The 126446-nt window shown below is 36.1% G+C and overlaps 2 protein-coding genes across 2 annotated transcripts; one reads left to right on the forward strand and one right to left on the reverse strand.

The window, feature by feature from the left end:
- Positions 1 to 46343: 46343 nt before the first annotated feature.
- Positions 46344 to 49749, reverse strand: LOC128233676 (nucleolar protein 58-like). The gene is made up of 4 exons (XM_052947472.1): positions 49572 to 49749; positions 48607 to 48688; positions 48065 to 48166; positions 46344 to 47229 (listed from the first exon to the last, which is right to left on the reverse strand). Exons 1-4 carry the CDS (start codon positions 49615 to 49617, stop codon positions 46803 to 46805), a joined length of 657 nt encoding a protein of 218 aa, XP_052803432.1. The 5' UTR covers positions 49618 to 49749; the 3' UTR covers positions 46344 to 46802.
- Positions 49750 to 65891: 16142 nt separating this feature from the next.
- On the forward strand, positions 65892 to 119806 carry LOC128235467 (uncharacterized). Its single transcript, XM_052950285.1, has 16 exons — positions 65892 to 65970; positions 68444 to 68578; positions 69948 to 70069; positions 72975 to 73140; positions 76221 to 76300; positions 76573 to 76729; positions 78550 to 78725; positions 78930 to 79041; positions 79629 to 79827; positions 80185 to 80278; positions 80919 to 81157; positions 81445 to 81583; positions 82700 to 82941; positions 83589 to 83832; positions 89954 to 90811; positions 119735 to 119806. Exons 1-16 carry the CDS (start codon positions 65892 to 65894, stop codon positions 119804 to 119806), a joined length of 3114 nt encoding a protein of 1037 aa, XP_052806245.1.
- Positions 119807 to 126446: the final 6640 nt, after the last annotated feature.

The following is a 126446-nucleotide window of genomic DNA, read 5'->3' on the forward strand; positions in this document are numbered from 1 at the left end:
TCCTTGTATCGAAATGAAATCTAAAATTTTCCTGCAAAATATATCGGTTATTATTGTGATACATTTAATTTTATTCGATCACCTTTTTAATGAAATATTAGGCAGGTTGTTGTGACAGACTTGATGATTTCACCATCGGGAAAAAGCATTAATAAAAAAAAAACATTTAAGGTATTTTAAATGAAACTTGGTACACATGTTGGCAGAGACAATGCACTTATGTGTTATATGGTGCATAACTAATGCTTTAATTATTATTGAGCTTTGCCCCTCTTTCGAAACATGCAAACACTTGAACTTGAACCTTGGCTATTATCAAAAATACAATCAAGATGTTCATATGTAAATTGGAACACATGTTGCGAAATAAAATATACATGTATCTAGCAAGGCCCGTAACTATCACTTTAAATATAGTTGAGTTATGCCCCTCTTTAACCAAGTAACATGCAAACATTTCGTCTGGAGGTAAATTTAAAAAAAAAAATCTAAATAATATTCAAATGAAGTTTTGTTCAGATGTTGCCAGATAGAATACGCACATGTGTTACAAGGAGCATGACTCTTGGCTTTATTTATATTCAAGCGTTGCCCCTGTTCCAAAACAAAACACACCTATGTGACAATGTATACATATGGCCAGAAAAAAAATACACATGTGTCGAGCAAGGCCCTTAACTCTGTCTTTAATTAAAGATTAGTTATGCCCCTTTTTGACCAAACAGCGCGCAAAAACCTTAACCTTGGACATAGGCATAACTGTAAAAAAAACTTGATATTAAAATGACACATGTTAAACATGTTGCCTATGCAATACAAAAATTCACTTCGATTCATTCTCTTTCTTAAATAATCATTGAATTACTCTCCTTTTTGACAGAAATCATTCTCAATATTTAACATAATTTAAACACCTTTCGAGATATTTAAATGAAACTTGGTATGTATGTGCCGGTAGTCTATACACATTTCTATGCAAAGCAAGGGCCAGACATCTGACTAATAATAATTGCAGTGGTAAGTCCCTTGTTTGACAAAAAGATAGGAGAAGATTGAGTTCGTACCTTATTTGTGTTGTATGAATATATCCATATAAAACAATTATATAAAATGTATTGACTACATAAAGAGACTCAATACATGGAAATTTCATTCCTTCGTTGTTGGAGAAGTGATGCATTTCATCAAAAATCCTAGGAGATGTTTTATACCTCGGCTAAGAGAGATTTCCAGCAGTGCAGTAATACGGTCAAACATCTCTTCCGGGTACAAACTCGCCCCCAGGATCCTTGGTGGAAAGGGCTATAATTAGGAACAGGCAAGTCGGAATTTAGACTCGAGTTGCGATTCTTCATATCATATTCACGTACCTTTTCCATCATTATTCCAAAGGTTTATACATGTAAGAGTTATATACCATAGAAATCATTAAAATTAAGGGGATGAATATATAAATAAAAAAGACAGCCTTTAAAAATATCTAATCATTACAAACGTCTGTAAATTCCGTTACTATATGACGTACAATTCGTACTCGTATCGACTTAAAATGGTTCGGGAACATTTATGACGTTTTCGTTCATGTTTTTTTTTCCATGAAATAAAGAGTTTTATCATCGAACAAAATTACTTTAAATATTATTTGTAGTTACTTCCCTTTAATCAAAGCTACGTACCTCTATTTTGACACAGCAAAGTTTTGTAAAATGATTATTTGATATTTGAAACAGATCGAAAATATTTTAAGGAAAAAGATCACTAGAAAAGGGTATTTTGTGTGATGTATTGAAGATGAATTTAATTTTATTCTTGAATGCTCTCTGTATAACGAATTACGAAAGTCATATAGCACTAAGTAGTATCGAAATAGACCGAACGTACCAAAATTTGTTGAATAAATGCAATCCAAAAATGTTTAAGTGAATAGAAATTAAGCCATGTATGTTAATTATGCATTTAGTTTAAGAAACAAGTATCATTATTATGATGACCAATGATAGCCTATATAAACGTTATTTCACACTGATCTCTCCCTGTCATATATTGTCATGTTTTTATTATACTCTACATGTATACAATAGTTATTAGTTTTGTATTCTATGCGATGTAATAATATGTTATGTATACTATAAATATTGCATTGATCACTTGACAACGTATATATATATATATATATATATATATATATATATATATATATATATATATATATATATATATATATATATATATATATATATATCACAAGAGAAACAAAATATTTGTTGATTTCAGTGTAAGATCGTATTTTATTTCACTCGTGGGTCATTGAAAAATTGTATTCACACTCATGAAAGAATGGTGTGTGTTTTTTGACAATCGTGAAATAAAATACAAACTAACATTAAAATAAAAAAAAATGTCCGTTACGTATTTGAATTTAAGCAAACAAATGTGTATTCGTAAATAGCAGGATGGTCGAGGACTTAGCTTGACTTGTCTTTCAGTCAAGCCGTGTAATTGTCATAATCTCGATACCACAGTCGTTGTTGCATGTGTTGCAAAAATCAAACTATTATTATCAAATATTTAATAGTACTTTGACGAAGTTATGCAACCTCGTCAGACTTGGTTATACCGCATTAACAGTTCGAGATACTCATATGAAACCAGTGACAATATGCATATGCATTGCAAGACCCAGAGATTGGCTGGAAAAATATTCTGAAAAATCTTTAAACTTGGCAATACTACCCAATGCTTTAAAACATCTTTTTACCTGAAACTTTATACACATGTTAACAATGACGCTACGCACATGCAGCAAGTCCCATAACTCTTGCTTTAAAATCGTCAAGTTATGCCCCATGAATGGCAATAATCGGCAATCATCTGACTAGCATTGGCTTCAGCTTGCAGCGTTTACATTTACACATTTTGTGCTGTTTTCTCACATTATAAAATATAGTCTTTCATAGTATTTCATTTATCTAGTATGTTTCGACTTATTGAGAACCAACAGCTTGATGAATGCAAATTATGGCCGTCTGTTTTATGGACAGCTCTTGCTTTGTTACAAGGAATAATCGTTCACTTTGTTGAAACGATGCTGGTTTAATTGCTTCTGCTATATGAGAGAAATATTAAGTTCGTATTGACAATGAAATGTGTAAGAAAAGATAACGAACTTGAACGGTGACAAGTATAGGTACAGAATTTATTTTTGAAACCAATCAACATGCAGAACATTAATGTACATAAGATAGTATTAAGTATTAAAACCCAGACGTATAGCTTATAAATATTGATAAAATTGACCATTATAAAGTCCAGCATTTAGAGCATAAGACTGTTTGACCACGTTTTATTTGTTGACCACTTGAGAACCGAAAACTTTGACCCTTTATTTTTGAAACGGCTAAAATCAGAAGATATCCACAAATCAATCCCTGGATTTTGTTACAAACATCGTCGGGGATTATATGGTTCGTTAAGGAAAGCTCTCAATTCCTTGCAACTTATGAAACTAAGGCAGTTTAATGTTAAAACAAATGCATATGTACAAATAACAAATAGTACTATGATGACGTCCTGGATTGATTCTGACGTAATTCCAGCATAAAGCCGTTCCGTTTTTTCTTGATTTAAACGCTTTATAAGTGTGTACACAGTCTACGGACTCGATTCTTATAAGCAGAAATCTAATGAAAATTGTCTGAGAGGAGATGGATTTTAACATTTTCAGACACTATGAAAATAGAAACAAAAATAATTAAATATTTTGACAAAGCAGGACGACAAGAGGAAGATGCAGTTTCCCAAAGCGCTAGGTATTCATCCGCGCACAGGCTAAACTCGACGTCAGCGTCTTGATCATAATCCGTCGAGTTCCGGACTGTTTCAAGGAGAATCACCTGTTCCTCAGACATAATGGTTCTAAGAAGATTGTCCGTTATACCAGTTGCATTTAATTGGTTAAAACTCATCGAGATGTACGGGCAATTTGGTTTATCATCAACGTCTATCGTGCTGCCCAAATGTACAAAGGCTTTATTACATGAGTAATAGGCTTTCCCTGTATCATCCGAATTGACTACAACACTAATTTCGTGGTTGTCAGGGCTCAATTGGAGTTGTCTTGACTGATTGACCATGGTCGCGACGACCTTGATTATATTATGAAGTGGGCAAGCTGCGTTCGGAGTAATACCTAATATAAAATTGACACCCGTCACAGAAGAGAGATCGCAGTAATCGCATTTCGAGGACATTAAACCATCAAAAAGTTCGGTAAGGGCTTCGTGTATCGTAGGTTCGGGATCGCTGTCTCGCGCGGGAATGAAGACATCGCTTTCGGCAGATTCGCGGGTTACAAAGTTAATTACAAAGCCGACATTGTAGCCATCTGTTATTGTCCTCTCACAAAGGCCTATGTAAGGAAAGAAGCCTGTTGGACAAATCAGCTTTTTGCAGTTACCCTGCGAAAAAATATGAACAATGTTTTTTTTTATGTTTATAACTTTATATATAACTAGCCACCCGTTTATGTCATGTGAATTTATAAACTTGAAGCGAACGGTAAGCTAGCTCCGCCTGTCAGTGGTGATCAAAATAATACGTTGGGTTTTACAGCGGTATGCTAACATATATTGACGAAATATTAACAACACTTTATTGGTCAATTGAAAATATGAATAACAACCACTGTCATGTAACTTGTAAGTCATGTAGATTGACGGACAGACAGAGGGACGGACATACCTACATACTTATAGCCGGATGGACTGACAGACAGACCGCCGGACTTGTACCCGGACGGACGGACGGACAGGCTTTCGGTTAAATAGACGTACTAAAAGACGGATGGACGGACGGACAGATTGTCGGACTAATAGAAGGACGGACGGACAAACTGCCGTACTAATAGTCGGAAGATGGTCATGCATACAGCCGGACTTATAGACGGACGCAAAGACGTCCGACTAATTGCCGGATTGGCGGACAGATAGATTGCCGGAATAATAGACTGACGGAAAGACTGTCGGATGGACGGACGGACAGACGGGCTGCCGGACTAATAAACGTATAGACATCCATGTATTTATGGTCCATGAGTTGTTCTTTTGTTTAATTGCGTGTTTTTTAAAAACTTTTTTATATAAATCTGTACAAAAAGCCGCTTACTCTATGTCAATCAAGGTTATAAAACATGGATGTTGGTACGGCAGGACTGCCGGACTAACAGACGGACGGACGGACATATTGCCTGACTAATAGACGGGCGTGCGGACATTCGATGATTCTAAAAATACAAAACATGTCTAACTTAACCGAAGGCATTCATTCGGAAAAAACTTCTATATAACCAGAACATGGAGATAGCGAGTTACGACTGAAGTTGAAAAGGTAACTACTTACCATAAAGGGGTCACCAATCTGGTAACTTTGGCACCCATCTTTCCTCAGACCAACAAGTGGCACCATTGCGGACAAGGCAAGGGGTGGGGGCGCTCCATCGGATATCTCACCAAACATTTGAGGCTTCTTTTTGAACACCAGTGTCCGCATGCTTTCTACTGTACATAATGTGGCATGCTCGGGCATATCACAGTACACACAGAACGGGTCGGAATAAGTTACACTGGTTCCCATGATGTCAAAATAGATATTGCTGTTAATTGTGGAAGGGGGCGATTCGTCGCACAATCTGGAAGCAAACTCTTGCTTAAACGACGGTCTATTCTTGCCGAAATTTCTAGTGCACTTCCGTTCAGGCATATAGTTGCAGGTGGCAATATCAACCACGGTGTTTATCGGTGGATATGCCTTTAAAGGACAATTTGTGAAAACATAAGTATTTCTGTCATCAACGGACTCAAATCGCTTCCAAAGAACTTCAGTACAATTCGTTTCAAACAGTTCCCAAACTGTGACATCACCATCAGGTACCCCATTACAGGCAGCGCAGTGTTTGTTTTTGTACACGCGTCCATTTTGCGCATTCGACACGGGCCAGAGTTCGTCAAGTGTCTCCGAGTTCCTTGTACATTTTGTCGCATGAGTTTCTTCATTACTTGCAACATTCTGTTTACATGTATCAACCACTTTGTACAATAAGGCGTTTGCGTCCGCAAAGAAACCCCTGTTTTCATTAATGAGGCCTTCTACAGATATACAGGGGACTACTTCCGGTCGTCGGTCCCTTTTAAGAGCCTCAGCGTCAGCGCAGCATGTCCGCTCGAGATCACAGTCGTCAGCGCAAGAGCAAGGCTCACAACAGGAAATTCTTGATTCTGGAAGTTTCTGAAATCAATATATCTAGTTTATTTACGTTACAGAGTTAAAAAAAGGCCACAAAAATTAATATATTTTTTTCTTCAATTTTGGGAGCGGGTAGTAGGTAGTTTTTTTAATATAAACAAAAACACTGTAGAATGCACCTTTAGGCTATAAACGTCATTATGTAGAAAGTAAATGGGAAACAAATTGACAACGCAGACGGCTGATTTTACTGGGAATGATAAACGCAAACAAACATTTGTTTATTGATGGCCTTAAGATACAATATTTAACAACTTGTTTGGTTTCAAAAAATGAGTAATAAAGTTTGGCCAGTATGAATTTCCTTAATCACCTAATTCACCCTAGCTATTGGTTAAGAAAGCAAAATTAGCTAACTCAAATAATTAAGCATTAATAAAACATCCTACATGTTGATTTCTGACGACCAATTTCATAATTCTTTACTGCTATTAATACATGAAGCTGTTTAAACGGCAAATGCTGTGTATGTTTAATAAGAGAAGAACTACCATTAAGGGTCCACGTTTACAGAGTGGCAAGTAAGGACAGACACTCTGGCTGATGCTGTACATAATGTCAACAAAATTCGATTCTTCTACATAATAATTCGGATATAATTCAGGTGACACTCCACCATTTTCTCCGCCAAACCCAGGCTCAGTGGAACCGACGGCTCCATATAGCTCCTCAAACACAGGCTCAAGGGTACCAATGCCGCCTCCTAGCTTCCCAATCTCAGGCTCAAGGGTAACAGTGCCGCCTCCTAGCTTCCCTATCTCAGACTCAAGGATAACAGTGCCGCGTCCTAGCTTCCCTATCTCAGACTCAAGGGTAACAGTGCCGCTTGCTAGCTTCCCAATCTCAGACTCAAGGGTAACAGTGCCGCGTCCTAGCTTCCCTATCTCAGACTCAAGGGTAACAGTGCCGCCTCCTAACTTCCCTATCTCAGACTCAAGAGTAACAGTGCCGCCTCCTAGCTTCCCAATCTCAGACTCAAGGGTAACAGTTCCGCGTCCTAGCTTCCCTATCTCAGACTCAAGGGTAACAGTGCCGCCTCCTAGCTTCCCAATCTCAGACTCAAGGGTAACAGTGCCGCCTCCTAGCTTCCCTATCTCAGACTCAAGGGTAAATGTGCCGCCTCCTAGCTTCCCAATCTCAGACTCAAGGGTAACAGTGCCGCCTCCTAGCTTCCCTATCTCAGACTCAAGGGTAACAGTGCCGCCTCCTAGCTTCCCAATCTCAGACTCAAGGGTAACAGTGCCGCCTCCTAGCTTCCCAATCTCAGACTCAAGGGTAACAGTGCCGCCTCCTAGCTTCCCAAATTGAGGCTCAAGGGTAACAGTGCCAACCCCAGGATCGAGGGCACCGGTGCCACCCCTTGGAAACAGCGGCAATCCGATGTCATCCGGCTTAACAGGCAAAATATCAAGTATATTACCCGAGGCTTGACTTTCATTACCCGGTCCCATGCCTTCAACCCATTCCCAATCACGGTCAACGGTCGTGGCGTTAAAACCTGTTCCAAATATCTCAGTTTCCATTTCATTTTCCGCATAGTTTTCATGAAGATTTGCATTGGTTCCGTTGACCGAAGTAGACAACGACTTGTCGGTACACTGCACGCTTTTATTTCCCGGTGGTAAAACGCTGTCACTGTTCGGAACACCACTGTCGCTCGATGATAGTCCATCATTTCCGATGTCGGGCGATGTGGTGTCGTCTGATGTAACTTCCGGTCCCTCCTGGCCATCTTCTTCCATTCTACTAGGTACAGTTTTACAATCCCCTCCATTGAGCAAGAGCAAAGCCAAAATCAAAGTAAGGTTGCTTTTAAGCATGCTTGTACTCGCTTAAAGAAAAAAGAAAAAAAGAAAAAAAACGCTCGGTTGGTTCCGATTAAGATTAAAAAGACATTAATGCCACTGAATGCCAGTGGTCTTCTATATCTTTATTTTCTGAGGACAGTATTTATACTGATCGTTCTGGTGATGTATTTATCTAAAACATGAGCTATGTATACTGCTCAAAATTGGCTAAGAAGCACCTATATATATTGGATTTACAAGTCAATAAAATAAATCAGTTATACTATAAGTTAAGGAATTGTTCGGTTGCATGATCTGTTCGTATCGATAAGACTTGCCTGTCTTAACGACTACATAAAAGTGTAAGGTATATCAAATAGAAACGATCCATATGTTATGCACGTTGTTTAGATAAAAAGAAGAAAACTATATTTTCATAACATTTGCCGTATTTAAGTTATAGTCGTTGATATTATATAGTGCATGGTAATCACTTTCCGACTTGAGCTCTCGTTTATTTCTGTAAGCATAGTTTTGGATATGCATTAGATTGTATAACGTATCGATGGACACATAGGACTCGACGGTTTTTAAATTAACTGAGATTTACGTGGTAGACAAGCCCAGTAAATTTCGCAATAAAAAATGCACAAAAACTGCGAAAGATACATGTGCTGAAAGCGACGTGATACATCAGTAGGAACGATGCAATGTGTTGTACACAAAGCCATAATGTATGTTATATAAGTTTTTGACAATTTCTTTTTTTCTTGCATGCCAGTCGTGATGTGTAAATTGTATAACATAAGGTGATCCTAGCAAATTTTGAATAGTATATTAATAACCGGTACTGAACTATTTTGAAAGGGTTTGATACACCAAGAAAGATGCTATTGTAGTGTTGGACATTATGTCACGATACTATTAATAAATTAAAAATATTAAAATATTTAATATACATGAACCTAAATACTGGTTATTTTCATAAATGTCCTCTTATTACTTACTAGTATCTTTTTTATGATATATATATAAAAGGGACTCGGTTCCTTGAATAGCGTCGATTTTGACTTTCAGGCCAGTGAAACTGCTGGTTAAATCCCCGCAAAATGCCTCTGATTACTTATATTTTTATGTTAATAAGGGATTTGCCACGGCAATAATCAACGAGTCAATTGTACCCCCCCCTCCCAAGGTCCATGGAAAAGCGGGGACTTTGACTTACGGTCCAGCCAAACTGCTGCTAAAATGCCCGCAAAATTCCCAGAAACCGGCGCGAAAATCAAACCACCATATTCACTCGGCACTTCGGTGCCACCTCGGAGATACAAACATGTCCCATTTCACGGCATCATCTGAATTGAGAACCACTATGTTCACACAACTTATCCCAAATAATACAGTCATTACACATATTATTTTCTATAATGCCAGATGTGCAGTATTAAACGAAGCTTAAAGTGAATATATAATGACTAAAGATTAATCCCATTGAGAGCTTTCCTTCATTAGCATTGTTGAACATTTTATGTCCCAATGTGGTCTTATGACAAATGGTGACGTTTTGAAGATTCTGCTCAATCAATTTATTTTGTCCACCTTCCTTCCAATATATTTAAATACGATGTAATTATTTTTTTTGTAATTCATTTGTGAGATTTCTCTTCCTAACATCTGTGTACAGTAAATATTTTTGCAATGTATATTTATGCTTCCATGAAGTCTATTACCAATGGTGAAGTTTTAGAGTCTTCAAGATTCTGCTAATTGAAATGATTTCTTCACCTTTCAATAATTTATATTTTTTACAAAGAAAGGGAGTTTTCATTTGTTAACATCTGTGTTCCTTTAATTGCAAGATCCAATTATTTTTTTACCTTTTCACCTTCAAATTTATCCTTTATTTTGACAACTATTAATTACTCTGCAGAGTTTTCCATTGTAAACATGTTTGTGCTGTACCTTTCCCTTGAGATGTATATTTTTGTTTCAATGGAGTCTTGACAAATGGTAAGCTAATGACTTTCTGTGAGATTAAATTCTTCTTCTCCTGTTCTCCTTTTAATAGATTTGATTTATTCACACATTAATTAGCTGGTTGTATGTGATATATTTCTTAGTTATTTGTTGATTAATTAAATTTGCTTGTTATATTTTACGTTGTTTACTGTCAATTAAAAGTATTATTCAACTTGATTTATGTTACGGATTGAAATAAATACGATGGACAAATGCTGGACAATGACTAAACAACTGTCGCCTTATATAATAAAACAGTTAAAGGGGCTTGTCCACTGATATTTGTGGTTTGTTTAATTGTTGGTTAAATAAAGTAATTATACTTACTTTTATGAACACAGATCAAATAGTAGCTGCCAGATATTTGAATACAATTTAGTAAAATCCAATCCTAAAATGCTTCATTTTTTAATAGCGTTACTAACCCTTTCAGCAAAAAAAAAATGATTTTTTTTCAATAATTGTTATCAAAAGAGCTAATGAGTACATGTTTTTGTCATTATTACAGGCATTATGTTCATATTTCTTAGGGGATAGAAACATTGTCTGACCCTAAAGAAAATTAAAAAGCTGTCCTCAAATTATGATCGTCTTTACCTACCTTTCTGTACCTACGATTATATTGGGACCAAAATTGCATTATTTTGTGGGAAACGATTATTTAAATTTATCGATGTGATTGTACATGTGTATTTGAAATGAACAACAGTTTTGAGGGCCACTCCTGTCTTGAAGTAAGAGTATTAGTCTACAAAATATATTGTGGATTATTGTGATACATTTATTTGTTATGCTCACCTGCTTTATGAAGTAAAACTCAGGCTATTGTGATAGGCTTGATATATTCAGCCTCGCGCAAAACCTTGGCCATAATTAAAAACGTTTAAGATATTATAAATATAACTTGGTACACATGTTATCAAATACAATACATGATAACATGGTTTATTACTCTGGCTTTTATTATTATTGAGCGTTGCCCCTTTCTGGAAAAAAAAAACATGCTAAACTTGAACCTTGGCTATACGCAAAAAATCATCCGAGATATAAGTGTAAATTGGTAAACTTGTTCCTAACGAAAATATACATGTGTCTAGCAAGGCCCGTAACTCTGACTTTAATAACTGTTTAGTCATGCACCTTTTGACAAAGCAAAATGCAAACACTTGAACCCATGTCATTAGCATTTAAAAAAAATTCTTCAACATGAAGCTTTGTACACATGTTGTCGGAGAGAATACGCACATGTGTAACAAAGCGCATAATTTTGCCTTTCATTATTATCCAGCTGTGACCCTTTTCCGCAAAAAAATACTCGCAAAAATATGTCATCTTGGCGATATTCAAATGTGACTCTGTATACAATTGACCAGAAAAAATATATTGATGTGTCTAGCTAATCCTTTAACTTTGACTTTAATCAAAGATTAGTTATGCCCCTTTTGAAAAATAATGTGAAAGAACTTTAACGTTGGACATAAAATAACACTATAGATCAAAATGACTCTTGTTAAACATGTTGCCGGAAACAATACAAAAAATAACTTGTTAACTTAATTTAATTATTCCCCTTTTTTGATAAAAGTCAGTCTCATTTTATTTTACTTGGCCATAGTTCGAATACCTTTCGAGATGTTTAAATGAAACTTGGTATGCAAGTGTCGGGAGACTTTACATACATGTATGTGTAGCAAGGGCCAGTCATCTGACTTATAATAATTACAGTGGTAGTTCCTTGTTTGACAAAAAGATAGAAGGAGATTGAGTTCGCACCTTACTTGTTTTGTATGAATATATCAATATAAAAGAATTGTATAAATTATATTGACTACATAAACAGACGCCATACATGGAAATTTCATTCCTGCATTGTTGGAGAAATGATGCATTTCGTCAAGAATCCTAGGAGATGTTGTATACCTCGGCTAAGAGAGATTTCCAGCAGTGCAGTAATACTGTCAAACATCTCTCCTGGGTACAAACTCGCTCCTAGGATCCTTGGTGGAAACGGCCATAATTACGAACAGGCAAGTCGGATTTCAAACTCGAGTTGCGATTCTTCATGTCGTTGTAACTTTCCGTTCAGCTGCGTATGGATGATTCAAATCTAATTTATGACTATTTATAATCGTCCAATTATTCACATTCATTTTTTCAACGAATGGAATGAAGATTGTTTTTCAATTTAATAAAGTTATTATACCGTTTCTCAATCTAGAATCGAACTTGAGACTTTCCGTAATCATTGGCCTGAACTGAAAAAAATCATATTCAAGTACCTTTTCCATTATTATTCCAAAGGTTTCTACACGTAAACGTCATATATCATAGAAATAATTAAAATGTAGGGGATAAATATATAAATTAAAAAGACAGCCTTTAAAAATATCTAATTATTACAAACGTCTGTTAATTCCGTTACTATATGACGTGCAATTCGTACTCGGGTCGACTTCAAATGGATCGGATACATTTATGACGTTTTCGTTCATGTTTCTTCTATGAAACAAGGAGTTTTATTAGCGAACAAAAACATTAAGAACTACGTTAATATAATTTGAAGTTACTTCCCTTTGATCAAAGCTACGTACCTCTATTTTGAAACAGCAAAGTTTTGTAAAAAGAATACTTGGAAACAGATCGAAAATGTTTAAAAGAAAACATCACAAGAGAAACAAAATATTTGTTGATTTCTGTGTTAGGTCGTATTTTATTTCACTCGTGGGTCATTGAAGACTTATATTCTCACTCATGGAAGAATGGTGTGTTTTTTGACAATCGTGAAATAAAATACAAAGTAACATTAAAATCAACAAATGTCCGTTACGTATTTGAATTTAAGCAATAAATGTGTATTCGTTTATAGCAGGATGGTCGAGGACTAAGCTTGTCTTGTCTTTCAGTCAAGCCATGTAATTGTCATAATCTCGATACCACAGTCGTTGTTGCATGTGTTGGCGTGCAAAAAAATGAAAATATTATGATCAAATATTTAAAAGTCCTTTGACGAAGTTATGCATACTCGTCAAGATAGTCATATGAAACATATAGTGGCAATATGCATATGCATTGCAAGACCCATAGATCGGCTGGAAAACACTATGAAAACTCTTTAGACTTGGTAATAATACCCAATCCTTTAAAATATCTTTTTACCTGACACTTTGTACACATGTTTACAATTACGCAACGCACATGGAGCAAGTTCCATAACTCTTGCTTCAAAATCGTCAAGTTATGCCCCTTGAATGGCAATAATCGGCATTCATCGGACAAGCGTTGGCTTGAGTTTGCAGCGTTTACATTTACACATTGTGTGTTGTTTTCTCACATTATAAAATATTTTTCTTTATAGTATTATATTTATCTAGTATGTTTTCAACACATTGAGTACCGAATTATAGCTATTACGGACTTAAGGGAGTAATGGAGCAGTCTGTTATATGGACAGCTCTTGTTTTATTACAAGGAATAATAGTTCACTTTGTTAAATATATGCTGGTTTATTTACGTCTGCCATATGACAGTAACATTATATTTCGTATAGACAATAAAATGTGTAAGAAAATAGAACAAACTTTAACGGTGACCAGTATAAGTACAGAATTTATTTTTGTAAACAATCAACACACAGAACATTAATGTACACAATATTAAAGTTTTAAATCCCAGACGTATAGCTTATAAAGATTGACAAAATTGACCATTATAAAAACTTTAGCATTTAGAGATAAGACTGTTTGACCACGTTTATTTTTTGACCTCTTGAGAACCGATAACTTTGACCCTTTATGTTTGAAACGGCTAAAATCAAAAGATATCCACAAGTCAATCCCTGGTTTCTGTTACAAACATCGTCGGGGATTATATGGTTCGTTAAGGAAAGCTCTCTATTTCTTGCAACTTATGAAACTAAGGCAGTTTAATGTTAAGACAAATGCATATGTACAAATAGACGACGATTCAAATTAAAATCAGTTGAAAGTTAACATCTTATCTAAACTAAAGAAAGGTTTAAGTTACAACGAAGACTTCATGTCACTATCCAAACAAATAAAAAATAATAAAAATAAAAAAAAAACACACTATGATGATGTCCTGGATTGATTCTGATGTAATTCCAGCATAAAGCCATTCCGTATTTCCTTGGTTTAAACCATTGAAGCGCTTTTCAAGTATGTACACAGCCTACGGACTCGATTTTTATCAGCAGAAATCTAATGAATATTGTCTGGGACGAGGTGGAGTTTCACCTTTTCAGACACTATGAAAACAGATACAAAAATAATTAAATATTTTGACAAAGCAGGACGACAAGAGTAAGATGCAGTTACCCAAAGCGCTAGGTATTTATCCGCGCAAAGCCTTAACTCGACGTCAACGTCTTGATCATAAGCCGTTGAGTTCCGGACTGTTTCAAGGAGAAACGTTTGATCCTCTGACAGAATGGTTTTAAGAAGACTGTCCGCAATACCAGCAGTATTTACTTGGTTTAAACTCTTTGAGATGTACGGGCAATCCGGTCCATCATCAACGTCTATCGTGCGGTCCAGATGTACAAAGGCGTTATTACATGAGTAATAGGCTTTCCCTGTATCATCCGAATTGACTACAACCCTAATTTCGTGGATGTCAGGGCTTAATTGGAGTTGTTTTGTCTGATTGACCATGGTCGCGACGACCTGGATGATATTATGAAGTGGGCAAGCGGCGTTTGGAGTAATACCTAATATAAAATTGACACCCGTCACAGAAGAGAGATCACAGTAATCGCATTTCGAGGACATTAAACCATCAAAAAGTTCGGTAAGGGCTTCGTGTATTGTAGGTTCGGGCTCGCTGTCTCGCGCGGGAATGAAGACATCGCTTTCGGCAGATTCGCGGATTACAAAGTTGATCACAAGGCCGACATTGTAGCCATCTGTTACTGTCCTCTCACAAAGGCCTTTGTAAGGAAAGAAGCCTGTTGGACAAATCAGCCTGTTGCAGTTACCCTGCGAAAATTATGAACAATGTTTTTTGTTTATGCTTATAACTTTATATATAGCTAGCCGCCCGTTTGTGTTATGTGAATTTTATAACTTGAAGCGAACGTGAGGCTAGCTCCGCCTGTAAGGGGTGATCAAAGTAATACATTGGGTAATACAGCCTTATGCTAACATTTATTGATGAAATATAAACACTTTATTGGTTAGTTGAAAAGATGAATGACAACCACCGTCATGTTAATTGTAAGTCAAACAGACTGACGGACATACAGGCTGATGGACAGACAGAGGAATTGCCGGACCATTAGGCGGACTTACCTACATACTTATAGACGGACAGACAGACAGACCGCCGGACTTATAGCAGGATGGACGGACAGACAGGCTGTCGGTTTAATAGACGGACGGACGGACTGCCGGACTCCCAGACAGATGGACGGACGGGCAGATTGTCGCACTTATAGACGGACGGACGGACAAACTGCCGTACTAATAGCCGGAAGATGGTCATACATATTGCTGGACTTATAGACGGACGGACAGACTTCCGACTAATAACCGGATTGGCGGACAGATAGATTGCCGGAATAATACACTGACGGACAGACTGTCGGTGGACGGACGGAAAGACGGGCTGCTGGACTAATAAACCTATAGACATTCCGGCATTTATGGTTTTTTACTTTTTCTTTCCTTTAAATTCGCGTGATTTTAGACCTTTCATATAGAAATCACTACAGAAAGCCTCTTACAATGTGTCAATAAAGCTTATAAATCCTGGATGTTGGTACGGAAGGACGGAATGATGGGATGATAGTCGGGCGGGTGGACAGACTGCTGGACTAACAGACGGACGGACAGACGGACAGACATATTGCCAGGCTAATAGACGGGCGGGCGGACAGATTTCCGGACAAAGTATAAAGTCGAATCTGGCTATGTCGAAGTCGTTCGGACATTGAATAATACTTTCAGATAACGAACATTCGATGTATCCGCATTACAATACATGTCTAACTAATCCGAAGGCAGTCTTTTGAAACAACTTCGACATAACCAGAACATGGAGATTCGAGTTTCGACTGAAGTTGAAAATGCCAATTACTTACCATAAAGGGGTCACCTATCTGGTAACTTTGGCACCCATTTTTCCTCAGACCAACAAGTGGCACCATTGCGGACAAGGCAAGAGGCGGGGGCGCTCCATCGGATATCTTACCAAACATTAGAGGCTTCTTTTTGAACACCAGTGTCCGCATGCTTTCTTCTGTACATAATGTCGCATGCTCGGGCATATCACAGTACACACAGAACGGGTTGGAATAAGTTACATTGATACCCATGATATCAAAATGGATCCTACTGTTAATTGTTGAAGGGGCCAAGGCGTCGCACAAAGCGTAAGCCAACCTTCTCTTAAACGGCGGTTCATTCTTGCATAAATTTAAAGAGCACTGCCGTTCAGGCATATAGTTGCAGGTGGCAATATCAACCACGGTGTTTACCGGTGGATATGCCTTTAAAGGACAGTTTGTGAAAACATAAGTATTTCTGTCATCAACGGACTCAAATCGCTTCCAAAGAACTTCAGTACAATTCGTTTCAAACAGTTCCCATACTGTGACATCACCATCAGCCACCCCATTACAGGCAGCGCAGTGTTTGTTTTTGTACACGCGCCCATTTCTTGCATTCGACACGGGCCAGAGCTCGTCAAGCGTCTCCGCGTTCCTTGTACATTTTGACGCATGATTTTCTTCATCACTATCAATATTCTGTTTACATGTATCCACCACTTTGTACAACAACGCGTCCGCGTCCGCCAAAAATCCCCTGTTTTCATTAATGAGGCCCTCTACAGAGATACAGGGTAACATTTCCGGTCGTCGGCGCCTTCTAAGAGCCTCAGCGTCAGCGCAGCATGTCCGCGCGAGATCACAGTCATCATCGCATGAGCAAGGTTCACAACAGGAAATTCTTGATTCTGGAAGTTCCTGAAATCAATATATTTAGTATAATTACGCTACAGGGTTTAAAGAAGGCCGCAATTAAACAATATGCCGTTAACCCACCTACAATTTTGAAAGCATGTATTAGGTAGTTATTTTATTTATTCTTTAACATACAACAATCATTGTAGTATGCACCTTTAGGCTATAAAGGCCAACATGTAGAAAGTAAAAGCGGGAAAGAAAATTTGACACCTCAGACGGCAGTTTTTACTGGGAAAAATATTAACCACTTGTTTGGTTTCTAAAGTTGAGTTATAAAAATCGGCCAGTATGACTTTACTTCATCACCTATATCACCCCAGCTATTGTTTAAGAAAGCAAAATTAGGTGACTCAAACCATTAAACAATGATAAAAACACCCACCATGTTGATTTCTGACGACCAAATTCATAGTACTAGTACTTTGCCGCTATTAATACATGTAGCATATAGACGGCAAATGATATTTATGTTTAATGAAAGAATAACTACCATTAAGGCTCCACGTTTACAGAATGGCAAGTAGGGACAGACACTCTGACTGATGCTATACATAACGTCATCCATATCCGGATATAATTTACCAGCCACTGCGGTAATTGTTCCGCAGTACCCAGGCTCAGTGGAACTGACGGCGCCATCTTGCTCCCCAAACCCAGGCTCAAGGGTAACAGTGCCGCCAGCAAGCTCCCCTAACGTAGGCTCAAGGGTAACAGTGTCGCCTACTAGCTCGCTACGTACAGGCTCAAGGGTACCAGTACCAACCACAGGATCGAGAACACCAGTGTCGCCCCCTGGAAACTGTGGCAAACTGATGTCATCTGGCTTAACAGGAAAACTTTCAAGTACGGTTTCTGAGGTTTGACTTTCATTACCCGGCCCCATGCCTTCAATCCATTCCCAATCTCGGTCAACGATCGTGGCGTTCAAACCTGTTCCAAATATCCCAGTCTCCATTTCATATTCCACGCCATTTTCATGAAGGTGTGCCTTGGTTCCGTTGATCGAAGTAGACAACCACTGGTCGATAAACTGCACGCTTTCATTTCCAGGTGATAAAACGCCATCAATGTTCGGAACATCACTGCCGCTCGATGGTAGTCCATCAATTCCTAATGCGGGCCATATGGTGTTGTCTGATGTTACTTCCGGTCCCTCCTTGCCATCTTCTTCCAGTCTACTAAGTACAGTTGCACACTCTTCACCTTTGGGCAAGAGCAAAACTAGAATCAAAGTAAGGTTGCTTTTTAGCATTCTTGTTATCGGTTAAAGAAAACAACAACAGAAAACAAGACGCTCGATCAAAATAAACAAGACATTTATGCCACTGAATGCCAGTGGTCTTCTATATCATTATTTTCTTATGTCAGTATTTATACTCATCGTTCTGGTGATGTATTGATCTGAAAGAAGAGATGTATACTGCTCATACTAGGCTAAGAAGCACCTGTATATATTGGATTTGTCAATTAAGTACACGTCAGTTGAACAATAAATTAAGGAATTGTTCGGTTGCATGATCTGTCGGTATTGATAGAACTTTGGTCTAAAACGCCTAAACGTCTAAAACGACGACATGAAATTGTAAGGTTTGTCACATAGAAACGATCCATATGTTATGCTAGTTGTTAAGATAAAAAAGCCGAAATATATATTTTCTGAACATTTGTCGTTCCTGAGTTATGGTCCTTGGCATTATTTAGTGCATGGTAATCACTTTCCGTCTTGAGCTCTCGTTTGTTTCTGTAAATATAGTTTTGGATAGGTATCAGACTGTATAACGTATCGATGGACACATATGTCTAATGACAATCATGATAGTGTATCATTTTTATAAATATCAACGTATTAAATGCAATAACATGTTAAGCCTGAGGTTATCCTGGCAAATGTTGAATAGTATATTAATTACCGGTACTACAGTTATACAACTTGCTATTTTGCGTCGTTTTCTCAAATATTTGAAAAGTGTTTGGCACACCAAGAAAGATGCTACTGTAGTGTTGGACATTATGTCACGATACTATTAATAAATTAAAAATATTAAAATATTTGAAATTCATATACCTATATACTGGTTATTTTCATAAACGCCCTCTTTTTACTTATATCTTTATTATATATAAGTGATTCGCCATGGTAATACTAGACCAATCAATTGTAACCACGCCCCCAAGATCCGGGTTATTGCGGGGACTTAGACTTTCGGTCATGCGAAACTGCTGCTAAAATCCCTGCCAAATGCCCCCGCAACCCGGGGACATCCTAATTAAGACCCACTCCTCGCTTTTTTCCGCGCGAAAACAAAACCACCGCATTCACTCGTCATTGCGGGGCCACATCGAAGGTAAAAACACGGTCCATTTCGCGGCAACATCTAAATTGAGCATCACTAGGTTCACCCAAATGATCCCAAATAATGCAATCATTATGTTCTATTATACCAGCTGTGCAGTATCAAACGAAGTTTAAAGTGAATATATTACGACAAAAGATTGTTTGCTTTCCTTCATTAAAAATGTTTAACATCTTTTGGTCTCAATGGAGTCTTATGACAAATGGTGAACTTTTGACGTATTAAAGACTTTCCCTAATCAAATAAAACTTTTCACCTTTCCTTCCAATATACTTAAATAAGATGCAATTAAAGTAGTTCAATTCCTTTGTGAGTTTTCTCTTCTTAACATATGGGTACTGTTCCCATTTTTGCAATGTTGTTTTGTTTCCATGGAGTCTTTGACCAATTGTGAACTTTTGGCGTTTTCAAGATTCTACTAGATCAGATTATTTTTTCACCTTTCAATTCCATATGTTTTATAAGAATGGGAGTTTTCCCTTGTTAACCTATTTGTTCCTGCAATGTATAATATGTTTGTTTCATTGGAGTGTATGACCAGTGATGAACTGTTGATGCTATTGAGATCCTGCAAGCTCCATTACTTTTTCACCTTTTAACCTTCAAATATATCCTTTATTTTGACAGCTATTAATTACTCTGACGAGTTTTTCCTGGTTAGCAAGTTGATGCTGTACCTTTTCCTTGAGATGTATATTTTGTTTCACTGGAGTCTATGACAAATGGTAAGCTAATGAGCTACTTGGATATTATTTTTCACCTTTTCACACCTTAAAATGACAAATATTTTTTTTTGCAAGTTTTCCTTTTCAGCAAGGTTTTGCTGTTCCTTTCTCTTGAAATAAATAATACTTATGGTTCAATTGAGTCCATTGGCATCAATGACTATTGTCGAACTTTTAATACCAATGAGCTACTTTGTTGGTTAATTAAATTTGCTTGTCAATATCTTCAATTTTTACTATCAAAGAAAAGTGTGATTCGTACTTGATTAAGGTTACGGATTGAAATACATAAGATGAACAAATCCTGGACAAAGACTAAACAACTGTCGCCTTACTTGATAAAACAGTTAAGGGACTTGCCCATTTTTGGGGTGTTTGTTTAATTGTTGGTTAAATACAGTAATATTTCTTACTTTTATGAACAAAGACCAAACATCTCTTCTTGGTACAAACACGCACCTAGAATCCATGATTGAACCGGCCATGATTACAAACAGTCAGGTCTAAATTCAAGTTCTCAAGGTGCAAATCTTCATTTCACTGTTACTGCGTATTGATGATTTAAATCACAGGGTATTTAATACTATTCAAAATCGTGCAATTATTTACATTCTTTTTTTTTCAACGAATGGAATGAAGTTGTGTTTTTTTAGATTAAATAAAGTTGCTATTCTGTCTTAATGCAGCTTTTTATAATCATGTGCCTGAACTGTAAAACTCTCATTCAAGTACCTTTTCCACCAATAGTCCATAGATTAATATACGTAAATGATATATACTAGTATAATTAATTAAATATATTTCCTTTTCAAAGTTTTTTAAGAGATGGATATATAAATAAAAAAAGACAGTCTTAAAACATATCTGATTATAACAATATTTCTGTAAATTCTGTGTTACTTAAGACTTTCACTTCGTACACGGATCGACTTCAAATGGATCGGAAACATTAATGAAGTTTTCGTTCATGTTTTTATTCTTTGAAATAAGGAGTTTGATCAGCGAAAAAAAACATTAAGGACTGCTCTTAAAATCATTTCTAGTTACTTCCCTTTGATTAAAACTGAGTACCTCACTTTTTACACCGCAAAGTAGGGCAACAAAATGATTTAATACCAGATGTTTAAAATCAATCAAAATGTCATATAAAAAAAGAAATAATACAATTGTTTTTATCAGTGTGAGATCGTATTTTATTTCACTCGTAGACATAGAAGAATTATATACTCACTGCTTTTATAAGACGCTCGTGAAATAAAATACAATCTTACACTGAAATCAGCAGAAGTCTTTTAAGTATTTAATATTTTAATTTTTGAATTTTAGTAAAAAATGAATATTCGTTAAAAGCACGAATGGTCGCTCGTCTTTTCACTTGTCTTTAAAGTCAAGCCGTGTAATTGATATAAACTTGATACCACAATCGTTGTTGCATGTGTGAGCGTACAAAAAATCATATGAACGAATATGTAATAGTACTTTGTGAAGTCATACATACTCGTCAGACTTGATTATTGCGCAATAACAGTTTAAGATAGACACATGAAACCAGTGGCAATATGCATCCGCAATGCAAGACCCAGAGCTCTTACCTTAAAGCTGCACAAATAGACAGTTTTGAACATCTTTTAAACTTTTTGTCTCAGAATCAGTTTATTTGGCATCAGAACCTTCAATTCAGTCATATAAGATAACTCACAATAGAACCAATCGGTAAACAGTGTGTGGCAAACTGTCGAGGTTTTCAGTTTTCTTAAAGCGTAAGTAACGCTTTTAGTAATAAAAAAATAATTTTCAAACGTAAATATGACAAATTGCGATCTGCTGAAATGATAGCAGTCTTATATCATTTTTTTACATTCACGCTAAATTTGCTCTCTCCAAGTCAATAAAGCTTGTCAAAACAATAAATCAGCGAGAGTGAAACTTAAATAGATATGCCCTTTGATTGGCTAAAAGACTCTTCAGGCTTTGCAATAACACAAAATGCGTTTTAATAACTTTTTACATGAAACTTTGGTAACATGTTAACAGTGACGATACAAACATGTACCAAGTCCCATGACTCTTGCTTTAAGAATCGTTATTCCCCTTGAATGGCGATCCTTGGACAGGCGTTGGCTTTAGCATGCATCACTGAGATTAAAACGCTTTTTCTGATGTTTTCTCACATTTTTAAACATTTTCTTGGAAGTTATTTATTTCTCTGGTATGTTTGCAACATATTGAGTACCATATTATGACTATTACGGACATAAGGGAGTAATGGAGCATTCTGTTTTATGGAAAGCTCTTGTTTTATTACATGGAATAAACGTTCATTTTGTTGAAAAGATGCTGGGTTTTTTGCTTCTGCTATATGGCAGAAATATTACATTTCGTATTGACTATAAAATGTGTAAGAAAAGAAAACAAACTTTAACTGTGACCAGTATAAGTACAGATTTTATTTTTGAAAACCGTCAACACACAGAACATTAATGTATACAAGATAGTATTAAAACCCAGGGGCCCGTTTTACTAACGGACTTACGTCAGCGTAACTCCAATATTTTCGTAAGTTTTCGCGTACGCACAATATTTTAGCGTAACTGCGTTTTACTAAAAAGTTCGTTTGTACGTATGCACGTAAGTTTTTACGTAAAACTACATTAAAAAAGCATCCGTAAGTTTGTTATAAAAAGCGTAACTATGGCCGACGGAAGAAATTCCCGACTTCGTCAACCCCGTAATTTTCGCGATAGAGTAGATTTGTTAAATAACTTGAGTGATAGTGAGGTGAATGTAAAGTACAGGTTATCCAGGCAGCAAATAATTCATTTGCACGACCTCAATAGAGACGACATTAAACCAAAAACCATGCGAATTCATGCCATTCCAGCGTTGACAAAGATAAGAAAAATATATATTTGATAAGATAAAATCTGATGGTACAGTAATCGTTTCAATAGCTCGTTTCTAGAGCATGAATTAAGTTTTTTTACGATAGCATCTCTTTCTCAGATTTGACCTTCACCTTGGATGTGTCAGCGCTTGAAACATTGTTGTTTTTCAAACTTTCACACAACTTGTTTTTTTAACTGATTTGAAAATAAAGGCATCGGAGTAGCCCATTGTATATGTTGAATCATGGGTTTAACTTGTTTAGAAAGCCTGTGGATTGATTTAATCAACGTAATTTGAAGTTTAATTTTTTATCCGAATGTTTTCTTTATCCGGATATATTGAAACGATTGAGACGAAAAAAAGTTGTTTGTAATAGTGTTTGTGCTTTGTTCCTTTGGGTGGCATTTTAATCCCCATATGTGATATTGCATGACATACATTTATTTGCAACTTATAATCTACAAACTGAAATGTGCTGTGTACTGGAAATACGTACGTATTGCAGCCTCTGCTCTAGTTCTGGCTTCCATAACTTTAATGTTGATATTTTTTATGTTTACTGCACATTAAAAGGTAAAATATAACGTGTTCGATGAAGTTCTTTAGCTATCTTGGCTCTTGCCGCAACGGCTCACAGATAAACGTCATTTCACCGGCAATTGCTCCAAATGGATTCACTCAGGTAGGGTTTCTACTTATGATTGCGCTTTTCTTCCAAAAACTTAGTCGCTACTTAACCGATGTTACCTTGATTACTTCCAACTTACTCAGTAATCAACTTTCAGCTATCCTATTTTCCTTTCATCCCAACATTTACTGTTTCATTTTGAAAATGCATACATAAAAAACAAACATTAAATGCCTGAAAAAAACGCAATGTTGTCATTTAATTTAGTTTATGGTTTGACGTCATTTGGTTAAAATTAAGTGTGGTTATCATATAAGCTATCAATAAGCATATTTTTTTTTAGTTTTCCAGTGTAAGATTGCCACTTGTGAAGCACTACTATTGGTGCTGACTGGGTGGAACTTATTGAGTATCTCAAACTGAAACAAACAGTTAACATACTGTATGACTTGTGCAACATTTTGATATATACATTTTAACTTTATTTTATATGTAGATGTTTAAAAAAGTATAATATCATATCAAATTGCTTGGTCCTTTGTTTTAGCTCTTCATTACACTGCAGTTCTTGGCAAAAGGGGATTTCTATGGTGAGGAAGGACTAGTTCATGGCGTCTCCAGAAGCTCTGTATGTGTATCTGTTTGGCAAGTAAGTAAAACTTCAAGTTGATCATTAAATGATTTCAAATAATTTATTTGGTGTTGCATGAAAATGAAATTTTAAAGATGTATCAAACTTTTTTTAACAGACATTTGAAATATATATAAATTAATTTAATATGTGATATGGAATCTTGAAAAATCCTAAACATTTTCCTACTCAAGAAAAGATAGGCTCTAAGCATGGGCAGTATATGTTAATCATAAATATTTCAAAGAAAATAATAATATGTTTAATTTAAGTTAACATAAATACCCTGGATGGGATCCACTTTGAAGTTGTGGTTACTGTTTTGTGAGCAACAATTACAATGTTAAAGTACACATTCCAGTGTCTACTTTCAGTAATGTATTCAAACTTTATGACAGGCTTACTAAATGTTTTTTATACCTAAAATGTTTTATACCGATAAAAGCAAAGCCAATTTAGACAAGTAGGAACATTCTTATTAATGAAATGAATTAAATAACTCTTTTCAGTTAAGAATTGACAAACAGTCTTTCAATGAATTACATTAAAACTTGTGGAATAGTCAAGCAGGCTATTTTTATGTTCAACAGATTTTTTTATAAACAATTCCTGTTCAATGTAACATAATGGAAAGCTAGTTATCAAGTCTGTTGAATACTAGAATTTTACTGCTCCTTTGAAATTTTGTACCAATATTTTTAATTCTTATGTAATGTAGTGGGATTGTGTTAGAAACATCCAAATACTAAAATATCCTATAAAAATACATTTCTCTGATAAAATTATTTATTTCACCTGAAAGCTTATTATAGAAAGCCATAAGGCATTTCATCTGTTATATGTTCTTTTCCAATGAACATTTTTTTCTATATTTAAACAACATCATTTATTTTGATATAGAGTGCCTTCATAAACAGGACGATTTTTGCAGACAACGCCAGAGAAGTTTGCTGCAAAAATGTGCATTGATGGAGGGGTGCAGTTTGATGGACAGATTCAAGTTGCCCAAGGAAATGCACCAACATACTTGTGACCAGTTGACCCCTATGCCCAGAGGGCAAGAGCAGCCCTCATTGCCATATTTCATATATACCCTAGATGTGTTAGTTAGTCATCCAAAACATTTATTGTTAGTTTTGTGTGTCTTCACAAGTGTCAAAATGCAATGAACTTTTGGTTATTAAATTTATAACATTGAACTGTTATTTTTTTCTTTTATAAATATTTTGAACAATTTCAACTGTTTGAATTGTAATGAATAGACATTTGAGGTTCTTTTTTTAAACATTGTTAGCTTAAAAAATACTTTGATTTTGTAATATGTCGATTGATGTTTCTCTTATTTATGTAATGTATTTTTTGTTTTGATTTCTTGTCCACTTGTGAATTTATTAATTTGGTATGCATATATAGTTATGGACATAAGGTATATGTTTGGTTTATAAACTGTCTATAATCAGTCTTGTTTCCTAAGTCACCATTACTGATGTGGAAAATCACAAAAGTAGTTTGGGATTGAATCCAAGATCTCATAGTTTGTAGGCAGGTAATGTTCCTCTGTATATGGTAAACAACAAAAACTCAAAATACTGTCAAGGGTAGTGGTCGCACAAAGTTTCTTTTTGCATTGATGATGGCACCATTTTTGCAATATGTATTGAAGAAAAAGCAATCAAGAGGAATACATTGTCATTCTAGGAATTTTATTAGTATGCATCTCAATATCTTTGTAAAAAAAGAAGTGTTTGTGCTAATATTTGAATTGAATAGATGTATCATTATTATCATTTCAACAAAGTGAAAAAGACAAAGGTAAAACATATTTATCTGTGACATAAGTGAAAACATTATTTGTGTGAATTTAAAATTTGATTTTAAATTGACATTTACATGAAGTTCAACTTGAAAGACAACAACACAGAATAGTAGCAATCATTATCAGAAAGAGACTGTTGATAGATTATTAATTTTTAAATTGTTGAAATTGAATTCTTTTATGAAGAAAGACCAAAATGCAACTGCCATAATCATATGAACAACATTTAGTAGATCCAAGCCTAAATGATTCAATTTTTAATTGCCTGACATTGGCAAAATAGAGCATTTTATGCCATATTTTCAGAGCTTATTTGAACTTTTGTAGTGTTTTATCATTGCTACAAGCATTTTTTTCACATTTCACATGAAATAAAAAATCAATATCTAACCCTATAAAACATAAAGGAGTCCCTTTAAAAATGACTATACATAAATTTGATGCTGTATCATTTTGATAATCACTGACATTACTTATGGAGAAGATGATTATAATAATGAACAAAACAGTACATGACGGCTGCAATCATAACTATGTTAAAATACTACTAGTGTTAACAATACAAATAACAATTAAAACATTTCCAAACACAATTGACATATTATTTCTCTAAAGAATAACCAATTTACACATTCAGTTATTGGTAAAAAATACCATATCATAAAATGTACGATTATGAGCCCCTTTTATGTGATTACAGTGTTTGATAGATGTCACTTTAAATGAAAGTGTTTTTCCATATGCATTATCAGATAACTTGAACATTAATAGGTTGACAGGTAAATAAAGATTTATGAAATGCAATAGTGAATAAAATGTGCAAAGCTTCAAGTGTCAGCAATATTTAAGTGGATTGTGAGTTTTTTAAGTAGATAAAATAATCAAAGACTTTCAGGCATATGATTCTACTATAGGACTTCAAAGGTTTATGTAAGAATGTTTGTTGATTCTAAACAGTTGCTGAGTTACATTTTTTAAGTTATCATTTATGAAATAAGTTGTAATAAAGGAGTCTGTCAATTGTCTGTTTTTGTTGATGTAATATATGCTCCAAGAGCTCATTCTGGCATTAAAGAAGGCTTTTCAAGTTGCTTGTAGATGTAATCTCGGAAACTCTTGTCACTTTTGTTGTCAGTTGGTGCTGTACTGAAATATAAAGATACACACATTCATATGTACTTTTTGAAAGTCTTACTTTGTCTTTAAAAATAATTTTAAGATATTAAGACAGAAGGGTACTGTCTGATCTATATTTTTTTATGCATACATATCTTAATAGCATGTAGAAAATTTTGAGTGCTTAATCCAGTGACCCCTTTGGTGCGGCTTTTAGTTTCATTTTAATACATGCATTTTTCCAGTTTTGGGGTTTTGATAGTAACAGTTTTTACCTTTTGTATCCAATGCATGACTCTTTTAGCATGGAAGACACTGCCTGTTTACTGAGTCATATTTTATGTTCTACCTTTTTGGAATCATGGCAGCCCCCAGGGGCATTACAGGGGACACTATGTTTGGCATCATGCTGCAGCACCAAAGATGATGGACTTGTTGCTGCAGTTAAATATATACAAATATAAATACATTAGTGTTATTTTAAATAAAAAAAGGTTCATAAAAACGACTTGTGAATCACAATTATTTTTAGAATGACATTATATACTCATATTTATTCAAATGTAATAACACTCAAAATAAAAACAAATCTTGACAGAAACAAACATGATATTCATTTGATGCAGTTAAGAAATCTTACAATTATAAGCAAAGGTGTCCACCCCAGAAAAAAACCCACACCACCCCAGAAAAAAACCCTATGGCTTAATCACCAATCAGCTAAATCTTCTGTAAAACAATTTTACCAAATTTACGAAAAGCATATTGTAATGAAATTTTAAATATGTATTGAAATTGATAAGATATTATAAAATACTATATTTTCAAATCTAGGTTTTTGCTTCTTTTGGTGGAACTTATACAATTTTCAAATTGTATTATATAAGTATTTCATTTCCAAAATCTGAAGAATATCACAAAGTTGATTGACTGTCTTCTGAGACAGATGAGTATAGTTATTATTAAATATATAATGATCGTGGAGTAACACAACAACAATTATAACGTGATTTTAACTATAACTGTACGATTCCTGAAATATTTAAAGATGAAAGATAAGTTGCAAATAAGTAATATTTAACCTTCTCCTCCTGCTCATCTAACTTTGGAGGAGTGCCACCACCTGTCAGGGCTGCCATCTGACGAGGCCTCCTCCTCTTCACGTCCGTCTTGATGTTGGTTAATTTCGTATAAACTCATCAAGAGTTCTAATGCAGACACCCTGGGCATTCAGTCAAATAGTTTTTCTCCAATGTTTATTATTTAAGTTCACTCAGAGGATATCAGGGGCGGGCGGGGGCTATGATCAAAACATGCAAACAATATATTGTGAAAAAAGAGTGAATGCCCTAACGGCTGACACAACAAATACATGTGTAAGTTACAGATTAACATATATGAATACCTTTGTGAAACAAATCATTACACTATGTGAATAAAACAAAAAAAAACAAGTATACCAAAAAAACAGAATACAACTGTAACATAGTATCTGATTATTGTCGTCATCCGTCATAGTCAAAGTTCCAAAATAATAATACAAAAAATACCCCACCGCTCTTCTAAACACTTCCACGATTTTTCTTCATCGACATGAGTAATAGTTGAACTTGCTTTCAATGGCATGGCTTTCATCAAGGTATGAATTCCTCAGCACTTCATGCTCTGCCCTGGACAAACTCTCTTTCCTCTTAATTTTTTTGCGGAGTCGCCATTGTTGAAGATTTCGCAAACAAAGTTTGTTTATTTTTTGACAGGTGCGCGCGAAGGGAGATTTCTACCTCCAAACGGAGATTTACGAATCATTTACATTTACGCCTACGCAACTAGTTTACACTTACGAAAATTTAGTAAAACCCCCGTACGCAATTCGTATATATTACGTAAGTTGAAAGTGTACGTGGAAACATTCGAAAAACTTACGAACTGTTAGTAAAACGGGGCCCAGATGTATAGCTTATAAAGGTTGACAAAATTGACCATACTAAAATCTTGAACATTTAGAGATAAGACTGTTTGACCACGTTTTATTTGTTGACCACTTGATAACCGATAGCTTTTACCCTTTATGTTTGAACCGGATGAAACCAGGAGATTTCCGCAAATCAATCCATGTATTTCGTTACAAACATCATCGGGGATTATGTGGCTTCGATAAGGAAAGCTCTCTATTCTTGCAACTAAGCGAACAAAGACAGTTAAACATTAAACAAATATACTTTTACAATATACAATGATTTAAATTACAATAAGATAACTACGACAGTTTAAAGTTAACATCTTATCTTAAACGAAAGAAATGATTAAGTTACAACGAAGAGCTTCATATTACTATCTCAACAAAAAGTACTATGTGCTGAGTTGATTTTGAGGTAATTCCGGCATAAAGCCATTCCGTACTTCCTTGGTATAAAGCATTAAACCGCTTTATTAGTATGTACATAGCCTACGGACTCGTTTCTTACAAACACAATTCTAATGATAATTGTCTGAGACGAGGTGGATTTTAACCTTTTCAGACATTATGAAAACAGATAGAAAAATAATTAAAAAGTTCGACAAAGCAGGACGAGAAGAGGGAGATGTAGGTTCCCAAAGCGCTAGGTACTCATCCGCGCAAAGCCTTAACTCGACGTCAGCGTCTTGATCATAAGTCGTCGAGTTCCGGACTGTTTCAATGAGAAGCGTCTGATCCTCAGACAGGATGGTTCTTAGAAGACTGTCCGCAATACCAGCAGTATTTAATTGGTTTAAACTCTTTGAGATGTACGGGCAATCCGGTCCATCATCAACGTCAATCGTGCTGTCCAGATGTACAAAGGCTTTACTACATGAGTAATAGGCTTTCCCTGTATCATCCGAATTGACTACAACCCTAATTTCGTGGATGTCAGGGCTTAATTGGAGTTTTGTTGACTGATTGACCATGGTCGCGACGACCTTGATGATATTATGAAGTGGGCAAGCGGCGTTTGGGGTAACACCTAATATTAAGTTGACACCCGTCACAGAAGAGAGATCGCAGTAATCGCATTTCGAGGATATTAAACCATCAAAAAGTTCGGTCAGGGCAACGTGTATTGTAGGCTCGGGTTCGCTGTCTCGCGCGGGAATGAAGACATCGCTTTCGGCAGATTCGCGGGTTACAAAGTTGATAACAAGGCCGACATTGTGGCCATCTGTTATTGTCCTCTCACAATGACCTTTGTAAGGAAAGAAGCCTGTTGGACAAATCACCCTGTTGCAGTTACCCTGCGAAAAATATGAAAATGTTTTTTAAGTCGTTATTACTTTATATATAACTAGCCCCCGTTTGTGTCATGTTAATTTTATAACTTGAAGCGAACCGGGAGCTTGCTCCGCCTGCCAGATGTGATCACAGAAATACATTGGGTTATACAGCCTTGTGCAAATAATTATTGACGGAATATAAACACTTAATTGGTAAATTGAAAAGTTGAATGACAACCATTGTCATGTAAATTGTAAGTCAAATAGAGTGACGGACATACAGACTGACGGACAGACAGACGGACTGCCGGACTTATAGACGGACATACTTACACACATTCTTACAGACAGACATACAGACAGACAGACAAACTGGCGGGTTATATCCGGATGGACGGACAGACAGGCTGTCGGTTAAATAGGCGAAAGGACGGACTGCCAGACTAAAAGCCGGTTGGACGGACGGACAGATTGTCGGACTAATAGACGGACGGACGGACAGACTGCCGTATTAATGGCTTGAAGATGGTCATACATATTGCCGGACATATAAACGGACGGACAGACTTCAGACTAAATGCCGGACGGTTGGACAGATAGATTGCCGGATTAATAGATTATTTATTCCTTCATATCTTATAGAAGACAAAAAAGTACATAACAAATGTTGATATGTGAGAACGTCCGGATTTATAGCCGGATAGATGGACAGATAGATTGACGGATAATGGACGGACGAACGTACCGGGTGGACAGACGGGCTGCCGGACTAATAAACGTACATACATACCAGTATTAATGATTCATGGGTCTTTTCACGACATTTCATACAAAACTGTACAAAAATCCTCTAACTCTATGTTATTAAAGTTTATAAAGCCTGGATGTTGGTACAAAAGGACAGAATGATAGGCTTATAGCCGGGCGAGTGGACAGACTGCCCAACTAACAGACGGACGGACGGACAGACGGACGGATATATTGCCAGACTAACAGACAGGCGGGCGGACAGATTGCCGGACTTAGTTTAATGTCGAATCTGGCTATGTCGAAGACGTTCAAACCTTGGATAATACTTTGAGATAACGAACATTCGATGTTCCCGAATTACAAAACATGTCTTAACTAAACCCAAGGCATTAATTCGGAAAAACTTAACCAGAACATGGAGATAGCGAGTTTCGACTAAAGTTGAAAAGATCAACTACTTGCCATAAACGGGTCACCTATCTCGTAACTTTGGCACCCATCTTTCCTCAGACCAACAAGTGGCACCATTGCGGACAAGGCAAGGGGCGGGGGCGCTCCGTTGGATATCTCATCAAACATTAGAGGCTTCTTTTTGAACACCAGTGTCCGCATGCTTTCTACTGTACATAATGTCGCATGCTCGGGCATATCACAGTACACACATAACGGGTTGTTGTAAGTAACACTGGTGCCCATGATGTCAAAATAGATCTTTGCGTTAATTGTGGAAGGGGCCGGGGTATCGCACAAAGAGGAAGCCAACTCTTGCTCAAACGTCGGTACATTCTTGCCGAAATTTCTAGTGCACTTCCGTTCAGGCATATAGTTGCAGGTGGCAATATCAACCACGGTGTTTATCGGTGGATATGCCTTTAAAGGACAATTTGTGAAAACATAAGTATTTCTGTCATCAACGGACTCAAATCGCTTCCAAAGAACTTCAGTACAATTCGTTTCAAACAGTTCCCAAACGGTGACATCACCATCAGCTACCCCATTACAGGCAGCGCAGTGTTTGTTTTTGTACACGCGTCCATTGTGTGCATTCGACACGGGCCAGAGTTCTTCAAGCGTCTCCGCGTTCCTTGTACATTTTGCCGCATGATTTTCTTCATCACTATCAACATTCTGTTTACAGGTATCAACCACTTTGTACAATAAGGCGTTCGCGTCCGCAGGAAATCCCCTGTTTTCATTAATGAGACCCTCTACAGAGATACAGGTAACCACTTCCGATTGACGGTCCCTTTTAAGAGCTTCAGCGTCAAAGCAGCATGTCCCCGCGAGATCACAGTCATCAGCGCATGAGCAAGGTTCACAACAGGAAATTCCTGATTCTGGAAGTTCCTAAAATCAATATATATAGTTTATATACCTTACAGGATTTAGACAAGGTCACAATTAAACAATATGTTTGCAGAAATTGACACCCAGACGGCAGATTTTACTGGGTCGGCAATGATAAACGCAAACAAACATTTGTTTTTGGATGACCTAAAGGTACAATACTTAAACATTTGTTAGATTTCTAAAGTTGAGTAATAAAGTTCGGCCAGTATGAATTTCCTTAATCACCTGTTTCATCTCAGCTATTGTTTAACAAAGCAAAATTAGTTAAGTCATATAATTAAACGTTAATAAAATATCCACCATGTTGTTTTCTGACGACCGAATTCATAATTCTTTGCCGCTATTAACATATGTAGCAATATAGACAGCAAATGATATTTATGTTTAATAAAAGAATACCTACCATTAAGGGTTCACGTTTACAGAGTGGCAAGTAGGGACAGACACTCTGGGTGATGCCATATATACTGTCATACATATCTGATTCTTCCATATAATAATACGGATATAATTCAGTTGTCACTCCGCCATATTCTCCGCCAAATCCAGGCTCAGTGGAACCGACGGCGCCATCCATGCCTTCAACCAATTCCCAATCTCGGTCAACGGTCTTGGCGTTAAAACCTGTTCCAAAGATCCCAGTTTCCATTTCATTTTCCAAGTCGTTTTCATGAAGGTTTGTCAGGGTTCCGTTGACCGAAGTAGACAACGACTTGTCGGTAGACTGCATGCTTTCATTTCGCGGGGATAAAACGCCATCAGTGTTCGAAACATCACTGTCACTCGATGGTAACCCATCACTTCCGATCGCGGGAGATGTAGTGTCGTCTGATGTAACTTCTGGTCCCTCCTTGCCATCATCTTCCATTTCACTAAGTACATTTGCAAACATCCCTCCATTGAGCAAGAACAAAGCCAGAATCAAGGTAAGGTTGCTTTTAAGCATGCTTGCACTCGGTTAAAGAAGAACAAAACAGAAAGACGGTCGGTTGGTTCCGATCAAGATTAAAACGACACTAATGCCACTGAATGCCAGTGGTCTTCTATATCATTCTTTTCTGATGTCAGTATTTATACTCATCGTTCTGGTGATGTATTGATCTAAAAGATGAGCTATGTATACTGGTCAAAATGGGCTAAGAAACATCTATATATAATGGATTTAGAAGTCAATAAAGTACGATCAGTTATACTATAAATTAAGGAATTGTTCGGTTGCATGATCTGTTTGTATCGATAGAACTTGCGTGTCTTAATAAAACTTGTAAGGTATATCAAATAGAAACGATCCATATGTTATGCACGTTGTTTAGATATACAGACCAAAAATATATTTTCATAACATTTGTCGTATTTGAGTTATTGTCCTTGGCATTATTTAGTGAATGGTAATAACTTTCCGGCTTGAGCTCTCATTCATTTTTGTAAGCATTGTTTTGGATATATCAAACCGTATAACGTATCAATGGACACATAGGACTCGACGTTTTTTTAAATTAACTGAGATTTACGTGGTAGAAAACACCACTAAATTTCGCAATAAAAAATGCACAAAAACTGCGAAAAATACATGTGTTGAAAGCGATGTGATACATCAGCAAGTAAGATGCCATGTGTTGTACACAACGCTATAATGTATGTTATATAAGTTTTTGACAATTTCTTTTTTTCTTGCATGACAGTCGTGATGGTGTATCATTTTGATAAAATTCAAAGACTTAAATGCAATATGTAAAATGCATAGCATAATGTTATCCTAGCAAATTTTGAATAGTATATTAACTACCGGTACTACAGTTATACATCTATTGTAGTGTTGGACATTATATCACAATACTATTAATTAATTACAATCAACATTAAAATATTTCAAACACATGAACCTAAATACTGGTTAATTTTATAAATGCCCTCTTACTACTAATATTGACTTTCGGCCAGCCAAATTGCTGATAAAATCACCGCATAATGCCCCCGCACCCAGGGACATCAGAGATAAGGCCCTTTCTCCGCTATTTTCGGCGCAACAACAAAACCACCAGGTTCACTCGGCACTGCGGGCCACCTAGAAGGTAAAAACGCGATGAACGTGAAGTTAGCGGCCTAGCGACCTGGCGGCCTGGTGGCCTAGCGGCGTGAAGTTAGCGGCCTAGCGGCCTGGCGGCCTAGCGGCGTGAAGTTGGCGGCCTAGCGGCCTGGCGGTCTATTTTTTTCTCTATTTCCAAGCAATTGTTAATGCGTTTTTGTTTAAAACAATGATAATTCAAAGTTTTTATTCATACAGTTACATAGCGGCCTTAAAATTTTTTCTATTCAGAACATTTTTCTATACGTTTTATTCTAAAATAATTATAAATTAACTGTTTTAAGCACAAATCATCACTCTGAAGCGTTTTTCAAAATAGTCGATCAAGCACTTCAGCGGTCTAGCGGTGTGAAGTTAGCGGCCTAGCGGCCTAAAATGGTTTCCTATTTTAAAGTGTGTATACATGCGTTTTCTTCCAAAACAATGATAAATCTATGCTTTAACAATTTTGCTAAATACAAAAAATAGAAATGCGCTATAATGGACTTTTTGAAAAAAATGTTGATAATCGCCCCAGAGTGATAGTCTGTGCTTAAAAACAGTTAAAATATCATTGTTTTAGGAAAAAAATGCATGTATACATGCTTTGAAATAGGATAGTATTTTAGGCCGCTAGGCTGACAGGCCGCTAACTTCACGCCGCTAGGCCGCTAGGCCGCTGAAGTGCTCGATCGACTTTTTTGAAGAAAAACAATGTTGATAATCGCTTTAATGTGTTAATTTGTGCATTAAAATAGTAAATATATCATTGTTTTAGAAGAAAATGCATGTATACATGCTTTGAAATAGGAAACCATTTTAGGCCGCTAGGCCGCCAGGCCGCTAACTTCACGCCGCTAGGTCGCTAGGCCGCTGAAGTGCTCGATCGAATTTTTTGAAAAACGCTTCAGAGTGATAATTTGTGCATAAAAACAGTAAATATATCATTGTTTTAGAAAATCAGGCATGTTTAATGCTTTGAAATAGCTGACTGCTTAAAACACTTTTTTGAAAAAATATGTTGATTATCGCAAATAGCTTCAAAGTGTTAATTTGTGCATTCAAACAGTTAATATGTCATTGTTTTAAAAGAAAATGCATGTATACATGCTTTGAAATAGGAAACCATTTTAGGCCGCTAGCCGCTAGGCCGCCAGGCCGCTAACTTCACGCCGCTAGGCCGCTTAAGTGCTCGATCGACTTTTTTGGAAAAAACTGAAAAACGCTTCAGAGTGATAATTTGTGCATAAAAAAACACAGTAAATACATCATTGTTTTAGAAGAACAGGCATGTTGAATGCTTTGAATTAGCTGACTGTTTAATCGACGTTTTTGAAAAAAAAATGTTGATAATCGCTTCAATGTGTTAATGTGTGCATAAAAACAGTTAATATGTCATTGTTTTAGAAGAAAATGCATGTATACATGCTTTGAAATAGGATTCAATTTAGGCCGCTAGGCCGCTAGACTGCTAAATTCACGCCGTTAGGCCGCTAGGTCGCTGAAGTGCTTGATCGACTTTTTTGAAAAAAAGCTGAAAAACGCTTCAGGGTAATAATTTGTGCATAAAACAGTTAATTTAAAATTGTTTTAGAATAAAAGGTAAAGAAAAATATGTTCTGAATAGAACACAATTTAAGGCCGCTATGTAACTATATGAATAGAAAACTTTGATTTATCATTGTTTTAAAAAAAACGCATTACCAATTGCTTGGAAATAGAACAAATAATTAGGCCGCCAGGCCGCTAGGCCGCCAGGCCGCTAGGCCGCCAACTTCACGCCGCTAGGCCGCCAGGCCGCTAGGCCGCTAACTTCACGCCGCTAGGCCGCTAACTTCACGTACATAAAAACGCGGCCCATTTCACGGCAACATCTAAATTGAGCATCACTAGGTTCACACAAATGATCCCATATAATACAATCATTATTTTCTATCATACCAGCTGGTTGCAGTATGAAACGAAGCTTAAAGTGAATATATAATGATAAAAGATTCATCCCATTGTTTGCCCTCCTTCATTAACAATGTTGAACATTTTTGTCTCAATGGAGTCTTATGACAAATGGTGAACTTTCGAGGTTTTAAGAATTTCCCTAATCAAAATTGTTTTCACCTGTTCTTCCAATATATCTATATAAGTTGTAATTATAAAAACTTAAATTCATTTGTGAGTTTTCTCTTCTTAATATCTGTGTTTGGTTCCCATTTTTGCAATGTGTATTTATGCCTCTATGGAGTCTATGACCAATGGTGAACTTTTGGAGTCTTCAAGATTCTGCTTGATCAAATTATTTCTTCACCTTTCAATATATATTGTTTATAAGAAAGGGAGTTTTCATTTGTTAACATCTGTGTTCCTTCAATTGCAAGATCCAATTATTTCTTCACCTTTTCACCTTCAAATATATCCTTTATTTTGACAACTATTAATTATTCTGCAGAGTTTTCCATTGTAAACATGTTTATGCTGTACCTTTCCCTTGAGATGGTTATTTTTGTTTCAATTGAGTCTTGACAAATGGTGAACTAATAACATTCTGTGAGATTTAATTATTCTTCTCATTTTTTTTCCTTTTAATGGATTTGATTTATTCACACATTAATTAGCTGGTTGTATGTGATTTATTTCCTATTTATTTGTTGATTAATTAAATTTGCTTGTTAATGTTTTCCGTTTTTACTGTCAATGAAAAGTGTTATTCGTACTTGATTTAGGTTACGGATTGAAAGAAATAAGATTAAAAATCCTGGACAATGACTTAACGACTGTCGCCTTATTCAATAATACAGTAAAAGGGACTTGCGCACTGCTTTTGGTGGGTTTTATTGTTAATTAACTAGAGTAATTTTACTGACTTTTATGAATACCGACCTAACAGCCACCGCCAGATTCTTACTTGAATACAATTTAGTAAAATCCATTCCTAAAATGATTCCATTTTTCAATATCCTTTCAGCAAAAATCTTATGACACAATTTACAAAAATGGTTAACAAAATAGCTTATTTGTACATGTTTTATCATTGTCACAGGCATTATGATCATATATTTCATAGGACATGGAAACATTGTCTGACCCATAGAACATGAAAATCAAATAAAGTATGTCGTTAGTTTGACAAGTATCCCTAGCTGTCTTTAAAGTATAATATAAGTATCTATCATGTGTTTCCGGTACGGATAGAAAAATCCGACCCGAGGGCACGCGCGTAAGCCGGTAACGAGGCTTGCCGGGTTACCGGTCACGCAGCGAGCCCGAGGGTCGGATTTTCGATCCGGGCCGGAAAAAACATGATTGATATTTTTAAAATTTATGAATTTATGGAGAAAATGACGTAGATAACGCACTTTTGTACATTTCACCAAAAAGCGCGTGCGATGTTGTGAACTGACGGCATTAAGCGCAGTAATTTTAAATCATTATCGACGTCAAATAGTTCCTTTAAAAAATCGCGCTTTTACAATTATTTATTTTCAATTTTAATTAAAAGTATTGTAAACATACATTTTTTATTGCGCTTTATTGACATTGCATATACTTTACATAAACCATACAATAAAAGAAATAAGAAGTGGGGCGTTGTTGCGCGTGACTCATCTTACTTGGGGGTGTAGGACGAGGTTTTCCTGCACCGGTCACTTGACTGGAAACACACGTCCGGTATGCAAGAATTGTCTTTACCTACCAAATGATATAAAGTCGTTCTGAATCTACGATTATATTGGGACCAAAATTGCATTAAATTTGTGTGAAACGATTATTTAAATTTATCGATGTAATTATACATGTTTATTTGAAATGAACAACGGTTTTGTGTTATAAAATGAACAACAGTTTTGTGTTATGAAATGAACAACAGTTTTGTGTTATATGTTCCTATATATTCAGATATGCTGAAGCATATGTGCAATAACGTGTTGTCTAATATTGGTCTGTTGTCAGATGTTCTTTTTGTGTATTTTTCTATTTCCCTTAGAATTAAGTAGTCTGCCACTTCTGTCTTGAAGGAAGACAAATTTGAGGGATGATTTCCTTAGTTCGTAGACTTTTTAATCACTTATAAGTTCTTTGACATAATTTGGAAACTTGTGAATTTTGCGAGTTCGAAAACTAATTATTTTAGTGAAGATCCATATATCGAAATAAAATCTTAAATTAAACTACAAATTATAGTGTGGATTATTGTGATAAATTTATTTTTTATTTTCACCTGCTTTATAAAGTAAAAATCAGGCTATTATGATAGGCTTGATATCTTCAGCGTCGCGCTAAACCTTGGCTTTAATTAAAAACGTGTAAGATATTACAAGTAAAACTTGGTGCACATGTTATCAAAGACATTGCATGGTAACGTGGTTCATTACTCTAGGTTTGATTATTTTTGAGTTTTGCCCCTTTTTTAAAAAAAGAACATGCAAACACCTTGGCCAATACTCAAAAAATAATCAAGATAATCCAATATAAATAGGTACACATGATGCCGGAGAAAACAAAGCAAAATGCAAAAACTTCAACCTCCGACATAGGCAAAATAAAAGAAATCAGTTTCTTCAAAAGAAGTTTTGCAAACATGTTGCCAGTGAGAATACGCGCATGTGTTACAAGGCGCATAACTTTGCCTTTAATGGTTATCGAGCTATGCCCTTTTCTTTAAAAAAAAAACGAAAAAAATATTGGCCATTATTAAGAAATGATCAAGATATTCAAATTTAACATTGTATACATATGACCAGAGCAAATATTCAGGTGCCTAGCAAGGCCCATTACTATGACTTTAATACTAGTTTAGTTATGCCCCTTTTTGACGAAAATCACGCAAGTACTTCAATCTTGGACATAGGCATGACTTATAAACGAACATCAAAATCTATGAAACTTGTGAAACATGTTGCAAGAAACAATACGCAAATAAACAAGAAAGCCCAACACGAATGGCATGGCCCAGACCTCTGACAGTAATGATTGCTGTGTTAAGCTCCTTGTTTGACCAAAAAGGAGGCTGGCATTCACACCACTCCACTTTTGCACTTTTTTTGTTTTGTACGATTATCTCCTAATAAAAAAAACAGTTGTATCAAAACTCTATCGACTTCATAAACAGACCACACTTGGTTCTCGGTTAGATCTACGTCAAATGGTTCGGATACATTTATGACGTTCTCGTTCTTTTTTTCCTTTATGAAATAAGGAGTTTTACGAACAACATCAAGAACTACTTGTACTTTTAATAACATTTGTAGTTACTCTTTGATCAAAACTGAGTACCTTACTACTGACACAGCAAAGTTTTGTCAAAAACGGATTTAAAATTGGAAACAAATCGAAGATGTTTAAAAGAAAATATCATAAAGAATCAAAATATTTATTGATTTCAGTGTAAGGTGGTATTTTATTTCATTCGTGGTCAAAGAAGAAATTAAATTCTCACTTATGAAAGTATGTTTTTATATGACACTCGTGAAATAAAATACAATCTTGCGCTAAATTCAACAAATGTCCTTGATGTAGTTAAATTTGAATTTGAGCAAAAAAAAACTCGTTAATAGCATGAATGGTCGAGGACTTAGCTTTTCTTTGCTCTAGTCATTAAGTCAAATCTTGTAATTGTCATAATCTTGATACCACAATCGTTGTTGCATGTGTGAGCGTACACAAAAATCATATGAACGAATATGTAATAGTACTTTGTGAAGTCATGCATACTCGTCAGACTTGGTCACGCAATAGCAGTTCAAAATATACACATGAAACCGGTTGCAATATGCATCCGCATTGCAAGACCCAGAGCTCTTACCTTATAGCTTCAGTTTTGACCATCTTTTTAAAAACAATTGTCTCGGAATCAGTGTATTTGGCATCGGTACCTTCAATTCAGTCAAATAAGATAACTCACAATAGAACAGATCGGTAAACTTTGTCTGGTAAACTGTCGAAAATTTCAATTTTCTTAAAGCGTATGTAACGCTTTTAGTAATGAAACATCAATTTTCAAACGTAAATATGAATACTGCGATCTGCTGTTTTGCCAGCAGTCTTATATCACTGTTTTTTTACATTTACGCAAAATTTGATCTTTCCAAGACAATAAAAGTTGTCGGAACAATCAGTCAGTGAGTGTGAAACTTAAATAGATATGCCCTTTGATTGGCTGGAAAAAAAGTTCTGAAGAATCTTCAGGCTTGGCAATAACACAAAATGCGTTATAATAACTTTTTACATGAAACTTTGTTAACATGTTTACAATGACGATACCAACATATACCAAGTCCCATGACTCTTGCTTTAAGAATCGTTATACCCCTTGAATGTCAATACTCGGACAAGCGTGGGCTTTAGCATGCACCGCTGAGATTAAAATGCTTTTTCTGATGTTTTCGCACATTTTAAAATATATTTATTGGAAGTAATTCATTTCTCTAGTATGTTTTCAACATATTGAGTACAACATTATTGCTATTACGGATTTAAGGGAGTAATGGAGCATTCTGTTTTATGGACAGCTCTTGATTTATTACAAGGAATAGTCGTTCACTTTGTTGAAAAGATGCTGGTTTTATTGCTTCTGCTATATGACAGACATATTATATTTCGTATTGACCATAAAATGTGTAAGATAAGATAACAAACTTTAATGGTGACCAGTATAAGTAAAGATTTTATTTTTGAAAACCATCAACACACAAAACATTAATGTACACAATATAGTATTAAATCCCAGATGTATAGCTTATAAAGATTGACAAAATTGACCATACTAAAATCTTCAGGATTTAAAGATAAGACTGTTTGACCACGTTTTATTTGTTGACCACTTGACAACCGATAGCTTTTACCTTTTATGTTTGAACCGGCTGAAATCAAAAGATATCCACAAATAAAACCCTGGACTTAGATACAAACATCGTCGGGGATTATATGGTTCGTTAAGGAAAGCTCTCTATTTCTTGCAACTAAGCAAACTAAGGCAGTTTAATGTTAAGACAAATACATATGTACAAATAGACGACGATTCAAATTAAAATCAGCTAACTACGAAAGTTTGAAGTTAACATCTAATATTTACTAAAAAAAGGTTAAGTTACAACTAACAACGAAGAGCTTCATATCACTCTCCCAACAAATAGTACTATGATGATGACCCGGGTTGATTCTGACGTAATTCCAGCATAAAGCCATTCCGTACTGCCTTGGTATAAAGCATTAAAGCGCGTTATAACTATGTACATAGCCTACGGACTCGAGTCTTATAAGCAAGAATCTAATTATAATTGTCTGAGATGAGGTGGATTTTAACCTTTTCAGACACTATGAAAACAGATACAAAATAATTAAATAGTTTGACGAAGCAGGACGAGAAGAGGGATATATGTAGTTTCTCAAAGCGCTAGGTACTCATCCGCGCAAAGCCTTAACTCGACGTCAGCGTCTTGATCATAAGCCGTCGAGTTCCGGACTGTTTCAATGAGAAGCGTCTGGTCCTCTGACAGAATGGTTCTTAGAATACTGTCCATACCATCAGTATTTAATTGGTTTAAACTCTTCGAGATGTACGGGCAAACCGGTCCATCATTAACGTCTATCGTGCTGTCCAGATGTACAAAGGCTTTACTACATGAGTAATAGGCTTTCCCTGTATCATCTGAATCGATTACAACCCTGATTTCGTGGTTGTCAGGGTTAAATTGGAGTTGTTTTGACTAGTTAACCATGGTCGCAACGACCTTTATGATATTATAAAGTGGGCAAGTGGCATTTGGTGTAACATCTAATATTAAGTTGACACCCGTCACAGAAGTGAGAGATCGCAGTAATCGCATTCCGAGGATATTAAACCATCAAAAAGTTCGGTAAGGGCAACGTGTATTGTAGGCTCGGGCTCGAAGTCTCGCGCGGGAATGAAGACATCGCTTTCGGGAGATTCGCGGATTACAAAGTTAATTACAAAGCCGACATTGTGGCCATCTGTTACTGTCCTCTCACAATGGCCTTTGTAAGGAAAGAAGCCTGTTGGACAAATCACCCTGTTGCAGTTACCCTGCGAAAAAATATGAACAACGTTGTTTTTTTTTATGTCGCTATTACTTTATATATAGCTAGCCGCCCGTTTGTGTCATGTTAATTTTATAACATGAAGCGAACGGGGGTCTGGCTCAGCCTCTCAGAGGTGATCAAAGTAATACATTGGGTTATACAGCCTTGTGCTAATATTTATTGACGAAATATAAACACTTTATTGGTAAATTGAAAAGTTGAATGATAACCACCGTCATGTAATTTGTAAGTCAAACAGACTGACGGACATACAGACTGACGATACTTATAGACGGACATTGTGACATACATGCATACTAACAGACGGACAGACAGACATACAGACGGACTTATAGACGTGCATACCTACAGGCTGGCGGTTAAATAGACGGACGGACGGACAGCCGGACTAAAAAACGGACGGACAGATTGTTGGACTAATAGACGGACGGACGGTCAAACCGCCGTACTAATAGCCGGAAGATGGTAATACATATTGCCGGACTTATAGACGGACTGTCAGACTTCCGACTAATAGCCGGATTGGCGGACAGATAGATTGACAGAATAATAGACTGACGGACAGACTGTCGTATGGACGGACGGACTGCCGCACACACGAATGGGTATATATTGGGTATTAATTCCTTCATTCTTTATATAAAATAAATGTGTAGTCCTTGTTGGTTATGGTTAGTTATGGTTAGCAGGACATAAGTGGGTATATGTTTATATTGGGGGTAATGGGAAAGTAGCCGGGCGGGTTGACAGACTGCCGGACTAACCGACGGACGGACGGATGGGCGGACATATTGCCAGACTGATAGACGGGCGGGCGGACAGACTGCCGGACTAACAGACGGACGGGCGGACATATTGCCAGACTTATAGATGTGGGGGAGATGACATTGTTAAGTTGTGCATTATGTCACGATAATATTATAATTACTATCAACATTGAAATATTTGAAATGCATGTACCTAATAACTAGTTATTTCCTTAAATGCAATATTTTTACTAAAATATATTTATGAAATAATTAATATAAAAAAAAATCAACGGCAATAAGGGTAAACATATCCATAGTTTGTTCTAAGAGCAGGCGCGCAGACTTTACGCGAGTACGCGGCTGAATCCACATGATTCAGACAAAAATATGTATAAATCAGCCAGAGTAGCAGTATGCGTACTTGACTCCATGATCCTTATACTGTCCATTCTCCGGTACCAAATAAAGCAGATTGCACCAGATTGCCCCTGCTAAGAGTCCGTGTGGCCATAGTATTATTTTTCTATTTTGTTCGACTTGCCTGTGCTGGCGTGGGTTAGGTGCCTAAATATGAGCGAATCCCTTCAATACTAGTAAGTATTAAGTTTCATAGAAACACTTATGATCGGCAGTGCTCCTTTTTTAGACCGTTGAAGGGCTCCCTTTCTACTTGTATTATTTAGATATAGATTCACACCATAAACTACCTTATTTAAAAGGGCAAACACAACTTTTACACTTGATAGATGCACGAACTAAATGTATGAATTTTAATGCATCATTTTATTAAACTCATTTGATTATATTTAATAGCTACGGGGCAGTTAAAACGCGATAAAATGACGCTAATTCATTTTTAACTGTACATAAATCAAACGTCTTTTGCATTCTGATCATTAAAATTTAATCACCGCATTCAAATAAGTTAAACACACTAATGCATTAAACGCGATTTGTGCATCAGGCTATCAAGTGTAGAAACTATAATGTGTCCCTTTAAAGGTTAACTGAACCATGCCGGAAGTTGTAATTTTTAACCTAATAATGAAGACTAGGTCCGATATGAGTCCCATCCCAGATTATTTGATAAAATTCAGAGTAACGTGTTCTTTTCATAGGCAAGATAATGTGACCCACAGGGGCTCGAATCCACGAACTCTTTGGTGAAATGCAGACAGTTTAACTGTGCGTGGTGTTTACACATCAGTAAGTTATACTAGCAATCGAAACAAATACATATAAAACACAGTATACAGTCCAGGAAATTGCCTCCCAAACACCTCATTTTGAGAAAAGGGCTTATCAGTCCATGAAATCAGCATGAAATTGAACCAGTCAATTAATCACCACTTAGCAGGCCATCCTGCTGGGCTTTTTACTGTGTGTATTCCCAGATGCTCCGTGTACTGACCAATTCCAGTATGTCAGCATTGAGTTTGTTTGGAGTGAATTGTGTTTATCAAAATGTTTTTGAAAATATACCAGTCATGCTCAATACCATTTTTTCGTGACTATCAGACAAAAAATCGACCAACAGTGTTTTCGACATGAACACTTTCAGTCCGTTTCAACCAAGATCGTAAAGCTGCAGATGGTCAATTTCTAGGCGTCACTCAGTTTTTGGCTTGATGCCAGGATCTAAGTGATCAGTACAAGGTCATCTCGCCCTTTCAGATTTGACCAGTTCATGTTTTTGCAAAGTTGTCGCCAATGGTCAATATCAAGACCTTTATCGATTTACACTTAATGTAAGTGTTGAATGAGACATACTTTTGCTTATATATAAATAACTTATTCATTGATAACGACAAGTGAAGTACTGTTATTTTAAGTCTCATGATTCATCGGCCACTAAGTTCAAAGAGTTAAGGTACATACAGACTTGACTTTGTACGGTTGTGAAGTGAACATCAGTCAGTATAAGTTGCCTTGACCTATAATAGTTTTGTCCACGCAAGGTCGCAATCCAGTATCATGAACAAGGGCATTCCCCGAAACTTGCCGGAGATGGCCGAGTTGTTACGATTTGCATGGGCGGTCAAGTCACGAAAAGTGCGCCAGTGCAACAGTCATCGCACCGATGTAATGACATGAGGTTTCTTAGTTTGGTGTAGCATACAGTTCCAAGGTGCGTCGTCTTAAAATGAACGTCACAATTCTTGCGTAGGCGGACTATGATATGCGACCCATTTACTGGGCTCACCAACGTCTTCAATCCTAGTTTGTGACAGACCCAGAAAAGCATTTGTTTAAATGTGATAAAAAAGAATGCAAAATTATTTTTGACCAATGGAGTGTATTTTTTTATAAAATGTGTAACTTTAAAGACATGCACCATTATCGTTCTTCAAATAGCAATGTTACTTTAAGATTAAGATTTGCTGTTTAGAGTCTGGCGTTAACATGGGTCCAGGGTCTCCTTTCAAGAAAGATCGTAGAGTTTAAGAAAGTGAATTTCCAGGCGATACCCCGTTTCGGGCGTATTCAGCGATTCTATAAAAAATATTGTAAGGAAATTAATTACACAGATTGTGTGCGTAAATTAACGGGTGTCCCCGGGCACTTTAATGAAAAAGCAGCGGTAGGTTTATGACTGATGTATATTATTGAAACAGAATGTTGCTCGTATTACTATTTCCTGGGTAGATCCCAGGGCACCGTTTCAATCAAGATCTTAGTAAATGTCCAGGGGTTAACCCGTTTCGATGTAAACTGCGTTACATTAAATATATCGTAAGCTCATTTATCGTAAACATTCACGAGAACTGTTAAGCGTATGGCTATCTGTGAGAATCTTTGAGAATATTTTCCTGTCGAGAGTCGAGTTTCCGACCGTAGGATATAAACGGACACCAATACCACTAGGCCGCATCACCATTTGTTACAAATCACGCGTAACTTTGGTACAATTTTTATTACAAAAGTTTTGGTACATATAATTATCATACAAAATCGTAAAAGGCACAATTATAAACATGTAAGGTGTCAGACCACAAACAAGTAATATGACCGCTATGACCAAGGGATGCGTGTAGTCACGAACAGCACATAGTTTGTTCCCTGAAATAATCTTTTAAGACCAAGAGATGAGATTATTTGTGTTCACCACAGATAAAACAATCCAAAGTTATTTTTTCAAGAAAACAGTAAATCAAGATTTGTCTTTTGCTTGGTGACAACAACGATTACAATATTGAACTTTCTCAATCTTACAATGCTGTTTAGATAAAATAAAGTACATGTAAATGCCCATTTGGAATTCGTTTCATCAACAAAAAGTGCATAGAACAACATTAAAAAGATATAAAACCAATAATGAAATTGAGTATATCAATCTGAGATTTATCTAGTCTTGTCCCTATGTCTCTCGTTTGTCCTGCCTCGCCTGTTTCTTCACTTGTTTTCGTGCCTTCAGCTGATCTTTCTTTCCTTTAACAAACGTTTTCCTCTTTTCCGTTTTCCTTGCCTTTTTTGCCGCCTTCTTCTCCTCAAAAAATGCCGTGCGCTCTTCCGGTGTCATGGCGGCCAATTGGTCTTTCCTTTCCTGAATTCTCGCCGTTTTCCCCGCCCATCGTTCACGCAGGCGCTCAACCTTGTCTTCTTTTCCCTTTGCAAGCAATTTCTGTACCAGCTTCTCTCTCTTCTCTTCAATGGCCGCCTGTTTGTCTTCCGGTGACATCTGCTTCCACTCTTTCTTCTTTTCAATCCTCTTTGCCAACTTCCTCTTAACAAACGTCTGTTTGCGATTCTTCCTACGTTCCTTACGCTGTTCTTTCGTCAACGGCCTGAAAATGTAAATATCAATACATATACTTGTCAAAGTCATTGCAAATAAAGCTAAATTTAATTATTTTTATGTTCAATTTACATCATGGTAACATTTCAAGTTACACGTACCAATATAGCCTTTGAACGAGAATGAAATAAAAATCATAAAATGGGGTAGGGGGATGTACTGCCTTAGAAGCTCTATATGGTACAAAAAAACTTGTTTAACTTTATCTCTTTCACGTTCATGATATTAAAATAATTAACAGAGTACACTGAAAGTGGTGACATTGAAAAGGCTAAGAATTTCAAATTTTCATAACTGTTCGCGTAAAAAATCATGCCAACAAAATATGTAACGAGTCCCTTAAATATTTTTGAATGTTTTCAGCTTAAAGGCACCACTCTGACGGCACCGTCTTCAACGACCATATTGTGTTCTTCAGACGACGACTTTCTTTCAGTGACTTGAACTGAAGTACAACTGTTTAGTGTTTCATCAATCGGAACTCCTTGGCCGAAAACAACCTCGGGTGTATGCCGGTACATTAGTTCGCAAATTTTTAAATGAGAGTGTTAATTAATTCTAGTGTTTTAACGTGTATCTCGTATAACTTAGTTTAAATTGATTGCCAGTGAAGTTTATTATTGCATTTATAATTAAAATTCACAAGAGTAATGTCAATACGTTTAACTGCTAAATTAAAGTTTCTACGCGACCTACTTGCAGCGTAGTTAAATGTAAAAATTTATGACTTTGTAAACCGCCCATACACCATATACATCCGTGGTTGATTTCGTTGAAAATGGCCAAGGAGTTCCGAATGGTATTTCATTTGATTTAAAACTTACCCAACACCATCCTCGTCCTCGTCTGAATCGACCTCACACTGATCAGTCACGTCAGCAGAATCCGCCGTCCATGTGACTTCACAGGGCTCGCATTCGTCGGGTCTGGAACGGGATAATGCAAAAATATATAATAAATAATTATACAAAAGAAGTGCTTTATATTCAAAAAGAATGAATAAATGCATCTGTCATTGAAACGGAAAACAAGCGATCATTAATTATTTAATGCATACATTTATGAAAAAATAATTTATTGCACGAACGAAACAACTGCAAGAATAATTAAATGAGTAAATGATTAAATACATTATAATGAATGAATTAATGAACTTATTAGTGAATTAATAATTGTGTGAAAGAAACGCGCAAACGAATAATCGATGTAAGTGTTTTGTATGTAAGGTTATTTTTGTGTCAAAATTAGAAAGAAAAAGCATGAAATTTGATAAAGGTTTTAAATATATATTTGTTATTGGTTTTGAGTAATCAATATTAAATGTATGTAATAATTATTTAGAGGCTGTTTAGTGCTATGTACATACTGGCACTGTGCTCCCTCGACGTCACATGTCAGGTCCAGGCAGGGATCGTAGGGGCACGCCTCCACATTCTGGTCCTCGCACGCTGGGGAGGGAAAAGTTGGATGTAATATGATTTCAAATCCTAACAAAAATACCTTTTGATTACTAGAGAAATCGTTTCAAGCTATACTACTATAAAGACGGTCAAAATTTGGAAAAGTCGTACTACATATATGTATTTAGTAAAACATTGCCAAAGATAATATTTATATAAGGCCACCTAAAAGGTTAAGACCATTCAAATGTCTAAACTACGACATTTTAGTTGTACGACTTTCTGTACCCTATTCAACCCTATTCAACTACAACTACGAATTTTGGTAGAAATAATTTGGCTATCAGCTCCTAGGTTAATGATGCACCCTTACTCCCAAGTTAGATTTACCACAACGAATATTATAGTTTTAATATTCATTCATATTCACATTCATAATAGCATTAACCTATCATTTATTATTTTTGCGCTTTCTGCTATTAAATTCACAATCTTGTTATCAGTAGTTAATATTTTCCATAAATGCATTATTTAGTAAGTAGTTTAAGGTTTATCAGTCAAAATGTATGTTTGGTATACATGTGTATTTATTGATTTTGAATAAGAGTGTCACATGAATGTTAATGTACCTGATTTGCGAAACAATCCTTTAAAACATGCCTTTAATCACTTAACACTTCACAACTATAATTCATTAAGATATAAATAATGAAATTATGCATGAAGAAGTTTTTTGTATAACTATTACATTTTAGAAACATGTGCAAACGAAAATAAGGTTATGTGATAAAAAATTCAATTGAAATTACTAGCCTAGGAAACTCTCCTTTATCTTTATTTGAAAAAATAACTGTCTATCAAAACTTAATATCATACAAACCTTAAAATATTTAGAATAAAGTTGATACAAATGGATGTAAAAATGACTTACTTGCATAGGCCCCGGCCACAAACACACATAAAAGTATCCACTTCATTGTTCCACTAGTTTCACTATCTCGACCGAATTCGAAACCACCAGCTTTTATATCCCTAACCTTGGCGTCACATTCACCAGAGCCAGCGGGGTTTGTTTATCGCGGATTTGCCAATCACGGTTATCAAAACAAAGTGATGCCCTTCAAATAATAGACCGGTCACTGGTTCTCACCGGATAGCGATCATTATCACTTCCAGATGTCACATGTTTGGGCTTCTTTGAGTTCGAAATACTTCGCTACACTTGACTAGCTTCGATTGACACTTATTAACTTACACTGATGCTTTGTTCTCAACCCAATTAGAATCAGAATATACGCCTGCTGTAAGTGACATGTCATGCGCTCTTATAGAAAAAGATGATCTGGATTAAATGGTGATATTTTTTAGAACATCACGCAAATGACAAAAACAGTCAAAGTATCTTATGCGATTCTCAATACAGTATTCTAAACGTCAAGTGAACGGCATAATTTGACACATAGAGAATGTTGTTGTTGTTTTTGTTCGATACACATGTACATAATATTCATTCAAATATTTCAAATAATATCGTTAGCGTCCGATTTTCATTTTATGTCAATTAAGGGGAAGTAGATGACTAGAAATTGTTAATATTTTCGTGGAGGAGTCTCCCCCCCCCCCCCGCCAACACTTTAAACCATATAAATTTCAGTTCTGAGGTAGGGGCGCAAGTCATAAGGTCGAAAGGTTACATCCCTAAGCTACGCCCCCTCGAAAGGCAAATCCGGGATCCACCCTTGGTAATCATACTCCCACAATTGGCATAAAGCTCAAAAAACATACACATTAAACTTTGGAATATGGTTGAATGATCATGACCTAGATGGCCACATCTTTTACGGGTGTGACATGCGTGTAACTCAAGTGCATGTAAACAGAAACCAGTTGTTTGATGACAAAGTTGACAGTCAGTCTTAAAAACAGAACATAAATTGTCTGAGTATTTCAACTGAAGAGCCACAAACAGATGTCAGTTCGTTGGCCAAGGAGCCTAACTCGACAAAGAATCAAATTAGATCAAATTGGCCTTGCTATTAATCCCTTCGACTGCCGATAGGTGTGGGACTCCCTAGGATTTCGATATAAAAAGGTCTTTTGTCTGCGGCTGATACAGCTTTAACATTGGTCGCGACGGCACACAATTTTGACTTCCCAGTCAGCTTTTGGCATGAACCCCACAAACCTCTGTGTGTGTGTGTATGTTGGTGGTGGGGGGGGGGGGGGGTCGTGGGAGCCGGACAAAACACCACTTGCAAATCCCCTGTCACTTACTTTTGTATAGGTGGACACCCTCTTAGGTTTTAAATAGATTGACAGAATAACAAAATACCCATTTAAACTGTCATATGGGAGAAGATGGGAAAAGTTATCAATACATGTATTAGCATTTACCATTCATTTGCTAATTGCGAAATCGGGTGGATGTGATTTATTCAGGTTGCGGGTATTTGGTTCACAACCCGGTAACCAGTTTATGAATCTTCTTTTTAAACCTGTTGACCTCTTTTCCCTGGATGGAAATCACATGTTGTTGATTTGGGAATTATCTTCACCCATGTATATGACTGAGAGCGGAATCACCAAATTTTCCGATCAGGCGAGGCAAAACTGGGTCTTTATACATAACTTTCAACGTCGTCGAACGGGTAGATTTGGGGGTTATCTAAATCAAGATATAACGAAGGAACGCAACATGCATTCAGTATGAAGCTATTAACACATCATTATGTAACCCCTGTTTATGCCTCAGAGCGGAATCACCAAATTTTCCGTTCAGGCGAGGCAAAACTGGGGTTTAGTCTAGCGGGTAGATTTTGGGGATAATGAAGATACATGTATAACAAAGCATACGGCATGCATTTATGAAGCTGATAAATCATCATTATCGAACGAAGATATGACAAAAGTTTTCGTCATATTTATTCATGCGCTGATTAATTACATTTGAACATTAACTTTTATTATCTGGTTAATACTTCACGTAACTTGCATTGATAAGGCCTACATTTGATTGATATGTTAAAATGTGCACGAGGGGCGCCCCACGGGGAACACATAGTATGCATTTTTTAATTACATTGTTCCATAAAATCATCTAAAATAACCATGCAAGAACCAGAAAAGTTGCCGATTTCAGTGTATTTCATTTCACGAGTGTGAGAAGAAAAACAACTTCTCGGGTGGAATATATGTTTGCTGAGATCGCGAGTTTCCTCTTTTATATAATCTTTTAAAACCTTCATTTCGTTACTGAAATTCACTCTCCAAACATTAAGATGTATTTCACTCAGTCTGCCGCGCCGAATATTACATAATTATATATAGTTTGAACCACTAGCGAATCCAGGAGGGTGCACCGCCCCCCCCCCCCCCCCCCCCCCCTTATATCGTCCAAGTTTACTTTTTAATTTATATAATACAAAGAAAACAAAATACGCCCAAATTGCACCATTCGGACTAGAAATTGTTAAAAAAAATTCTTAGGGGAGTACCCCCTCCCCATGTCAACACTTTAAACACGAAACTATGTTTCGGAGGGAGAGGCGCAATAACGCCTCTTAGTTACGCCCCTCCTAATGGAAACTCCTAGATTCGCCCAGGTGAACTACATGCATTCACTTGTGAAAACTGCATCCTTAGGCTTATGAAGGTCCTATGCAGATGGCCATTCACTAAGAGTCTGTTCATGGACAGTTTTATATTTCAAAACCCCGTTGACTTGCATACATTTTTGTACTCAAGAACTCGGGAAGCAGAATGCTGCTCAGTAGAATTGTAGCCCGACATTGAAATTTGACGATATATAATCGAACGTCGAGCTAAAATTCCGTACAGATCGACATTGAAATTTGACCATATATTATCGAATGTCGAGCTAGGTCATTCCGTCTACAAAATAACCGAAATACGTGTGAAGATTAAACATATTTATATGGCACTGCATTCCCCGATTTCTCAAAGAAGCCCTCATAATTGTGATATTAGATAAAATAACTAGTCATGCTTACGTTTTACGATGATATCCGTTCTTTTGCTCTAGCTCGGAAGTGTCATTTGCTCTTTTTTATACACATCTTTTGCTCTTTTTTATACACATCTCCTAGAGCTGGAGCAACTGTTTCGCAGCCGTGAAGAATGCTGTTGTGTTCACCAGTCCATTAATGGGGGAAAATGTCATCGCACTCTCTGGTTTTAAATAATTTTCAATATTTGAATAATTATGTGACCCTATATAAACGTCCTGTTCTCAAAAACGCTTTCTTGTCAATGAACTGGCCAAGAGTCCTACTCATTCTTTATAATACACCATTCTTACAAGTTAATGATTAATTAAAAACATGTGCATGTAATATCAATTATCTAAATTATAACTAGTCAAGACTAGAAAATCATGATTAATAGTCAGAGCTGTGAGACCACCCGTGATGTCCTTTATCTTAGGTCTCGCGGCATTTCGGGTACAAAATTACTCCTTTGGCTAATATCCAATCAACTGATGGGATGTGAATGGGCCAAGCCATACTGCTGCAGCCATTACAGCTCGCGGGCAGACTTAAATTGACAAGAACAACAACAACAACAAGAGACCACTGATGGTTCCGTTGTTGTATGTTGTATTATCTAAGCTTATTACTTTAAACGCAATCCTTTGAAAGGTCTCCATAAACTCTTCCAGTAAGATTCCTGTTTAGATTGGTCACAATATGTCAAACCTAATCAAATTTATTTGATACCATAGGTGAGTTCGATTCCGCCCTCCCGCTGGCCCGCCCGAACTACGAAGAACGTCATTCTAATAACCGGGTTTCACTTTTCACTTTGGTTAAAAATATAAAAAAGTAAATATCTACGGCCATATTTTTGTATTAAGGGTTAATATGGAGTTATGTTACCTAATTTGTGCGATCTGTTTATGTTTAAAGTTTGAAGGCCATTTAATGAACAGTTTTTTTACCCGAGTTTAAAACTTCAGTCGAGAAATTAAATAGGGCCATAATTTGTATTTAGGATCATATGGAGTTATGTAACCCAATTGTGTGATGGCTGTTAGCAACTGTGTGAAGTATTAAGCCAATCGAACGAAGGGTATAGAAGTAATTTGTGAAAATCTCAATTTGCCCTAAAACTTTAATCGGACACAGTGTGCCCTAAACATTAACCTAAGTTCCTAAGTCAATCAGGGGCTATAACTTGTATTTAAGATGAAATGGTGTTATGTAACTTTACTCTAAGATTGCATGTCGTCAATAAATGTTTGAAGTATTAAGTCAATGATATGAAGGATATATAACCTATAGAAGTTGTTAGTAAAAATGCCAAACTGCCCTAAAATTTTAACCTGACACAATGTGCCCTTAAACATTAACTTAAGTTTCTAAGTCAACCAGGGGACATAATTTATATTTAGGATAATATGGAGTTATGTAGCCCCATTGCGAGATGGCCCTGAACAGCTGTGTGAAGTATTAAGTCAATTGAATGAAAGGTATTGCAGCTATAAGTTAAAATGCCAAATTGCCATGTAACTTGAACCGGAGGCCAACGCCGACGACGGGGCGAATAGTATAACCTCCTTATTCTTCGAATAGTCGAGCTAAAATGAAAGTCTTCCTGGTCAATGAATATCTAGTAGTGTAGGGACATTCAGCTTTGCGAAAAATAATAGTTAACACAATAAACAACAAACAAACTGCATGTTTAGTAAATATTTGTGGTTTCATTTAATATGGCGTAGAAAAACGTTAACACGACGATAAATAAATTAATGTATCAACGTATTCAGTATCTCAAGCGACAAAAAGCAAAGGCAGCGAAGACATATTTTCCGTACTTACGTTACAGTTTTGTAATACAGTATGATAAGTTACATATTTTACAAAATAACAAACGCATCATTAGTTATATAACATATATTTACATAGGCTAACTAACATGTTACGTGTATTCCAAACATCAGTGTAGGTGTAGTTCCACCATGAATGGACAATATGGACCCCGGATATACAATTTATAAATACAAAATAAATTACAAAAAATATATACATCCATCAATGAACGATCGTGACCTCATTTCATTGTTAATGTCATCGTATTTCATATACATGCTTCTTAACACTTTCTTTAAGTCTTTAAGCAATATTAATCACATGCATAACTGTCAAGAAAACACTGATCGAACACACCAGTCACACAAATTGGATACACATACGAACTCCAAAACAATTGATGTACAGAACTTAAAACACGCCTCAAAGCACATGGCCGAAAAGTTCGAAAAACATCCAGAATTCCACTATTGTTGCTAGGATATACCAGAACCCCACTACTGTTGCTACGATACACCGGAACTCCGCGTTTGTTGCTAGGATTCACCGGAACTCAATTACTGTTGCTAGGATTCACCGGAACTCAATTACTGTTGCTAGGATACGCCGGAACTCCACAATTGATGCCAGAATACACGTACAGTACAGGCGAAACATTACAAGACTGAAAACGTCTGGAACAGTCCAATCGACGCTAGCAGAGTTTCAGGTTCAGATGAGTTCTTGATTCAGTCACCAAACAACTGGCCTCAACTTTTAGAAACATATTCAGCACTACAGGGTTAAGAATCCTATTTTAGTTAGCAAAATAACTTGCTTACATCAGTCTCAAAACAGTTTAATATGCGAAACTAACTCGAATCATATAATCATAAAGATGTACATGAACTTAAGCTTGTTCGAGAAATTGGGGACAAAATGTAACTATACGTACAATGGACGGAACAAACATTATTCATCCTTAAGTGCCCAGAGCCCAATATCCCGAAGCAACTTAGTGAACAAGTTCAACATAGTGAAGGTTTGCCTAATTTCTAAGTGAAATTAAATGGAAATTACGGATAGTTTTACAATAAATGTAGGAAAACAAGCAAGAAAATGGTCTAAATATTAAAAAAATAGATAGAGGTCTTTCAAAATAATCGCTCTAAAATAGAAAACAGCATCAAGTTGATTTTTTTCACTAAGTTTTCTTTATGAAGACGGTCCCTAAAGTTTCTCTCGTTGCTAGGTGTCGTTGCCCATGATAACCCCGTGCAGGAAGTGCACCATCATGATGAGATGGCCAGGTAGGTAGGTGACCGTCGCCAATACCAACACCCCGATTATTGCTATGGTTATAGTATCTGAGGAGACAGGTCAAGGTCATACTCGTGAACGTACATTGTTACAAAGAGCACACTTAAACAGAAGGAAAATAAAAATACTTTTCCAAACGAAAATGTATAAGATCACATGTAGCTACAATAATGAGCGATCTGGGAAATGTTTTTAAATTATTTTGACATGTCTCGAGTCTGCCATAGCAGATAAACACTCAGTGATCTTTTCTATAAATGTAATACATTTAATCATTGACCACCCACTATTCTTTGGTTCGATTACTTTGAAGTCGTGTGCCAATGGTTATTCTAATATATGCACTGAAATGGATTTCGGGTAAGTGCAGTGGCTTCAAGGCGTCACGAGTTTGTTTCTGGCGCATTTGAGTTTGGTTTATGGTCACCAACCCGGACAAGAGGGTATCCTCCAGGTACTCAGATTTTCTCTACGTCATACGAACATTCTCTCGCGTACGGCATCGTGCCAACGAACGTGATAAATATAATGTTGCGATAACTTGTTCCACAGTCGTGGTTAAGTAAATAATCAACAACTAATGTCTTTAATAGACTAAATCGTGTTTAATTATGCCCACTTATTAATGCTTGATTAATGCTTGATTCATTTGGGTACGCGGAGGAGTCATGGTTTAGACAAACGGCGACGTATCATTCAAATTCAAACCACGGACCGAAAGATTCTCGAAATCGACTTTTAGGCAAATTCAAGTCTATTGTTTGCTATGTTTTTACATTGGTTGCAATAATACTAGAGCCTCTTTAATTCCAGTCAACCCACAGGAGGGCAGACCTTCGTGTGTTCGATAATACCCTAATTAAACGTTTATTTATGATAATTATTATGCAATTTATAATTCAAGTTAGCATAGGTTTGTTAAATGGCGTAAGTGTCCGCCTCATAAGTGGCTGATCCGTGATCGAGTTGGAAGAGACTTAACTATTAACACAGAGGGTGCTGGTTCGATCCCACGTCTAACAATTACAACACACTAACCGTCTTCCGGGAAGGACGTAAAGCGGGGGTCCTGTGTGACGATGCAGGACACTAGCACACGTTAAAGACCCAGGGGCCGTATTTCTGGTTTGAGACTCAGTCTTAGAAAAATTGAATTTCTGATGTTTCAAAATATTTATAAAATAATCCATTTTAGCAAAAGATGTGTGTCTCTGATTGAAGAACGGAATATATGAAAAGGAACAGAAAAAACACACCATATTTTCTCGTATAACAGCATCTTTTACATTGTTTTAGGCGGCGGGGTGGGGGTGGGGGATGTCTGAGTTTCAAACTCAGGACGTTGTTGAATACGGGCCCTGGGTATCTCTCACATACATAACAGTCTGTCTATGCACCATGCGCCACGGACTCGCAAGACTTTTATCCTCACCGGGACTAACGTCTTTAGAAACTCCGGTGACTTCGCAAACTAGAAGTGCACTCAAAGCAGCGTATATTTGATCCCCACCGTAGAGGCAAAATCTTAATGCCTATTATACATGACATAGGTACTGGCTTAGAGCCAGGACACCGACACGATTGTGTCAAGTTCAATGCAGATGAACGTTCTCACCATCATATTAGCTAAAATTCGTCTTCAGTGAAAAGGATACGAATTATGGCTTTCTCCGCGGGTTCGAGCATGTAGAGAGACGTGTTGAGCTCCCACTGTAGGTACCAGAAGCGCAGAAAGTTGAACCACTCGTCCCACACCATGGTTGCGTCTGAAATATGGATCAAGGAGTGCTTGTACAATGTCTGATATAAGAAGCAAATGGTCAAGTCTGAAATAAGGAGCATATAGTTGAGTCTGAAATACGGAGCATATGGTTGTGTCTGAAATAAGGAGCATATAGTTGTGTCTGAAATAAGAAAGATAATGGTTTAGTCTGAAATAAGGAGCATATGGTTGAGTCTGAAATAAGGAACATATGGTCAAGTCTGAAATAAGGAACATACAGTTGACTCTGAAATAAGAAAGATAATGGATTAGTCTGAAATAAGGAGCATATGGTTGAGTCTGAAATACGGAGCATATGGTTGTGTCTGAAATAAGGAGCATATGGTTGTGTCTGAAATAAGGAGCATATAGTTGAGTCTGAAATAAGGAGCATATGGTTGTGTCTGAAATAAGGAGCATATAGTTGAGTCTGAAATAAGGAGCATATGGTTGTGTCTGAAATAAGGAGCATATAGTGGAGTCTGAAATAAGGAGCATATAGTTGAGTCTGAAATACGGAGCATATGGTTTAGTCTGAAATAAGGAGCATATAGTTGAGCTGAAATACGGAGCATATGGTTGTGTCTGAAATAAGAAAGATAATGGTTTAGTCTGAAATAAGGAGCAAATGGTTGAGTCTGAAATAAGGAACATATGGTTGTGTCTGAAATACAGAGCATATGGTCGAGTCTGAAATACTGAGCATATGGTTGTGTCTGAAATAAGGAGCACATAGTTGAGTCTGAAATAAGGAGCATATAGTTGAGTCTGAAATACGGAGCATATGGTTTAGTCTGAAATAAGGAGCATATAGTTGAGTCTGAAATACGGAGCATATGGTTGTGTCTGAAATAAGGAGCATATAGTTGAGTCTGAAATACGGAGCATATGGTTGTGTCTGAAATAAGAAAGATAATGGTTTAGTCTGAAATAAGGAGCAAATGGTTGAGTCTGAAATAAGGAACATATGGTTGTGTCTGAAATAAGGAGCATATGGTCGAGTCTGAAATACTGAGCATATGGTTGTGTCTGAAATAAGGAGCACATAGTTGAGTCTGAAATAAGGAGCATATAGTTGAGTCTGAAATACGGAGCATATGGTTTAGTCTGAAATAAGGAGCATATAGTTGAGTCTGAAATACGGAGCATATGGTTGTGTCTGAAATAAGAAAGATAATGGTTTAGTCTGAAATAAGGAGCAAATGGTTGAGTCTGAAATAAGGAACATATGGTTTAGTCTGAAATAAGGAACATACAGTTGAGTCTGAAATAAGAAAGATAATGGTTTAGTCTAAAATAAGGAGCATATGGTTGAGTCTGAAATACGGAGCATATGGTTGTGTTTGAAATACGGAGCATATGGTTGTGTCTGAAATAAGGAGCATATAGTTGAGTCTGAAATAAGGAGCATATGGTTGTGTCTGAAATAAGGAGCATATGGTCGAGTCTGAAATACGGAGCATATGGTTGTGTCTGAAATAAGGAGCATATGGTTGAGTCTGAAATAAGGAGCATATGGTTGAGTCTGAAATAAGGAGCATATAGTTGAGTCTGAAATAAGGAGCATATGGTTGTGTCTGAAATAAGAAAGATAATAGTTTAGTCTGAAATAAGGAGCAAATGGTTGAGTCTGAAATAAGTAACATATGGTTTAGTCTGAAATAAGGAACATACAGTTGAGTATGAAATAAGAAAGATAATGGTTTAGTCTGAAATAAGGAGCATATGGTTAAGTCTGAAATACGGAGCATATGGTTGTGTCTGAAATAAGGAGCATATGGTTGAGTCTGAAATAAGGAGCATATGGTTGTGTCTGAAATAAGGAGCATATGGTCGAGTCTGAAATACGGAGCATATGGTTGTGTCTGAAATGAGGAGCATATGGTTGAGTCTAAAATAAGGAGCATATGGTTGAGTCTGAAATAAGGAGCATATAGTTGAGTCTGAAATAAGGAGCATATAGCTGAGTCTGAAATAAGGAGCATATGGTTGTGTCTGAAATAAGGAGCATATGGTTGAGTCTGAAATAAGGAACATAATGTTTAAGTCTGATATAAGGAACATACAGTTGAGTCTGAAATAAGGAACATACAGTTGAATCTGAAATAAGGAACATACAGTTGAGTCTGATATAAGGAACATACAGTTGAGTCTGAAATAAGGAGAATAATGCTTTAGTCTGATATAAGGAGCATATGGTTGTGTCTGAAATAAGGATCACATTCTATAAGTGTCCTATAAGAAGTAAATATTAAGGGCGGGTTAGCCACTATGTGTAACTGCCGAGGCGGACATCTATCTGTAAAAGAGAAAACAGTAAAATAGATGGTGTTGGTAAGAGAGATAAAATCAAATCAATTGGTTTCTTCGTATCTTCTACCGTGCAGGCCACACGGATCCGGCAATGGGGACGACCATAAACAGCATTGTATTATAGGAATCTAGAACATCAATAGTAAAAGAAGGTCATCTACACGTCCAAACAAATGGCCTGTCGTGTGGTTTAGGAACTTAGTGGCAGGGATCTGTGTTTGTTTTTCACACCATTCAATATGTATTGTGCTAAAAAGACGTACAAATAAATAGCCATTTCAAAATATTTTCAATGACTTGTGCAATCATTGTGCGAGTACGCTATTCGTTACTGTTATGAAACAAGTAAATAATGTACATCGAAATATCGGGACTGTTCTAAAATTTAATCCAATAATTCATAGCCCTCTATTTACAGAGGGAGAGAATCCATCCAATAATTTCTTAAAAACATCACGTATTTTGATGATTTTTGGTTTGAATTCAAAATGTTTACATTGTACGAATCTTTTATAAGAATGCCATTTTGTCTACGCTGTTTAATTTCTTATATGTCATACTAAGCTACATTAGTCTAGTTTTGAGACGCAAGTTTGCACCACCTAAATATGCTCAACGAAGAATACATACCACTTATACAAACTTGAGAACGCTTCAAAACAGGAAACCTAATACTTCGTATAAATAAACGTCGTTCCATCTGCCATCATCTATCATCTATTATATTAAACATGAGTTATGTGAACATCTTTCGAACACGTGTCGAAAGTTCAGGGCATGTGATTTCAACGTTGTATGAAAACAATCATAATTGACACCGCGTGATACTGCTAAATGAAGTGATGAACTGTGGTTACATTACAGGTAATTTGAGAATACGAGAAAACAGGTCAATTAAAAGCTGTTGAATATGGAGTAAATTTACCTTAAATTAAATTTAACATTCCTATTCGAGTTATGTTAAAATATACTCACAATTTATCCGGCTTTAATAATGTCCTGAATAAATATATTCCCAATATTAGAACATGTACACATCTGTTTCCTTAATTAGATGATCTATGCGTACCCGTTCTTGCCCGATAATCGATATTGATCTATTGCCTTTATGAAAGCCGATTATTTAAATTTGATTGCTGGAAGGGGAACAACACGCTTTAATAAACTAAATAATGGTTTGCATGATTTACCTCCCTTACAAAAAGAAATATTTTTAATAGAATAGCGAATTATGAATATGTATTGTCCCATATAAAATAAAAAAATACTTGTTAATATAAAATAAGCGAATTCCCATAAGTTTATTTCCATTCCCTTGCTTATCAAATAAGGTTAACCCAGTGATGTCGCTAATGCTATATCAATATTTATTATTTTATACATATTTAAATATATATAAATATATATCTTTTTATAGAAACAGTGGACACAAAAAAGGATATTTTTAATATACATATGACAATGTCGGGCCCAGCATTTGCAAGACATATCTGGCGGGGTAAAGTTTTACAGTTTTATTATACACTCAGCACATACAGGATGTGAAAAGAGGTAAATACATTTAATACAAATTACATTTGTAATATAGAACAAATTTGGTGTTCAACCAGGCTGTAAGGTATCTTAATACAGCTAAAAAAAATCTAACGAAGTACAAATTGTAATTAGTGAGATCTTAAGGGTTTGGATATTAACATACTGTTGACGTGAGATTTAGTCCATGCCAGGTGGGGTTTGCAGTGTTTAACATATTGTCATGACAAATTTGCTTACATTAACTAGCTTTGTTTCAGTATTCTCGTTCATAATAGATTTAAATCCGAGAATATTTACAGTATTTTTATTAACATAAGGTAATTAATTTTTCGTTCGATATTAAAGTGTGTACATCTAAAGAGGTAATGGAATTCGTCTCCAATTTCGTTTAGGTTACAAAACATACATTTACGATCAATTCTATTTAGTCCAAGCCCTTTTCAACAGGTAAGTGGTTATTACATAGTCTAAAGTTTACAAGGGGCTGTACATATAAGTCAGGTAATGTACAATAAAATTCCTCCAGTTTGTGCTCTGTTTTATATATTCGATAATTATAACATTTTGGGGATACGTTCACTTTGCTATTGCGAGTTTGTATATACTGGTTTCATAATGAGGTTTCCACTAGATTTAACAACGATTCATTGGACTCTTCATATTACTGATTTTGCCAAATATAACTTAAGCCACGGTCATCAATAAAATTCTTAACATTTTCAAGCCAAGAATATGTATTCCTATTTGTTATCGAGTCATTAAAAATATTTTATACAACACAGATGACAGGTTATACTGGTTGTGTGTTGTACCAAAACCCTACGACTCGTTTTGCAATCATAATATTCAATGGAAATCGTCCAAAAAAGCTCGTAAAGAAGCTGATGGACTCACACGAATGTTATATCGTAAGGCCACAAATGATCAATTGTTTGTTTGGTGTTACCCGATCCGTATTTTTCAGGTGTGGAAATGGAGGAAGTGTTTTTTGCAGGAGTGGATAGGAAGGTAGTGTTTTTTGCAGGAGTGGATAGGAACTTAGTGGTTTTTTTGCAAAAGTGGATAGGAAAGTAGTGTTTTTTCAGGTGTGGGTAGGAAGGTAGTTTTTTTTCAGGTGTGGGTAGGAAGGTAGTGTTTTTTCAGGTGTGGGTAGGAAGGTAGTGTTTTTTCATGTGTAGGTACGAAGGTAGTGTTTTTCAGGTGTGGGTAGGAAGGTAGTGTTTTTTCATGTGTAGGTAGGACGGTAGTGATTTTTCAGGCGTGGGTAGGCAGGTACTGTCTTTTGCAAGTGTGGGTAGGAAGGTAGTGTTTTTTGCAAGAGTGGGTAGGAAGGTACTGTTTTTTGCAAGTGTGGGTAGGAAGGTACTGTTTTTTGCAAGAGTGGGTAGGAAGGTACTGTCTTTTGCAAGTGTGGGTAGGAAGGTACTGTCTTTTGCAAGTGTGGGTAGGAAGGTACTGTTTTTTGCAAGTGTGGGTAGAAAGGTACTGTTTTTTGCAAGAGTGGGTAGGAAGGTACTGTTTTTTTGCAAGTCGTAGGAAGGTAGTGTTTTTTGCAAGTGTGGGTAGGAAAGTAGTGTTTTTTGCAAGTCGTAGGAAGGTAGTGTTTTTTGCAAGTGTGGGTAGGAAGGTAGTGTTTTTTGCAAGTCGTAGGAAGGTAGTGTTTTTTGCAAGTGTGGGTAGGAAAGTAGTGTTTTTTGCAAGTGTGGGTAGGAAAGTAGTGTTTTTTTTGCAAGTGTGGGTAGGAAGGTAGTGATTTTTTCGGGTGTGGAAAGGAAGGTAGTATTTTTTTCGGCTTCCTTTTTTCGGTTTTCAGGTGTAGGTAGGAAGGTGGTGCATTTCCAGAATTGGGTAGGAAGGTCGTGTTTTTGGCAAGTGTGTGTAGGAAGATAGTGTATCTTTCAGGTGTGTATAGGAAGGTAGTGTTTTTAAAGTGTGGATAGGAAGGTAGTGTTTTTTCAGGTATGGACAGGAAGGTAGTGTTTTTTCAGGTGTTGGTAGATACGTAGTGTTTAGGAAGGCGGTGTTTCCTCAGGTGTGGATAGGAAGGAAGTGTTTAATCAGGTGTGGATAGGAAGGTAGTGTTTTTTCAGGTCTGGGTAGGAAGGTAGTGTTTTTTCAGGTCTGGGTAGGAAGGTAGTGTTTTTTCAGGTGTGGGTAGGAAGGTAATGTTGTTGTTTTTTTCACATTTGTGTAGGCAGGTAGTTTTTTTCAGGTGTGGGTAGGCAGGTAGTTTTTTTCAGGCATGTGTAGGCAGGTAGTGGTTTTTCCAGGTGTGGGTAGACAGGTAGTGTTTTTTTAGGTGTTGATAGGAAGGTAGTGTTTCATCAGGTGTGGATAGGAAGGTAGTGTTTCATCAGGTGTGGATAGGAAGGAAGTGTTATACCAGGTGTGGATAGAAAGGTGGTGTTATACCAGGTGTGGATAGAAAGGTAGTGTTATACCAGGTGTGGATAGAAAGGTGGTGTTATACCAGGTGTGGATAGAAAGGTAGTGTTTCATCAGGTGTGGATAGGAAGGTAGTGTTATACCAGGTGTGGATAGGAAGGTAGTGTTATACCAGGTGTGGATAGAAAGGTAGTGTTATACCAGGTGTGGATAGAAAGGTGGTGTTATACCAGGTGTGGATAGAAAGGTAGTGTTTCATCAGGTGTGGATAGGAAGGTAGTGTTATACCAGGTGTGGATAGGAAGGTAGTGTTATACCAGGTGTGGATAGAAAGGTAGTGTTATACCAGGTGTGGATAGAAAGGTGGTGTTATACCAGGTGTGGATAGAAAGGTAGTGTTTCATCAGGTGTGGATAGGAAGGTAGTGTTATACCAGGTGTGGATAGGAAGGTAGTGTTTTAACAGGTGTGGATAGGAAGGTAGTGTTTCATCAGGTGTGGATAGGAAGGTAGTGTTTTATCAGGTGTGGATAGGAAGGTAGTGTTATACCAGGTGTGGATAGGAAGGTAGTTTTTCATCAGGTGTGGATAGGAAGGTAGTGTTTTACCAGGTGTGGATAGGAAGGTAGTGTTTTAACAGGTGTGGATAGGAAGGTAGTGTTTCATCAGGTGTGGAAAGGAAGGTAGTGTTATACCAGGTGTGGATAGGAAGGTAGTGTTATACCAGGTGTGGATAGAAAGGTCGTGTTTTACCAGGTGTGGATAGAAAGGTAGTGTTATACCAGGTGTGGATAGAAAGGTAGTGTTATACCAGGTGTGGATAGGAAGGTAGTGTTTCATCAGGTGTGGATAGGAAGGTAGTGTTTTATCAGGTGTGGATAGGAAGGTAGTGTTTTAACAGGTGTGGATAGGAAGGTAGTGTTTTACCAGGTGTGGATAGGAAGGTAGTGTTTCATCAGGTGTGGATAGGAAGGTAGTGTTTCATCAGGTGTGGATAGGAAGGTAGTGTTTTACCAGGTGTGGATAGGAAGGTAGTGTTTTATCAGGTGTGGATAGGAAGGTAGTGTTTTATCAGGTGTGGATAGGAAGGAAGTGTTTCTGTATGGTGTTGATAGAAAGGTAGTGTTTTACCAGGTGTGGATAGGAAGGTAGTGTTTTATCAGGTGTGGATAGGAAGGAAGTGTTTCTGTATGGTGTTGATAGGAAGGTAGTGTTATACCAGGTGTTGATAGGAAGGTAGTGTTTTATCAGGTGTGGATAGGAAGGTAGTGTTTCTGTATGGTGTTGATAGAAAGGTAGTGTTATACCAGGTGTTGATAGGAAGGTAGTGTTTCTGTATGGTTTTGATAGGAAGGCAGCGTTTTTCAAGTGTGGGATGGAAGGTAGTGCTTTATTTTGTTCTTTTTTGTAACTCCATTATTTCTTAATTAATTTCAATGAGTTGTGAATTTTTTTTTATGACCATCGAAAAACACTCGGGTCAAATGTTTTTCGTGCTGGTCGGTCGAGTAGGGGTCACAGGTATTTGTGAGAATTTGTCGAGTACGTGTAGAAGGAGTTTGTGCGGGTCGGTCGTGTATGGGTCACAGGTATTTGTGAGAGTCGGTCGAGTACGTGTAGAAGGAGTTTGTTCGGGTCGGTCGAGTATGGGTCACAGGTATTTGTGAGAGTCGGTCGAGTATGTGTAGAAGGAGCTTGTGCGAGTCGATCGATTACGGGTCACAGGTGTTTGTGAGAATTTGTAGAGTACGGGTCACAGGTGTTTGTGCCAGTTGGTCGAGTACGGGTCACATGTGTGGTGTGTTTGTGCCAGTTGGTCGAGTACGGGTCACATGTGTGTGTGAGAGTCGGTCCAGTACAGGTCACATGTGTGTATGGGAGTTGGTAGAGTACGGGTCACATGTATTTGTGCGAATCAGTCGAGTACGGGTCACAGGTATTTGTGCGAATCAGTCCAGTACGGGTCTCATGTATTTGTGCGAATCAGTCGAATACGGGTCACAGGTATTTGTGCGAATCAGTCGAGTACGGGTCACATGTATTTGTGCGAATCAGTCGAGTACGGGTCACAGGTATTTTTGCTAGTCGGTTGAGTACGGGCCACGGGTATTTGTGCGAATCAGTCGAGTATGGGTCACAGGTATTTGTGCGGGTCAGTCGGGCACGAGTCACGAGTATTTGTGCGAGTTGGTCGAGTACGGGTCACAGGTATTTTTGCGAGTCGGTTGAGTACGGGTCACGGACATTTGTGTAAATCAGTCGAGTACGGGTCACAGGTTTTTGTGCGAGTCGCTCGAGTACGAGTCACAGGTATTTGTGCGGGTCAGTCGGGCACAGGCCTTGGTATTTGTGCGAGTCGGCCGAGTACATGTCACAGGTATTTTTGCGAGTCGGTTGAGTACGGGTCACGGGTATTTGTGCGGGTCGGTCGGGTACGGGCCACAGGTATTTTTGCCAGTCGGTTGAGTACGGGTCACGGGTATTTGTGCGAGTCGGTCGGGTACGGGCCACAGGTATTTGTGCGAGTCGGTTGAGTTACCCGAAACAAACTGCTTTTTTATTGTGACTTAAAACAAAAATAATTATTTTATAAATATGATAAGATACTAGTTTTCTTTCATTTTAACCACTCTAATTTCCGAATTTTTAGATTGAGACATGGATTTAACTGCAAATTATTGAAAATCGCCCTAATGGCAGAACACTGTTTTGGGAAATATCAATTTACGTAAACCACTAACACCGCACGACTCCCTGAGGAGATCTCCCCAAAGGGCGTGTAAACACTGTGATTGTGACCACTTTGTCAGATGTCCCCGGGAAGGTTTTTTCAAACTTAACTGACACTTGAGACGTGATATCGAAGTGTATCAAACATAAAAATTATTAATAAATTATCTTGGGTCGAAGGCGACACACAAGGGTTCACTGCCTTCACGTCATTTGCCTTAACTTTACAAAGAACGCGGAAGATTCAACTATGGAATGGTGATTTATCATATGCATACTTCCACATGGTCACAAACAACAAATATTACAGCTTACCACTTACTTCGCCGCTACCCCCGTAGGTGAAATAAAATGTGATATACTCTCAGCTATTTCACTGAAGTGTGCTTTATCTGTTAGTAGTTTATGATATCGATATGACGTTTTCAACTAAATTTGTCGACAAAATAAGTTTTAAAATGTCGTGATATATGTAGTAAAATCGAATACAATATGTAGATACTCCATACTGCACGATCACAGCATCACTATATTAATATTCTGTATACGAAATACTCTTCCATACTACAAGATCAAATCATTTATATATACGATATACGCTTCCATACTACAAGATCGAATCATTTATATATACGATATACGCTTCCATACTACAAGATCGAATCATTTATATATACGATATACGCTTCCATACTACACGATCGAATCATTTATATACACATACTACACGATCGAATCATTTATATATACGAAATACTCTTCCATACTACACGATCGAATCATTTATATATACGAAATACTCTTCCATACTACGCGATCGAATCATTTATATATACGAAATACTCTTCCATACTACACGATCGAATCATTTATATATACGAAATACTCTTCCATACTACGCGATCGAATCATTTATATATACGAAATACTCTTCCATACTACGCGATCGAATCATTTATATATACGAAATACTCTTCCATACTACGCGATCGAATCATTTATATATACGAAATACTCTTCCATACTACGCGATCGAATCATTTATATATACGAAATACTCTTCCATACTACGCGATCGAATCATTTATATATACGAAATACTCTTCCATACTACGCGATCGAATCATTTATATATACGATATACGCTTCCATATTACACGATCGAATCATTTATATACACGATATACGCTTCCATACTACACGATCAAATCATTTATATATACGATATACGCTTCCATACTACACGATCGAATCATTTATATATACGATATACGCTTCCATACTACACGATCGAATCATTTATATATACGATATACGCTTCCATACTACATGATCACACCGTCTATATATACGAAATACGCCTCCATATTAAATGATCAAGTCATCGGCTTATCAATGTATACGATATACGCTTTGACGATTCATGCTTCTACACTACATGATCGATTCATTATAATAAACGTTTTACGCTTCCATACTACATGATCACTCTATCGGTATGTACAATATACGCTTTGATACTTCATGATCGCATCGCCAGTATAAACGATATACGCTTCCATACTTCAAGATCGCTTCGCAAGTATATACTATATACGGTTCCATACTCAATCATTTACATAGTTTGTGGTTATAAGAAGATGACTTTTTAATTTAATGTTGCTTCCTACGCCACTTTTCCTTATAGAAACAAACGTACACAAACAATACCATTTTTCATCCAAATTAAGTGAACTGTCCTTGCGGTGACAACCATACACGTGCTAGACTCACTTTTTATCATCTCAAGATGACATTGCTGCTTTGGTTAAGAGAAGTTCTTTGTACATTATTGCGGGCAAGGTACCGTGTTTTGGCGAAGAAGGGTCCTTAACACGGTATGGAATTTAGGATTAGATCATGGTTATATATATTAAGGCCAAATGAACTACTGTGTGTGTTTCCTATACAGAGAAGGACACTCTGATATGGGATGTTGGAAAGTGGAATGGTCATATATATGTAAATGAAGACGAAGACGAAGTTGAAGACGAACTTGAAGAAGAAGACGAAGAAGAAGTTGAAGAAAAAGTTGAAGAAGAAAAACGTTCAAAAAGGTTTCAGAGAAGCAGCGGAACCAAGAAAATTAAATTCCCTTGTCCTCAATGACAAAAAAATGTTCTGAATGAAAACGAATGTGATTTTACTTATATCTTCGCCTTTTCTTTAAATCGAGTGTCAAGTGTCTTGTTGGTAAAAACATAAGTCGGCAGATAGTTAATCCATTTAAGTATTTGTCCGTCGGTACTGTAACATACATTCCAAACACTTCGTGATATTAGTTAATACATAGGAAAAAATCTTTTAATGTTTAAAGAAAATTATCATGATCAATTGTGATCCTTTGTTGAAGTTGTTGTTGTTGTTGTTGTTGTTTGGTGTCAGCATATCTTCCGGCAATATTTCGTCGGAAAAGTCAACACCATTTTCAACGTTGGAAGATCAATTTGACCTGGTGGGAAATACTTTTCAAAATGCTTCAACTTTTATACAAAAATACAACGGAGACGGAGGTAATAACTGTTTTTTACTGAATCTTCACCTTTTAACAGTTTTGCCATTTATTTTTGATATAATAAGTTATTAATCTATTCATTCGTTCATTCGTTCGTTCGATAGTGTTCGTGCGTTGTTCGTCCGTTCGCTTGCTCACCCTCACTAACTAATTAACTAATTTATTCATACGTCATTTATTTATTTATTCATATTTATTAGTTTTAATTGTTACACTTACTTCAAAAGACACATAGTAAAGAGGAATGATATTAAATAAATTTAAATTTCATTAAAAGTTATAAAGATGCGGAGAAATAGTATAAATTTAGTATTCGTAAAACGCAAAAAATAAATACATTTAATAAAAGAAAGTCATTTTTACATGACGATGCCATAATTGACCAAAACCCATATATTATACTTTCGGCATTGACCCAGTGAATTATGCACCAGTCAATTGTAACTACGGCCCCCCATGTCCGGGGGTATACCGGGAATAGCCGGGGAAATGGGCCGTGGTTTCACCTTCCAGGTGGCCCCGCAGGGCCGGGTGAATGTCGTGGTTTTGTCTTCGCGCAAAATATAGTGGGGAATGGGACTTACGTATGGTCCCTGGGGTGTGGGGGTATTTGGCAGGGATTTTTTTCCACCAGTTCGTCCCCGCAAGGCGGGGGTCTTACCCGGACTTGGCTGGACCAAAGTCAAAGTCCCCGCTATTCCCCGGACCTTTGGGGGGGGGGGGGGGGGCGTGGTTACAATTTACAGGTGCATTAAGAGCTCTTGGAATGGGATGAGACTTTCCTACTAATGCCATGTACTATATAAATACGCCATGAATCAGCAACCAGAAAGCTGCTCTAATTAAAATTGAATTCCATATTTTCATTTTGTTCATATTGTTTATTTCCGTTTCTCTCCAGGTAACCGGAAGCGGCGGAGTTTTACCGGGCTGGACTTGTACCATCGAATCGCGGACGCTTCCGGTGGTACCGTGTACGAGACGATGAAGTCGGAAATAGCCGCCGTCATTGACATCATCAAGGTAGGAGACTTTCGGAATCCTTCAGACACGTGTTTAATTCATCATAGATACGTTTTTAATTCACTTTAGATTTAAGTCGTAAATTGAATAACGTTAGTGTCATATTTTCTTTATTTTGCTTCATATTTGTGAGCCAGAAAAAAAAGAACATAGATGACGTGACGTCAGACTCTGGTACCTACTGTTATCTCGTACACGCGTTTTTTGGCATGTTCTGTGTTGAAATATATATTGCACGTTACTTCCAAAAGAACGCAAAATAATCTGCACATTACTTTGCAGAACAATATTACATCTGCATGCAAATTGGTGTTTTATTTGAGAAAGCACGGAATGTGTAAAATAATATTTCACCTTAATGATTGTCTCGAACGTCTTGCAAAAAATGCGTGTAACATTTCACTTATGTTCTTGTGAACAAAAAAGTATTTGTTTTGAAATATCATGCCATTTGGTTCCAAAAAGTAAACATTAACATGCTGACATTATTAGTAGAAAAAAATGTTTGTTTGAATAATGTTACTGGTGGTGAAAATCACAACCTGAACGTAAAGTCGCCTGTCCATTCAAAGTCCCATTTCGGGTTAATGCGGACTTTCAATAAATCATGTACGTGAAGTTAGCGGCCTAGCGGCGTGAAGTTAGTGGCGTAGCGGCGTGAAATAAGCTAACTTCACGCCGCTAGGCCGCTGAACTGCATTATCGACTTTTTGGAAAAAATATTTATAATCGCTTCAGATTAAAAATGTGTGCATTAAAACAGTTATTTTATCATCGTTTTAGAAGAAATAAGGCCTAAAAAAATACATTTGGTTCGGGTTACCCGACCCTACCAGGGGTGTAGAAATGGGCCGGAAGCCGGTAAAATAACCCGGTTACTTTATCATCTTCACCCGGCTATTTATCCCCGCATCATCAAAAATAAAATATGTTATTTTTTGTCATGTTTTTATGTTTACATAAGTTTAAAACCCTGATTGATGGTATTGTTTATTTTGGTTTCCACGCGTTCGGACTACAATGCACCATTAGCTCGATTCGTGACGTCATTAGTCGCATCCCCCTCTGGGATGTTTTCAAGTTCTAGGTTTGGGTTTCCCAGCGTTCCGAATACAATAACATTGGCTCGATACATGACCTCATTAGTCGCATCCTCCATGGGGATGTTTTGAAGTTTATGATTAGCGAAGAAATAGAAGGTGAAAAAAAGAATATTTTTTTTCCAGACACCAAAAAGCGTAGTAAGTTTGCAACATGAGCGTGTCTGTCCTTCTGTTAGTCCTATTACCATTTACGCAACATTCCTTTTTGTATACGAGTGTTATCCGGATGTTTAACAAAATGAAACAAGCTTGCGGTGATGTCACTGCTAAAAATAATCCATTATTTTGATGAATTTTACATGTACCTTTGGCGAAATTTCGTACGCTTTTAATAAACGTCACAAAGTGTCCAGATATTTCTTTTGGTTGTTATTAAAACGGAATTAGCTAGCTGCAGGTGAGATATCTAGAACCACAGAAAATGAAGTTAAATGTTTAATTTTCAGAGGATCACAGAGATTCAGTGGCTGAAAGTATATAAGTGGTAGAGAAGAAGGTACACATACGATTAGGAGGGAATTGCTAGCAAATGGCAAGGCATGCGGTCTGGAATGTTATAATAGTATCCTGAATCTGAATTTGACAGTTATTTGGTTTATTAGTTGGTCCTCACTGGTCGGGGGTGGAGGTGGGGTCGGGGGTGGGGGTGGGGTAAAACTCAGATCAGTGGGGTAGTTCTCAGATTCAGTATCATATTCAAGTACAGAAGTTTCCCTGTTTCCTAAATGTTACAAAATAAACATGCACCAGAACAGTTCAACACTAGAAATTTTGGTTAAAAAGGGGTTAAATTCAATCCCACAAGGGGCATTGGCCCCTAACTGGGGAAGGACACCCAGACTACCCCCCCCCCCCCGCCTACTTTTGGGATCTTCCCTGCTACTTCAAAACATTTCTACACCCCTGCCCTACCTACGGAATAGGCGCCGATCCTACCGTTTTTATAGTCAGTTTGAAAAAAAATGAAAAACTAAAAAATAAATAAATATATATATATATATATATTTTGTTCTTTTTTTTTAATTGCTTTTCAATATGTAGTTTAAAACCTTAAATGCTTATACAAAAGATAACTTTAACACCATTCTCCAATGATGAAAATAACATTCTTATATAAAGCCTAATAATAATAAAAAAAGCCTACCTACCCTACCTATTTTTGAAAAGGATGTAACCCTAACCAAACATTTTTTTTAGGCCAAACGCATATTAAAATGCTCTGAATAGAAAACAATTTAAGGCCGCTATGTTAATGTATGAATAAAAAACATTGAGTTATCATTGTTTTCCAAGAAAACGCATGAACAATTGCTTTAAAATAGAAAAAAATAGGCCGCTAGGCCGCCAACCTCACGCCACTGGGCCGCTAGTCCTCGAAAAAAAGAAAGTTTCAGACATATATAAAACCAGATGATCTATCAAAATAACGTTTACTAGTGACGCGTATTTTTACGATGATTTTAGTTATCAATATTTTAGTCCTTTAATGCAGTGGTTGTACCAAAGACGGTTCCCTCTAGGGTTGAAAACACTGCAACAAGTGATATTGACGTTAGAGCAGCAGGTACTAATATCTGACGTTACGTCAAACTGAGATTATCGCAGGGTAGAAAAATTACTTTTCAGCAATTGTTTTTTTTAGAAAACTGATCCTAGAAGGTAAAGTGTTGCAGCTGATTATATACATATGTTGTTGTGTTTTTTTAATTAGTTTAGTATTTATAATACATGTATGTGTAAAACTTTATCAATGTTTGAATGAATTTATGGGTGAACTTTTTTTTAATATGCATATATTGTAGGACTCTGTGAAGTCCCGTCCGCCCGTGAGCGTTCTGAAGTTCCGGTTGACGAGTGGCATGAACAGCACGTTCGGTATCCCCGTTGACGTCATGGCCATGAACGTCACAATCACTTTACAGAGCTCACTGAACGCGCTCCCGACACTACAAATTAACAGACCTGACGGTGAGTACCAAACTCCACACAGAGGCTCCAACCTTTTGGTGATGATCTCAATCCCGTGAGCGCATTAAACATCTTGACTAACTGAACATTAAATTTTGAGCCCGTTGAAAATTTGACCTAAATGCCAAATACCTAAAATTGACCCTGACAACATTTCAACATTCAATTTCGATCAAACCGTTGGTTGTAAACGCCTGTTTGGTCAGATTTCGACTTTGAAAACTGACCCAACTACAGTTCGGGTGATACTCAACATTGGTCATTACTGGAATTAACATTGATGTAGCTAATCGGATTGGGTGGTATAAAAACACTAATATATACAATTTATAAATTCAACGAAGTATGACCATAAGATTTATTTATTCACATTTTAAAGAGGTTCAACTTTTCACGCAAAGAATAGTCATTTATTAACGGTCAGGTCAGTGTTCGACGATACAAATTGATCCGTCATCCGCTAAAAGATGACCCCTGATTCAAAAAGTAATGGAACACCGAAATCACCGGTAGTGATTTCATAGTTAAATCCTCCTCCTAACTTTTCTTATTGGTCAGTTTACAAATTCGTATATAAGATATACAGTCGAACCTCGTTTGCTCGAGCACACAGGGACGGGTGGGAATAACTCGAGCCTCGAAAAATTCGAGCCAAGCGGAAATGCTTACCTTCAGTTTAAAGAAATCGGTCCTTACATCCAGTTCGAGCCAACGGGGAATTCGAGCCAAACCAGTTCGAGCTAACAAGGAATTTGATACAAGCGAGTTCGAGCTAACGGGGTTCGGCTGTATGTAGAACATCATATTTAATGTAATTACAAGAATGGCCGTTGTTTCCATAGCAGACGTGATAACGTGTGTTGACGTATTTTCACTGGGTGTATATCTAGTGCATTATTTACTCTCAAATGTAGAACATTTCTCACTCTAGAAGTATCACTCTATCTGTAAAACATTTTGTTTTTTTACCAACCCCCGGAGCAGTTGTTTAAAATATTAAATGACCATCACCAATTTCTCGAAACTTCTCAAGTCTCATATAACAGGATTAAGCTAAGCTCACTATTTTTGCTTTGCTATGATTTGTATTAAATTTACTTCTTTAAGACTGTTTAGACTTTGAATAGTAGTTATTTTTATGATAATCAAAATAAACCCGTTTTCAATTATCAAAATCAATTTGAAGTATGAATTTTGGCTTATTGAAATAAGCTACCTGAGCGTGTTAACCTTAAGAAGTATCGAGAAGTTTCATTTCGTCACTTCAGTCAATTTCTGAAGTTAAGCATAAGATATAAATACTTTATATTCATTGATTGTTTTGAATATACATATTCTTATGTTAAAACACTTATACTTTTCTTTTTTAACGAATTTGAAATTTAAGGAAATCGACTTTAAAGGCCCCGTTAAAGGAATGTTTGGCATGACAATCCCCTGCTGTGCATCTCCTGCTAATTGCACTGATGTCACAGTAGGGGCCAATTTCCTGTGTATTCGTTTATTGGCTCAGGTCCATTTAGGGTCCACTTCCAAAATAAAACCTGCAAAACTGCACAGCAGGATACTCAGATCAGAGATCTGATAAAAGGGATCAAGGCAAGTAGATTAAGATCAATACACAGAGGTTACAAAGATTTCGGGGGGGGGGTCACTTATAGAAAGCTTAAACTAGGCCTTTAAGTAAGAAAATAACTTCAGATGTTTCATGAATACCAATCTTGCTTTTCAATTAAAAATAAGATAACATCACACTCTTAAAATGAAATAATCTGTAAATATCAGCGTAATTAAATGCTCAAAAAATTATCTGCAGCCCAGTAATTTCATTTTTTTTTGCGGTTGGCCAAAGGCGTGTATTTGCTGATATTGCCAATAAAACAAGATTAAAGGGGTTATTAACCGTCTTAATTTGTTTTCTTTTAAAATTTAGGGAAGCCAATTTATTTCCTTCTGAAATTTCATTGCTTGATGCGCAATCAAGGAACAATATTACTCGTAAACTATTCACTTTTTTAATTCAATTAAATGCAATGTTCTGCAACGCATGACACACCCTCAAATATAAATCAAATGGAAAATGGAAGGCTGCTTACATCATCAACATTAACGTTACCTTAAAAAGCTTACAATCAAATCAAAATGTTGTACTTTAACATTCTTAGTGTTCAGCGGGGATGCCTATCGAATACCTCTATACTAGCCAGCTGCTGAATAACCCATTTAATAAAACCAAATAATGAATAAATGAAAAATTCGCGTTTCGTCTCGTTTCTAAATAAAAAGTTGGTTGTTGTAATATGTTTAATGGATTTTGGGTTGTCAGATATCTCCTTAGGAATACTACTTCATTGGCTGACACGCAAAATCTGACGCACGGATTGTGTATCGGATGAGTGGCAGTAGGCAGACCTAAAAGTTGAATTTTTTTATAATTAAGCGCAGTACTTAATGCCTATCTGCAATTCCACTGGCTGTACATTCAGGATGTAATCTAAATGAAAAATGTGAAATTGTCATATGGTCCCATTGGTATTTAAGCATGAACACTAATTAAACAGCTGTGCTGTGTATAGAGAGCGTTAAATAGGTAGGCTACCACAATGAGTTAAAGCACACTCATTTGCACGCAAAAATGTTATATGGCCGAAACTAGTTTTAAAAATGCAAACTTACTCTCAAATAAGATTTACCACAGTAATACAATTGTTTTGATTTACCAACAATGATGAATAAATGTCGAAAACTATGGTTCTTATCAAGTATACCGAGTTTAATTTGAAAGAAAGGCGCAAAAAATTATTTCTACCTTATAAGACTATAGTAGATCACAATAAATATTTTAACACTTATCAATCATTTAATATTTTTGCGTTTACAGCCTTAAATACACGGTTACAATCTTGTTATCAGTAATAAATATTTTCCATATATGTATACTTTTGTAAGTAGATATAGGTGTATCAGTCAAAATGTTTGTTATACATATGTACGAATCAATTTTGAATAAGAGAGTCACTTTAAATTTATATCACCTTTTATGTATTCTCCAATGTTAAATGTGTTCATTCTTTCTTCAGGGAGTTTGGAAAGTTTTACCGACAAAAAGAAAGCCACGAATCAAACACTCGGGTCGAAGTTGGAAATAATCAAATTGTTTGTAAGTGTGTTATGATACTAAGTATTATTCATAAATTTGTAATCATGTGGAAGGCATAGAAAATGCATGTGGAGTGCGAAGATTATGTATGTGGAACACGCATTGCTTTAAACAAACAGTTCGTTAATTGTTATACATTTTTTGATACGATTATTTTTGTTTCTTTGGCCAACATCACTTTTATGACAATATTTATGAATACAATGTGTTAAACATATAAGATTATATCATAGTATTTAATCTCTCAAACAGTGATACATTTTATTCCTCAGGCCCCTGTACCAGGGTTGTGGCGAGTGACCCGGACGTCAGCGGCCGAGCTTCTTGTTGACGTCACAGCCAATTCTGACCTCGATTTCTCGTACAAATTGATGACGCCAGGCTCAAGCGGGTTCGGGCTGTATCCTCTCACTGGAAGACCGATTGCGGGTATGACTAGCTGACGGTAGTTTTTGACCAAATATTACGATCTTATGCTCCAATAACTACTTGTTTAATGCGCCTCGTTTAACAGGGGCGTAGCTAGATCAGAATATCTGTGCATGCCCGGTTTGAAAGGCGGGAGTCGCACACCATCTTTTAATGCAAGATGCGTTTAGGTGCGTCACATTTGGTTTTAGGAAAAACAAAACGCTAAATAGAAAGACTGGCTAACATTCTTACCAAAAGCATATTTCTCCCACCCCAGATAAGAAGATCCAAATATTTGGGCATGTTGGAAATCCTTTTCTAGCATACCGGATAGGCATTTCCAGTGAATTCAGCAGTGCTAGAAAACTCCATCTGGCACCCCCCCCCCCCATGCCAGATGAGTCACGAGCTGTGACGTAAAACTTTCAATTTCTTTTATTATACACTTTATGTAATCATAATTATGAGAATTAAATAGATGAGTTCCATTAACATTAACTTTACAAAAATATACGTTAAAAATAAAACAAAATAACCCTTAAAAGACGTGATATCGAGGGAACTTATTGACGTATGTAGTGAATACAAATTAATGCGTGTCATGACGTCAGCAAACATCAGCGCACGCGCTTTTAAGTGAAATGTACAAAAATGTCTTTATCTATGTATGTTTTCACAAAAAAATGTAATTCAAGGTATGCTAGAAAAAAAAAATCTGTCATGTTTGTCCGTTCCGGATAGAAAAATCCGACCCTCGGGCACGTTGCAACGCAGGTGCTCTAGGGTCGGATTGTTTTTTATCCGGAACGGAAACACATGACAGATATAATAAAAAAAAATAAAAAAAAATTGAAATACATTTTTGATATATTTTGAAAAACTGAGGTGGGAGAGAAGGCATCTACCATGGCCGCATTTGAAATATAGGTTCATCCCAACCCTTGTGCGGGTCGGAATGAACCTATCTTACACTCTCGGCCATGGCAGGTACTTAAAATCCCATACCCCTTCAATTTAAATGCACTTTGGGCTTTTAGAGTAACCAATTTTGAAAATCATGTTCAGGCCCTGGTATTTAGTGCCCACATCGAGCTACGCCAGTGTTTATAAGAAAATGATGTACTAGTATAAAACGAACTACGCCTCGTGGGTAACGTTAACATATAAAACACAAAGTGTGACAATGAGGATAAACGTTCAAACTAATATTTACATTTTCTTTCCTATTGCTGTATATATACATTCAATTCTACGCATAAGCGAAGGGCTTTTGTGACGTAATGCTTATTTCTAACAAATTACGATTTTATTTAGGCCTTATAATGCAAAAGAATACTCCAGTCTTAATGATATTTATGGTTAATCCATTTAGCACAAACCAAATCTATGTAAACATTATAAAGGCTAAGACTGCTCTGAAAGATTTTATCGCACCTAAATCAACATTAAAGAAGAACATAAAACACAATTCAAGATTCTAAATTAATTTTATAATGCATCAAAGTAAAGAAGATTTGCGCTTAAAAGACTCTTGGTGGAGATTTGATTGGCATCTAGGTTAGATCAACGCGAAGCGACTAAAACAAATGATGTGTCGGACACCCACTTCGAATGACATGTGGGACCCCCCCCCCCTCCCTTCACTTCGAATGGCATGCCGCCCCCCCCACACACACACTTCGAATTGCATGTCGGACCCCCACTTCGAACGGCACAACTCAGCGCAACTATACCCTGTTACTCCCACTCGACTATTTTAATAGAAAAAAAGGAGAAATAAAGAATTTGCTGAAGACAGTTACCCAAGTAAAACATTGTATTTAAGTTCCATATCCCAGGTGACAACACAACTGTCCAGGTGAAGGTCCCACTGGCCGGAAATCTGACGTCCGTGGACCGGATACTGTTGTTGAATGCAACGGGGGCGGCTCTCGCCACCTCCAGCCTGCAGCAGCTTGGTGGCAGGACTTCCGGGAGGACACTCTTCAAGGCCAACGTCGTCATACCCACATCCGTATGTTTCTTTTCTAAACATTATATTGCAAACTATATGCACGTGTATATCTAGAAAGGATACATGTTCCATAAAAAAGAACGGACTTGTACAATCATATTCTCAGGGAATTTGAAACAGGCTTGAGTACATATACATAAAACTTGTGTCCGGCTCCGGTATGTGAACTGTTATCTGAATATAACATGTAGTGGAATTTTTCAGGAGTTTAAGGTGGCGGTTGAGGGTGTTGACGCTGCCGGCCATCCTTTCAGGCGTCTCAGTCCACAGCTGGTAGCCACACTGTCCATAGATTTGCTTATGCTCCCAACATCTGGTTAGTGACCTGTTTCCGGTTTTATTTTAGGTTTTTAAACCTTTAATGTGCACGATGTTAGTTTTGTTGTAATAATTTTAACCCTTTGCAAAGTCCAGTAGCCTATGATGGCGGTCGGCATGTAGGAAAACATTCGATCAGCTTGTCATTTTAAAATTAAAGTTCACTGCCAACACTGTCCTAAAACAAATTTTAATTGGCAGAAACATTCGAAGCTCCTCGGATGTATGCCGGTACATCAGTAGATGTAGTTCTTAAAATTTGAATAATTTTATTATTTGAATGTAGTGTTTTGGCTTGCATTTATTGATCTAAGTTTTAATTGATTGCCAGTGAAGTGTATTATTGCAAACATAATTAAGATTCTCAAGAGTTAAGTCATTAAGTTTAACTGCTGAATTGAAATTACTTCACGATCTACTTGCAGCGTAATTATAGTGTACAGATTTCTGACATTGTAAACCGTCCATTTACATCCGAGGTTGTTTTCGTAGAAAATGGCCGAAGAGTTCCGAATGTGGCAGATAGTGAGTCATGGATTAAGGATATGCCGTTTGTTATAACTACGCGGATGTGTATTTTTCAAGGGTCCCTGTACGTAAACCAGAGTATCTCGATTCCGTACCTCGTTAGTAACGTTGGTACCGACACAAGAGTCGTGGTGAATATCACAGACGACCAGGGATTTGCCCAGAGCCCTACGTCACATACACACACGCTCAGTGCCCATAGCAACGCCACCGATCGCTTTGTTCTTCGAGCTGGGCCAACCAAGGGCATCACATGGTATATACTAGTAAAACAATATCAATTGTGTATTATCAAGAAAAAAAAACGAAGGAATCTCGTAGGAATGAGTTAAACATCCCTACCCCACCCCAGATTTTCGTATAGAATGACCCCTTTCGTTGTGCTTGCAAACGCATTCTCATACATGACAAACACGCACACCTATTACACTTAAACTTATAACGTAATCTTTCTTAATAGACTGACGGGCGCGCGATTTACGCGATTTGTTGGTTGATTTATACAATAAGTTTAATTATTTACGGTGCCTGATTTCCGTCTAAGTGTTTCGTCCAATAGGTTGTTGGCTTTTGACCGGCGCATTTCATTTCATCTCTGATCGGTCTATTTTAGCACCGTCACAATATCGGCCCGGGCAGTGGGAGCCCCAGCCAACAAAGTACAGTTCAGTGTCCGCCGCATAGTCGTCGAGGAGAAAGTCGTCAAGGTATAGATATTTAGTAAACAAAATTGTTGTGGCTCTCTGTTTTCTCTTGAAGCAGATGATGCGTTTTCAGACTGGTCTACTGTATAGTTTGTGAGGAAAGATCTTGCTTGCATTAAAAGTGCTGGACTCGTATGTGAAATTGTGTAACCAGTCCCTATGAAACCCCTCTGACCTTTGAATTGTAATGGATGATATGTATTGACAGTATTAAGGAAGTTTAGATATAATTCAACTTCTACACTACCCTTATAAGGGACTAGACACCAGATGATACTATTGCAAGATAAAATGGAAATTGTCAAAATATGATATCGTTGTGTACAACGCATTGAATCTTACTTACTGATGTATCACATCGCTTGCGACACATGTACCTTTTGCAGTTTTTAGGTATTTTTCCAATTTGAAATTCATTTGGTTTGTCTACCACGTAAATACCAGTAAATCTAAAAACAGCGTCGGTATATGTATCTGTACTAATTACGTAACGTTCACATGCTAAATACACACTCTAAACTTGGAAACCAATATGCGCTATTTAAAATGGGGAAAGCGACGAAACTATAGGCTTGTTTTAGGGAAATACTTTATTTGCCTATTTTTGGACCATCTACTGTCTAGTCTCTTTAATTCCGATTAGGTTGTCGATTCCACCTCGCCCGAATGCAAAGTCACCAAGGTCATCGGAAAATGTGACCTCGGTGCTGACGTGTGCGCATGCGTAAATGACACGTGGTATATGGAAGCGGAAGTTGGGGACAATGGTAGTGGATTATACTCTGTGTTCGCTTCCGGTGCAGGAAACAAGTCAACGTTCACAAAGTCATCATTCAGTCCTGGTCACAAAATAGCTGATGGAATTGTGCAGACAACATTACGGTATACTCATTTTGACCCGGAATACCAAGTCGTTCATACCATATACATTTGACAGTCTGAACACAGTACTCCGTGTATACGATTCATCCCAAGTATTGCGGACATATGTTGAAAGAAATGACAAAGTCTTCATACTCAATACCGTTCTTCATAAAATTAAGCGTCTTGTATCCTTCTTTACCCACCTGCATTTGTTGGCTGCTCCCTCGTTGGTTATGTGTTTGTACAAGTTACTTTTTTGTATTTTTGTACCAATCTTTACTATAACACATGCAAATGTGTTTCAGGGCAGACTGTTGTCATCAGAACGCCAAGGTGACGGTGGTGGACATTGCGGGGAACGTTGACGTCTGTAACGTCACCATTACGGCTGGCTTCGTCCCGCCGAGCCCTGCATTGTGCTCCAAAACAAAGACATTGGTAAGCGTGTTACGATCAATTCATTCCAATGATTTTTACATTTACAATCTGAATAGGAAGCCATCGTATCAATTTTACGATTTGCAACGTCTTTTAAGATTCATCGTATCGCTATGTGGTATGAACGTTCGGTCGAGATAATGCGATAGCGCTTCTTTTGAAATTTGCAAAATCGAGCCAAAGCTTTCGACTGCATGTACAGTGTGTGTATACCACGTGATAAATGACGTCATACATGCTACGTCGGACGGCAAAACTTTGCTTAAAATGAAGACTTAAATCAAACATAACTTTTTATTTACAACACCTTTTTAAATGAAACAATGGGCAGTCTATGCCGCTAAAGAGCCCCACATTTGTTTTATAACCAAAATTTGATGAGGTATCAAACACTTCGACAAACCTGTTTTTAAAATAATGTTTTGACAGTGCTCCGTCAGAGGGCCGTATTGTGAAAAGGTTTGTCAAAGTGTGTTAAGAAACTAAACTCTCCATCAAATTCTGGTAAAAGACCGAAGGTGGGGCTCCGTAAGCAGCGTAGACTGCGCTATGTTTAATTTAAAATGGTGAAGAAATAGTGAAGTTATCTTTGTTTAAAGTCTTTTTTAAATCAAAATATTGTCTTCCGACGTAGCATTTATGACGCAATTTATCACGTGGTATACACACACTGATGTACACATGAAACATTATTGTGTACGTTTTTCTTTTCCAATCCTTGTTTTAATTGTTTTTAATAAAAAGAAGACACCATTTTAAGCAAAATTAAAGAAATAGAATTGCTGTATGCATTTTACTTTTTTGAAAAACAACGGCAGCTTTGTGACACGTTGTTTACCATTGGATATATATTCCGTAATGCTTGTCCAACAAAATAATGAAATACACAATGGCGTTACAACACCATGTAGCTCATACACACCGAAAGCCATTTTCTTTCTCTACTATGACAATAACATCTAGGTATATATAATTATATATGATGTAAAACATCAACTTTGAAGATAATACAATTTTAGAAAAAATGCATACCAATTTTGTAAACATCATAACCCATATGGCATATTGTGATCTGTCCTTCGCGGCCTTCATTCCTAATTCGAAATATAAACTGTTTTACAGGCAAACGGGGGAAGCATTAACGTCGTTAACACGACGCGTATTTCGTGCAACGTAACTGACGTTTCTGGTGTTTGTAATTTGACGTCACCCGGGAATGATACGTCATCAGTTAAATGCCAAGATGTAGATTGGAAGTTTACCGCTCATGTAGGGTCTGAGGGCTTTGGTCGCCGGCAAATAATTCCCGTCGGCGGCGGAAGAGACGCAAACATTACCAGAAATAACAATACTGTTTACGTAAAGTAAGTTAAGACGTTTTTATTCTCATTTCAAGACTATTTTGGGTTATTTTTTTACTTTTGTTTATAAAGTCAACCCAACAAACGGATACGTTATCACAAATAATTATGTGTTTGACGATCGTGTGCGGCTTTTGTGTACCTCTTCAAAGTGGTGGCGCCTTAATATTTTAAAGTTGCACTCTCACATATTGACCGTTTTGATAACTTTATTATATTTTGTCTTGGAAAGAGCCCATTTTTGCGTAAATATCAGCAAACCAGGGATATAAGACTGCTGACAAAAAATCAAATCGCAGATTGTCATATTTCCGTTCCAAAATTAATGTCTTATGGCTTCAAGCGTTACTAACGGTTACTAACGGTTTAAGAAAAACGCATAAAACATCAATTTTGGTACTTAAATATGAAAATCTGCGATCTGACTTTTCGTCAGCAGTCTTATATCACTGGATTCCATGCATCTTCGCATAAATAGGCTTGTTCCAAGACAAAATATAAAAAAAGTTGTCAAAATGTCCATTCTGTGAGAGTGCAGCTTTAATATACTTCACTTAAAGTTGCACTCTGGCTGCACTGTTAACACTTTCGATAAATATATACAAATGTATACATTTTTAATCTTTGCTTGCCATCTTCCCCTTTCACAGTACGGACTGCTGTCATTCTGACGTTACCCTGAACATTGCCGACATAGCTGGAAATCTAGGACAGTGTGCCGCAAGTGTCCAAGTTATCTCTCCTACCAAGTCTACGCCACCGGAAGACGAGACAGGAGGCGGCATGGGGACGTCGATCTGGGTCATCGTCGGCGGCGTGGTTGGTGGGGTTGTTGTTGCTGCTGCTGTGATAGTGGTTGTCGTTGTTGTGATGAAGAAGAAAGCTGCAGCTGTGGTGCATTTTAGTCAGTGATAGTTGACATGTTTCCAAATTTGCAGATGTGATACAATTCCTTTATATTTCTGCCTTTTTCAACCATCATACAGACACAAATTTAAAATCGTTGTTACTGAACATAATGTATGATTAATATATTTTTTTTATATAAGTCTGACTTTTTTCGATAGTCTACATTTTCCTTAATCGATGAAAACAAAGTCATTGAGGCTGTTTTGCGACTATACAAATGCATCCATTACTGGAAAAATGATGTCCTAGCAAATAAAAAAAAATACTATGTAGTTTTAATAAAATTGGCTAAAAAACGTTTTTCGCAGATAAATTACTTATTAAACGTCACTTATTTTTTCACATATTGTATACCTCTTTGTCACATTCGAGGAAGTGACGTTGGGTAATTTGTACAGTTATTTCGAAAAGAGGATGCGCCACAGTCGAATGGCCCTGTTGTACTAGCGTTAACCACCTTACACAATGAACATGCATATTTAAATATAAACATCGAGATTTTTTATATTTAAATATAAACCCTGTACCTGTATCTTTCTTTCGTGGTGCAGTGCTAAAGAAACCGAGGACCTGGGTTCAAATTCCGCTGACGACGAAAAGCATTTCTTTTTATCCACCTCCAAACAGAAGATACTTCTGGATTTTGGAGTTGTCCGTCCGTCCGTCCGTCCGTTTTTTTCTATCCTGAACCATATATTGGTAGGGATTAGTCAGATAATGTTCAAACTTGGTCAGAATGATTTCCTTGTTAAACTCGACCTATAATAAGCAGGTCTCATTGGGTCAAAATCTAGGTCACTGTGTCAAATCTTTAACACTCTTTGGAACATCCTAGATATATTATATTTAGGCCCATATTAATGAAACTTTATCAGAATGTTTTCCTTGATGAACTGTTTATTTGAAAAAGGGTCATGTGGTGTCAAATCTTAGATTATTTTTGTCTTTAACAATATCATTGGAACCATTTCTTGGTAGGGATCGATTAGGGTATGTTCAAATTCGGTAAGATTTCCCCCTGATAAAGTGTCAAGCGCTTTTAAAATTAGGTCAAATAGGGTCACAAACTAGATCACATGGTCAAATCTCAGAAAATATATTGGACACATATACGAGGCAATATGCTGCCTCATCATGGTGAACATTCATCAATAATCATGTCCGGAACGAAATATTGGTATTGATTAGACTTTGTTCAGAATGTCCCCCTTGATGTAATCTTGGTAGACCATAATAGTGGGTCACATGAGGTTAAAACCTATGTCATTAGGTCAAATCTTAATGAAAACTAGTGAACAAATAGAGGCAATATTAATAAATAATAATAATAATAATTTGCCTTGATAAAATCTTGTCTTAATTTGAAACTAGGTCACATGGGTAAAATATTAGGTCACCGGGTCAAATTTGAGAAAAACCTTGATTTTCGCCCACCTCAGATAAGTAGATCCAATAATTTAACCATGCTAGAAATTCTTATCTTGCCCACGGGCGAAAATTAAATGCCCGTATGGAACTCCTTTTTAATGGTCACCACATTGTAATATCCTCCGTTGTTTAAGACTGTCGTCTGTAGCAGCATGGAAACCTTGTCATGTGGCAATATTTAGAATGCTAATTAATTATTTCTCGCTTCAAATGTCACCATAAAACAGTTTTCACGCACCTTTCTGGTTCACTGATAATGCTTCACTCTCCTTAGAACTATTTAAAGACCGATTTGACTATTAACATAATCTGAGTCACTGCGCGCATATCCATGACAACCACGAATTATCGCATATCCATACGCAATTATTTTCACTAAGCACAAAAGAGTTCCAGCAAAAACTACATTTTTACTTAATTTTGTTTACCTGAGGTGGGAGAAAAAGCATCTACCATAGCCGCTCGTGTAAGATAGGTTCATCCCGACCATTGCGCAGGGTGTTTTGCGGAAACTCGGTAAACCTCGTTTCCGCAAAACACCCTACGCTCGGTTCGGAATGAACCTATCTTACACTGTCGGCCATGGAAGATACTTATAATCTTCATGTTCATGATTTTTATCTAGTATGTTCTTACCTTTGTATGTTTTTTCTTCCAAATGATATCGTTTATTCTGCGGAATGGGGTAAACTGACAATCAAGGATGAGCGGTTGACAAGGACACCGACGACCCCGGTTCCACGGATTTCCCCCCTTTTTTCTTCATTTTCATTAAGTATCTTCTTACCATTTGTATGTTTTTCATTTTTTATCTCTCGGAAAATCAGCATACAAAAAGTAAACGTTTCTTATGAAGAATTGCGTCAACGGACAGTCAATGTTGAGTGTTCACTAAGAGTCTCTGAAAACAAAAGACTTCTATTTGCACAATATTTGTGAAAATTATAATCGACACAATGGCAGTTAAATAAATAATTACCGAATGGTATAATATTAAACCACGCAAAGTTTACAACTTAAATACCCTTATTCTTTTGATACCTACATTACCTGAAAACCTAACTTGGCATTATAACTACAGTTGGTATAAAGTTATGTCAATACAGAATATTTTTAGTCAATTCAAATATCAACACAAGGGATAATACACAAATGTGAAAAACGCCCTGCGAAGGCCTCGTTATACATATAGCCATTAGTATTTGGGATTGCACGAGAAAATAGCCTTGATCATGAAACCTTCTTCAAAATGGAAAGGATGTCAATTCGTTCTTTCTATATTGATTGGAAACGGATTTTCAGTTAACGGCCACCCCAATGTTGACTTTTGACCCACTGGCCTAGTCTACTGGTCATTACCAGCCCACTCACCTAGTTTCAGATCCCTATGAGTAATCACTCTTCATATATTGATCGGAATCTGATTTTCAGCCCGAGATCACCCCGCCCTTGACTTCTGACACACTCACCTCTAATCCATAGGACTCTTTGCTTGCCTACCATGTTTGAGGTATATGGGCGTAAGAGTTCTTCAGTAATTAATTGAAAACTGATTTTCAGCCCAAGGTCACTACGCCCTTGACCGTTGACACACTCACCTCTAATCCATAGGACTCCTTTGCTTGCCTACCATGTTTGAGGTCTATGGGCGTAAGAGTTCTTCAGTTATTGATCGAAAACGGATTTCCATTTCGAGATCACCATGACCTTGATCTTTGACCCACTTATCTCTAAATCAATAAGATTCATCTCCTGGTTATTACCAAGCTGCCTACCTAGTTTAAGGTCATTGGACGGACGTGTTCTTCAAGTTTGGATCGGAAACGGTTTTTCGAGATCACCACTACCTTGACAGTTGACACACTAACCTTAAATCATAAGGGTTCCTCTTCTGGCAATTACCAACAAGCTTTCCAGATTTGAGGTTGCTGAACCTAACAGTTCTTTAGTTATTGATCGGCTACCGCGGGTGGACGGACGGAAAGCCCGATTACTTTATACTATATTTTGGGGGCATGATTAAACACCAAACATATGTATGTCATGTCATTTGACTTCAATAATGTTTTATGAAATTAGTAAGCCGGGTATAAAAAAACATGATACTTACATAACATAACATAGCCGTAAGCATTTTATTAGCATTGATATATCACTAATGTCTTCTACACTCATCCACACTTGTGCATATGTTGTTCTTAAGGTACTAGATTTAAAAAAAACAAATTCTTAAGATTACCATTATGAGCTGCTATTTTAAATACGTTACTATATTATCGGATGCCCTAACCTTAATTTGCAACTTTATGTGTTTAGTGAAAACGAAAAACGGAGGAACGCATGACGGATTGGAAAAAAACTCTGCCATTTCATAATAACTGTTTCAATGGTATTACCGGTCTTTATTCTTACGGACGTCCCGATGGTTGACTTCAATTACAAGAACTTCTTGGAACTACTACATTCTTGTAGACATTCCACAACGTTTAACCTACGCATTATGTATTATTATAATATGTTTTACGCGTCAAAATTGTGTCGACCAGGTTGCCGTTGACTGAATCTTTCTAGTCCTTTTGTGCTCGCATACACATTTGTCAAAATGAAATTAAGGACAGATCGCATCGCTGTATAAATAAAGTGTATCAAATGACAACCAAACTGTGACCTGTGTTGTCACATACTTTCGAATACGCTATATTCCAGAATGTACTCACCTCTCTTCTCAGTGCTTTCGAATACGCTATATTCCAGAATGTACACACCTCTCTTCTAGGTGCTTTCGAATACGCTATATTCCAGAATGTACACACCTCTCTTCTAGGTGCTTTCGAATACGCTATATTCTAGAATGTACACACCTCTCTTCTCAGTGCTTTCGAATACGCTATATTCTAGAATGTACACACCTCTCTTCTAGGTGCTTTCGAATACGCTATATTCCAGAATGTACACACCTCTCTTCTAGGTGCTTTCGAATACTCTTAATTCTAGTATTTACACAACTCTCTTCTTAATTCTTCCGAATGTTCTCTATTCCAGAATATTCTGACTTCTCTTTTCAATGTTTTCTCCAGAATGTAACTCTTTTCTTAGTGCTTTCACATGCTCTATATTCCATAATGTACTCACCTCTCTTCTTAGTGCTTCACATGCTCTCCATTCGACTTTTTTCTCTCAGTCTTTTTGAATGTTCTCTATTCCAGAATGTACTCACCTCTCTTCTCAGTGCTTTCGCATGATCTCCATTCCTTAATGTTCTTATCTCGTTTCTCTCAGAGCTTTCGCGAAGAAAGAATTCACCACCATTCTGAATTCTCATGAATTAGGGGGTCAGAAATTTCGCATTACATTTATCAGATAATTAAATTTAGTGAATAATAATAATTAATAGTGCATCAGCTCTTTGAACGAAGTGAATTGCTATAACACTGGACTTTGTACCATTAGTTGCTAAAATCAAATAAATTTCCCACGAGGGTTGCATTTTATTTGGACTTAATTATTTATAAAGGTTTAATGCATTGAGTAGTTTGAACTTTTCCAAGCCATGGAAGAGTGCCATATTTCTGAATAATAATCGGTAAATAACATTCGACTATAGAGATAGTATCCATGTACATTACGTTCTATGACGTGGAATAAAGTAATGTTCAATAATATTGTCGACGAAACGTGAACCACGGGCTAAAATAAAAAAACAAAAACACACGAACAATAGTCTTCAGAAATACTGTTACGATCAAAAATTATGAACATTTGATATCAGTAATAAGTATATGACATGAAATAAAATCCTTATGATTAAGAGTGAGCGTAGCCAACAAGCTCTTCTTGATCATTAAGATGACTAAGAATACAACCTCCATAGCTGACACATTGTCAACGCAAAATCTGACACAGGGAGTGTACTAGATGAATGACAGTAGGCGGACCGTGAAACACCCGCAAAAGTTATTGATGATTCAGCCTAGTACTTAATGATTGTCTATCTGCAATTTCATTTGCTAAATTTGTAGGTTGTATTCAAATGTACTGAGCATATCATTCAGAACAAACCTTTCTGCCATACCGTTACACTCTGCCGATATAGTTCTTAATCTAATCCTTGGGCAAATTAAACTCATGCAGAAAGGTCAATACAATTTCCCATACAAATATGTCTCTAGCCAATAACGTTAATGCTTTGTGATTCTGACTTATTAGAAGACCACCATTGAGTTTCGTCACTGAACAATAATCTGAGTTAGAAGTCGGAGATCATAGTTTACTTTATGTTTGATTGATAAACTTCAATATGAATTCATCTCTCCAACAATATAATTACGAAAAAGTTCAGGAATACATGCTAGAAGTCATTTTCATTGCCGTTGTTTGTTTTCTTGGTGTTTTTGGAAATACTGTAGCACTTTTGTTTTTTAGAACAGAACAGAAGCGAAAGGTTTCGAATACATCTACGTTTTTGTTGACAGTAATATCTGCAAATGATCTCATCTCGTCATTCGTGAGTGCGTTTTTAATCTACGAAACATTTAACAGTGTAACATTTACAAGTGACGCTCTGTGCAAAATACATGGATTTCTATTGCACACATTAATAGCCAATTCTTTATGGTTGCTTGTACCGCTGGCTTTTGAAAGATTCAGTAAAGTGGTTTTCGTGTTTTCTTCCTGGAAGTTCACACTCAGAAAAGCGAAGTGTAGCGTGGTCGTCCTCATCGCATGGTCCGTCATTATTGCACTACCACAACTTATTTGGTTTTCGGCATCAAGACCTGTGCAGGTAGAAATAGGAAATAACATTACTTTGCATGGTCACCGATGCCTGTTTAATAACGACATATATAGAGATGAACTTGATATATATTACATATTTGACATTGCTGTCATCACCATTGGTGTTACAATCCTGACCGTCTTATACGGCAGTATACCAATTGCATTGAGAAAAATTGCCGCGTCGACGAGCCTTGAAATAAAAGCTGGAACCTATAGGTTGAAGCAAAAACAGAGCAAGGAACCTAATTCAAAAGCTGGTACGATCGCTGTTCCTGATGTAGTTATTACAACTACCGATACCGCTGAGGAAGTTACCACACAAAACGATACCTCTGAGGTAGCCACAACAGCTACCGATACTAATGAAACAGCTACTACACCAAACGATATCCCTGAGGTAGCTACAACAACTACCGATACATATGAAACAGCTACTACACCAAACGATATCCCTGAGGTAGGTACTGCAACTCCCGATACCGCTGAAAAAGCTACTACACCAAACGGTGTCGAAGAGGTAGCTGCGATTTCAACTGACGCTATTAAAACAAGCAACTATGCGGAGAGTGTTCCAGAGATAAAAGTTGATAAACAGCCACCTAAAGAGAAACATCAGAAAGTCCCCATTTACAACAATACAATGTTTCAGCTTAAGCTCACCCTTATGACCTTTACAATTACATTTGCCTCATTACTGAGTTGTCTTGGTTATTTCTATGTCCGGATGTTGCACAAGAAGCAGGACCATGAGTTGTCCGTTGGTTTGAAAATCGTAGTTAGAACCATCATCTTTAACAACACCATTAACCCTTATATTATCGGATTGTTTAACGCGGAATTTAGATCGTTTGTGTACGGCATTATATGTTGTAGGTGTCTGCGCCAGTAAGTTCGTTAGAATACACGCATACTCCGCAAACATTAACCGTTTTCAAAGCTATTTGGTACATGAGACTGAAGCCTGCACATATTAAATACCCTGCATCCAGATCTTATTTGGAGTTTCTGTTTAGAGACTGTTTTTATTTTTGAACTTTTATTATGTGAGTTAGTGATTTTTAGGATAACCTTTATTTGAAGCTATTTATAGTTAAGAGAATGTTTTCATTTTGAGTTAATTTTGTTCATAGAGTATTTTTATTGTGAGTTTTTTTGTTTAGAGAGTATTTTTATTGTCATATATTATTTGTTTAAAGAGTATTTTCATTGTGAGTTATTTTTTTGTTCAGATAGTAGTTTTTTTGTGGATTGTGTGTTATTTTTTGTTTAGAGAGTGTTTAGATTTTGAGATATTTTTTTCTAGAGAGTATTTTTATTGTGAGTTATTTTTGTTTAGAGAGTGTTTTCATTTTGATTTTGTGCTTTGTTTAGAGAGTATTTTTATTATGCCCCCCCCCCCCCTTCGAAGAAGAGGTGCATTCGGAGCTCCTCGGCCATTTTTTTCCAAAAACAACCTCGGATGTATGCCGTTACATCAGTAGAAGTAGTCCGTAAATTTTTGAATTATATCATTGTAGTGTTTAAAAGTTGTATTCATTGCTCTCACTTTAAATTGATTGCCAGTGAAGTGAATTATTGCAAACATAATTAAGATTCCCAAGAGATAAGTCCTAAAATTTAACAACTAATTAAGATTACTACGCGATCTATTTGCAGCGGACTTAAACGTACCACTTTTTGAGTATGTAAACCGTCCAAATACATCCGAGGTTGTTTTCGATAAAATGGCCGAGGAGTTCCGAATGGAAGAGGGGTATATTGCTTTGCACAGGCATGTCGGTATGTCGGTCGGTCGGTCCGTCGGTAGACCAAAGCTTGTCCGAGTGATAACTTCAGAATTCCTGGACGTATGGTCATCAAACTTGACATAAAGGATGGGCCTGACCAGTAGATGACCCCTATTGATTTTAGGGCTCATCGGGTCAAAGGTCAAGGTCACAGTGACCTTTAATGGTAAAATAATTTTAAAGCTTGTCCGAGTGATAACTCAACAATGCCTAGACCTATGGTCATCAATCTTGATATGGAAGTTGGGCCTGACCATTAGATGACCCCTATTGTTTTGGGGGTCATCGGGTCAAAGGTCAAGGTCACAGTGGCTTTTAATGGTAAAATAATTTTAAAGCTTGTCCGAGTGATAACTCAACAATGCCTAAACCTATGGTCATCAAACTTGATATGGAAGTTGGGCCTGACCATTAGATGACCCCTATTGTTTTTGGGGGTCATCGGGCCAAAGGTCAAGGTCACAGTGACCTTGAATGGTAAAATGATGTCCGAGTGATAACTCGACAATGCCTATACCCTTGGCCCTCATTCTTGACTTGGAGGTTGGGCCTCACCAGTAGCTGACCCCTATTGTTTTGGGGGCTCATCGGGTCAAAGATCAAGGTCATAGTGACATTGAATAGTAAAAGGTTGTCCGAGTGATAACTCAACAATGCCTGCACCCATGGCCCTCATAATTGACTTGGAGGTTGGGCCTGACCAGTAGATGAACCCTATTGTTTTTGGGGGTCATCGGGCCAAAGGTCAAGGTCACAGTGACCTTGAATGGTAAAAGGTTGTCCGTGTCATTACTCGACAATGTCTGCACATATGGCCCTCAAACTTGACTTGGAGGTTGGGCCTGACCAGTAGATGACCCCTATTGTTTTTGGGGGTCAGCGGGCCAAAGGTCAAGGTCACAGTGACCTTGAATGGTAAAAGGTTGTCTGAGTGATAATTCGACAATGCCTGCACCCACGGCCATCAAACTTGAATTGGAGGTTGGGCCTGACCAGTAGATGGCCCCTATTGATTTTAGGGGTCATTGGGCCAAAGGTCAAGGTAACAGTGACTTTGAACGATAAAAGGTTGCCCGAGTGATAACTCAACAATGCCTGCGCCCATGGCCCTCAAACTTGACTTGGAGGTTGGGCCTGACCAGTAGATGACCCCTATTGATTTAAGGGATCAGAGGTCAAGGTCACAGTGACCTTGAAAGCAAACTCGACAATTCCTGCACCTATGGTCATCAAAATTGACATGAAGGTTGGGCCTGACCAGTAGATGACCCCTCTTAACTTTGGGGGTCATCAGGCCAAGGTCAAGGTCACAGTAACCTTTAACGCAAAAAAGTTAACAAATCTTCTCCCTGTGATATCTCAACAATGCCTGAATCTATGATCATCAAACTTGACATGTAAGTTGGGCCTGACCAGGAGATGACCCTTATTGATTTTAGGAGTCATTGGGTCAAAGGTCAGGTTCACAGTGACCTTGAATGCGAAAATGTTTCAAGTGATAATTGGACAATGCCTGCACCCATGGCCCTCAAACTTGACTTGGAGTTGTGTCTGACCTGTAGATGACCCCTTATGATTTAAGGGGTCATTGGATCAAAGGTCAAGGTTACAGTGACCTTGAACGAAAAATGCTTGTCTGTGTGATAACTTGTCAATGCCTGCACCCATGGCCCTCAAACTTAACATTTAGATTTTTGGTGACCAGCTGATGACTACTATGGATTTTGAGGTCATAGAGTCAAAGGTCATGGTCATAACACACTATATCCTCAAACTTTGAATGGTCATAATCTTAAAACTGCCTCAACGGCATACAATGTTAGCGACAAATCAGCTGTCATTTTGGTCCATGCATATTTCATTCAAATGTCCATATAATCCTGACAACATGGCGCTCAGGGTGGGGGGCATAATGTTTGACAAACATCTCTTGTTGTGAGTTAATTTAGCTTGTTAAAGTTGCCTTTCCTTGCTCAATATTTTTAATCCTTTTATCGTCGTTAAAATTTTGTGAGATATTGTGACAGTTTTTTTGTTGATTATTTGTTACTACAAGTGTCTTATGTCTTGTATCTTAGGTTACGTTTACGTGAAATAATACGCCACATCCTACATCAATGGTATAATAAGGACAGTATATTCCTGCTGATGCTGGGCGCCTAATATCTATTTTCTGTATCTTTTGATTTCAATGATTTTTAAAAAGCGCGCTCCTCTGTACAACTCTTTTCAATGAGCTCCGATGTGGTGCAACTCATAGGCGAGGGGCATGATCGCTATGACCCTAATTGAATACCGCATATTTCTCTAGCTGATATTTGTTTAATATTTCCATTGTGCGGGACATTCTCTATACCGATTGGGTTGATATTGAAGCGAAACATTTACTGTGTTATAACGGCTTTAATGATGTTTGGTATTATCCGCAATCTGTGAATGTAAACGTATTTATGGTTTTGTTAAAGCAAAGACTGTTGGATCAATACATTACTTCTTGGAGATTAGCTGTAAATAACTCACCAACTCTTGCATTATATAAGGAAGTTAAACTTGTATTTGAGTTCTCTCCACATTTATCAGTTATAGAAAACAAGAAGCATAGACATGCATTTACAAAATTAAGACTATCATCGCACTGTTTAGAAATTGAACATGGGCGCCATAGAGGAATTGAAAGAAGAAATAGACTGTGTACATTGTGTGACAAAGGTGTGATCGAGGATGAATACCATTTCGTTATCGAGTGTGAAGCTTACAATGAGCTTAGACTAAGGTTTATTCCCCCAAAATATAGGATTCGACCAAGCATGTTTAAGTTTGTGGAGTTACTGTCAACTAAAAATAAGACGATTCTAAACAGTTTATCTAATTTCTTGTGTAAATGTTTTATTAAACGTCTTAATTTGATAAATAGTATAACTTAATAACGCAAATCACAGTCCTGTCAATTGTATTTGTTAACGCTCTCAGCTTATTTTATGTATGTTTACTACCATGCACTGTCTTGAATGTTTTCGTTAACTTTGTACATGCATTCATTATCGTGTATATTTATTTGTACATTTCTTGACGTTATGCCTAAACTTTCTATTGAATCATCGATATGCTGTATATGCATAAGATAATAAACATTCTGTTCTGTTCTGTTCTGATATTAATTGATCCCACTTACTCAAGCAAATTAAAAGCTCAGGAGGTGATATTGAATGGTACACCGGGGAACGGGGAATGGTCAATTTGGCATTTGGGTGTGGATAATGGAATTTAGTTATTGCATTATTAATTGAAACCATGGTTTGTTATTAATCGTTATGTCTCAATCAGGGAATTTAGAGGGAAATGACGGCAATAGCAGTCAAAATACGCGTCAGATAAGGTCATTCCAACGGCAGCTGATATCTGCATAGGATTGTTAATACATGTGTTGTTGTTAGTTGACTTTAGTTTTTGTCGTTATTTTAAACATATTTACTTTCAAGATGTTGCTTACTTCGGTGAGGCTTTTATGTAGAATTTTGTACGATTAGATGATTAGGCAAGGGGAGGTTGAGAGATCGTAAAGCCAATAGAAAGTTCTTACTGAAAGATATAGAGAATACTAGGTTAGTGCCGTGGATGGAGGAAGTTTATCTGGCAAGACGGAGGAATTTATCGGGTGAGCCGAAGGCGAACCCGATAAAATCCGCAGCCGAGCCAGATAAACTTTCTCCATCCACGGCACTAACCTAGTATTCTATTTATCCTGTTACTTTGTTTAATTAAACACTATAAAACCTTAAAATTAATAAGAATCTTTAAAAGTAAGGGGAACAACTGTTTTTCCCTGTTGACGTCATCACACTCGGTATCCATGTTTAAATCGCCCCCAAAATAGTTCGTAAAACTGTTCAACTTTTTTAGTACGTTTATATTCAAAGTCATTGCATTTTAATACGTCAATATCAATTCAAAACATAAAAATACTTTTAAACGTGCATAAGCATGGATCAGTCTCTGAACATTATCTGATGATGTAACAATTATTCCGCAAGTCCGAGTACAGTACACAGGTCAAAATTCAAGATCACGAGTGTTTACAAACAATCGCAACATATTAAATGGATTTAAATGATGTTGATAGTGTTGAATGATCATAACTGCACCGGCAAAGAGATCATTCATTTCTGTTGTAAGTGAGATTTTGTCATTCACCACAGAAATGGAATAAACTATCGACGAGTATCGTTGAATGCTGTTTCACAGTTTCCAGCATTTGCGGGTGGGGTAAGATTTTCACATCTCATGAAGATTTCAGGTCGATTGTTTTGCCAGTGTCATTATTTTGCATAATGATGGGACTTTATGGGCGAGTGATTGCTGTGGTCGGCTGTTAGTGGTCCATTGATAAGATACTGAAACGGCAGTTCTGCTTTTCTTCTGACATTGCAGAATATATAAAAGAAGTTCGTTTTCGCGGTCACATGACCACCTGACTGTAGATAAACATCACGTGGTCTACTATCCTAATAAACTAAAGTTTACACGGCACCTTGTTATTGGACCGATTTGTATGCAGGTGACAGGATAAATTAATGACGTTACCCCAAAATTTGATAATAACTAATAACGATATTTTAATATGTATCTGGAATTGTATAACAACATGATACAGGTGCTTTGAGATGACTGAACAAGTCTGTGAGCTTCGTGATAATATTACTACCGCATGCGTGGCCTTGTGCGTGGTCATGGTGTCCGCCTACCGAGAGGGAGGTCAAAGGTTGGAGCCCAACTAGGGGCTTTTTCTGATATGGCCAATTGCTGACCAAGCAGCTAGGTAAAATGGGTGGATAGAAATCGAGAGTATAAATGTCTCATACGTCCAGCAGACTGGCGCTTAATCGAGAGGGGTATACTATATAATAAACAAGACTAAGTTTGATACAAAGCGTCAAAGTCGACCGACGCGAATGTTTTTGAAACATGACTTAAAGGAAGCAGATATAGTTCACCAGCATACCAAGTTTGAGATACCTATAAACAAAAATTCTCCTTTTATTGAACGAAATTGGATCTTCAGCTCAAGGTCACCACGACCTTGACTTTTGACAAACTAATGTCAAAAAAGTCAGGGTGCTATTCATGTTTGAGGAACCTCTACATTGTTCGAGGTCTCTATGCCTGAGCGTTTTCAATAATGGATAGGAAACTGTGCATTTTAAGCTTACGGTCACAACGACCTTGAGCGTTGACCCACTAACCTTAAAAGCAATAGAGTTCATCTCCTGGTTTTGACCAACCTGTCTACAAAGCAATCTAAGAATCGGGAACCGATTTTCAGCTTACGATCACCACCATCTTGACCTTTGATCCACTGACCTCAAAATAAATATTGCTCATTTGCTGGTCATGGTAAATCATACTATCAAGTGTAAAGTTCCTGCGCCAAAGCGTTCTTCAGATATTGAATTTGACCGGTTTATAACTCAAGGTCACCACGACATTGACCTTTGACCAACTGACCTCAAAATCTAAAAGCCGCTTGCCACGACAATCTCCCTACACTGTTTAAGAACCCTGGGCCTATGCGTTCTTCAGATATTGATTGGAAACCGTGGGGACAAACGGATTGACGGACAGACGATCAGATATAATATATCACCCTTTGGGACATAAAATCTCAGAAGCTGTAATACTAACAATAATAAACTTAAAGTTTTATGTTTCTAGTCATGGGTTAAGTGTGACACAAGTCATTTTTTAACTTAAGTCGATTTGCTTAAATGTTTATGGTCAAAATAGGAAAACAAAAATATGTTTTTATCATGAAAGTATGTGTATCAAAAAAATAATGAAATAAAGATTTTCGGATATAATCATACCATACGACCAGTGAGATACTTAACCTAAGAAAATGACTTAAGTTAGGAAATATCTTAACATGTTTCATGAATACCAGTCCAGGAGCATATATGAGAAATTCAAAATCAAAGTATCTATTACAAGTTTTATGGTATTTATTATTAAAATTGAGCATTTATGATATTCAAATGATTGTATACTCTACACATTGCAAGAATATAATGGTCTGAATAAACAAATTGTACTGGAATGTTAGAAGTACAATAGGGTCCGTTTTACCGAGGCATCTTAAGTAAATTTTAAATATTGTCAGTTAATTATATTTTTGTTTTATATTACAAAAATCATATTAGAACTTCCTGATGTTTTAACTGCTTAAGCATAGATATAATAGTAATATCCATTCATTTATTTAACCTTAACCACAAAAATGTTATGTTTAAAGTCCCAGTCCCAGTACCGTTTAGCAATGTAAACTTATCGAAACGTATGTAAACCCAAATGACTTCTCCTAACCTTTTTGACATTTTTAATCCCAAGTTTGATAACAAAAAAGTGCATTTATCGCAATTACAAAATGCCAATACTCCAAAAGTACAAGTATAGTCTAGATCAAGCGCGCACAACGTCACTACGTAACTTGCATATCACGTGACTTTCTTAATACAACCATGTTGTTGTTGAGTTTATAAAGGTCTGCCCGCGACCTTTGCCGGCTGTATTTTGGTTTGACCCCATCACGTCCCCAAGTGTGACATAAACAACACCAATGAAGATAAAGGGTTTTTGTTTTCAATATTCTTAAACAAAGTAATCCTACTTACACTAGTATATTCATACCTATTTTCAATTAGAAGCTTAATTTAAAGAAGGGAGGTAATTGGACAATGATACGGCTTTACCAGTTGGGTTACGTGTTATTTCTACATTGTATTAAACATACTGTTATATGTAATGAATAGTCATTAATTTTTCAAGTGTAGTAAGTTCTTAAACGTCAGATTACTTAAATTAAGCAAAACATCATCCGAACTTTTTTCTTAGCTTTGATGAAACGGATATTTGTATCGGGTTCGTAAACCAAGCTATAAAAACCGTAGCCTACGAGTTTAGGGACAAATTATTAATTACTCATTTAATGTGTACAAAAACGGTATAAGACATACGTTTTTTAGTATCTTGATGTTTCTTTTTTCTTTAAACAGTTTATACAATTGCTTGTTCATAGAAATTGTTTTCATAATTCATATTTTATAGTTTTATTTTACGATATTAATGTTGGCTGGTCCATTTTGATCACGTGGCTCTCGATGGTACAACATTGAAACCTATTCCAAACTGCGTGACGTGACGTCAACAAACACTCATCTTACTTCACTTATATTACTACTACGCATTTAACTTCAAAAAGTAACGAGTAAAACAATACAATACAATACAATACAATACAATACAATACAATACAATACAATACAACTACAACTACAATAGTGCTTTATTTGTAATTCAAAAGGCAAACGGTCATAATACAAATATACAATTGCACAATCAAAAAAATAGTTCAAATAAATATGTAAATAATATGCGTTGAAAATGTTGAACGCAAATCAATATATACCAATTAACTAATTCCAATTAACTAAGACTCTTTACTAAAATGACAACTTTCTAACAACAGTAAAATTGTACATAATCTCAAGTCTCTATCGGTATTATAAGATGACGCCCGTTTTCAATATTTCAATGCGTAAGCATCTAAAATCGATAAGATTCTGTTATATTGGAGAGGAAAGCGCTGGTGACAGATTCTACAATACAATGTTTTTTTGTCATATTGGACATTGCCTTCTGGATACTATTGTCTTTGAATATATTGATGAACAATTTCATAAAAAACCTGATTGAATAATATCTTGAACTATCCGGGTATATTCGAATCCATGATGGAACAAGAGCCGCTTGACGCGCGTCGCCATCGAGATATCATCTGTCCACTCCCGTCATGGCGTCAAAACATTTCGAGCACAGCAGTACGTTCCGTGTCAATATCTGACATAGACCAACTTACATCTTAAACTATCTAAGTAAAGTTCACGTTTGATAAGTTCATATCAGTTGTTTCGTATCGTATTCAAGAATAACTTTACAATACATTGTACTGTAACTATACATGGTTTAGTTGAATGTGTGCTCGTACTTTGCATTTTATGTTCTGTTCTGTTTTATTCTTTTAATAGTTAGAACGCAAACACGTCAAACCGAATTTCCAAACATTAAATGTATATTTGTGAACATTATATTAAAGGCGTCATACACTTATTAAGGCAAAGCATAACATTAAACATTAAAAATGAAGTTCATTTTTTAAGAACTTAATAGCACAAAACACAAACAATGTAAATTCCACTCTAAACAATACATTGATAAAACAATTAATGGCGTAATGAAATATTTTCGATTAAACAACGTTTTTCAAACCAACGGACACTTCATGGTCCTGCTTCATGTGTAAAAAGTCTGATATAAAAATAACATAGACAACTCAGTAAAGAGTCAAATGTTATTGTGAAGTTCAGAAGGATTAGCTTTAGTTTGAATATTTTATCGCTGTAAATGGGGAGTTTGTGGAGAATATGTGAATTCTAAAGAAATTACTGGCGTATACATCGAAAACATAGAATGCCGTACACAAATGATCTAAATTCCGCGTTAAACAATCCAATGATATAGGGGTTAATGGTGCTACTTAAGATAATCGTACGAACAACGATTTTCAAACCAACAGACAACTCATGGTCTTGTTTCTTGTGGATCATCCTCACATAGAAATAACCAAGAAAACTCAATAAAGAGGCAAATGTAATTGTTAATGTCATAAATGTTAGTTTCAGTTGTAACGTTTTATCATTCAATATGGGGACCCTCGGATTTTTTCCTCTAGATTTCTGCTGAACTCCTGTATTTGTTTTTGCAATCTTGCTATTTTTAGGCGATCTGTTTGTCCCGTTCTCCTCAATGTTTGATTTTGTTTCAACGAAGTTAGTTGTAGTAATAATTGTTTCCGAGTCGATTTCTTTAAGAATATCTTCTTGATGACTCACGCTATTTATCTGTGTTTGCTTCATCCTGTAGGTTCCAGCTGGTATTTCAAAGCCCGTCGACGACGCAAATTTCTTCAATTCAATCGGAATACTGCCGTACAAAATGAACAGTATTAAAACACCAGAGCCGAGAACACACATGTCAAATATAAAGTAAATATCCAGCGCAGCTTTATATACGTCGTTATTAAACAGGCATCGGTGACCATGCAGTGTAATGTTATTTCCTATCTCAACGTGCACAGCTCTCGACGCTGAAAACCAAATGAGTTGTGGAAGAGCAGTTATGACGGACCATACGATGAAGAAGACCACGCTACACTTCGCCTTTGTGAGTGTGAACTTCCAGGTAGAAAACGCAAAAACTACTTTAGCGAATCTATCAAAAGCCAGCGGAATTAGCAACCACAGAGAATTTGCAATAAATATATGCAACAAAAATCCATGTATTTTGCAAAGAATGTCACTTGAATATGTTAAACTGTTAAAGGACTCGTAGATAAAGAACGCACTGACGAACGATGATATTAGATCATTTGCAGATAATACTGTCAACAAGAATGTGCATGTATTCGACACCGTTCGTTTCTTATAAAACAACAGCGCTATTGCATTTCCAATTACACCAAAAGAGCAAACAACGCCAATGAAAATAATTTCTAATAAATATTCCTGAGCTTTCGTTGCATTGTACTGTTCTATATACCCATCCATGTTGAAATATTTCAGGAGAGGGATGATTGCCTCGGTTTAATGCTCTTTAGTACTACAAAACGGGCAACAAATCCTGAAATGTTGATTGGTTAGCGGCTCATCCCTTTCGCATTTTTATCGCTTTACCAATATCGGGGAAATGTCATACGTTAGTAAAAAACTATGAAAATATATGCACGAGTTGAGTGTTGTCATATTGCGCGACGTTAAAGAGGCTGTACTCCGTATGATAACATAGCAAAAAAAAAGAAAATTGTAGAAAACTGACATAAACTTGGCATCGATGTGTACAATGCATTGAAACTTACTAACTGAAGTACCACATAGTTTACAATTTATTTTAGTTTAGCAGTTATTTCGTATTTTTCCATTAAAAAAGATTACTGGGTATGTCTACCAGGTAGAATTCATTCCTTAAGCGTGATTGGCTAGTCGGTGTTATCACGTGATAATACCGAGGTGGGTGTATACCTTTATTATGTCACACAATAAGAGTAAGCCGTCGTAGCTCAGTGGATACGACGCTGGACTGCAATTTTGGCGGAACGGGTTCGAACCCGGTCTCCGACACATTTTGTTTTTACAATTTGGTCCTTTTTCTCATTTATGATATCAAAGCGTAACACATCCTATTAGATAATTGTCCTGAGATTCGTTACAGAAAACAATTTTGTTTTGTTGCCATTCTGGTGTACAGTCCCTTTAAGAGCAAACATATTTTACGTTTCAGCTATGCCCCTTTTTTATTATAGAATCTTAGCCGTAAAATAACTTCGATAACCTTAAATCTGAATCAACGTCACACAAAGCAATTAGATTATTATTTATTTAATTTCTCAATATTGGGCCGAGTGTTCAGAAGTTTGTTGAAGTTAACAACGTTTCTGCTCTGGAAATTGAATTGATACACTTGTGATCTGCATGTATTTCTAACAAGATCTGATACAAATGTTTCAGCTGTACTTTTTATATTATTTTATGTAAGTACATCATAAAATATTTCACATTCAAAAGTTAACAACGATGTCGCTAGTCACACCGTTTACTTTAAAAAAAGTTCAGAACAATCGCCGAATTGTGTTCATTTTTAATATTGTCTAAATTTCAAATATCACTACAATGTAGCACAATAACGAAGCTATATCCATAAGATAACTTCATTTTACGACTAACATCGACAAAGATCTTTATTGTAATGGGCCCCATACCTCGTGCAGATACCTTCAATAAAATTAAATAATATTTCTATTACATACGGTTTAAACAGTAATATGACAAAATCAATTAATCTTTTGCATCTATCGCACATTTCGAGAACTGTATGGGATCAGTACAGGGCAGGCATTCTAAATCTAATCGCAATGAATTTCTAGGCTATTCAGTGGTACTGATATTCATAAAGTTGTTTTCCGCCAACAGTCTCTGAGAGAATGTTCAGTCGTGATTTTCTCTCTTTATGGCCTTAAATTGCCATTTGATACTTAATTGCTTTATTGGAGACATCACAAATGTTGATGGTCTTTCATTTAAAGTAATTTAGTTTATTTTAGTAATAAAGAGCGGGGTTGATATCTAAATACAACACATTAGCAGAAAATATAAATATACAAAAAGAACTAATATTAATAATATAATACATGACTTTACACAAATCATTCAAAGTATTGCTGATCCCTTATTTAAAGAGGATCAAAATTTTAAAGAAAAAGAAACTGTTTTGTCGACATTTCATATTGTAATTACAAACAATGGTTTGATGATGATTGTATAATAGCAAAACGTAACATTTCTAAAAGGCCTTCGACTTAGCAAATCGCAATTGCTTAATACTTTTGCCTTGAGCAACTTTAAATAACTTTAGCTTACGCTAAACGACCTTTTAATTAACACTTTTCAAGGAACACGTTTGTATTCTATTTGTGTTCGTTTTACCATGATTATATATATATATATATATATATATATATATATATATATATATATATATATATATATATATATATATATATATATATATATATATATATATACATTATTTGGGTCATGCAAACTCGACAAAAGCTTTTTGTAGGACTTTAAATGTTTCTTGGAATATTACCAGATACTATAGAATTGAGAGTTATAGCGTTTTTTATCAACATTTGTATGAACATTTCCAATTTATCCATATAATGCCGAGATATGTCCAGGTTATCTGGGAATATTACCAACTGGATCTTAAAATGTTGGTAACGTTACCAAAATATTTTGGGAATATTACAAGATGAATTGAAACAAAAATATAATCATATACACATTCCACACATGCTGGTTAACGTTTATGTTTCTGACTCATATACTTTGTATGGCATACCCCGTAAGCTATGTTATAACTAAGTCTAGGGCCATAACTTTGCACTTACTGGCCACAGCAAAATATAAACCAAAAGAAGCATTACTACAATTGCTGGTTAATATTCATGTGAAATTTGTTTGACTCTGGCTTGTTTACTTTTGGAGATATGCGCAATCCAGAACAGACAGACAGACGGACAGAACCCGAAGAGCAAAAAAAAACATGCTGGTACACATTCCTGTAATGTTTTACGACGCTGGTTCATAAGTTGTTGGAGATATGTGTGACCCAATATTTTGTGACAGATGAACTGACGGATGGATGGACAAGTGCAAATCTATATACCCCCACCTCTCAGACTGGGGCATTAAAAGGGTTTAGCAATATACTAAAATTGTATGAAATTAGACAATTGATGTTTTGAACGATTTATTCACAACATTTATGATAAACAATCATTTTATGCTCGTTAACCTACAGTATACATTTTCAAATGTGTTACTATACTATCATGAAAAGGCACTTTACTGAAAGGCATTATAAACAAACAGAAGATTGACAAAAGGATGATTGCCCTTGGCACAGTCAGTTATCAAGTGGCAACAGGGGAATAAATCTGGTTTTAAGGTGCACCAAACCTTACACCACTCTAATGCCATGCTTTCGACATAAAAAGGCTATAAATAAAAATACACCATTAGAGATAGAACTTTAATGAATTATGCAGGTATAGCGTTTATCATACTGGACTGGCATTGCAGAGACCCGAGTTCGATTCCTTACTGCTCTATCTTTGTTCATTTTGTCCACTGGATTTAACAATATGTTTGTTCCTCAAGTTGAGGGAACTGTTGAGGTTGTTGCTTTCTTACCAATTCCCTTATGTATATAGTTTAATTAGTGTATTCAACAACTGTTATCTGAAGTAGAACCAAAACATAATTATTGCATAGATTTGCAACTGCACTAGATGTGGTATATTCTTGCAATGACATTGAAAGTTGCAAATAGCCAAAACAGTGCAAATTCGTAACTCTATTGCAATTTCAGTTCCCAAAATAATGTATTGTTTAATGATGTGTAGATTTGTGACTGGTTTCAATTTAGTTTTTAAATAAATAGACTAATGGCTTTATATTTTTATTTGTTAAGGCCTTTTTTTATTTGATTCTCTGTTTTACGAACACCGCCGCTCAAAAAAACTCATTTTTGAAATAAAAATAAAATTGTAATTTTGTTTTTTTATTTCCGCCGATGAAACTTTATCGCGGCAAATCATTAAAAGCAGAGGATATCGCAAAAGCTGTAAAATATTCATGTAAACATCTCTGAAAAAGTTTAAGCCAATGAAAAACATTCATCGGATTTGCAGCCTGGTGCTAAAAACCTGGTATCCGGTACCTGGTATCCCCCGGTATCTTGTATCACTTTCCGATACCAGATTATGTTGATATCAGGGTTATTATCAGATGATAAATCCAAGTATCCACGGTCCGTTATTAATTGTTTTTGACAACCAATGATGCTTACTTTAAATAACACGGTATCAACATAATCCGGTATCATAAACTGTAATAACGGCTTTTCTCGATATCGATACCTGGTACCGGGTTTAGCTCACCCGGATAATTCTTTGCGGCAGGGTGACTTCCGGTTTATTTCCGGATTATCGAAGTATAATAACAGCGATAAAATATGGACTAATTATCGTTCCAGGTTTGTTATTAATTATTTATTTTTATTATATTTGTCATTTTAATGAGTTTATTTTACATTATTGTGATATAATTTGAATGTCATGAGCTATAAATCGCTTTACTGTTTACCTGGATAGTTACAGTAGTTCTGGTGGGTGGGGTATATTGTTCAGAAAAGACTGCGGTTACTTTTACTATAATATTATTAACAACAAATAATTCTCATCTATTCTAAAACATTTGTTTTGAAAATGAACACAAATTATACATTAGTATGTTTTACTATCTGACAGTCATAATCTATAATGAGGAATCTGTATGTACATTACCAGGTACAGTATAACTACATGTATGTAATAGACTTATGAATGAACATATATAAATCATCATCAATATAAATTATGATATTACTACTGCTCTGAGTGCTTTATAACTATGTAATAAAATTTTACTTAGAAAGAGTAATTATGTCATGCTGTCACCTGTCTAGTGTTCTCAGCTTCTGAATGATTTGTTACTATTTAGTTATGTTTAAATATTATGATGGCCACCGGACCAGTCACATACACCCAGGCCTGGAATTAAATCGGGGTCCAGATTTTCTTAAAACACATCCATAAATAAGTTTGAGAGTAACTTATTATTTTATAAAAAATATACTTTTAATGTTACATTCCTTTCTTTACAGATATGATTCAAATATGCTGGTGTTATCTACTGAGACCATTACTTTCAATGAAGAACATCACTACAATTGGTTGGGCTGCTCGATTGGTAGCAACATGATGTAAGCTAGTGCCTGTTGTAACACTATTGTTGGTTGGGAATCTATTGCTTACTGGACCGCTATATTGGATGGACCATACGTGTTGGTTGAACAATTATAAATGGTTGGACCGGAAGTGTTAGTTGGACCACCAGTGTTGTTTGGACTGCTTGTTGGACAAAATGTGTGATTGACAAATATAATTATTTGAATCACTGTTGGATAGACAGCATTTGTTTAATCAGACAGCTATAATCAGTTGATTTACAAGTTTCTGGTTCGCTTGTTCCTGGAGGATAACTATTCGCTGTAAAGAAGGAAACAGAAAAGCTCTTTTGCTAACTGTAACAATGACATGGTTGGTGAATTGGTATCGGACAATTTGCAGCCAAGACAACACATTGCAGTGATGGCCGATTCCTTAAACTCTAAATGGCAAATAAGTTCACCGAAAATAGTTGATTTTTTTATGTCACTTGTCAATTATAACATGCATTTACAAAATATAAAGAGTGATTAATGAAAATATGAAGTGAACTTGTCAGATAAAGCAAAAACAAATGTGCACACAATTACATAGTGACTTGACATTAAAATAGAAAATCATAAAGGATACATCATAGCTTTTGCTTTTCTGTTTGTTTTTTTCCCGACCAAAAATATTTTTTTCCAGAAATGTGGTTTTATTTTTATTTTTATTTTCTCCTCCTCTGACACTCTGGCCGTTCGTAAAACATATAATTAAAAAAAGGCCTTAAGTACCTTAAACTTTTCTGCTGAAGTGTGTGTTTCCGTTGTCTGAAATAATTGTTACATAAAGTAAGATTGTGCAAATTATCTTAAGCAAAGAAATCATGGAAAATAAACATTATTTACTTAACACGTAAAAGTTTTTTGTTTGCTATATTTAATGATTATTGACATAAATGTTTTCCAACTACTGAAATTTAACTTTAAACTTATCTTTGCCGTTAACATTTTTTGTCGTTTAGTTGAAGTTTTCTTCTGAAATCAACTTAGTAACAACGCCACGAATTTGTCTACCATATATGATCAGGTATCATTTTGTAATATATGAATTCAGCCTAGTTTTTTGATAGTATATCTTGAGACATATATCTTGAGACATGCATATCTTACAAAAACCTGGCATTGTTTACTGGTAAATCGACTGTCATTTTTCCTACATTTGTTTAAATGAGCAATATCAAATCATCATGTTAATCTAAGTAAGGCTAGTCGTATTTCAAGGTGTGTTCATTATATATGTTATGTTGCTTATGTTTTAATCTGCTTTTAAAAAAATGGACTAAATTAAAATATTTTATATAAGAATATATAAGTATAACTGTTAAGAACCTCATCATCTAATGAAGTCTCCATTTCCTCAAGTGATATTCCAAAGGGATTGATTTAATCATCACTGACATCTTTAAAAGAACAGTGTTCTAGCAATATTCCTAGAAAAACCTTAATTGAACCCAGCAGTGTGGAAATTTAGTTTCCTATAATTTAAGCATACAATCATAGTTGTGTATCCTAAAACAGTTCAGTCAAAGTCACTTTTATTTTAGATTTCATAGTCAGAATAATGAGCCACATTAGTGTGGAAAATTTGGTGATAAACAACATTCGGTAAGTTCTTTATTTCTGGTCATTCTCCTCCAACCTTGAAGCTCTGTTTTATTAATATCGATCAATTATGCTACAAAATGCGCATGCAATAACGAACGTTCATTTGTATAAGACGTCTAACGTTTCGTCTGTAATTCTGTAAAAGAAGGCGAACTTAAGTACACTAAGGAGGCTACAACAAATTGATCATTTGTTCTACGGATTTTGCCATAAAAAGTAGGAGTAAGGCAAATCAGAGGCGAGCGAAAAGCGAAAATTAAAAAAAATATAAAAATGCATATTTCTTACCAAATTTATCAATTATGTCAAGAAATGCTTTTAACAACTGTAATTGCAAAAAAGGTTCTCAGTTATAAATGAAAAGATTTTGATTGTACCACATGAAAATCTGTCTCAATACATATATTTAACAAATGGCAATAAGATCCAGTGCTTTACTATTAACTTTCATTGCATCAGCAATTTAAATAGGGAGTGGCACCGGATTTTCAAACTCAAACGTTTTTTTTTTTAAATAAAAAAAAAATCTTATAATTCCTCACTAAAAATTATAATACCGAGTATGTGAAAAAATACTGATTTTTTTTTTAAATATGCACTTTGTACTGTATATTATACTAACATGGCATTGAACGTTTCTCTACCCGGGTCACGTAATCATCTTATTACTCAGTTCAAAAGAACTTCTGCAGATTGACAGTCATCGCAATCTGAGGACATGATATCCATCTTCAAAATACTCAACCTTAACCCGCGAAGAAATCCGCCGGTCATACGATTTTATTTTTACTTTATTCCCATTTTTCTGTTTTCCTGGATTTTCTACCACCCTTGACTTCCGGTTTGTTGTTGTTTTTCGCTCAGTTTGTAACATGTGATTTGATTGGTCGAATGGAAGGGCGGCGTATTTAAAATCTCTAACATTTTGGCACTTCTTCTCCGTTATCAAGCAAATCATGAATGAAAGTCCACATGAAATATGAATTTGCAGAGATTCAATGCAATGGTTATACAGATTAATGCATATTTATAACAGAAAACAACGGTCACTCTGCACTCAACAGAACAATACATTTCTTATTTACGAATTCACTGTATTGCTAAATTCTTACTATTCGAAACGAAGTAAAATCGATAAATATAATGAAGAAACTTTGTTGTTCTTGCTATTTGAGTTACTTACCACTAACAGCTATAGGGGAACGCACCTGGCTCACCCCAGGTTTTTTTTTTAAACTTTAATAAATAAAATTAAAATAAATACATATTCCTATAATTGGATAATTTTTTTCTAGAGATACATCTTCTGATAACGTTTCCAATGTACTAGTCACGAAGGGTGAGAGACTGGTTTGGTGGATTAAGATGTCTGCCTCCAATCCAAGAGTTATTTGGTTAAATCCAACCTGGTGACAAATGGAACATTGTGATGAGGCTCTTGAACGTACACACAGTACTGATTTCCAGGGGCGTAGCTAGCCCTCTATTCATGTGGATTCATGATTGTGCTGGGGGGGGGGGGGGGTTATGAACATTTTGAAAACAATGGAGCAATCTGGTGTATTCTGGGCGTTCTTAGGTCCTTTAATACTTGTAAATTGACAGTTTAAGGATAATAAATCAACAAATTTATTTTCTCAGCAGATCTTTTCTACAAAATAGCAAACAAATAAGGTTTGATAATGTGAAAAACACTCAGATTGTCTTACAGAAGTTTAATTGTCTGTCCTTTTTGCCATTGAACTGTATAATTACATACTCGATGACAATGTCCATGTGTCTGTTACATCATGTACTCAAAGAAAAACATAGTGATTCTGTAGCTTTGGCTAAACTGTTTTATTTTTTGTCAGAATCATGTGGATTCAGCCGTGAATTTCGCTTATAGGCAGCTACGCGCCTGGTTTCTACCTACCAAACAGACTTGGCTGTTAAGTTATCAACTTTCATCACAATCAAGCAAATTATTCTATATATATGTTTTATTACACAAATCTTGCAATATAAGTTTAAGCAATATTACAACACAACTACATTAACAACAAACATGTAATGGTTATAGTGACTTCTGACTTGGTCACAATTTATAGAGAGAGCAAAATAATTAATTTCCTTATTGATAAAAACTAGTTAAAAAGGTAACAAAGTTCCAATATAGCTAATTTAAAAGTCAATACATCACTATTAGTTCCAATAGAGCTTTATAATGGAGTTTATTCATTTAAGAAGTTTCAAAAATGCTTTATTTTGCTGAAAAGAATTGGTAACACTTGCTACTTTAAAGGGCGCCTCTTTTAAAGCATTGATCTTGATAATTTAAAGCTGCACTCTTACAGAGTGAATGTCTGGTAAACAGTGGTAAACAGTGATATAAGACTGCTAACAAAAGATTTGAATGTAGTTTTTCATGTTTTTGTCAGAAATTTGATGTTTTATGGTAATATTTGAATGTAGTTTTTCTAATTTATGTTAGAAAATTGATGTTTTATAGTAAAAAGCATTATTAACGCTTATTTTTTTTTTTAGATTTTGGCGTTCTTTCTTACAATTGAGATTTGTTCTATTGTAAGTTACCTTCATTTTGATAACTGAATTGAAGGCTTTAATGCCAACATGAGCGTATTCTGAGACAACCCCCCCCCCCCAAACATTTCATATCAGTGTCAAACTGTGGCGAGTGCAGCTCTAAAGCCAAACTGGTAATACAAATTGAAAGCAATTATCCTGTAAAAACAATAGCATTATGTGCTCCCCACTAAAATGTTACAAAATGGTCTGAGAAACTAAACATTTAATATCCCTATATTGAGATGAGGTGAAATACATACATGTATATACCTACAAAGCATTATTCCTAAATAACATTTCTTGCATTTCTAAAGATACTATTTCAGCAACTGTAAGTATCTTTTACTGAGAAAGTACACAAAGCTGGACAGAATCCCAACTCTTGCAAAGATAAAGACAGCAGATTGTCATTATATAAGTCATTGTTACCAGGTTGTAGCGATATCATGTTAAAACTGTTAACAGCGCAATGTAACATCTCCACTGAGTCCAGATCTAGGATAGGATGGGATAGGAGATAGTGCCGGTGTGTCTCACTCTGTGGAACTGCAGCCCACAAGCCTACACTTCAATACATATGACCGTCACGGATACCGGTGTTGCCATCCATCACTTCCCTGCAAAGATATAAAAACAAAAATGATTTTAAAGGTTTATTTTAACCTAGCTACAACTGTACACTCATTTTAAATCTATTAATTAATGCACAATGTGCACATGGACTTGTAGCATCTGCATTATCATAAATGTTTTGAAAATATTTATTGATATTCAACTTTTCAGCAAAAGCTGGGGTATGTGCCTGTATATATAGTTGAGTGGTCTATCCATTTTCCTAATAATTTACTTGTTTCCACAAGAAGACTCGAATCAAATCTGGGATCAGTCTATTTTGTTACTTATTTCCTATTTTTTTCTACAATTATGATATCAAACATTGAAATATATATGCGATTGTAATACAGGTAAATTTAAGCATAATAATATTAATCATTTTCGGTTTCAGGAAATATTATTTTTTTATCACAAAACATGACCAAGTCCATTTAAGAGCATTTTGGCAATTGCAAAGGAAATTGAGATGGCACTCATTTCTGTAAGCATGTATAAAAAACTTTAGGCTGTCAGTCTGCTGGGCTGCTTACTTCATGCTGCTAGGCTGCCAGTCTGCTGGGCTGCTGACTTTAAGCTGCTGGGCTGCTGGGCTGCAAGTCTGCCAACTTCACGAACATAAAACAAAGCAATAAGTTAACTACAAAATGAATTAATCAAAGGTGTTCGTCGCATTGCCTGAATACAGTAATACAATTTTTTTTTCTTTTTTATTATCAATATATTTTTTATTATCTTTTTTTTTTGGTCAAAATAATGAATATATGTCATTTAAAAATATGTTCCACAACTTTCCATGAAAGAAAATTAGTATAATATATAAATAAATATAATGTTACTTAATAAATATACATGTGTAAATGAACCAAACTCATGTATACACACAAAATACATGCATGTTTCTCGATAATATAGATTATTATTTAACACGGCGTATTGGTAAACAGCTCTTTTTTTTATAAATAAAACATTTTGCACTTCTTACCTGTGAAACGTTTTTGTAATGAGACCGCTGTCAAAACAAGTCAATCCTGTGGTGCATATTAAGCCACTTTCCGTTGTCTCATGAAATTTCATATCGGCTTTGATGGTATGTGTAATTCCAGAACCAGTCTGACCCGAAATAAGCACGCTCAAGTCACTTAAAGCGGTATTTAATGTCAAAGACTTCTCTGTGATTAACACTTTCGGTCCAAATATTACAGTTGTTGACTATGTACGCGAAATGTCTCGCGGAGTTCATGGACCAATGAAATGAGCCGTTTTAAAACCTTACTCTGAAACCGGAAGTCAAGGGTGGTAGAAAATCTAGGAAAACAGAAAAATGGGAATAAAGTAAAACAAAAACGTATGATAGGCAAATTTCTTTGCGGGCTTAGGTGGAGTGTTCGGAAGATAGAAACCATGTCCTTAAATTCCGATGACTGTTAATCTTCAGAAGTTCTTTTGAACTGAGTAATAAGATGATTACGTGACCCGGGTAGAGAAACGTTCAAGACCATGTTAGTATATTATACAGTACAAAGTGCATATTTAAAAACATTTTTTTTAAATATTTTCTTACATATTCGGTATTATAATTTTTATAAGGAATTATAAGATTTTTTTTTGATTTTTTAAAAAAAATGATTGAGTTTGAAAATCCGGTGCCAGTGGTAACGTGCCATTATTCGAACCAAAAAGAACAACCATTGTATTCATTCCGTACTAATCTAACTTACTATCACAAAAAACACATTTTAGACAAGTAAGAGTAAATCATCATTTGAACATTTCTAAATATTGGGTCAGGTTTAAATTTGAACCTCTTGAATCACACGATAAAATTGTGGTGACATTGACATGGCAGCATATCGAAAATGTAAATAACACAGAGAACATTTCTGAAAAAAACACACTGTGGATTGAATTGTGAGACAATATAAGTGCAGGTGGTGGATTAAAGATGTTTCCGTTTCAAGACCACTCATTGACCACGAACTAATGGTCTATAGGTCCGTGCCTTGAAAAAGAATAACATGACAGCCTCCATAGCTCCATAGTCCACCTAAATGGCCGTCAACGAGTCTTTTGACGATTTTTTTTATTATGGCAGACCCGTTACAGATATACAAAAGAAATGTCAAAATAAAAAAAAATATCCCTGATCGCTCATTATTGTAGCTACATAGCTTCAATGCCCGTAAGAAACAGGCCACTTTACTAACAGGCCACTTTATCACTAATCGATCAAAGAAAATAAGTGCGATAAGAAAGAACAAAGAATTTAGAAAATTAAAACAGTCATTTGACTTATAAAAAAATGATTTCTGATTTTACTGATGTTATTATAATACTTAATTTGTAAATACTGACTGTTTCTAAAACATTTACAAGTCCTCCATTTTTATCTGTTTATAATGCACCAGTCAATTGTAACCACGGCCCCCCAGGTCCGGGGGTATGCCGGGGATAGCCGGGGAAATGGGCCGTGGCCCCGCAGTGCCGGGTGAATGCGGTGGCTTTGTCTTCGCGCAAATTGTAGCGGGGAATTGCCTTACCTAGGCTCCCTTGGGTGCGGGGGAATTTGGCGGGGATTTGACCATCAGTTGTCCCCGCAGGGGGGAGATTTTACCCGGGGTTGGCTGGACCGAAAGTCAAAGTCCCGGCTATTCCTTATCCCTAACACTTATGAGTATATGATTACTGAGAAATGCATTTTAGAAATTAAAAAAATAACTCACGAAAACATGTTCAATGGTTGTAAGTCGTGTGTCCGTCGTGTATTTGAATAGAAGTTTTGCACTCAAAATCTGATTAAGTTATTATTTAGCACTAAATTTTGAGTACAAAACAATGAATTACTTAAAACACACATAAATAATCATTGCCTTCGGCGTTGTGAAACTGCTGTTGTTTACTGAAGACTATAATCCATTGACTTTGACACTGGTTTTCACTTGAAACGTGTATTTTACATTACGAAAACTGATTTAGTAAACTGAAAATAATACCGGAAATGAATAACAACGGTGCGTCCTGCAAAATATTCCCGACAAAAAAAGACTGTCATCAAATAACAGCTGTTTTGGGGTTACCCGGTCCTGATTTTGTACTGACACGAGGAAAGTTTGCTCGCGAAAAATGTAAAGCATGGAAATACCTTCAAAAAAAGACGAAGTCGACGTTGCAGGTTTAAATTCTAAGAAAAAGAAATTCAGAAGTAAACAAAAAATAATCCGCGCGGCCAAATAATGTGCGGGCGCAAAAAAAGTTGTTGTTCTTTCGTTTTAATGCAATTTGACGGACATAATAAAAAAATAATCAGTATAATTCGTATTATTATTATACTTATTATTATACCTCATTTATATACCACGCTTTTCATAAAGCAATATACGTTCAAAAGTGCTTTTCAATACATGTACACACACAAAAAATATCAAATCAAGCAATTAAGCTACCAAATAAGCGTGATTACACTCATCCTTACATATTACTCTAAGAACTTAATTTTCGGACAATAAAACATTGTTAACAACAACAAGACAATGCAACTTTAACTTTAATTAAAAGGGAAATGAAAAGGTTAATTGTTTTAAAGATAAAGCTTAGTGATATTATGAAATAAACATAAAATCCATTACAATTACAATAACAAAATGGTACACTATACATGTTTTAAATATAAATTGTTCTGATCTCAATAATTGAGCATGTTTCATACCAAATTAATATCATTTTTCGTAAGTATATAACTTCTTCGAAGCTTATAAATCATATTCTGAGTGAATATTAAGTGAAGATATATAATCCAGCAGAAATACTGAAGCACTGACACACAGTTTATTAACCAAAGTGTTTGAGGAAGAAATGGGTTTTAAGTGTCTTCTTGAAGTACTTCAACGTTTTAGATCGTCTGATTTGAGATGGAAGAGAGTTCCACAGTTTTGGCTCCGCAAACATAAAACTTCGTTATCCAAAGGTGACATTACGAATATTCCTTGGAACCACTAATGTAGGCGCATCATTCTTTGCTTTTAGATTGCGCCTAGGCTCGTGAACTAAGAAGTTCTTCATATATATTGGCGATTGTCCATGTAAAGCTTTGAATGTGGTAGTCAGTATTTTGTATTCAATTCTTTTCTGTACAGGTAGCCAATGTAATTCCTTAAGCGTAGGAGTATTATGACTAAAACGAGATGTTCGTGTAATCAGCAGGGCAGCAGTATTCCGTACATTTTGTAATTTCTTGATGTACGTTTTGTTGGTACCATAGAGTAATACGTTACACTAATCCATACGTGAAGTGACTAGCGAATTTACTAGAGATTTTGTGGCATTTTATGTCAAATATTGCCTGATGTGTCCGATCTGCCTGATTTGTGCGTAACGCGATCTGCTTACGGAGTTGGCGTGTTTTTCCATGCTCAAACCATGTACGTAGATTTCACACATATTCTGATGACTTTATTTGCGAGTCCCCTACTTTCACGCCTAGGTCACTATGTGTTTGGTGTTTTTTTCACTTGAGAAAGCTATAACTTCTGTTTTGTCGGTGTTTAGCTTTAACATATTGTTATGCATCCAAGACACAATATCTTGAAGACATTTTTCAACCCGACGAAGTGTTTCATTCTGAGCTGCTCCGTCGGTAGGTTTGAATGATAAATATAGTTGTGAGTCATCTGCGTAGAAGTGGTGGTTGAGTCCAATTGATTTATAATTGCGCCTACAGGTTTTGTTTACATGGTATACAATTTGGGGCCTTACACAGACCCTTGAGGTACGCTGAAGTTCATCAATACTGGTTTGGATACGTTACCGTCGATACACACTGTTTGGAAAGGATCTGAAAGATAAGATGTAACCCATTGAAGTGGTTTGTCAGCGAAACCAAAATGTTGCTCGAGGCGACTCAAGAGGGTTTTGTGGTCGATGGTGTCGAAGGCAGCGGGAAGGTCCAGCATAACCAAGATAGTCATATTTGTATGATCCAAAGATTGAAGGATGTCATTCTGCACTTTCAACAAGGCTGATTCTGTTGAATGGAACTTTCTATATGCTGACTGGGTTTCCTCGTGAAAGTTGTATATTGTTAAATGCCCGTCAATTCTTTTACTCACAACCTTTTCCAGAATTTTAGAAACATATGGTAGATTTGAAACTAGGCGGTAATCTTTTAGTATGTCTTTATCAAGATTAGGTTGTTTTAGCAATGACCTAACACGAGATGTCTTGAAGGATATTGGTACATTTGCAGTTTCCATAGATAGGTAAATGATTTTTGTTATTATTGGTAGAAGCTCAGTTATACACAATTTCAGTAACCATGTTGAAATAGGGTCAAGTTCGCACGATTTATTGGGGGATTGTGCTTTTCAATTTCTTCCGCGGTTGCTGGACAGAAGTCTATCAAACTATCTACTTCTTTCAATTGATCAGTTTCATAGCTTATTGCAATTGAATTTGTCATATGAGGTGATATTTTTTCTATTTCCCTCAACCTTGCTTATGAAGAAATCACTGAACTCTTGAGCTTGCTTGTCAGGTGTTTTTTCAGCCGGGAGAGATATTTCACTTGTAACCCCCAATAGATGATTGGTGTTTTAACATGCTCTTCTGATCACGGCCGCAAGATGTTACCTTTTCAGAATAAAAATCTATTCGAGTGTGTTTCAGCAGTTTGTTTACCTTTGCGCAGTGATTCCTGTATATTTCGTGGTCAATAGCGAGTTATCATGAAATTATCAGTTTTCTTTTCACAATCTAATGTGAATGATATATGTATTTATGTTATTGTGTAAAAGGCCATTATGTATACTTCGGATCAAAAAGAGAAAACAAGGCAATATCAATACGTTGACTGATATTCTGTTCGTTATTTGATATTACTGTTATACATGAAAAAGTTCTTAATGTTGTAATAAGACTATATCAATTGTGAAAGAGTTAAAACGTTTTCGTTGTTTATCAATATTACTTTAAATGGCATTTACGCACGCAAGTACGCGAGCGCGTACTTTAGTTAAGGCAACTGCACAAGTACACAGTTAATAACCAAAATAAAATTAAAGCAGGAAACAAATCAAGATACCGCGTCTTTTTAATATGGCTGACAGCAGACAATTTCTGGATGCAATTTGTTGATGCATTAGTTCTATAAGTCTTACTGTAATTCAAAGATATCCAGCTTTGCGCGTCTTACGCAAGAAATAAGAGGCTAAGAGTAGCTAACAATAATCTGCAGTTTGGCTTCAATATTGTTGCATTATAAAATGTTTGTTTAACTGCCATATGCTCACTTCTTGAGAACTTTTTGTATCTTAAATTCCATTTGTTACATTATAAAAGTAATGCTAGAGCTTATATATAGCCTATGTGAAAATAATTTCAAAACACAATTTTAATTGCATTAATATGTCTTGCTTATCTGTGCGCCTATATAATAATAAACGTGGACCTTGCTGCAGTATGAAACCAAAATGTTCCAATATGCTCAGTACATAAAACATTAGATGCTAAAGAATTGTGTAGAGTTGAACTTGTGTAGTTTACCGTAAGGCTTAAAAAATGTCTGTTTCGGGTAACCCGACCCTACTTATAAAAATGCGCCGACCCTAACTATTTTTTCCGTTTCTGAGCAAAGAAATATTCGTTAGCGAATAGAGAGTTACGAAGGGCGGATAAATGCAGATTTTAATCAGAATTATCGTTTATATGATGAAACAAAGTCAGGCAATGACAGTAATGTAGGAAAGACTGCCATATGCAAGAAAACACTCTGAACTTACGACAGATTTTGAAAAAAAAAAAAAATTCCCTACCTACCCTACCTAGAAATTTTGGGAAGGTTACCCTAAACAAACAATTTTTTTTTGGCCTGTAGGGGCTGTACTCCGTATGATGAAATAGCGAAAACAAATGTTGAAAACTGAAACAAACTTGGTATCGATGTCTACAATGCATTAAAACTTACTAACTGAAGTACCACATAGTTTACAATTAATTTATTTTTCCCAGTTTCTTCGTATTTTCCATTAAAAAAAGATTACTAGGTATGTCTACCTAGTAGAATTCATTCCTTATGCGTGATTGGCTAGTTGATGTTATCACGTGATATTACCAAGTTAGGTATATAGCTTAAATATTCCAACCGTGCAGGGTAAGCCTTCGTAGCACAGTGGATACAACACTGGACCTCAATTTCGACGAAACCGGTTCGACTCGATTTTTTTTTCTTTTTTTTTACAATTATGATATAACAGAGTAAAACATTTTATTAAATAATTGTCCTGAGATTCGTTACAGAAAAGAACTTTTTGGTGCCAATCTGGTGTATAGTCCCTTTAAAGTTTATTGGGTTAATAAAGTTCTACTATACATGATATAGCCATAGATCTAAATAAGTTTTGAGAAAAGAAGAATATTGTGCTGTATGGATTCCTAGAGAAAGCAGCACCATTAGTGATCACCTAAGTAGATTCTATGATTCTGACAATTGGCAAGTAAGAACAGCTGTCTTTAGACATTTAGACAATAAGTGGGGGCCACATTCAGTAGACCGGTTTGCATCGCATTTAAATACCAAATGTCATTGGCAAGGCTCAATTCCAGGGGGTGGATCCCAGGGACAGAAGCCTTTGATGCTTTAAAGCAATACTGGGCTCTTGATGTAAAATGGACAGTCCCACAGCCAATATTGGCGTTAGCATGTATAAATAAACTCGTTGCCGAGAAGGCAACATGCACACTTTAGTTCGAAAGTGCCCCATTTGTTTGGTTAACGAAAAGATCAATTCATAACATCTGTCATAGATTTAAAAACAAAAATGTCTAATAAGTTCAGGGAAAAAATGCGATGTTTGTAGCGGAATTTCACCTTTGCAATTTGACATGATTCCTTTTAGGTGTTGTTTTGAAAACTAGTCATTATTTGACATTTCGTTATTTTCTCGTGCTCATGTTCTTTATTTCTATCAGGTGTTAGGCTTAAAGGACACACCGAAAATCATTGGACGAAGCAGAGATTTAAGATGACGAGCACAACATAATGGCAGACAATATGGCCAGTTATTTACTTCAACGAGAGCAGACAATACTGTGGAAAAGTACAATAGTTTGTTTTTTATGTTCGAAAAATATTGTGCGAATGAAAAACATTCAAAAACCTGCACTTCCCATTAGTGTTGCTATGTACTTTACCGAGCTGTTGGACGAAGGGAAATCAGAAAACGTTGTTTCCTCAGCATTTTAGGCAATTAAATGGGTGTATGGCATACATGGCTTTACAGATCCTACAGTAAACAGAATTGTAAAACAATTGCTAGAAATAGCAAAGCGGATTAGTTCAAAACCAGTACAAAAGAAAGATACTCTTACTTCGGATTTGTTTCATTCACTGTGTTCTATGTACAAAAACAGCACTGATATTATTAATCCAAGGTAACTCGCAATAAATATGTTTGCATACGCCGGATTGATGCGCATAAATGAAGATTTCATTTTGTATTGTAAAGATATACAATTTAAATCTGTAATATCTCTTAAAAAGAGCAAAACTAATATGTAAAGAAAAGGTTCCAAACTTGTTATATGACAGCAGTTTATATTATTTGATCACCATTGACTTGTGTGCAATGCAGGCAAAACCAGGAATCGAGCCCATGAAGGTTGCAGATGATTCAAACGCTCTTAACACTGATCAGCCAAGATGATATTGAATATAAAGTAGTCAACAGCCTAGAAATTTATGGTGTATGGATATTCACGGCCTCTAAACGCCAGCTCCACCACTTTACGGTGGTGCAAAGAAAAAGAGCTGTCGACACTTCCGTGGTGGAGCTGTGCCCTATGTTTACATGAACAAACGTGAGTATAATTTATATTTTATTTGATAATTTCATTTAACGGACATATTTCGAAAATCGGAGAATGTGGTACCGAGTAAGAACACTTTTACTGTAGGCTGGTTACTATTTCGTTTCAATAGTGTGCAAACTGTTGTGCCAGGAGCTTTTCGCCCGAATCGGACTTGTGCATATTTTGAGATCTGATTGCATAGCAAGTACATTTCGGTGCTAACACACCCCGTTGGAACATTCTTACGCATGCAAATATAACTGTTATGTATAGTATCTATGCCGGAACACAACAAAACTGATAAGCACTTCTTAAAAAGAAAAAAAAAAATGCACATTTTTATAAAAGTGGTGGCGCTGATGCCCTAGTGGTGGCGCTGTCGAGTAGTGGTGGCGCTATTATGAATGTTTTAAATTCACCCCAAAACGTCTGCGAAATATGACATTCCCAAAACATATGGATGTTTGAGTCGATGTTCATTACACAAAAATCACATAACCTTGATGCAACAATATTGTACGTGTAAAGCTTATCATTGTTTGGAAGGATATTCATTATGTATTTATATTGGAATTCCCGAAGTTTCGTATCTATTGTTAGTTTGAGCGCCTGTGTGTACACATTTTTCCATTGTATAGAGTTAAGATCAAATTGAGATTCCCAGTTTTCTTCTCGAGTTCTATTTTCAGGTTTAAGTTGTATATTAAGATTCTTGTAGACTATTTTACTAATTTTTGTATTTTCCTCCATTTTATCTACAAAGTAGGTTGGTGTGTTATATGATATGCCTTCATTTTTCAACCGGGTTTTCCAGTCATCAGGAATACTGCTGATTAAAGCATGGTATTTCAAAAAATCATGTGTACCAAGATCGTATAGTTTCGATAAGTCGTTAAAGTCATAAAAAGTTTTTTTTCTGTAGTCATACAAATGTTCGACATATTTTAGACCCCTATTATGCCATTCTTTGTAAAAAAATGTTTTATTATTAGGGAGTTTTATTTTGCTGTTGTTCCATATAATTTCTTTTGCTACGATCGCAGTATCCGTCTTATATGTAAACGATGCCCATGATTGTATGACTTCATATTTATACCTGTGTTAACATATATATATATTGCGTTTTCACATGCTTTTACTTAAATGTAAACTGTGATATAATAAAAGAATATTGAGTTGAGTTGAGTTGAGTTGAGTTGAGAAAAACAGATTTTAATTTAAGATTTTGAGTGCTTTTTGCATCCATACAACTTTTAAAAATTAAATCTTCTCCAAACTGTTTGGTCGTTTGCATATATAATTTAACCCATATAGATTGTTTGTTTAAAACAATTCTTTTTACCCAGCTTGCTTTAATTGCTTTGACAAAAATAGATATATTGAGCATTTTTAAACAACCATTTTCATATTCTTGAATTATTTGATTTCTTGATATTTTATCGGGTTTTTCATTCCATAAGAATTTGTACATTTTGTTTTGTATCATTTTTAAACATGTCTCAGATGGTATTTCTAAGACAGTTAGTGGGAACAGAAGTTTTGGGAACGCAAACGTTTTGATTACAGTGATTTTGCCAAGTAACGAAAGATTCCATTTTTTCCATTTTTCAAGACATGCCTCAAATTCTAAAATCTTATCAGTGAAGTTTACTTTTTCCATCTCAACTGTGCCGTTGGTAAATGTAATGCCTAGCGCAGATGTTTGGGTGATTTGCCAATTATATTTCTTACAAAACGGTATGTCAGCGTATTTAAGTGGACCTAATCGTAAAACTGCATATTTAGCTTTATTTAATGTTAACCATGAAAATTTTCCAAAATCGTTTAGACTAATCATAAGCTCTTCGAAAGATTTTTGTATTCCATCCATAAGGAAACTGGCATCATCAGCAAATAAGGTTTGTTTCAGTTCTGTATTATGTACATTTATATATTTTTGTTTGTATTGATTTCAACAGCAAGCGCTTCTATACAGATAAGGAATAAGTACGGAGATAACGGGCATCCTTGGCATACACCTTTTTTTAATGTTGAAAAAGTCAGAAAGATAACCGTTGTTGGTAACACAAGCCATTGCATTTTTATAAAATAATCGAACCCATTTAATTATATTTTCACTGAAATTAAATTTACTAAGACATCCAAACATAAATTTGTGATCTAAGCTGTCGAATGCTTTGTTAAAGTCTGAAAAAATATGAGGCCATTTATATCATTTTCATTTACAAAATTAATAGCTTCTTGTAAAATACGAACATTTTTCCCAATATATTTTCCTTTTATAAATCCTGTTTGTTCAGTACCGATTATATTATTTAGCAGGGGTTTTATCCTATTAGCAATTGCTTTTGAAGCTATTTTATAGTCAATGTTTAATAAGGAAATAGGTCTCCAGTTATTGATGTTACTTGTGTCCTTGTCTTTTTTTTGGAAGAAGTGTTATGACGCTTTGTTTTTGTAGCTGAGTAAGATTGTCGTTGTCTAATGAAAAAAATTGAGTGATAAGTTTTTATTTCATTCCAAAACATTTTGTAAAATTCTGCAGTCAAACCGTCCGATCCTGGGCTTTTATCAAGTTTCATATCTTTAAGAGCATTATAGCATTCAGTTTCTGATAAATGTTCGGGATGCATGTTTTCTTCAGTAATAGTGTTTGTAATGTTTGTCAGAAATCGTGAATTAATAGATTCTTCTATATTTTCGTCCTGTCTGTATAAAGATTCATAATACGACTTTACATACTCTAATGTTTTATGTTTATCAGTTTCAATATTTTCATCAATATTTAATTGTGTGATTGTTTTATGCTGTGCACGTTTCTTTTCTAAATTAGCGAAATAGTTTGTGTTCTTTTCAAAACCTTCTATCCATTCTGCTTTAGACGGTAGTAATATACCTTTTATTTTTTCTTCATTAATTTTATCGAGTTTTTCTTTTTCTTGATTAAGTTTATCCAGTATTTCGGCGTTGTTCGATTCCAGAAGTTCTTGTTCAATTTTAGTAATGTTTTTCAAAATTTCTTTTTCATGTTATATTGTTGTTTTCTTTTTATTGCTTGAATACTTTATAGATTCATCACGGATGCGGCCTTTTATTATTTCCCATAGGGTATTTGGGTTTGATTCTCTATTTAATTCTACGATCTCTGTTATACATCGCTTGATTTGATTTTGAAAATTGTTATCTGCAAGGATCGAGTTATTAAATTTAAAATATCCTGGACCTCGGTTATTTTCATTTAAATTAATTTGTATGCTTACTAGTGAGTGGTCAGATTTAAAACCGGGTTTTACTTTGCATGCGATAACTTTATTGAAGAGTCATTTGATGCCAAAAAGTAATCAAGTCTACAAAAAACTGTTGGTTTGCTATTAGAGTGCCATGTGTACCTCCGTTTGTCTTTATTTTTGACGCGCCATATATCACACATATCATAACTTTCTAGTATCATGTTAAGCTGTCTCCTTTAAGTTTATCTACTTTAGGGTCTAAAACAGTATTAAAATCACCACCTATTAAAAGAGTTTTATCCTTGTAGAGGTCAATATGATCTTCTAAAGTATGTATAAATTCTAAATCATCTGAATTCGGACCATAAACATTAATAACTATTATACTCATATCATTTATTTTGATATTTAGAAGCTGTAATCGGCCTGGTATTATTTCTTTATATTCTTCAACTGTGTAATTGATGTTTGTATTTAGTAAAATTCCCACGCCCGTACTTTTTGTACTGTCTCCACTAAGAAAGCACTGACCTGCCCAAGGTTTCTTCCAGTCATCAACATTATTTACTGTATGTGAAAAATGTATTTCTTGTAGCAAGCATATTGAAAAGTTATTTGTTTTTAACCAGCTTAGAACTTCTTCGCGCTTAGATCGAGAACCTATGCCATTAACATTAAAAGTACATACATCTACAGGCATTGTTGTTATAACTGGTATTCATGTTCACAATTTTCTCTTTTATACGAAGTATACTTACGAATGAAACCCATTTAACAATACAAAATGAACTGTGCTGATTATAATATTTAAAAAGTGAAGACCAAAAAGTATTTATGCTACCTATATAGAAAGTCAAGTACAAAACACACTCCTTTAGACGTAGATTGCAAGCGAATGAAAACCACTTAGTACTACAAAAAATACTGTGATAACTAAAAATTATATTAAGTGAAAAACAAAAGCAAAAGCACAGAAAATGTACTTATGTAGATAGGAAGTGTGGTGAAATGAATTGCCATTATCATTCTTCTTGAATATGCACACCTTATATATGAATGTTTTACATTTAATGCATGTATTATTTCTAAACGCTATAAGCCTTAAAGTATTCATAGCCAAAATCACAATGAACAACATGCATACCAATATAAAGAGAATTACACGTATTTGATTACTAGTTTGACATCTTAAGAGGGCAGTGTAGTACTAAAACATATATTGTACAAAGGAAAGAGAAAGAAAAATGTTTCACTTATAACTAGAAATGGTATATTTTTATATATTGAATGTTGTATCGCATCATGACAATGCATATAGTAATATATCTTTTTATCAAACATGATACATTTTTCAAAACATTGAGGCTTATTTAATAATTACTCACCTAGGTACGCATATTTTGGTCGAAAAACATGAATGCATGCTCGAAAAACACCAAAACTGCACGTAGGGAGATATATTGTACTTTAACTTAAAAGTCTGGGTTATACCTTAAAGTTATTGTCCAGCATTGTAATTATTCTTAAAGTTCAAGAATAAAATACTGAAATTTTATATGTTTGTGTCGGTCACATATGATATTTTTTAAATAATGTAAGGCTATCAAAGATACATGTCTTTAAACAATGTCTATGAGTTTTAAAATGTATGTGTATTATAATACCAACTTCTAAATGTACATAAAAAAAACACATTGTAACAATGTTTGTTTGAAAATAGTGTAATGTAAGGCTATCAAAAATACATGTTTTTAAACAATTTTTAGGAGTTTTAAAAAGTATGTGTATTATAATACCAACTTCTAAATGTACATAAAAACAACATTATAACTATGTTTGTTTGACATAAGTGCATGCATTTTTCATTGACATTTAACACTTAATAGATATTGTATTAAACAATTATTGATAGTGCATATGCACTGTATATCAAAGGCAAAGTATGCTGTATATTATAGTTTCTAGGTACAGTATGAAGTATAACACTACAGCATGAAAACCTAAGCACAATACACAGCCAAATAAATATAATATCTTAGACAAAACTTCTGAGACAGAAATGCTAAATGTTTTCAAATGAGAGCTATTATAACTATACCCCTCACTAGATTGAAGGTGTGTGTAAACATAATGTGTGTGCTATATATTTATGATATCAAATAAGTGTTTATGTAGAAAGACAAAAAAAGATACACCTATTTAAATGTGTATACAATGTAGTACAGGAAACTTAAGGTATTATTGGTTTAGCCTAAGTATCAATTCAATAAACCTTCACAGGTAGTCCGGATTATCAGTATATACTACCACATTGTTAAAGCTTTATACATGTAAATGTTCAATAGGAGTATAGTATAGTGGACATTCAATACACTGCATAAAAAAGAAACTGCCCTGGAGTAAGTCTTTAACGTACAAAATGTTAGTGAGTGCTGTCTGTACTTCCGGTGCGGCTTGTTCCTGCGACGACTGGCCACGGCATGTCGAGCCAATAAGCATGGTTGTCATATCTCACGACCTGAATTCGCCAGTATCATTCCGGAAGAGAATCTTTTCCCCGATGGCCCATGCGTCCTGTACTATATCTGGCAGTTTCACACATTAAGACTTGAAGATTTAATTGTGTTAAGTCTTCATTTATGAATACGCCACTGCCTTTTAATGCTCTTCTGTTTTTCAAAATAGAAGTTTTTGTATACCTTGAGACGAATTTAACAATTATGTCTCTACACTGGCTTTTCCTGCTAGGCAGTCTATGAGCATACTCTACTTCGTATGGTTTAAGGTTGTAGATTTTTTTATCATTTGAAAACTCAATAACCTTTCCAAGTGTTTCTTCGGCTGTTTCTCGTGGGTTTAGATCGGGTAGCCCATGTAATTTAACATTGTTAAGGCGGCTATATTGCTCGCTATCGTTTTCAAACCGTTTGCGCTGTTCTTGTTCAACTTCAATTTCATGCTCAAGTTTTTCATTGCATAATTTTTGTTCATTTAGTTTTATGTCTAAATTTTTGATGTTTTCTTTTAACTTGTCATTTTCTTGTTCTTTATCAAAAAGCTTGCCCTCTAAGATTTCTATTCTTTTTATCACTGATTGTAAGAGGTCTTCCTTCATCTCTGTAAGAAGATCTTTAATTGCACTTTTAATAGAGCCGTCATCTTTTGTTACAACTGTTTCCAGTTTCTCGTTAATTTTCTTCATAGCACAATCAACCCGTTCTAGTTTTGCATTTATTTGTTTCATTTGTTTTACCATGTCCGTAAT

This window comes from Mya arenaria, chromosome 5, assembly GCF_026914265.1.
Source record: "Mya arenaria isolate MELC-2E11 chromosome 5, ASM2691426v1".
In the NCBI taxonomy this organism is placed as follows: domain Eukaryota; kingdom Metazoa; phylum Mollusca; class Bivalvia; order Myida; family Myidae; genus Mya; species Mya arenaria.

Excerpts from the sequence above, each read along its gene's own strand:
- LOC128233676 (XM_052947472.1), bottom strand. The coding sequence starts at position 49,617 with ATGAAGTGGATACTTTTATGTGTGTTTGTGGCCGGGGCCTATGCAA. Across the intron at positions 48,689-49,571 it reads TGTGGCCGGGGCCTATGCAA|CGTGCGAGGACCAGAATGTG; the intron begins GTAAGTCATTTT and ends TTCCCTCCCCAG. Across the intron at positions 47,230-48,064 it reads GAGGACGAGGATGGTGTTGG|GCCGTTGACGAAAGAACAGC; the intron begins GTAAGTTTTAAA and ends TTACATTTTCAG.
- LOC128235467 (XM_052950285.1), top strand. The coding sequence starts at position 65,892 with ATGGGTCACAGGTATTTGTGCGGGTCAGTCGGGCACGAGTCACGAGTA. Across the intron at positions 73,141-76,220 it reads ACAAATTAACAGACCTGACG|GGAGTTTGGAAAGTTTTACC; the intron begins GTGAGTACCAAA and ends TTCTTTCTTCAG. Across the intron at positions 79,828-80,184 it reads CCAACCAAGGGCATCACATG|CACCGTCACAATATCGGCCC; the intron begins GTATATACTAGT and ends GGTCTATTTTAG.